Genomic DNA, 144,179 nt, shown 5'->3' on the forward strand with positions numbered 1-144,179 from the left:
AAGAATCCCTCCTGTTCATCATAACAGGCCTTGTTTTTGTCGTATTTTGTGGCTGAAAAAGCAGCCTTGCTTCTTCAGATATTGTAGTTATTTGGATGTATAATAGTTTAGCAAGATGTTACTTTTTGTAAGACATCAAATGTTAAAAAAGTGCATCAGCAACTTGTACTAAATACTGCAGTGTCCCTTTATAAAAGGTCAGACTAAAACTGACAACTGTACAGTGAAGCCTGACATTTGGATATTTTGAAGTTTTTCATAAATCATAGAAGATAGTATATGGCTGTAGTTTAGCTTTTTAGGTAAAGGTATGTTTTCTCATTAGTGCATTTCTTATTGCTGATTGCTGTAAAAACAAGCAGATCAGCTTTCCATTTTCTCTTTATGCAGATCATGATAACCTGTAGAGTAGAATACAATCATTTGTGCTATGTTTTAATTTTCTAAAGCACCTTGATGACAGTGAGTGTTAAGTGGTGAAGCATCCTCTATTGAATCACCCTTCCAAAAAGTTCTGTCAAGTCTAAATATGCATAGGTAAGATAAATAAAACTATGATTTAATATGGGCCTGGCAGAAAGAGCTTCCCTTATACCCTTCCCAAAGGGATACTGCAGTTGTTACATACCCGTAGGCACCACAATAAGAACTGAGACACCGAATTAAGGTTTTATACACACCAGTTCCCCAGTAAATGAAAAAATTAACAAAAAATAGATGTCATATGTTAAATGCTCATTGCAAACAATCATTTTGCATTCCTGCAAATAAAATTGTTTTATACTGTAAGCTGGAGGCAAGTGTAACTTATTTTTGTAATAAAGTTTTTATTTTTTTTATGTGTCATTAATATAAATGTGTGTTAGTGCAGAAATCTTCTGGTTTAAAAACTCGTGCGCACACATTTCAGTATGTTTACTTGTATTTACATTTTTTAGAATAGTGGTTTCCAGTAGTCTGTCTCTCACATTAATTGAATTTTTGTTACCTTAATAAATCATTTTAGTATATTGTATGTCAATTACTGGGATAGCTGGGACATAAAGTGTAATTTAAAATTTGTCAAGTATTCATGGGAATATATAAATGTGCCTTGCTAGATAAGAAGAAACTAAGTGGCTGGATGGTAAAAAGTCACTGCTTAATGAGACACCTGCTGCCACAGTTTCATATACTGCCCATGGTAAAGTTCTACTTTCCATATTTGAGTAAGAAACATGAGTGTTGCATCAGCTTCTGAAATCTTAAACTTGATAGGATGAGGCTTATGGAACGTAGGTTTGCTAAATGTAGCCTTAAATACAACTTTGATTATATTGTAATCCTTGGTGCTGGCAGTCCCAGTGCCAAGGAGGTTTAAATGCTCCCTTCAATGAGGCTGTTGTGCCAACTGGCATCTTTACTGTCATAGTCTTATGAAGAACACTGTCAAGGTGTTTATGCCAAATTTGATCTGATATCTAATGGAGGTGTAGGAAGAGGGAGAAACCTTCTGACTAAATCTTCCACATTTCTCCCATTGCTGGAAAACAAACTTCTTGTAGGCTTTCAAGCGTCACTAATCTTGGCTTGGGGAAGAAGGGAAATTAAAAAATTGGCGTTTTTCAGAATTGTGTACTCAGTCAATGCAAATGCAAAATGAAATTTGACAATATGCAAGATAAAATTGAGGTCAGATGGTCCTCAATTTCAGCTGTAAAAATTGTTGGGTTGTGGGGGGTGCATGTTAAAATTGACTGGAAGTGGTCTGTATAGTTTGTAAAGCAATGGTGAGTAATAAGTACCAGAATCTTGACAGTGTTCTTAAATAATGATGAATTCAAGCCATTATGACTTTTACAATTAAATATTATTTGCACTGTTCTGACATTGGTGCAGTTTTTTTAGCATTATAATGAAAAAGCGACAGTAAAATGCATGTGGAAACTTGTATTGTGAAAAACGATATTTTAAAAAGAAATGTTAACATTGAAAATTTTAAAACAATATGTGAAGGGAATAAGCTTTCACAATTAGAAACTAAAGGTGCTGAATCATGATTTTAGATTATCTTTGACTGGTCACTTTAGGTGTTGATGTTACAGACTACATCAAGCTTTAGTGAAGTTATTGGGACATGATGCTTATATGGATATCATACATTATATTGGCATGGTAACACAGATTTACTGTTACGTTGTAGCAGAAATTCTGGTGGTATTCAGTTCTGTGCCAGCTTATACTAATGAGTCTACATATGTTCCAGGACTGATGAAGATAGTTTATGCTAGTTATTACTATAACTTATTTCTTCTCTTTAAGATACAATTTCCCATGAACTTGTGTTGACATAATTATTCCCAGTTTTGCATAGAATGCCATTCAGCGTAAGTGAAGCTGATAGCAATATTTCTGGTGAGGACTGGAGAAAATAAATAAGCAGGGGCATGTACATTTGATAGACCTTTTTATACAAAGTGACTTGAGCTGACAACTAGTTCAGTTGCTGAAAAGAGAAGAAAACAGAAGTGCCTTAAAGGCATTGTGAAATTCCCTTTTGTCTATAAACAAAGATAATTCCTTTGGAAAGCTTCAAAAAGCTTTTCTGTATATTTTACATTCCCTGTACATATGCTTCTCATATTCAGTTATGTTATATGAAGTAGATTGGAGAGGTAGTTGTAAACATTTCACATTACAGTACAAGCTAAACACACCCTGGCTTGAAAACAAAAATGTGAATCTTGTACAAATTGAATAGTAATATGTTCGTAATATGTTAAGTAACCTTTGATCGAGTAAAGAGATTGCATGGGCTGTTTGCAGAAATGTGAAGCTTCTCTAACTTTGCAATTCTGAAACTGACCCAACAGGGGTCTTCTACACTGGCTTTGTTCTGAGATTAGAGGATAAAAGCTGAAGGTGACTGGCTGGATGCTGCAGTCTTCATCTTGCACAGAAAGTTGTGGCTGCTAAAACAGAGGTCTTTGCCAGTGAGTACAACTGCTGCCACTTAGTGTGCCAATAAAACTACTCATTTTTGTAGCCATTATATCACTGGATGAAAGCACCCTCCTAGCAAAACTTTAGGATAAAAGGAGGGTTCTGCTTTCTGAAAATAATACATGTTTGGAATTCTCTGAAAAGATGTAGTAAAGGAAGAACTGAACTAATAAGAATTGTTGGAACACAGCATTCCTTTTGGGATATTGCTCAACTTTAATGAAATGAAATGGCTTCATTATATATAAAGAGGCATGTTACCCTAATATTTAAATAAGAGAATTGCCTGAAGATGGTGGCACGATTCTCTGCTGTTCTGGATGCGTGGCTCAGGCAATGGATTACAGGTAAGCAAGTACATGAGGCTTGATTCAAAGCTGCTTATTCCTCCAGAACAGATGGGGGTGGGCAGAATGCAGGGGGAGTTGGCAAAAATTGCCTCCTCTATTTATGAATGCCTCCCACTGGAGCAATACTTCTGGGAGGACCAATTGGATTCCTCCCTTTGTTTGGTGAAGCCTCCACTGGATTTGAGCCTCTTCTGCAAATGGAAGTATATGTGTGTACTGTTTCCTAGTTTCCCCTTACAGCCTTTCACAGTGCCCCGCACTATTCTTGAGAAGTCCCTCAATCCCAGAAACGATTTTCAAGGAAGAGGAAGCTCAGGCCAAAGAGTACAATGTTCTAGACGCAGAAGTCTGGATCTGATCATTTAAAAAGTATGTAAAATACACAAATCATAGAACATGATACATATTATAAGAGTCATACAAAACTCAATCAGAATAATTTATATAAAGAAAATAAAAAATGTGCAAAAGAATCAACTTTATAAATTCCTCAAAAAAGTAATCTTAGACAAAGCAGTAGTATGCTGTTTTGGATAGCAATCTAAAGGGGGGAGGAATTACTTTTCCCCAATTACTAATGGGGCAGGTCACCAACCCTAAATTGCATCCTGGCACTACATTCTTCAAATAACAATAGAACCACTCTAGTCTGCTGCTGCCTCCCCCTCAGCTGTAGGGCGGCTGAGGGGGAAGCTGTGGGCAGATGCAAGCCCCATGCTGCCTTTTTGGGCAGCGTGGAGCCTGCAGGTGCTAGAGCCACCACGTCACTCCCAGGAGAGATGTGGCTCGGGCACACTGCAGGTCAGGCCCCTCAGTAAGTGCTGCCCCCTGTGGTGTGGTGCCTATTTGCGCCCCCCCCCCAAATCTATGCCTCTGCCCTAGGATCTGCTGGTAGAGAATAGTCTGCAATTTCTTTATATTTCAGTTATCTTCAAAGATAATTGGAGACGTATAATTGGTTGGGAGATGGAGAAGTTTGGTGTCTCCAAACTTGTTAATAAAAATATTAATGTTTGTTATTTTCCATATTAAATAATAAACTGAAAGAAAGCAAGTGGATAAGAAGCTATTATAGCAGGAAGAAAAAAATGTAAAAGGAGGGATGAATATAACTTGCAGTTTGTGTTGCGATATGAGTTGAGTGAATGGAAAAAGTTATAGGTGAGTAAAAATAACAGATGTGTGGGTGAGAAGGGAGAAATATGAGAAGACCTCCAGAGCCTCTGGATCAGCAAACTGAGGGGAGGCTGTCACAATAGCCTGTAGTTAGGTCTGTACTTAACTTGCGGAAAGCTGAGCTGTGGAGCTTGTTGCCACAAGGAAAATGCCGTGGCAAAGAATTTAGATATTTACAAAGATGGATTTGATAACTGGGAAATTATGTCTGATTGCCATCTGATTATGTCAAGTGCTGCCAGCATTTTGTGATTAGCTCTGCTCACCACTATTCTGTGATTGCTGGGCCTTAGCAATTAGTCACTGCAAGTGGGGCCTGGGAGTATAACATTTGAGAACCTCTGTTCTAGAACATTTTCCACATCTACACCATTACTATTCTTGAAATGCTAGTTTTTTATAATTGCATTTTGTTGAAACGATTATTTTAAATTCAAATGGAGTCTTGGATTCTCACAGTCAGCTAAATAACATTTAAGGGCTACACTGTCTAATGCAAGGGTTCTAAATTTTGTAACAGCATAGTTTGGAGAACTGCAGCTATAACTGCCATATCACAAACAACACCAGCATTGCTGACGTTATTGGGATTATAGAGGAGAAATTTTTATGTGCACAGAAACCATGTTTGTCATATTTAATGTCAAATGTAGATTAATTTGTTCAAGAATTTAACACTGATCTTGGGTAAAGTGCTTAAATGAAAACATCTGCATGAGATACGACAGGAATGAAGGAGACAAATAGGCAAGGTGAGCTTAGCTCTTGTACGTTTGACGGTGCTTTTTTACATCTGAATAAGTAGAAGATGGATGTTTGCCTAATCTTTAATACCAGATCTTCAGAATGGGCTTGTAATGGTAGATAGACTAATGTATTGCTGTCTAGCAGGAACGACAAGTAAAAAGTGTTCCAGCTGTTGGAGTTGGTCTTCACTGAATAGCAAGTACTTATGCTAGGCCTACTGCTCAAATGGTGTAAGCAGAGTGGTAATTTGGATATGCTGCTAAGCAGTAGTGCATACAGTTGCATTTTATATATACAAAATATTTATATATTTTATATGTACCTCTGATTTCAGAAGGGATTGCTTTTGATTCATTCATAGATATCAACTACCGTATTTTTTGCTCTATAAGACTCACTTTTTCCCTCCTAAAAAGTAAGGGGAAATGTGTGTGCGTCTTATGGAGCGAATGCAGGCTGCGCAGCTATCCCAGAAGCCAGAACAGCAAGAGGGATTGCTGCTTTCACTGCGCAACGATCCCTCTTGTTCTGGCTTCTGAGATTCAGAATATTTTTTTTCTTGTTTTCCTCCTCCAAAAACTAGGTGCGTCTTATGGTCTGGTGCGTCTTATAGAGCGAAAAATACGGTAATTTGTAGTCAGTTATAGAACAGGACTTGTGTGATCATTAGAAATTAGAAAAATCTTGCCCCTTCCCTCCCACCGCTGGGGGAAATTGCCAATGAAGAAGAAACTACATAAAATCCCCATCAATTCTATGCCATCTAGCATTTGTAGTGCTGTTCCTTTTTCGGTCATACAACATAGTCGGGGGGGGGGGAGCTTTTGTAAAAGTATTTGGATGGCTGTTTTAACTTATGCCAGTCGACCCTGTCCAATTGTCATTTCAAGCAACATGGACAAGGCTACTCTTAGCAAAAAAAAAAAGGGGGTGGGCCAGGGAAAGGTGGCCGTATCATGCCAATTGCCGGGGAGGGGGAGTTGTCCCAAACCTGCTTTGCTCCAGATGGTAAGACTCCAGTTCCCATCAGTCGCAGTAAGGGTGGCCGTAGTTAATAGTGATGGCAGTTGTAACCAGGAAGTGTGAGGGCGGCTCCTGGTTGGAGCAAGTTGCTCTAGCTGGTGCCATTATTAGAACCTGTTATTCCACCATTTTCTACAATGAGCTGGAGTACATGTGAATCCTTATCCTACTTAGGTTACTCGGGGAGGCTAACAGCCTTTGCTGTAAAGGACAGGAACATGCATCTGACAACAGGCTAGGTCACAACAACCTTATATAGATGTCGGTACCTCCGTACCTGAAGGTACCGCAGCATCCTTGGTTGGCTTATTATTATTTGTGCTCAAAGGGTGCAGCAACTGGCCTTTCCTTTGTGGCTAAGGGTGAGCAGGTCCTGAGGGACGTACGTGTCGTAAAGACCACTGCTTGTTCGGAAGCTGCGCCGGCTATTTAGTAGCATGCAAGACCTATGGGAATATTAAGAGTTGGCGAATGTTTCCTTGCTTCCCCCGTCCCGGCTTTCGTCGGGCCGCCATTTTGAGCGCTTTTACTTCCTTCTACAAATTGGAAGTCTGCAAGAATGGGCGGAAGTGCTTCAGCGGTTCCGCTTCTTCCCCCCGCCCTTTTCCGTTGCCCACGGAATAGGGTGCCCAAGCGGGCGGAGGGAAGAGGCGCGCAGAGGGTTGCTGCGCTTTTCAGAGGAGCTCTCCCCAAGAGACCGAGGGGAACCAAAATGGAAAAAGCGCTTCGGGGAGCCGCTCGGCGCCAACTTCCTGCCTGGGACACGTGGCAGCATTGGCCCGCCTCTTTCGCGGCGGTGGGTGTGTGGGAAGTCACGTGAGAGAAAGCGGGGTGGGACAATAGGTCACGTGAGAGAAACCGGAAGTCGGGTGCGCCGAGTCCCGGGTGTTTTCCTGACCGCGGGGTCCGCAGGTGCAGCCGGGCTCCCGTGCTCCGCCACGGCCCCCTCCACCATGAGGCGGGTGCGCGCGGCCGGGGAGAAGCTGTGCCGGCGCGTGCGCGGCGCGGAGGCGCTGCGCGAGACGTGCCGCCAGTACCCGCTCTTCTGCTGCCTCCTCCTGGGGCTCAGTGCGGCGACGCTCCTGCTCAGCCGGTAACGGGGATGGGGGGGGGGCGAAGCGGGTTCGGCGCTGGGGGTGCTCCCCGTCACGGAAGCGCGCGAGCGGGGCAGAGCCCGCTCTCCTGCTCGCGGAAGGCGCTGCAGGTCGAAATGTATTTGCCACCAGTCAAATAAAACACATCCCTTTGTAGGTGTAGCCGGAAGGACGGCTGTGGAAGGGGCGTGATAAACCCTTTTTAGTAAACTGCTCGGGTTTTGTGTTTTAAGAGCAAAGGTAGGGCACAAAAGTCAATAAACAGAAAGGAGGGCTGTCTTTACGTTACGTTGACCTCTGTTCGCCCCCCTCGCTGAAGTGAAATTACACGTGTGGGGATCGTTTCTACGAACCACTACCCCCACCTTTTTTCACAAGAGCACTTTTCTTTGCTGCAACCTCTCCTTTCTCCCTGTCAAGGAGAGGCCCAGTGTGAGTATCTGTCACCCTCCTGCAACACCATCAAAACGCTGCTTGTGAGCAAAGGACATTGTGTGTGAATTTGCACCAGTTGGGGGCCGAGTCTCACAATGCCTAGAATAATTTGAATCATAGAGCTGTAGAGTTGGAAGGGATCACGAGGCTCATATAGTCTGACCCTCTGCGATGCAGAAATGTTTTGCCCAACATAGGGCTTAAACCCACAAATTCCGAGTCTCAATCTCTACTGACTAAGCTATCCCAACTGTTAATCATGGTCTCTTTACAGCAGTGAGACTGATATTTTGGAGGAGTACCCATATCTCTTTTAACATTTATGACTTTAGATACTGCACAGTCACTTACTGCATTATGCTTATTGCCATTCAGGTGCCTAAGTCTTGGCACTTGTAGGTTAGGCACTGAAATAAGCAAACAGTTTCTTCACCATTTAGCACAAGTATGGAGAATTTGTAGTCTCCAGATGTTGCTCAGGAATGATGAGAGTTGTAGCCCGTTGGTCAAATTGGTTGTGGGGGGGGGTTGATGGAAATCTTAGTCCAACAGCATCTGATATGATTGTCTTGAAAGCTGTGTAAACTTCTGTTATAGTATATGTAGTGTTGAATATGGTTTTCAAAGTTCGTAGTAGAAACATAACCCGATATACGTTTTTGTGCTGCTTTGTAGATTGTAATTTTTCTCTTTATTTTTGAGGTATCTTCACATTCTCATGACCTTCTGGTCATTTGTGGCGGGAGTTGTCACATTCTATTGTTCCTTAGGACCAGATTCCCTCTTACCCAATATTCTATTTACCATAAAACATAAAACCAAGGTAAAGTATAACTTCATTAGTATGCTTTTGATACCTCATATGGAAAAAACAACTGAATACTGCTTTCTTTTATCATTGTCAGAGCACTAGGTTTATGCAAATTTAACTGAAACATTAGTTAATGATCAAGAACTACTTTTAGTTGACGCTGCTGCAAGTTTACAGTATCTTTGTTTATTAAATACTGCATTTGGCACACTTCCTTCAATATCTCAAAAAGTACCTATGTTGAGACTTGGGTAATATACAAATGTAGATTAAATTAGTTAAAAGGCTGATGTTTAATGAAATTATTTGATAGCCATTTATTTTACTGAAAAATATAGAAATATTTGTAGATTGTATGGAACATATGCCTCATCAAAATGTATTTGCAAAAGGCATACATGCTTATTTTGAAGAGATGGAGGGACTGTGCATGTACAAATATTTCTAAATGATGCTGTGTACAGTTTCAAGGGGAAGGGGGTGTGCACAGGTGGAACATGCTAAGCCCTTCTGCACCCCCCCCCCGAAACCTGGGCTTACTTTTTCAGTGTCAAAACCCAGCTGGGGCTGAGGGGATAGATTTCATTGGGTTGGGGGGGGGGGAGAGAAAGTACCAAATGAAGAAAAGGTTGGGATATTGTAGTGGGTGGCATGAAGTTCCAAGTGTGAGAGGATTCTTAGACGCACTTTTCCTCCTCACCACCAGCCAAGGTTTGGCATCACTGATGCTTCTGCCATAAATGAAAAGAATGTCCTGGTATGAAGCTGCTGGTGAGAAGGGAAAAGAGCCTGTAGAGCCGTCATCTCACTCCTTTCTCACCCCAGCTGAGGTTTGGCATTGCTGCCTTTCCCCCCTTTGCTTTAGACAGATTCATAGGTAGTGGAAGAAATCCATTGCTGCTGTCCACTTGTGGAATGGCATTTGAATTAGTGGAAGTGTCAGCTAATGTAACAGAAGGAGAGGCATTTTTTGCCATTTCCCCCTCCCTTTCCCTCTGCAGTCACCTATGTCCCTCTCAGATCAGTTCTGGAGGGTTGGAGGGTGGAAGGTATAATGCTATGGTGGAAGGAGGAATTGGAAAAAACAACAACAGACCTTCTCTTCTATTTGGTAGATGCTTCAGCTGGATCAAGCATTGTTCCACAAGTGGGACTGCAGCAAGATAAGATTGTGGGAAGGAGCAGGAAGGTGAAAGCAGAATGAGTTTAGGAGAGTAGCCTAATTTAAAGACATTTGAGATGTGCTGTGGTGTGAATATTTGCTTGATGTTACAAGCCTTGATTTTTGGGGGTGGGGTGGGGGATGCAGACTTTTTCAGTATTTATTTTTGTTTTTATTGTTCTGTCAACATTTCTTCTTATGTGGTTAGTTTCATTGCATAATCATTAAACATGGCCAATGCTGAATTATTTCCTTAGGATTATGAGTAATAGAACACTTGTTTGTTTTCTTAGCAATTAGAACTGCAAGAACTATATCCTCAAGGTTACACCTGTACAGTATGTAGTAGCGTCAAATGTAATAGGCACAGGTAAGTGAAAAATAGCATTTTAATTATCTTTTTTGTACCTTGAGGAATGGACCACTGCTTAACAATCTTCTTTATTCTATAGGCCTACATTTCTGCTACAGAATTATCAGCCATGGCTGAACTTGAAAGTCCCTTCTAAAGTTGATGCATCTCTCTCAGAGGTAACTGTTTAGCATCACCAGGTGTTAAAACAAATCACTATCACCCTTGCTTTGAATACCAGAATTTTGCATTTGCCCTGTTTGTAAGAATTAATAAATTATGGGTGGATCCAACATAACGCTACGCGAATGTTCAGCCGGTGCAAGGATTTTTGCTTGTGCAATAGAATGTCCTCCCCATCCAAAATCAGTTCCAGGAGGAGAGGAGGGGAAAGGTCCTGTTTTGCATAAATGAAAATCCTTCTGCTGACAGGATGGATTCATTCAATACCACCTGCAAAGATCTTGCCCCTAAAATGTGGGGCCCATCTTTGGTGGGTCAGCTGGTGTCTAATACCCAGGGCTGCCAACAACCTTGCAAAGTATACTTCCGTCATGCCTTATCTAGTCTGGGCAAGGAGACCTCCCATACCTTACTGGACACCCCTAAGATGCCAGAGAAGCAAAAGCTTAAAAAATAAAGAGCTAAATGCTCTCTGAGCCTCAGGCTAGCCAATTACTCAGTAACAAGTAGTTAGGAACTGGATTCAGTACCAAGGCTTGCATCCAATCCGAAATAAGATAGCTCTATTAAAAAAGAACAAGAAGAAAATGGAATAAAAATAACTGCATGTAAGGGGGACCAAAGTACAGTTGATAGCTATATTTAGGAAATATAAATCAGACTAAAATAAAAAAGGTAATTCTGAATCCTATACATACCACAAAATAATGATTCAGAAACGAAAATCCATAGCATAGCAAATATGATCTCCCAGATAAAAAAGTCAAGGAAGGCAAAAGGAGACTAAATGGAAATTAAATGGAGAAAAAAGGAGCAATGGCTAGCCTAACAGTAAAAATTATAACAACTGAGGCCGAGTCCCCCAAACCAATCAGAAGACTTAACACCTAGAACCTCCTAGCACTTTAGTGTACGTGCTTTTCATAGCTGAAACCGGTTCCTAATTACCAGGCCCCAGCTCTGACTTGAAACCTAGGAGTAGCATAGATGCTTCAACTGTATAAGATCACTCCAATTACTTGAGAGTAGCTCCCAGCTTTTTACCTAGAGGCCTAAGCAAGTAAACCATTCCGTCCACACTGTCCTATGAATATTTATGAAAAAAGAGCACTTTGATCGTTTTTCAAATTATAATTGATTGTAAAAATGAATAAATTAGGAGCACTGTGTAAGAGGGTAATTTTCTTTCTGTCACTGCATCAATGGGAAAGGGAATATTTTTGGCTTGTTGCCGCTCACATTGCTGGTAGTAAACAGACCAGTTGATTCTTGAAGAAATGCATGGCTGCAGTTCTGCCACCTCTCTACCAACATTTTTGGGCATACAAGAACCTGAACATTGAATCCCCAGACCTGTACCCCACATTGCTTTTTAAATGCTTTTGGGGCTGAAGATTCATGCAGAATACGCAGCCGCCTTTGTTGCTGAAATGCTTCTGCCAGTGGCATGCCATCCCTCTAAGTTGCCTCTTTTATCGGGAATATTTTAATGCATTATTTAATTTGTCACTGTGATTTTATTTGCAGGTGTTTGAGCTTGTGCTGGAAAACTTTGTTTATCCTTGGTACAGGTAAGATTCCTTCAATGAATCTTTATTCAGTAGTTTTTTAAGTAGCCCTATATCCATCTACACATAGAAGTTACAATGGATGGCATATAAGACAATTCATTTGGCAAATCCTGTTCTTGTGTGCAAATTCTTAACCTGTGGATGGTAGAGGTTCCTTGGATCAATGTTGTATTTTAAAGCTTTGCCTCATTAAGACAGCAGAGGGAGCTGAAATACCATCTTGTCTTAAAATAAGAGCGCTTTGAGGATTTGTTCACTGATAAGGCTTAAAGTATATGAAACACAAAGGGCTGGCCTTTTAGCCTCATTATGTATAATTATATATAATTATTTAAGCCACTAAATGTAGTTTTATTTATTTATATTTTATTGAAGTGATTTCAATTAAAAGAAATAAAGTGATTCAGAAAAAGAAGAAGGAAAGGTGAGGGGGGATAAAAAAGAACAACAAATGGATTTCGTAATACTTAGAAATTAAAAGCTCACTTTGATTGTCTGGTGAGCATGAAAATTTGGGAGTATAGTTTGGGAATCTGTGAAATGTTGTTCAGTGTATCGTTTCCCGTAGATAGCGTCCAGAGCCATATTAACCTAATTATTTATTTCATTGCTTGATTGTCAAACAACAACACCACCACTCCAAGTGGTTTACCAAAAAAAAAAAAAAAAATCTAGAAAAGATAGCAGGCATAATTTTAAAACATACAAAGGTTAAAATACTAAAATAGATTAAAATTACCTCAACTTTATAAGCATCCTATGAAATGACTAAACAGGAACAGAGATGAATGTATTTGCTTATCAGTAATGATGCACAGTGCTTTCTTTTGAAATTTTGCAGGGAAATAACTGATGATGAATCATCTGTGGATGAATTAAGAGTCACACTGAGATTTTTTGCATCTGCAGTAATTCGTCGAATATACAAGGTAACAGCGCTATGGTGTTGAATCGAAAGTAAATCATTTTCGGTTGGGCTTTTTAGAAGATGGTAGCAAAGGATTACTTGGGAAACACTGGGTGCCCCCCCCACACGCAGCCTCATATCTGTTTTATACCAGTCCAGTGCTTGCAGTATTTTTCAAATAATCTTGGGAATTGTATCTTAGGTTGAGTGGGAATTTATGTTCCCAGCCCCCCTCAGATGTACAGTACTTGAGAGTTTTCTGGAGGCAGTGACTTTTGAAATAGTTTGTGTACTTACTGTCCTTTATGCTGGGACACTTTGGCTGAATTAAGCTCTTGCATCTAATTGACAATTAAAACAAGAACCTTCAATACTTGTCTTGTTTTTGACACTAAATTATGCAGCTTGAATGTTGCTATACAAGCAAATGCACTTTGTTGTCATCTTTTTATTAATAATAAGGAAAATGATTTCCTCTTCTACTTCTCATCCAGGTGGATATTCCAACGGTTATTACAAGGAAAATGCTGAAGGCCGCTATGAAGCATATAGAAGTAATAGCCAAAGCCAGTCATAAAGGTAGCATTGACAGTACCATGCGTTTAAATTGTTGTTAGCCTGGCAAAACCCCATTGTTATCTTTATGAAATGGTTGTTATCTCTTCAGAGTGCTTTCCTGGATAAAAACCCATGACACTTTTTTTTTATACCCCATCTTTACATTGATTGGGACAAAAAAAGTACCATATGTTTCACTCTATAAGACGCACCGGACCATAAGAAGGGGAGAACAGAAAAAAAAATATTCTCCCCCTCTCTGCTCAGCACCCCTTCAGTGAAGCGGCAGGAGAAACGGAGTCCCTTCCGAAGTATAGCTGCCTGAAGCCCCTGGAGCGCAGCGGGAGTTCGCGCTGCGCTCCGGGGGCTTCAGGCTTCAAGCGGCTATCCTATCCGCAAGCCTTCTGAGCGCAGCGGGAACTCCTGCTGCGCTCTGAAGGCTTGCGGATAGCTGCCTGAAGCCCCCGGAGCACAGCGGGAGTTCCCGCTGCACTCTGGGGGCTTCAGGTGGCTTCAGCGAAAGCAACACGAAGCCTCCAGAGCGCGGGGGGAGCTCTCCCTCTGCGCTTCGGAGGCTTTGTGTTGCTGTCGCTGAAGCCAAGGAGCCTGCATTTTCTCCATAAGACGCACACACATTTCCCCTTAATTTTTGGAGGGGAAAAAGTGCGTCCTATAAAGCAAAAAATACAGTACCCTTGTGGCAAAAAAAAAAATCAGGTGTACTGAATATCTTTTGTCTCAAGTGCTGTTTGTTTACAGAACAAAACCTGAATTGGCCAATGGATTGTTATCATGCTATTTTTGTTCAGTTGGCTTACAACTGTTGTGTCTGTGTTATCATTGGCTGTTTTTTGTTAATGGCGCCTGTTAGTAATGTAATTATTGCAATCTGTCATTTTCTACATTTCATTCCCATCTGACCTCACTGTTTAAAATCGTTTTTGCCACTACCCCCTCCAACATGTATATCTGTAAATCAGAACATTACTTCATGCTTTTGATAAAGTGGTCAGTAGTCCACGAAAGCTTATCCCGTAATAAATACGTTAGTCTTTAAGGTGCCACAAAACTCTTTGGTTTTTATGTGCTGCCAGAGAATTATCATGGCTACCTTTCTGGAAATGGTAAGTGACTGAAATATTGGGAGACAGTAGAGTATCTTGTGTCTGTAAATTCTGTAATGACATATGCACCTGGTGTGAATTTTATCCAAACTGATTGAATTCTTCTTTCATCAACAAACTAAAAAGCTTTACTGCAGTGTATCTTGGCATAAGTTAAATGTTCCATGCCCAAATCTGTATTTGTGGCATCAGAAGAAAGTGTGCATCATAGTACTGAAACTTCCAGAGCCAGATAACACAACTTTTTACATGAGATTAATATTTGTTTTGAGTAGATATTAGCCCTTCCCTTTTTGGTATATAGATTATCCAGCAACTGTCTCAAAAAATATGCTGTTTCAGACTTTAAAGGTTAAAACTAGCACGTTCAATTGGGCCTGGAAAGGGCCTGGGAGCCACCGTAGCTTGAAGCCCTGTTAATGACCACATTCCGTTTCCAGACTGTTTTTTAAAGGCAGCTGTACACAGAACACATTGCAATAGTCTGACTGAGCAGCTATATCAATATCTCTAGAACTACAGCCTGTCACTCTTCATAGCTGCTCTTCACAGCTGAACTGTGTTGTAAAGTAAAATATGAAGAATTGTTACGTAAAGCTATTCTATATAAATTTTATATAAATCTTGCTGAATTTCCTTTTCCCTTGCAGTGAAAAATGTCGAATATTTACAGCAAGCTGCTTTAGAAGAATATGGGCCAGAGCTCCATGTGGCTTTGAGAAGTAGAAGAGATGAACTTCATTATTTAAGGAAACTTACAGAACTTCTTTTCTCCTTTCTTCTACCTCCAAAGGCAACAGACTGTGGGTATGCTATGAATTTAGGATTCTGATTTATTTGCATTCCATATTTTTTCGTTGTGTGGTTACGCACAGTAGAGTTCAAAAACAAATCTTGTAATCTCAGAAAATCTTACTTTGCTTCCAGGACTCTTGTGCAACTACACACCTGGCTAGGGTCAACACTTGGCAGTGTTCATGAAAAACCAGTTGTGTGGGAGTAGGTTCAGTATAACCTGTGCTTGGTTGTGATTCTTCTCAAAGGCTTCAGTCGCAATCTCCAATTAGTAGGTTTTCCTTCCACACAGATCTCGGTTGTACAGAACTGCTCCTCTTCCGTCTGCCCGCAAAGCTTAATGGCAACATCACCAAAGCGCCATATTCTTCAGTTATTTTGCACCCTTAGTAGTAGTGATCAGTACACATTCCAAGTGCTTCAAATTGGCTCTGGTCTGCAAGACAGAAAGGCCAAATCAGTGCACTGCACTGTGAGCAGCAGTGTGAGGAATTCTTGCATATTTTACAAAATATGCAACAGCAAGTGATTTTTCCAACAGTTTAGAATGAGTACTTTATGAAAGCTCCATTGCGATGAGAGAAAAAGCAGAAATGTATAAAAATAGGCTCTTTTATTCCTTTCAGATCATTCACCATACTTATAAGAGAAATCCTTTCAGGTTCTGTTTTCCTTCCCACCATGGACTTCTTAGCTGATCCGGTGAGTTTTGAGAAGTTCACTTAGCCCTGTTTTCATTTTTCAACGAAATGCTACAGTTAGGCTGCTATAAGAATGAATTGTTGTATTTGTTTTCTTTTTATTATTGCATTTGCCTCAGACCTTTTCTACAAGCTTAAGGTGCTGCTGTACATGGTCCTCCTGTTCCTCATTTTATCCCTCATAACAACCCTGTGAGGTAGGTCTGGCCGAGGGACTGGGACTTCCCCAAGGTCGCCCAGTGAGCTTCATGGCTGAGTTGGGATTTTGAAACCTTGTCTCCCAGGTCCTAGCCTGACACTCTGATCCTTGTTTGCAAGGTTTTGTTCATTTTATGTTCTAAGTGGCTTTAGGGTTTTTTATTAAAATTAAAGAAAATCAGGATATAAATTATTAAACTATCGAAATGTTCTAGGGAAATCCTCTGCAACATTATCACTTGAACTAGGCATTCACAGGGTTTCATTTGCAATAGCTACAGTTGTTGAATATATAAGATTTTTCATTGTTCCAGCAACCATTTGATTGCATTCCCACTAAATGCATTTTTAGATTTTTATTTTTTTGATGGCAGGTTTCAGTCTGCGAACGTGCTTATGCATTCATAAACAACTAGCTCATTACCATCTGAGCCAAAATCCTTTTACAGTTGCGGCTTGGCTTGTGCATCATCTTGGCTCATTCTGAGCCGTCTCTGTTCCTTTCCCTTTTCTGGACACATACCTTCCAGCAGTGTTAGGGGACTTCTGTTCCACTCTTGGCCTTTGGCCTGGGAAACTGCTGGAGGAAGTGGAGGTTTGGGCTGCAGCGCCATTAACATGCAGATGCCACTTAGCCCTCATTTCCACCTCATAGTTCTGCGGAGGCAGTGGCACGTATGAGCTGGCAGTCTCACTCTGAGGTGGCTGCCTTATGTGGTCAATCATTAAAACCATAGCATAGAAACAGACCCTTAGTCAAAGGGAAAGAAATATAATATATGTTAGTCATAGTTTGCATCTTGGGATCAAAGGGGTTGTTGTTGTTGTTGTTGTTGTTTATTCAGCACCATCTATGTGCTTGTTGCTTTCTGAAGAACAGGTATGGAAGTTCCCTGCCCTAAAACAGATGCAGAGAAACTACATAGGAAGGCAGTGTCACGGAGCTTTCTTCACATGAACGCACACAAACAGCCTCCGAGGGGGGAAAGCATGACCCACACAGCTCCAACTTTTCAGTAGTATTGCCACCACCCTTCCAAGAAGCCTTCTTGATCCAGGAATTGGGAAACTACCTGCATATCTCCAGTCGTCACTGGAAGGCAGCCAGCCCATCCTCTCCTGATTCCCTGCCTGCCCAAACCTTGGAGCGTGTTTGGATCAGCTTAGCTCATAAGCTGTAATGATCTCAAGCAACCAGCCAACCTCCAGTATTACAAAACGATTATGTCTTTATTTAAAAGAAATAATGAAAAAGGAAGGGGGAGGAAGGAGGGCAGAGTGCAAGACAAATCAAAACGTAACATCTCGCTAGCTCGCTTGAGCAAGCTATTAGGTTTAACTGAAATACCTAGAATAAACATGGATCTGCAAGTGTTCTGATGAGGACCAAATCTAGTAAAAAGAAGCTCTCGCCTATATCTTGGGTGGGCAAGGGGGTGGTGGGGGAGCCCAACCAATGCAGAAGGGTTCCTGCAGCAACAGGAGGCAGGACACCTTTAGAGATTGGTGCTTTGAAAAGAGTAGGAAGTATGAATCGGAAAGATCTCTAGGGCTCCCATCAACAGACTTGACTAAAGAGAAAAAACTAATGTATTGTGGCAGGCGTGCACATTCCTGAAACATGCCATTCCAGTCTTTGGTCTAAGGAAAATTGTGGATGGACAGACAGGTTTGTGCAGATCGCCATGACGGGCTTTTGTGTGTTTGTGTGTGTAATGAGAACATGGTAGGAAGGGAGAGAAGATGTGGTTATTTCAGTTGCACATGTTTTGGATTGTATGCAGTAAGGCTTCCTGGAAAAGAGGAGTTTTGAATACTGGCTTAAGGTGGTCAGATAGTGGCAGTTTAGGGCTTAAGGGGCAACAAGGGAAGATGAGCAGAGTCTTTTCAGGGAATAGGAGACATTTAGATAGATGGCGGTGGTAGAGCTGGATGAGCAAATGTCACAGGAAGGGGTGCGTCAGGAAAAGAGAACGGAGAGATAAGGGGTGGCAAGGTAATTGGGGTTATTGAAGGTGAGCTCAAGAAAACTTTTACAGGATCTCAATCTAGGACTGGGCCTCTTCCAAATCTCTACAAAGAGGGTGGTGCTGCAGGAGCCTGATGTTTTTCTTAGAACTGTTTTTCTTCCAGTGAGTAGTAGTAGCCTCCACCAGTGGAAAAAAAAACGTGTTTGAAACAGCAGTTTCAGGGAGCGGTTCGCCTCCTTCCTGTCCATTCTGTGCTTTAAATCCCTCCCGCAGGATTCCACAGACGCCAAGTTTCGTCAGGCTGTATCTCATCTCGTTTCAGCTTCAGATCTCTCTAGAGTTCTTAATGTTTTGATCTGAATTCAAGTTTCTTTGTCCAGAAGGATGAGCAGATGTGCTGCAGCTAGTATCTTACAAGCATGTGTCTGATACCTCTTCCCACTGGCAGTGCTTTGGCACCTTGTAGAGTGTGACTAAAGACGGGGCGTTTTTTTCGAAATGGCAGGCAATATAGCCATTTTGGTTCCACATTAGGAGGGGTGCAGTGCTGCAAAGTCTTCATGCAGGTGTGGCCCTTTGAGCCCCAACTGTTGTGCGTGAAATATTTTTTCTTAATCTTCTCTTTAGGATACTGTGAACCACTTGCTACTTATCTTCATTGATGACAGCCCAGTGAGTACTGACAAAATGCGATTACAATTTTTCTGCTTCTGAAATCCCATGGTCTTGCTCAGTTGACTTGCTCTTCTTCTGCAGCCCGAAAAAGCAACAGAACCTGCTTCTGCTTTGGTTCCCTTCCTGCAAAAGTTTGCAGAGCCCAGAAGCAAGAAGCCCTCTGTAAGCATGAAACTAAAAGTTTAAATACTGTGCATGTTTACATTGTTGTTGTTTTCGTTATTGAAACCAAACAAGGAATTTGTTATTTATTTTTACTTTTTATTCAGGTCTTACAATTAGAGCTGAAAGAAATTAAAAACCAGCAAGATCTTTTCTTTCTCTTTATGAACTTTTTGAAAAAAGAAGGAGCGGTGCATGTATTGCAGTTCTGCTTGGATGTAGGTACGATATCGCAAGAAAGTCCTACTGCACCTTTTTAAATAGCCATTATTGTGAGTGGTATGACTTAACTAGCTGAAAGTTCCCGGCGATGCTCAATAATTCTAATACACACACACAAAATACTGAGATTTGTAAATGTCTAATGTAATTCACTCATTTCTGGGGCTCTGTACAGCCACCCCATCCCTAGGCTGACCCTAATAATATCCGACCAGAATCTTGCCCCGAATCAAGTCAGGGTGGGGTTGTCATTTAATTGGGACATTTCAACTACATCTGCAGTTGGGAGGGGCATCTCCTGCAGAGAGCGGGGAGCTTCTGTTCTTCTGGGTGCTGTTTCACAATGGCAAAGCAAAGCAAACCCGTGCAGTCAGCAGGATTGCACCCTTGGCAGATGGCTCCTGCACTGCTGCATCACATCCTGCCAGACCTGCTTTCCCTCCCCTCACTGCCACCCCACCCCCATGTAATTCCAGCCCCAGCTCACTGCAGTTCAGACGACCCCATTCCTCGCTGCCACTCTGTGGCTGCCATCACGGCAATTGCATTATGGGAAGTGGCTGACTGAGCTGGACTCATCTCACTTGCCACTGATCCCCAGACCAACTCTTGCATCAGCACCACCGTGTTGATGATGAGCGATGGTGAGAGAATGGCCGGCATGGGGACAGTGGCTAGTTATTTTCTCTCCCCCCATGCCCCAGTCTCCTGCCTTGGGACCTTTGTGGTCTTGGCCATCCCCTTTTCAGGCCTGCTGTGGTTTGCTTCCTCGGTGTGTTCCCTTCAGATAACATGCCAGCAAAGCAGACCCCTGCAGCTAGCAGGATTGCACCCTCTGCTCACTGGCTCAGATTGACTGTGATGCATACCTGCTCCCTGACAGCCGCAGGTCGCTCTAAGGTTTTGCTTTGAAGGGAGTATTTGCAATATTCAGAAATAATGCCTTTTTTCATTTCCTTCCACCAACAGAGGAACTTAATGACAAAATTTTGCAGCCGGAATTGTCAGATTCTGAAAAGATGTCCCTTCACGAAGAAGTACAGAAAATCTACAAAACCTACTGTTTGGATGAAAGCATTGACAAAATTAGATTTGATCCTTTCATTGTGGAAGAGATACAAAGTAGTAAGTGAGACTGGGTGGAAGAAGTGGTCCCTTTGGTAGTTGGCTCTGCACCTGCAATTACTTTCTTACCTTGCCAGTTTCCACAGGATAATAGAAATGTTGGGCCAGATTGTACAGTGCCAGTGTAGTCAAAGCACATGCCTTGATCAAACTTGGTGGCCTTGACATTCCCACCCCCACATGTCTCTTCTTGACTACCAAAATAACTGCTCTTGTCAACCTCCCAATATCAAGAGGGCAGAATTTGATGATTTAGTCCCTCCTGAGAATATCTAATCCTCCTATTACTGTGCATTTTTATGCAGCTGATATTTTGCACACCAACATTCTCCGCATTTTCACCTGTAGTTGCTGAAGGTCCCTATGATGAAGTTGTGAAGCTGCAAAGGATGCGATGCCTTTTTGAAGCCTATGAACATGTTTTCTCCCTCTTAGAGAGCGTATTTACACCTAGGTTCTGTCACAGTGGTGAGGTAAGCCCGAAGATGAGAGAAAGCTCATATTTATTTGGTCAGATGTATTTTAAAAGCAGAAATGCAATACAGCGGCTTTAGTACTTGCCCATTTCTTTTTAGTTAAGATGGTTTCCATTATTACAAAGTTTTGGTCTTTGAAATATGTTTAGCTCAAAGGTGCTTGTTATTCTCCATGGGCAGAATTCTAACGTGGAGCGATAATGCTCTATTTTTAAAAATAGACCTCTGAATATAGACCTTCCAGTTGCCTTAACTGTGTAGGTGGGTGAGGAGGAAGAGCAAAGGAAGAGAAAGACTTGACCCAAGCCCTTTACCCTTGCAGAAAATTGCATGGGGGAGAGAGTGAGGGTACAGCCTGTACAAACCCCTTCTCCTGACTTGCAAAACTCTATTGGAAAAGGACTAGCATCAATGCACTTCCTGCAGAGGGCAGCGCCGAGTTGTTAAGCCTTGCCTGCTGAGACAGGGACTTTTCTTGTTAAGGGGAGAAAAAGTGTTCTTGTCAATGTGAATAACTGGGGAAACGCTCAGTAGAACGCCATGGATATTGTTCCCCATTCATGATCCCCCCCCCCATTATACTGTCACCTTGAGACAAAATAAGGAATCTGCCATGAAATGACACTTCTGCTGATTAAGAGCAGGTTACAGAAATCCTTTAGATCAGTAGTTCCCAGCTGGTGGTCCGTGGACCTCAGGGGTCTGCGTAACACATGGAGGGAGTCCATGGCACCATTCACATAACGAAAAACTACCATAGAGATATCATTTTCAAACGCAAGGGGTCCATGGCTTGGTTTATGAAAAACTGTGGGTCCGCAGTACTTAGCTAATTGGGAACCACTGTATAGATCCTAGTAGTACAGTTAATTTCAAATTTAATAGTATCAAAATATTTCCTTTTATTTTGAAGTATTTCTGACAAATGAATCATCTGCTTTATTATGGAAATAATATTTATGAAATGAAAAAGATGTGCTTAGTCCTTTTTAACTTTCTTTTCCTGGCTTAGTTTTTCAGACATCTCTTAAAAGTAGATGAATCTCCAACACGCAATTCTAAATCAAACAAGTAGGTGTATTATACTTGCATGTTTTGAAAGCTTTTTTTTTTTTTAACAAGTTTGTCAGATGTATTTGGCTTTTATTAAACTTTGTTTCAATACAGACTCGAGAGAACAGAGCATGTTATGTTAAATAATCATTGAAATGGGTTGTCATACATTGACCACAATACCTTCCCTGTCTTTGACAAGCTCCAGTTAAGCACTACAGCTCAATAGTAGAGCATCATGGGTTTGCATGCAAAGGGTTCCCTAATTCGATTCCTGGCAATCCAGGTAGGGCTGGGAGAGATCCCTTTCTGAACCCTGGAGAGCTGCTGCCAGGCATGGCCAAACTTGGCCCTCCAGCTGTTTTGGGACTACAACTCCCATCATCCCTAGCTAACAGGACCAGTGGTCAGGGATGATGGGAATTGTAGTCCCAAAACAGCTAAAGGGCCGAGTTTGGGGATGCCTGCTGTAGACAGTACCCAGCTAGTTGGACCCAGTTGTCAGACTCACATTTCCTATGTTTCTGTGCAACTGGACACTTTTGGCACCAGACCACTTTATGGGGTGGGGAAAGGAAAGATGATTCGTGGACACTATTGATTGCCCACTGTTTGAATATGGCCACAAATGGCAAAATAATAATAATAATCAAGCTTTTAAAACGAATGCCACACAGTGCCTATGGGTGTGGGCAGGGTATCAATGGCAAGTAAAAATAAATAAATGCAAGTCAACAATTTAAGTAAACTCCATCTTCCTGGGTTTAGGGACATGCTAGTATCATGTCGTCTTTGAGCAAGGAGAGGATTTGTAGCATTGCAGGTGTCTGCTTGTTTCTGGAAAGATAAGAATTAATGAATAGATAAGTTCAACTTGATGGTGGCAAGCAGCACATCATTGCAGACCCTCCTACTTGCAGTTTGCATTGGTATGGTTAAAATGCTGGAGCCACTTTATTCTTGGAGGGGATCTCTATTTCTGCATGTGCACAGATACTGTCAAGATTTATTGATGCACATGGCTGGGATCCAGAGTCACAGGTGTGCATTATGGCAGGCAGAGTTCTATGACTGTGAATGCACAGGTTTTCCAGTTGTTGTTTTGTGCTGAGAGTAGGGAAGCCCTATCTGCATACATGGGACTGGATTGTATGCAAAATGACCCTTACCTATTTAGCAATAATACAGTCCTCTTATGCTTAGTGGTAAGTAACTTTTCCTATACATTCTCCTAATTAGCTCCGCAGCTCCGCATTTTGTTTGTAGATATTTCCTATCTAAAGAAGAATGGTGTGTGAAAAACAATTGCCTTTCTGGAGTATGTGCATGTTGTGTCTGTTTGTGTAATTCTCAGTATTCTAATATCTCTCATAAAATTCTTTATGATCTCATGTAATTGTTGGGCTTGGTTTCTGAGTTTAAAATAGTGCAAGTAGCTAGTTTTTAAAGTATGTAATGTGCTGTTTTATTGAATCAATATTAAGCTCAATTTTCTTTTTTAAAAAGAAAACACAGTTGGCCAAATGGCCAACTAATCGTGTGTGTGTGTAAATTATATATTATACTCAAGGTTAAGAGCTTACAAGAAGGTGGAGAGAGCTTGCCTTCTATCCTTCTAGCCATGTTAGGATTTTAAGTGTGGAAAGAGGGCTTGAGGTTGTGACAGCTCTCAAGTCAAGCCAAGGGGAGTGGTAAGACCACACCTTCTTCCAAGCGCCTCCAAAGCCCAGTGTCATGTCTGGGGAATAACCAGTTCATTGGCAACCACAAATTTTATCTGGTTATAAAACACAGTAAAAAACTGAAGACATCTGCTTGGTGCTTACATGCTGCCATTGGATTAGTGTCAGTTGGATTGGAATGCAATGAAATGCAGCTAAAATAAGGGGCTAAAGAAACGAAAAAGGAAAAAAGAGAACTAGTATGGCTTTCATTAGTATGAAAATAATTCAGGAATGTCTTCCTTGCAGCCCTCAGTTATTCTTTTATTAATAATAATAATTTTATTTATATCCCGCCCTCCCTAGCCGAAGCCGGGCTCAGGGCGGCTAACAACAATAAAACAGTACAACAGTACAACAGATGCAATTACCATGGAAGTGTCGCCTGTTTCTGTTGTCCTTTCTGGGTAGCTGTAAAAGGCACAAAAGTCCCCCCCCCCCCCCGGTGTGTGTGTGTGTGTGTGTGTGTGTGAAATGGGCCATCCTACTGCAGCATTGTTTCAGGGCTCAAAGAAGGAGAAATCAGATTTCTGCTGTGATCTCACCAGTTCAGCAGACCACTTTACATCTTCGGTGCGCAGCTTCGCCAAATGCATTAAATTTAAGTTCAGCTCCAAGCAAGCATAACTGTGGTGTCACAAACTTTATGAAACAGCGCCAGTACTTTTTATCATACTGTATATCTAAGCGAATGCAAGATCAAGCTGTTGTGAAGAAAAGCAGATACGTCCAAGTGCATTTGGAAATGACAGCCACTGTAGTAGCTACTAACATTTTTAACTGCACTGTTTGAGTAGAATAGAAGTGTAATGGGATTCACCTTTTTCTTGGCTTGTGGAATACAGTACTATTAGTTGCCTAGTTGGAGAAGTAGTCTCTGTTTGGATTGTTTATAGTAAAATGAGCTGACATGCCATTGTTGCTTGTTTACACTGTATCTATTTGTGACTATATCATATTTCACTTGTAAACATTTTTTTTAAAAAAAATAAATACATGGAAACTATTTCCAGGCTCAAGTAACTGCACATTTCTGTCTTGTTTTGAAACGTCAGCAAAAATGGCATTCGGTTTGGCTTTAAGGCATAGCTTTCCTTGGATATTTTCTAAACTCTAGAAATCTGCCACTAAGCATTCCTAAATCACTAGCCACCTGCTGTACCCATCCTAGTTTGATGATGCTGTTTTAATAACTGGGTCAAATAGTTGTGCCTATTCCTTTTTCTTTAAATGCACTTATTCCCCATTGAGGTTTTATATATGAACACAGATGCACACTGCAAACAGAATAGTAAGGGTTAACAAGCAGATATCCGAAGACCCTGTTCTGCTTAGCAGTGCTTTTGTTAGCAGAAAACACAGTCCAGTTATTCCATAGCTATTACCAAATAGTGCTCCTCCCCCCCCCCCCCGTTTTTTGATTTACCATTACTACCACTTTTTGAATAAGACCCACATTTTGTGGGGGGGTTTTCCCACCCCCACTCGGATGCTTGGTGTGTTTCTAGAGTAGGAAATGAAGTTGGCTTTGTTTGGTGTAAGGGCATCAGTCCAGCGTGCTGTATATGTGAAGCATGGCTTTTTTGTGTGAGGAATGCAGATTTGTTGGCTAATGTCTGTCTTTTCATTTGAATTTGCTGCCTTCTGGATGCTCTGTTATAAGTTGCTCTAGCTCTGAGCAAGATTATAAGCCATGCATCAAGCCACCTTCTTTAGGGCAAGCTGCTTTCGCCAGCCAGGAGGCTTCGTCTGCGTCTGTTTTCCCTCATTTTCAGTCACTCCTAACCCTCCCATCTGGCTTTTTTCCATCTCTCCCTGCTGCTTTAAAGTAAGTTAGGGCCGTCTCATATCACACATGCCTGTGCAAAACTTGATTATTTATGTGCTCTTTTAACAATAGCTTAAGCGTACGTTATTCAGCATTCCCCCCCATACCACTCACTGTGATTTTTGCAATATGAATAGCCAGTTTCCTTGATTGTTGTTACTACATCAGCTTCTGTTTTGTATTTGCCAGAAAGGGTGCTATAGTAAGAAAACAATTACCGTATTTTTCGCCCTATAGGACGCACTTTTCCCCCTCCAAAAATGAAGGGGAAATGTGTGTGCGTCCTATGGGTCGAATACAGGCTTTCGCTGAAGCCTGGAGAGTGAGAGGGGTCGGTGCGCACCGACCCCTCTCGCTCTCCAGGCTTCAGGAAGCTCCGCGCAACCCTCCGGAGCCCGGCGCGCAGCTTCGGCATCGCTCTGGGGCTGTGGTCGGGGGGAGCTCAGGCTTCCCCCGCCCCCAGCCCTGCAAGCTCCCAGAGCGATGCCGAAGCTGCACGCAGCTTCGGCATCGCTCTGGGACTCGTTCTGGGGTCGGGAGAAGCTCGGGGTTCCCCTGCCCCAGCCCTGCGCCTTTATTTCTCCCCCCCAAAAATCTAGGTGCGCCCTATGGGCTGGTGCGTCCTATAGGGCGAAAAATACGGTAGTTCATTTTGGGACTACAACTCCCATCATCCCTAGCTAACAGGACCAGTGGTCAGGGATGATGGGAATTGTAGTCCCAAAACAGCTGGAGGGCCACGTTTGGCCATGCCTGACTTGGAGGGATGCATTTCAGAAAGCTATGGGTTTTTGTAATCTGTGTATTTTGAGCTGTTTCTTTAACATTCCATCACACTTCTCTGGCCAGAAATAGAAGCCTTCTCCCAGACAGTATCGGGTGATGAAGAGGGAGCTGTGCAGACAGGAATAAGTTGGGTTATCAAGAGGTGGCATCATCAAGGCCAAGGAGCAGGTTTAGCAGCCCATCCCAGTGCTTTCCCCAAATGCTCCTGTTGCTTTCTCCAGTGTAAGAGACTGGTTGCCGAGCTTGGGCAGGAAGCAAAGCTGGCCTGCTGCACCTAACCCTGGATAGCCTGAGCCCTAGAGAAGTATTTTATGGGGCTAGAGGAGGGTGCAGTATGTTTACACTTTAACAATGTTACTGTGCCTGAATTCACATGCCCACACCCTGTCTAGGCCCTTGCAATATAAAAAGCATTCCTTCCGTGTATCCAGCATTTCACAGCTGATGATGTTTTGCCGCTGTTGCATTCAGATGTCAAGAGAAACCATGGCTTGATGTGACAGGGACAAGCCTAGCCTACCTCCAGATTCACATCCTCCCACTCTTCCTCCAGTGTAACTTCATCATCATCATCATCAATTTATTATTTATACCCTGCCCATCTGGCTGGGTTTCCCCAGCCACTCTTAGGGAGCTCTCAGCTCCATTTCTGATTAATTGCTGTTTCTCAAATCAGTCAAACCCAATGAAGCGTGATTAAGCTTAACTTCAAATCATCGGTTATCAGTCTGACTTCTTTCACCAAACTACAGTTAAGATTAACCATAGTTTAGGATTTGGACAGCGTGCTAAACTGTGGTTAGCTGAAATTGGCAGCGAAAGTTTCCTGGCCGCTCTGGAGGGGTATGCTTGTTCCCATCACGATAAACCATAGTTTATTGCAATTTCTGAATATAGTCATTGTGTGAAATTTACACTGTAAATCAGGGATGAGGAACCTGTGGCCCTCCAGATGTTGCTGGGCTCTAACTCCCATCAGTCCAGCCAGCATGGACCAGTCCAGCGTGCATGCATGAAGTGGTCAGGGATGATAGGAGAGGTAGTCAAGGGGGCAGGCTTTGGTATTATGGTGCCCTGAAACTAGGCCAGAATTTGGCGCCTCCTCCCCAGCCCTCATGCTATGCTGGGCTTTTGGAAGGAGGTGTGAGGACTCCTGCAGGGTCCTATCCCACCCCAAAGCAGGGCAAGTGCTAACTAGGCTTTAGAAAGGAGGAAAGAGGACCCTGTCAGAGCCCTCACACTTGCTTCCCATAACTGAACAAGTGCTTACTGGGCTCCCTTTCAGCTTGGTGCCCATTGCGGGGGAACCAGTTGTGCTGCCCTAAAACCACCTATGATGTAGTTATTTTGAGGACCAAAGGTTCCCCACCCCTGTTGTAAATGCTAAAGTGAAATAGATCATAGGCCCCAATCCAGAGGGCTTTGAATAGAGGACAGGGTATGCATGTGCCAGGACTGTGTCTCTCTTTTTACTCTACCAAGTGACCAGAAGTATCAGAACTGGCAACATGGAACATCTATTTGTATGGGTCTGTTACTAGCAGAAGCTTTTCCCTTTCGTCTTCCTTGCTGGATTGGGGCAAAGAAATGTCCCCATGAATTGTTCGTGCAGTAGAGTCGCTTCAATGTTCCCTTTGCGGTATTTCAGTTTTCTCTCCTTGGAATAGCTACACAGTATGCATTTCCCTTTTTATTTCATGTAGGAGCATGCAGAGAAAAGGAGAATCGTCCGGAATCAGAAGTATTAGTAGCAAAATTAAAGGCGTGTTCAAGAGTACCACAATGGAAGGCGCAGTTCTGCCCAACTATGGCCTGGCTGAAGGAGAGGATGACTTTGTGAGTTGGTTCTTCTTTGTCCTAGCAGCTTTGACTGCACACTCGTCCTCTGTCCTGTTCCCCACATGCTGCCACCAATCCGTTTTATGGTTGCTCCCCGTCCCAACTTCAGTCCATTCTGTCTTGCTTCATTTTTATGGTTACCGATTAGCAACACAAGTGCGTGAACACAATCACATGAGTTTCATCCTTGAAGAAGTTGATTGGCTCTCTTGAGAGCTTGTGCCACTTTGTTTATATTGTGTTCAAGGCAGATTCTTTCAGACATAGCTAAATAAGGAACTGTTGTGGCATTTTTCTCATTTTTCGCCACACCAGTCGGAGCCGATAGTAAATGGAGCCACAGGTTTCCCACCCCTTCTTGAAACTTTAGATATGGCCTTGGTTTTTATCAGTGCTTTTTTTCTGGGAGTACGCAGGGGTAACGCATACCACTAAACATTTCCTGAATCTTTGTACTTTTTTCCATTTACTGTATTTATTTCCCCCGATTTGAACTATAAAATGGTGATTTTCTTGAGTCAAAATGAGAGTACCCCTAAACATTTTTTATAGGGGAAAAAAAGCACTGGGTTTTTGTTGTTTCTTTCATACAGTACAATTTAATACTTTGTTTTGTCAGTTTTGAATTGTAAGCTTTCCTGAGCTCTGTGATTATAGTCAAAAGGCAAGATACATTTGTTCACATCAGGAAACACATTTTAAGTTACCTTGAATAAAATAGGCTCAAAATGGTCTCTTGATGCATGAATCTTCCACTGTAGATTGAAGAAGGCATCGTGGTAATGGAAGATGATTCTCCCGTGGAGGCACTTAGCACGCCTAATACCCCTCGCAATCTTGCAGCTTGGAAAATTACCATCCCGTATGTGGACTTCTTTGAAGACCCCCCTCTTCAAAGGAAAGAGAGGATTCCCGTATTTTGCATTGATGTGGAAAGGAATGACAGAATGGCAGGTACTGGTACCTTTACAAGTGTATGCCTGTTTACCCTACCTGCTCTTGATTTGCCAGCTCTTGATTTGCCAGCTCTGGTGCACACTCATTTTATCTTAGTTGTTTTCAAGATCCTGTGAAGTCTTGAAAAATATTAAGAACCAGCAAATCCAAATGCATTGTCTGAAACCCTGATAAACTCTTATTGAACATTGCACCTGTTAGGATGACTGGGGTATTTCCTTTTGTATTTATAGTTTGACTGCAGCAGGATATTATTGCTGCTGCTTCTGCTGATAATAATAATAATAATAATAATAATAATAATAATAATAATAATAATAATAATACCACCACCTTCTGAGGACTTTTTCCATATTGTCTTACACTTGTACTTTTTTTAAAAAGCCTTCTTGGATGAACTAGAGGGAAAAGTAAAAAAAAATATATCTGTATGTATTTTCAGTTGGTCACAAACCTGAACACTGGTCGGTCTACAGAAAATACCTTGAATTTTATGTTCTTGAGTCAAAGCTAACAGAATTCCATGGTATGTTCATTTCCTACCCTCCTGTGGAGGTTAAAGTAGCATTTTACTTCAATAAAATTTACACTATCATTTTAGTGCAAGTGAAAATAAATCTTCACTTTAACTATGTTGTACCTATTGTGCTATGATCAGGTACATTCCCTGATGCACAGCTTCCTTCAAAGAGGATCATTGGACCAAAGAACTATGAATTCTTGATGTCAAAGAGAGAGGAGTTTCAGGAATATCTGCAGGTATGAAGAAGCTTCACATGAGATGTACTTATTTCTGTGGATAGCTTGGGTTGCTCCTCATCAATTCCCCATTCTCTCAGTGTGTACATTTGCCATCTGATATTCACACAACACATTTTGAGTGACCATGATCTCAAATGGCATTTTAATTCAAATTGTATCTCATGATTTTTACCTCGCAACATTTAACAGCTAATTTCCATTCCTAGAGAGAAGCTAATTTGAGTGTAATTGCTTGTTTTTCTTTTTGTCTCCCTCAAAGAAACTTTCACAACATCCAGAACTAAGCAACAGCCAGCTTTTGGCTGACTTCTTATCCCCTAATGGTGGAGAGACTCAGTTTCTTGATAAAATGTTGCCTGATGTCAATCTAGGTATGTAAACAACAACAACAACAACAACAACCCTATAGCTGAGGGCAAAATTGCAAATGCTGGATTCTAACCAATTAAAACATTCCTTCACCTCCTGCCACACACCCACAGCTGCTTTCTGCCACCCATCTAAACCAGCTATGATTCATATGATTGGAGAGTAGAAAATTAGAAGTTCCCATGTGCGTATAGAAATCTTTCTCTTGGGTAGCTAATACTAAATAGTATACAATTGTACCTTGGATCCTGAACGCCTTGGTACTCAGACATTTTGGATCCCGAATGCCACAAAACCGGAAGTGAGTGTTCCGGTTTGCGAACATTCTTTGGAACCTGAATGTCCAACGGGGCTTCCGGTTGGCCACAGGAATCTCCAATCAGAAGTCGTGCTTTGGAAGTCAAATAGACTTCCGGAACAGATTCTGTCGACTTCCAAGGTATAACTGTATTTTAAAACTCAGTTACGGTCCCACTGGCAGAACGTGGGTGATTTTTTTGCCAGCTTTCCCAGAAAAGCAAGATCTGGAGCAGCATGGGAGGCGATGTGGAGGCTGAAAGAGGAAGGAGGCATTGTAACAAAGTGCCGATTTTAACAGCGTGAGCCTCTGCTCTGTCAAAGTCCCTTCCACAGACTTAGGGAACCCTTCATTCTTGGAAAAGCAAGTCTGGAGCCAAACATTTGTCATGTAGATAATAACAGTGCGTGTTCTCTTCTCACCTTCAAAGGCATGACTTACAGGAAGGGTGTTACAAACAAGTAGGCAATTAGATCCTTAGCCCATCTGTCACAGATGCTTTAGCTGAGATTCCTGCACTGCAGGGAGTTGGACTAGATGACCCCCAGGGTCCCTTCCAACTCTAAGATTCTATGATTCTTTGGAAATTCTGAGCAAAATATGACATTACTTAAAGTATGAAAAACCAGAATACTAACGCAGTGAGACTAAGTAAATAATAATAGTAATAGTAATAGTAGTAGTAATAATAATAATAATAATAATAATAATAATAATATTTATACCTCCACCTTCTGGCTGGGCTTCCCCAGCCACTCTGGACAGCTTCCAACAAAATATTAAAATACAGTGGTACCTCGGGTTAAGAACTTAATTCGTTCTGATAGTCAGTTCTTAAGCTGAAGCTGTTCTTAACCTGAAGCACCACTTTAGCTAATGGGGCCTCCTGCTGCCACTGCGCCGCCAGAGCATAATTTCTGTTCTCATCCTGAAGCAAAGTTCTTAACCCAAGGTAATATTTCTGGGTTAGCAGAGTCTGTAACTTGAAGTGTATGTAACCTGAAGCATATGTAACCCGAGGTACTACTGTACAGTAATGCATCAAACATTAAAAGCTTCCCTAAACAGGGCTGCTTTCAGATGTCTTCTAAAAGTCTGGTAGTTGTTGTTCTCTTTGACATCTGCTGGGAGGGCGTTCCACAGGGCAGGCGCCACTACTGAGAAGGCCCTCTGCCTGGTTCCCTGTAACTTGGCTTCACATAGTGAGGGAACCGCCAGAAGGCCCTCGGCGCTGGACCTCAGTGTCCAGGCAGAACGATGGGGGTGGAGACGCTCCATCAGACTAAGTATCTATTTTATCTGTTTCATTCCATGCATTAAATACTTAAGTATACACAACAGCAACGATGGCTTTGAATGATAGGAGGTGCAGTCAAGATTAAAAAGAGAATTGAGCTTTTAAAAAGAGCAGGGGACAAACTTTGCAGATTGCATCCAGCCAGCTAAATTCTACTTTGAGTAGACATTGAAATTAATATACTCATTAATTGCAGGGATTCTACTTTACGTATGATATAGCTGGATATAACCCAATTCTAAAAAATAAGTGGAGGAATATAGTTAATGCTATGTTATTGCTAATGCGAAGCATTGCTTATTTTTCCCTTCTGTTTTTCATTTGCAGGTAAAATTATAAAATCTGTCCCAGGGAAGCTAATGAAAGAGGTGGGTATAACTTAATTAATTGTGTTTGTAATTACTATGTCTCCTCCCACCCAAAAACTAGTAGTAGATTTGTCCCAGAGAGCTTTTCTTTTGAAAATGTTCCATTACAGCTATTGTTTGGTTAATTTCAGAAAGGCCAGCACTTGGAGCCATTCATTATAAATTTTATTAACTCCTGTGAATCTCCCAAGCCTAAGCCAAGTAAACCCGAGCTTACTATTCTCAGTCCTACTTCTGAAAACAACAAAAAGGTACGTGGTATGTCTGCTGGGGTGAGAAACAAAATCAGATATTGTAAACACAACCTTTTATCAATCCCTATTTATACCATAACTTTGGCCTGATTGAATAAGCTGTAAAGTCTGTAGACTGGGAGCCAAAGAGCTATACTTAGGCACACTCCAAATCTAGTAAGAGTTTGATTCCCCCCTTAAACAGCAGATCCCCCTCATTCCATCTCACAAACTGCCTTTGAAACGTTCCCTCCTTTTCAAAAGACATGCCCTCGTACATAGCAGGGCAGTTGCTTCATTTTGAAAGGGAGAAGTCTTTACACCATTTCCATGTACAGGAACAGGCTACATGGTTCATTCAATCCTGTCTTTTCCTCCCTCCCTCTCCATTCAGATTCCTTCAAAGTCAGAATGTCACAGGTGTGAAGACTTCATTTTGGCATAGCTGAAGTGCAAGACTAGGGTTAATGGTTGACATGGCTAAAAACTGAGTAAAGCTGATGTTTCAAACTCTCAGATAATTTCATTCAAAATAATAGAACATCCTTTTTATGGTAATATTGGATAGCATTTCAGAACTTCTGACCGCTTCAGCTATTCTGTTGTTGCCAGAGAAAAGTGATGCGGCTTCCATTAAACCTGCAAATTACTGAAGAACGGGGTGTTTTTTTGTGTGATGTTGCTGTTTGAAAACTTGATACTCTCCTGTTTCAGCTTTTTAATGACCTGTATAAGAATAACGCAAACCGCTCAGAGAACTTAGAGAGAAGACAAATTCAGAACTACTTTATGGAAATGATGACCGTTGAAGGAGTCTATGACTACTTAATGTACATTGGTGAGAAATCATGTCTTGGTTTTTCTTTTTCAGCAGAGGGCCTGTTAATACAAGAGGCTTATCTACAACATATTATGTGTGTGGGGAGTTTGTGCCAGGATCAGATAAATCTCATTTCAAAGATATGGGTGTGGAAAGTTTTGTTATTGGCACAATTCCCATGCTGACTCGATGTTTTTTCTCTCTCTCCTTCTGCAATGTGGGACTTTGATCACAACTATGCCGATGGAATTAGAGCAGAAACAAAGAGAGAACGCTTTTTGCCACCCACAGAATTTTTGTTTCCAAAAATCACCACAATGTATATAAGGCCCTGGAATCTCTGAAGTTTGGGGAGAAATAAGATTGATGAGCATATTCAGTAACGGTGGACAGTTTTTTCAGCCCTGCTGAGTAGGTGGTGGTGGCTGGAAGAAGAATGGGATTTAACTTACCATGTGTAGATGGTTCATCACAAAGAGGAACCACTCACTAAAGATGGAACTCAGAGACCAGGCAAACCACCAGAATCCCCCTTCCCACAAAAAGAGTATTTGTCAGCAGCCAGGAAAGCTCCAGCAACTGCAGGTTTTTGTATTCCCATGTTGTCTTCTGCACTCTCCCTTTACTTTCCTTATTAAATCAAGAGGGAGGTAAATGACAAGTATTTTGAAAAAGTTCTGTGCACACCAGTCATCACAGAAGGTGTGGCATAACACAATATGGCTGCCAGGGTGGGGCGGGGCATGGCATAGCACAAATTACAGCAGAGTCATCGCTGCTCCACTGGACAACCTGAGGTTTACCATGGTTATCTGGGTTGTGAAGATCACACAATATTGATATCTCTCTCTCTCACTCACACACACACGCTATTCCTGTGAACATTTCTCATGATAAATGATAAGAAGGTTTTGCCTCGTATTACAGGTTCTAAAATTTTTAGAAACCTGACTGAAAAAAATAAAAGCTTGGAATCTGAGGGTTGTGGTTTATCCTGGGAGCTCCAAAAAGGCTTTCATGGGCACTCTGGTCCACAGCATGCCTGCAGTAGGGGGCCTTGCCCCCCTGTTAGTCTCCACTTCTAGATCTCAGAGTGTTCTGACTTGTAGTGTGGAAGTTAATGCTTGGCTACCATGGCTAACAGCAATACGTGTGTCTTGTTGGCATTTTACAAATATCTGCAAGATGAGCTTTTTAAATGTAGTTTGTTTACAGTATATACATAACCATTTCCCCCCAACCATTGTTTAGAACATGGAGGCTTAATCAGAGCCTCTGTAGCTGCTTTGAAACGTAAATGTGTTTCAAAAATAAAAAAAGTATGCCCATACACTAAATATATGTAATGATAATGACTTTGCAGGTAGGGTTGTTTTCCATATTCCTGATTGGCTTCACCATATCTTGATGGGAGGGCGAATTCTCTTCAAGCGCACCTTAGAGGAGTACACAGACTACTACCTGCAGCACAAGCTAGAGCAACTCTTTCAGGAGCATCGCCTGGTGTCACTTATAACACTTCTGAGAGGTTAGTGGAAAGTTATCCCTTTATAAAAAGACTTGCTCTGTTTTGTACTTGCAACTTATTTTGGTACTTGCACAGTTGCCTTTTTTGTTGTTGTGTGTCTTTGCGTAAAGTAAAAACTAGCGCATACTTCAGCAAGAGCTGTTAACTAAAGGGCTTTTTTTTAAGGTTAGTACCTTTTGCATTTAACTAACTGACGTTCACCAAGTAAGATAATTAAAGCAACAGTCAGCCTGTGCTGATAGCACCACAGCAAAAAATGGGTTTCTTTTGTTTCAGATGCTGTATTTTGTGAGAATTCTGAACCTCGATCTCCTCAGGATAAGCACAAGAGGGCAAAACAGACCTTTGAAGAAATGATGAAATACATTCCAGGTTCAGTAGTTTTGCAGCATGATCTGTCAAGAGAGAGGCGTGCTAAATGACCAAAAGTTGATCAGGCTGAATGGCACATGTTAATACAGTGGTGCCCCGCAAGACGAAATTAATTCGTTCCGCAATTTTTGTCGTCTAGCGAATTTTTCGTCTTGCGAAGCACGAAATCCCATAGGAATGCATTGAAAATCAATTAATGCGTTCCTATGGTCAAAAAAAGTCCAAACAAAGCCAAATTTGGTACAACAACAGTTTATTAACTGCTCTTTAAAGTCACACATACTGTAAAGAGCAGTTCAAAAATTGAAGGGAAAATAAATTAACTTTATAAACAAAACATGTCTTTGTTTTTAGACAAAGAAAACAAAGTCGCGAGACGTTTTCGTCTTGCGAAGCAAGCCCATAGGGGAAATTCGTCTTGCGAGGCAAATCGAAAACGGAAAAACCTTTCGTCTAGCGAGTTTTTTGTCTTGCGAGGCATTCGTCTTGCGAGGTACCACTGTACAAATATCAAGGGGTGCACATTTTTTTAAGGCATTCTAGCTTGAAAGACTTGGGAGATGGTTTGAGATGCATTACATTTCTAAAACCTATGTGGACCGTAGAAATTCTCATGTGACAAATTTGGTGTGGGGTGTGTGTGTGTGTGTTGCTGTTTTATACTTTCTCTCTTCGTATAAACTCTTTAGCAATATTGGCAGTGGCATAAGCATTGTTGGATTCTTGCAATTTATCGGCTGGAGCATCCTCTAGAAGCCTCCTGCATTTCAGATACAGTGTCATGTCTTTGATAATTCGTAGTTTAATGCTTCGAAAAGAGCATGGTAGGAGGATGGGATTCACAGAATGCAAAGGGCATATTTGCTGAAGGTGTGCTTGCTGCTTTCCAGTAAAAGATGTCCCTATGCAGTCTCATTAGACAATCAGGAGGATTCCTTCATATCTGCTGCCAAGTGTATCTTTTCCTATGGTGCTTTCCCCAGCCCTAAAGTGCTCCTTTCTTGCTTGAGGCTCCTCTGTCTGGGCCTTTCTTGGGCTCCAGGTGTGATGCAACCATCTTGCCACTTTATGTAGAATGCTAAGAGAACATCCATTCTTCATACTATGCTGAGAAGGTGTGTGCCACATTCATTGGGACACTTTCCCAGTAGCATGGGCGTCCACAACTCCACAGTGTCACGGGCACGCAGAAACATATTTGCTGCTAGCTGCTTGCCATTTTATCTACCGTTTGCCCCTGCCTTGTAGTTTGAATCCAATGCTGCCCCTTGCCAAGGGTGCAAGGGACCCTAGATATACCTCTGAGTGCAAAGGATTTTCTCTCTTAACTGTGCATGATATAAAGAACTTGTATTTGAACAAATTGTGATGACTACAACAAGCTGACTTGTAAAGGACTTAACTCTTCTGTGTATGGAACGCTCCACCTAAATGTAGTCAAACTCCTCTGACTTGACCTAAGTCATACTGCATTGTGCATCCAGCAGAGGATTATCAATGCAGTTAACATAACTTAAGACTGGATAGGCACAGCTGGTTAATCATTACATTTGAGCAGAACATGATAATGCCTCTGTGCCCCCAAATGGGACACTTGTTGGTTCATGAACTTCAAGGCATGAAGTCACTCCCTTGTCAAACAATAGATGCAGTAGGAAATGTGCTGCTTGCCCCGACACAAACAATATGTCGGGGTGCTGATCTTGCCCAAATGTTTCAGGGAAACTGGGTGTCACCAGCTGATCTCTTTTGTAGAATAATCATTGTTGATAACTTAAAGCTCCGGGGATGATCTGGGCATTGAGTTTCTACTCCTCCTTGTTTGAGTTGCCATAACTGGTTTCGTTTTGGCATTTTGTCCAGATTTGATAGGCAAGTGCATTGGAGAGGAGGCCAAATACGAAGGCATCAGACTTCTGTTTGATGGACTGCAGCAGCCAGTGCTCAACAAACAGGTAGGTGCTCTTACTCACAGCCATTATTTATAATGTTTTGAAATGACCTCCTTTTCTCTTCTGCTGGAGAGAAACCAGGGCCAAGGGCTGGTCTAGTCCACTTTCCTGTTCTTACAGTGGTCAACTACAGAAAGCTTGCAAGCCAAACATGAGCCCAGAAGCACTCTCCCCATTTGTGTTCCCCAGCAATTGCTATTCAAAGGTATGCTGCCTTGGGCAGTGGCAGTGGAACATAGCCATCATGGCTAGTGATAGCCTTATCCATTAATTTCTCTAATCCAAGTTGGGGGCCACTATTACCTGCTGTGAGAGCAACCTCCAATGTTTTAACCTGGTGCTGCATGAAGAAGCCCTTTCTTTTGTCTGTCCTGAATTGTCCGACATTCAGCTTCATGTCCTAGTATTACAGTGGAGTGAAAAAGGCTTTTCTGTATTCACACCATGCACAGTTTAAACACCTCTATCATGTCTCCCCCCCCCCCCTTACCTTTTTTTCTAAACTGCCCTGCTGCTGCACAGCTTTAGTTCCATTTCAGCCCAGTTTCTGTCCTGGTTTTGGGACCAAGACAGCGCTAGTCACCCTAACAGATGATCTCTGTAGACAACTGGATCAAGGCTGGTCGGGACTGCTGATTCTTTTAGATTTGTCAGCAGCCTTCGACGTGGTTGATCACGATCTTCTGGACCACCGCCTTGCCACTGTGGGGATTCAGGGCACAGCCAGACAATGGCTGCGCTCCTTTAAGAAGGTGGCGCCAAGGAGGGAGATTTCACCGCACCACTCCTTCGTGTATGGAGTGCCAGAGGGCGCAATCCTGTCCCCGATTCTTTTCAACATCTTTATGCGCCCCCTCACCCAGATTGTCCGGAGCTTTGGGCTGGGCTGTCACCAATATGCTGATGACACTCAGCTCTATCTGCTGATGGACGGCCACCCTGACTCGGCCCCGAACACACTGACCAGATGCTTGAAAGCTGTGGCTGGATGGCTTTGTGGGAGCCGACTGCAATTAAATCCTTCGAAGATAGAGGTCCTCTGCCTGGGTCGGGATGGCATGGGGTTGGGGGACCAACTCCCTTCTCTTGCGGGGGCTCAATTAGTGCCAGTGCCTTCCATTAAGAGTTTGGGTGTAATCCTTGATGCCTTCCTTTCCATGGAGGCGCAGGTTGCAGCAACAGCCAAGGCGACATTTTTCCATCTTCGCCGTATCAAGCTGTTGGTCCCTTACCTTTCCCGCCCCGACCTGGCCACAGTGATCCATGCAATGGTCAGCTCCAGGCTTGACTACTGTAACCCGCTCTACGCGGGGCTGCCCTTGAAACTTTCCCAAAAACTCCAGCGGGTGTAGAATGCTGCAGCAAGGCTTCTCACAGGGTCCTTGCCATGGGAGCATATTCACCCAGTGCTCTACCAGCTGCACTGGCTCCCGGTGTATAGGGTCAGGTTTAAGGTGCTGATTTTTACCTTTAAAGCCCTATGCGGCCTAGGACCCTCGTACTCACAGGACCGCCTCTCCTGGTATGTCCCACAGAGGACCCTAAGGTCCATGAATAATAATAGTTTAAAGGTCCCGGGCCCTAAGGAAGCCAGACTATCCTCCACCACAGCCAGCGCTTTTTCAGTGACTGCTCCGACCTGGTGGAATGCTCTGTCCCACAAGACTAGGGCCCTGCAGGGCTTGATCTCCTTCCGCAGGGCCTGTAAGACAGAGCTATTCCACCTGGCCTTCAATTTGAATTAGCCTGATCCTCTATTCCCTTTTCCCTTTCCTTTTCTATGAAGAAACCCTTTCTGGGACCCCACATTTAAATTCTTCCCTGGTCTCCTTGCTGGCCCTAGTAAGACCAACTTGGCCAGTTAGCCCTGGTGATCATTCGATGTCTACTGACTGGGTTTTTTTCCTTCCAAAAATGACCCCTGAATTTATGAATTTTATTGATGCTGCATTTTATTCTGTATTCTATGCTGTTTTAAAGTCACATTTTAATCAATGTTTTATACTTGCTGTTAGCCGACCTGAGCCCAGTTTTTAAACCGGGAAGGGTGGGGTATAAATAATATATATATATAGCAGAGAAATGCCAAATCTGTGATATTGGTGCCAAAATAAATTCAAATAGATAGCAGTAAAGTAGCTCATGGGATGTCAGTAGGTAGCTCATGGGAGCATAGGCAGGGAGGGTGGGGGTTATACAGAGTTTGGCAAGATCACTTGGGATTTGTGATGCCAGTGCCACCCCAGCTGTGGCATGACAAAATTATTCACTGTGACACCTCAGTGCAAGGTTAATAAAATTTGCCACTTGAGATCTGGCAGAATGAAGACACTAGATTACTGCCAGCTTATCTTGTCATGACTAGGTATTCAAAGTGGCATGTGTCAACAAAGCTACAGTTAACAATAATAGAGCCTATTAAACTACCGTAGTTTGTTTTAAAATGGTTCCATCTCCTAGTATATAAGCCCTTAAAGGTTCATTTGCATCTGGGTGGGGTTGTACTTTTTTGTCAAGTGTACCGTGGGAGTCCTTTTAGGTTATTGTTCGGGATTTGTTACCATGTAGGTGGTGATTCTTCTAAGCGGGGGCTTACTAATCACCTACGGTCGCTGTAGTCTGTATTGCTAATTCCAGAATGTAATTTATCTCTACGTTTTATTTTAGTTAACGTATGTTCTACTGGATATTGGGATTCAGGAACTATTTCCAGAACTGAATGAGGTATGTTGTGACACAAAGTCATATTTATCAGTTTTAGTTGCCCTTCATGAAGGAATTGTGCTCATAATTTTAGTTGCTCTTTATGGTTCCCAGCTCTGCTATGCAGTCTGTGCACCATATGAATTTTAATAGTGATATGTATGCCATTCCTTTTCTTAAAAAAAAAAAAAGTGTTCACTGCCGTTGAATCCTGAGGTGAGTTATTCTCAGGGATTTCAACTAAGTTATGGCACTGTTTCCAGCTAAGCCCCGTTATCATCCATAAGCCCCAGCTGATATTAATGGAATTTGTGCAAGGGGCTCAGAGCTACTTCCACTCACTGCAGTGCCATTTTCACAGAATATGCTGGTACACTGTGCCCCTTTACTCATCAATGCATAACTGAAGATTGTGTTTGTTGCTACATCAGCCAGTTTGAAGCTATCATTTCAGAACTTTGCACAGGGGACTTTAGATTTCACCATCCTGAATGGTTTTTGTGACGAACTGTGCTTATCTCAGTATTCCCCTGTAACACCAGAGCACTCACACATTGCACAACTTCTTAATGCATTGCTTTGAGCTTCTACTGTAATGATATTGCCATTCCATAGCTGGATAAATTGAAATCACAGGTATTTTCTCTTTCTCTCTTCCCCAATACTGCTGTTAACAGGTTTAAAAGTATGCTTCCTCCGGATCATAGTGGATGAAAACAACAAAATACTGGATTAACTCCATTTTATAGATAGTTGCTATGTGCTAATTTATTGAATAGGTCATGTGTTTAGTCTTGTACATTTCCTTGTAAATAGAATGAACTTTGACTTAAAAAAAATATATATATTCACTGAAGAAAGATTAAAGTTTATTACTGGCTGAATTTCAGTAATACCTCACTGTCTTTCTTCCCAATAAATAGTACTGGCAACCCCACCCCCCAAAAATATTTTTTTTTATGCAGGGTAAACGTTCCAAGGCACTGCACAGGTAACTGAAAACACCCACTTCCACCCCACCCATTTTTGTGACGTTTTCAAGTCACTTCTGGGTTTGGCACAATGTGCATATGCGCGGTTGCGCACCTATTGGACTCGTGTGAATGGGGAGTTGCCTGTATGAGGATACTAGCGTTTGCCATTTATTGAAGATCCTATGGAGGACCAAACTGAAAGAAGGTCCACACTGACTTACACAGAAATCTTTAAAACAAAAACCAAAAATCCCACCCTGGGTGGAAACAGCTTTTACTCTCAATAGGCCAGATCTACATTTATGCCAACCATGACAACATAGCTAGAAGTTACAGCAGCATTGAACAAAGACTCTTGCGAGCTCTTCCGCTTGGGTAACATTTTGCAATATGCCCAGCACTCAGGCTGAAGAAAAACAACTTGCTTCTTTTTGTTTTTAATTTTCTAAAAAGTGACGGTATGAAGAACAAATATACATATCAATTATATACATAAACATAAGTCAGTTCAAAACGCAGTATACATACAAAATACATTAAACCTTATTGTTGAATTTTATGTCCTTTAATGGCCATGCCCATAATAATTTACATTCTGCCCTCTGGGAAGAGTGGAAGCAGCTGAGATTGTCTTTTAAGTATTAAGAAATTTATAGAATGCAGAAAAAGTCAAGTTCCCCTGCAGCAAGTGAAAAACTAAAAAACGAAGCACAGAAGTAAAACAAATAATCCGGAAATCAAAGAAAGATGTCCTTGGAAAACAATTCCAGCAGAAAACCTCACACGACCTTCAAGCGCTGGAAATACCCTTCCCATTCTAGTTATGTAGTTGGAAACAACGTCGACATCAAGATCACCTATTTAAGAAAAGGAAAAAGAAATACTAAAGTTCATGTCAGTCAAATCATTGTAGCATCTTAATCACACCCAGTTGGTCAACATTCTGTAACTACGGTGAGTAAATAGTTTGTGGAGCTGTGTTTTCTAGGCAAAGCCACTGTACCAGAAAAGAGATTTTGCATCTTTTTGCCACCTCCTATGATGACCTCCTCCTGGAAGAGTCCTCACAGCCTCTTGTTCCCTAGTATGCATTCCCTGTTGTTAAATATGCAGTGCTCTCTATATACGACATGCTACAGTAGATGCCCGAATCCAAATTGTAACATGCTTAGGGTTTCTGCACAGGATATTAATTGGCTGCTCTTTTGAAATGAAACTCTTCAGATATGGTATTCTGTTTTAAGGCTCGATCTGGAAGGCCCTACCCTCTTTAAATGCTTTTCCTTGCATTGTCACCAATGTCCACGCAGTTGCTCCTATACCAGGCCAGATGACGTGTGAAGGCTTCTATCTATTGTCTTCCTTCTCCCTGCTGACTTAAACAAACCACACAAGCAACACTAGAACTCTAGGGAGGTCTGCATGTGTGATTGGCATGTAAAAAGACTGGCACAGGAGCAACTGTGGTGACAGCAGTAACCATGCTAGGAAAAGCCTGCGTAAAACTGATCTGACTTCAGAAAATTCTTTTGTATGTCCAACACATAAATTCAAGATCAGCTTGAAGGCAAGCAGTAACACACTGAACTTTTGCTTTTAATTATTAGGTGCAATTGTTTTGAAAGTGATTGTGATTGTACTTTTACACCTGTGAAAATTTCCTCATTTTTGTTTCAAACTTAAAAAAATATATATTCTCTTGCTTTTCCCATTCTCTACTTTTGGATGAGCTCCAAAACCAACCTGAGTTAAATATTTCCTGTTGCAGCTAGAATAAATAAAGGCTTGCCTAATAGCAGCATTTTCCACACTCATGGGAGAGTGGTCTCCTACAGGGACATTAATTCCAATATACATTCTATGTGCCATATTACAGATCGCCAGGAATAACTTATACATACCGCTACTGTGGTTATTTGAGCTTCCCTTTAGCATGTGGTATCCGTCTCCTCCTCCAGCAAGGAAAGAAGGTAGCAGCACTTTGTATGTTTTTTCCAGCTGCAGTGGTTCATAGACTGGTACTCTACACTCTGTGCAAAGAACCTTTAAGCTGACCACTCTGCTTCCCGGACTTTCAGAAAGATCATACACCACCTGTATACCTATCAATGAAGCACAAGTTTGAACAGCATTTTTAGACATCAGCTCTTGCATTCTTTGGGTCTATAAAAACTTGCTTGAAAAAATAATGACGCTGGCTCTTCGGAAGTTCAGAACCAGAATAAACTGATGTGAGCACAACATTTAACCGCAGGACAGGACCACACTGCAGTGGCAGAGCAAGGGTAGCGCACATGTACTGCATGCAAAAGGTCCTGGGTTCAGCCATTGTGAAACCTTCTGCTATTCCTTAATCTAAAACCTTGGGAGCCATTGGCAAATACTCAGTGCAGATAATACTGTGTTGGGTGAAGCAATGGTCTGTCTGGGTGTTAATCTGCTTCCCATGACACACTGGATTCCAAAGCTGAATGAGTTAGTAGCTGTCTTTCCTCCAGTGATTCCTCCAGTGATCCCATATCAAGCACACTCTATAGCAAAGTAGTACCGGAGGATATTTTGCTTTAAATGCATTTAGTTTCTCCACAAATGAGTGTCTATGGTGTATAAAAATGAAAACTAATCAACAGATCCAGAAAACGGCACTGACATACATAACCACAAAGCATCATTTTTTGTTCACGTCCAATGGACTTTATTCTTCTATATAGGTTTTTTCAAAGTCTCATAAAGTAAAGCTGGTGGCTCACACAAAGGCAGCCAAACACGTATAAAAATATTCTTGTCCTAAATGGTGTGTGTGTATAGGGTTGTGTCCAATGTTAGTCATACTCAGAGTAGGCCCATTAAAATTCATGGACTTAGGTTAGTCATATTCATTTCAATGCATCTCCTTCAAGTAAGACTAACATTGGATACAATCCATAAAGTCACAATAATTCCAGTGAATTTGTTGATGTGGTCTGTGACCTAAAATCCCTACACATGAAGTAGATTTTAGTTATAAGAATTTTATTTTCATTTATTTCATTTATTAAATTTCTTCATTGCCCTTCATCCAAAGATCACAGGACAGTTTACCATCTAAAAACACAAAAATATAAATACGCCACAAACAGTTTAAAATGCCACAGGTAATTTAATTAGCCAGTATTAATATATATATATATATATATATATATATATATATATAATGTAAATATAAATTAATATTTATATTTATTGTGGGCCTTTGTGGTGAGTTCTCCCACCTTTTTTCCAGAAAAAAAACAACATGGGGGGCAGAAACTAATTGGCAGCCAGTGCAGTCGGGACAGAATTAGCCTTATGTGCTCAACTTGTCTTGTGAGCAACCTGGTCTCTGAATTCTGCACCTGCTGAAGTTTCAAAACCATCTTAAGAGGCAGCCACATGTATAATGGGTTGTAATAATCTAACCTTGAGGTTACCAGAGCATAGGCTATCCCTGTCCTAATAGGGACACAACTGGGCCACCAGCCAAAGCCGATGCAAGGCACTCTGTGCCACCGAGCCCACCTGAGCCTCAAGGAAGAGCAATGGATCCATAACTACTGCCAAGCTACATACCTGCTCCTTCAGAGGGAGTGTAACCCTACCAAGAGCAAGCCACCTCCCGTCCATCTGGTCTAGGGGACCGCCCACTAACAGTTCCCCAGACTGGATTGAGCTTCAGCTTATTGGCTCTCATCCAGTCCATTATTGAGGCAAGAAGTCCTGCTTAGTTTATCTGAATAGTGTCATAAGTGCAATGGGGTTTTGTTCTTGTCTTAATATGAGCAGTATAGTAATTGTGGCTCGTGCTTGTTTTTGCTGCTGGTGAGAGGGCATCCATGCTAGAAGCATTTGTGTACTGCTTGCTTGATGAATTGCACCACCCTTGTAAGATAAACCTAACCCTGGGATGATCTCCTGCCTGGTTCCACCACACCTAACCTTGAGAATGGGGCAACGTTCCAGATACTTCATTGTTTTAAAAGCAGAAGCAGGTAATCCTCTTACAATACTCCTTTGTGAGTATGTGTGGGTTTAGGACCTTGAACAGGCAAAGTAACTTACCTGAGACCTGCAGGAGTTCCCCTGTCCCTTCCCCATGTCTGTAAACGCTATGTTCAAATGCTTCCTTCAGAGTAGAGCCTTTGATCTGCAGCAAATCGAAAGTTCCTCCAAAAGGCAATACGGACAGCAACTCTTCCAAAGTAATAGTTCCTGAATGGGACAGGACGTTTCATAAAACAATCGGTTTTGTGTTCATAGGAGACTATGATATTGTAGATATAAGCGGTAGACAAGAGAAGGGCTAAGTTCAAACCCCCCTGGTCAGCAGTGGAGCTCACTGACTGCCTTCCAACAAGTCACAATCTTGCAGTCTATCTTACGGCACAAGCTTGTTGCAGGGACTGTAACATGAGAACCTTGCTTATGCCACGCTAAATTCACAGGATAAAGAGTAAGAATATTATAATAAATAAATACGTTTCTGATAGTTCTACCCCCACATTTATCAGTGTCTCCAGGCAGCTTATAGTATAAAATTTAAAACAAAAAGGAACAATTAAGCCATAAAAGCAGCAGAATCCCTTGTAACATGTGGAGAGTCCCCAGGGCAGGGCTACCATGTACAAGCTTATGGCATGGGGATTTTCCAAATGGGAAGGACCCATTTGGTACGGATCATGGTATTCTCCAAGTGTTTCACAAGCCTTCGTATGAAAACAATAATCATTAAATTGGTCCCCAGCGTTTCAGCATCCAGAAATGTATATTATATATCTGAATAGGTGTAAGATTGGTTTTAAAAGCATACGCTAGAAAGGTATGTATGTATGTATGTATGTATGCTCAAAGGGGAGGAGAAAGTAAAATCTTTGTCCAAGAAAAGCATTGTGAGATATAGTAGATAAACTCTAAAATAAGAATCCCTAAAACTAATTATCTTATTGAGAGAAATGTGGGGTATGAAGAGGAAATTTTAGCAGCATTCCCGTGGTGAAGAAAAAGCCTTAAACCTGGATTTACCATTCTTGCTTTGTTCATCAATGGGTCCCCGTATTCCACCACCATTTATGATGCACATCGAAACATGATTCCATTGCTTATCATCTGGATGTCTCAGGTTATTGTAAACCTAAAACATTTACACACAAAAAAAATTCCATCAGTTTCAGTCTGCGCTTTATGTCAGCTTCAAGAACTTCAGGAAGCCAGCAAAGGAAAGATCTTATAAAGTGATGGGGGAAGGGGGAAACTGGGATATTATCTAGCAACAAATCATTTACTTACACAAATAAAACAACTGTAATTAAAGACTAAAGAACATTCATAATAGTATACTAAAAATCATTTATATCAATGGACTTGGTATGGAATCAGTATAGAATAGAATCCATTATTTATTTCCAACCATCCCTTATTCTTTATCTAAGGAATTCAGGCAATGTACAGGTTCTTCCCTCTTCCTCTTTTACCTGCCCAACAACCCTGTAAAGTAGGCAAGGCTGAGAGATAGTAGCTAGCTCAAAACACCAAGTGAACTTCATTATGAGTGGGGATCTGAACCTGGAGCTTCCCGGTCCCAGCCCAACACAGACTTGTGGAGATCCAATATGAAAAATTTCAGGTTTGTTTTTTTTACATGTGCTGTTATTCTGGGAAATGCAAGCATGGCATTTCCCCCCCCCCCTGTTGAAAAGTCTACAGCTCTCTTTTTCTGCTGTTGTATTTCTGTTTCACAATTGGGGATAATTTGGTGGGCATGAAGTCCTAAACATAACTTACGTACAGCATTAAAGAAAATGGGATTTACTTCTAAGGATCACTCTGTAAACCTCACAGAATCACTTTTAGTTTTCCAACTAGCCTGTGTAAGAATACAACTGGGTATCTTTTTTCCAAGAACAGCATTGGCAGAAACTAAATTGCAATCTGACACAGGAACATTAAGTCATTAATGCACTGCATATCAACTGAAAGATGCCCTAAACTAATCTGTGGTCAATGTTTAACTGAGTCTACTAATAATTAGCTGTAGAAGGGATATCATTCTCGTCCAAACAAATTAGTGCAATCAGTCAATGATTGTTCATGAATCTAAGCAAAGTAGCCTGTACAAACAAGTCAAGTAGTTTTCTATGGAGAGCCCTTTAGACACTTCCGTGACAGGAGGGTAATGCCTGGTCAACCTAATTAATTGTGCAAATTCAGTTTTTTACAAGGCAACTATGGAAGCCCAGAATGAATCCCCTTTCCCTGGCTGCTTTAGAGGGTTGCAGGTGGCGCTGTGGGTTAAACCACAGAGCCTAGGACTTGCCAATCAGAAGGTCAGCGGTTCGAATCCCTGCGACGGGGTGAGCTCCCGTTGCTCAGTCCCTGCTCCTGCCAATCTAGCAATTCGAAAGCACCTCAAAGTGCAAGTAGATAAATAGGTACCGCTCCGGCGGCAAGGTAAATGGCATTTCTGTGCGCTGCTCTGGTTCGCCAGAAGCGGCTTAGTCATGCTGGCCACATGACCCGGAAGCTGTACTCTGGCTCCCTCGGCCAATAAAGCAAGATGAGCGCCGCAACCCCAGAGTCGGTCACGACTGGACCTAATGGTTAGGGGTCCCTTTTCCCTTTACCTATGGAAGCCCAGAATGAATCCCCTTTCCCTGGTTGCTTTAGAGGTTACTCAACCAATACAGTAAGGAAGTTTGCACCTTAAAAGAATATCCTGAAGGCTAGTCCACCTACTACTCCAAGATTTAGCTGTTCATGTGTGAGTGACTCACAACTGACAGTTCTCCCAGTCCCTTGCCACCACAATCTCTCTCATTCTTTGTAATTTGGTATATTCTGGAGTAAATAGCTCAGTCCAAGAGCTGCTGCACACAAATACCTCTTTACATGGTGTTAAAGCTATCAAAAATGTGATGTGATGTGATGCCAGTACTCACATATTGATGAATGTGCCATGGGTGTCAGCCCCAGGCAGCAAAAGGAACTGCCAATACGTTATAATGGTGAGCAATGTCACCCATAAAGACCTGTATGGATCCTAAGAAAAATTTCCCAGAGGCAAGTCTTGAAGGAAAAAGAAAGACATGCAGAAGTGAAAGTCCAACACCTCTATAAAAGCTTGGGACTTATAGCTTTCAAGCTGTTTCAGGCTTTTGTCACTAGTGAACAATTAGCTAATTCTACAGTTGTGCAATCAGCAGTTTCTGTTCGATAGTTTCAATGTCCACAGGAAGGACTAACAAGACCAAAAGCATAACAATTTCATAGCCAGCTGAACCCCAAGTGAAGATAAGCAACCCTGGCCACAAAACCACATCTTTCATATAAAAGATAAAGGTAAAGAGCCCCTGGATGGTTAAGTCCAGTCAAAGGCGACTATGGGGTTGTAGTGCTCATCTCACTTCAGGCCAAGGGAGCCAGTGTTTGTCCACAGACAGCTTTCTGGGTCATGTGGCCAGCATAACTAAACCGCTTCTGGTGCAACAGAACACCGTGATGGAAACCAAAGTGCATGGAAACGCCATTTACCTTCCTGCTGCAGCGGTACCTATTTATCTTCTTGCACTGGCATGCTTTTGAACTGCTAGGTTGGCAGGAGCTGGGACAGAGCAACGGGAGCTCACCCCGTCACGGGGATTCGAACCACCAACCTTCCGATCAGCAAGTCCAAGAGGCTCAGACTTTATATGAAACACTTTAGACTTTAAATATCAAATAATGAATCACTTAAAGTAACCTGGATTATTATCTTACCACAGCATCGCAAATTAAATTTCCCATGTTGCACTCTTGAAAGCGACATGCTTGACTTGTACCATTTAGATAAACAATCGTTTTTCCTATTTCCCGGGAAGAATAATTTTGTAGTTGAAGATGCATCTTGTCAACTTCTGCTTTCACATCCTCAGCTAAAAAAGAAGTAGGGCATGTTGAAGGTTATTACTGGCCAGGCGACTGATGAGGATGGCATATTTGTTTATCTGCAGCACATTAGTTCAGGGTTCTTTTCAGACTTGCACTCCAGAATACTCCCAACAAAGTTCCAGCTTGCAATAGTTTGGATCCAAAAGAGTCACACAGCCACTGACTTGGTTTTCTTAAAAGCAGCCCTCCCCTATTCTGTGCCATACAGTATGGCTAACTTCTTTTAGAACCAAGCAGACTTTCAGAAGCAGATGTGATATATCAGAATCAGGTTTAAAAAAAGTCAAAAGTCAAATTCCCACTAGTTGTGTCCAAACCTTTGGATGTGCCTAGAGTAACTCTTTAGAACCAGTCTTAAGTTTGGGGGAATATGCTTCTGGGTTTGTTTGGTTTTTTAAAAAATAGTGTGTGAAATTATATACTTTAAAACAAAATACTTTATATATAAATATATGTTTAATTTATAGTGGGCATAATGTGAGTTCATGGCCATCTCGCATAATTTATTTTAGAAAAGGAAAGAAGGCTAGATCCTGAGTTCTCATAACTGGAGCAACGGTTACCACATACTCCCTGCAGAAGGGAGTTGATTTTTCACTCATTTTGCCCACATGCCCTGAAGAAGCTGCTCTGGAGTGCCGAGAGACCCTCTGGAACAGTACTCAACTTGGCACCAGGGGTGGGGAATACAGGAGGAAGGGAGAATCTGCAAAAATCATTCCTCCTCCTACAACAGGAGACTCCACCATATTTCAGCCCTTTCTACAAAAGGGAGGGAGCTGTTCCGTTTGCGGAAAGACAACTTTGGATCCAACCCACAGTAAAAGGAGGAGGAGCAATAACACGACACATGACATCATGCATTTATCTAGTACTTAAATTAGGTAATCATTAATGTTATAAATAGGCGACCTACAGGAAATAAAACTCTCCTTCCCATACATACCTTCAGGAATACTGCTGTTTAGTAAGATAGGGTTTCCAGACGCTCTAATTACATCTCCTTTGTCGTTAAACACAACGTTCAAATAGCCAAGGTATTTTCCAAAAGCATAAGCTTGAACAACAGGAACGTCACGCCCATCATCTGACTTCACCGTAAATGGATATTTACCAGCTGGTATATCATTTGAAGGTGGGGTGCCTGTAAAAGTGGCCAGAGAATGAATGACCTTTTCTCCCTTCCTAGCTTTCAAAGGAAGTCCTGAATACTGATGAGGCAAGCACATCAACTGATAGTGATATTTAGGGTGCAGAAAGAAATTGCTTGTGTGTGAAAGCAAGAAACATAACATGTATACAGCATCTAGGCAAGTTGTCAGATCATTCCCTTCTCCCTTCTTTCCCACGTCAACAGTTGATTTGGAGCTTCACTCTGAGACAGTCAACAATGTCTGTGGGTCATCAGGCAGTTCCCCTTTCCTCAGCTCCTACTCAATTCAGCAGCTGATCAGGGGAATCAGAGGCTTCCATTCTGCTCACCAGCACTAATTGTGTTTTGAGAATTATATATCTCACTTCTATATACAATACACTTCTATTTGGGTGTAATCCCCAGCATTAGTGATTTAGGATCCAAATACACCTAACCTTAATAAGACAATTAGCAATCAGGCTGTGCTTTTTCAAAAATGTAGCTTTAGCTGTTTTGCAGTTGTTTTATTCTTAGCTAATGTTAGTCACCCTGAAAAGGTAGGGAAGGGAATACATAAATCTTCCTGCACCATGTCACACTTCACATCTTCAGGGGCAAAGAGAAATGAGGGTCAGGAAAAGCCTTGATGCACACATGCACTGGACATCCACATGATTCATCCCTTTGACTGCTTGGCTTTGGAATCCGAGAGCCCGGAGAAAAACATGTTATTCTTTCCTAACAGAAAAATAATAAATGGTGAGATGTAAGTCCCCAAATGGTGAACTTTTTCCTTTTCAATTACCTCATGTGCACTGTTTGGTTGAGATGCTGTGTCACTAAACACACACTTCAGCAGAAGTGGGGTTTTTTTTAAAAAAAAGTTTCGTTTTATTTCGCTCCCACATTCCTTTTCTAAAGGCAGTATGTTTCACTGCAGAACATTGTCAGTGATTAAGGCAATAAATATATTTCTGACTGAAAGTGCTACTAAGACATTGATGGGTGCACTGAAAACACTGCCACTAGATTTTATATTCTACACCCAGCATCTCGTTGCCATGAATGATTCTTTCTGAATGCAGGCACTGATCTCTCTACTTGTCTCAGAACTAGACTCCTGGACAGCTCCCAAATTCACTCATTAATAGTGCCAGAAAACGCAACATGTAGCTGCTGCTGGTTTCTCAACTTTCAACAGCAACAACAAAATCCATTTCAACAGCAACAACACAATTTGGAACATTTCAATAGGCCAAAGAGCCTGTAGAGTCTAAATAGCTCCACCTGCATATGGGCTTAGCCAAGCAGTTGTGACAAGAGATAAAACTTAATAATGTTCAGACTTCCTTTTATTTCAGGTATTCATATGATGCTCAATATTCAGAATATATATCCTGAGGGATAGCTCAGTCAGCAGAGCTGTGGGTTCAGTCAGGGATGTGGGTTCGAGCCCCACGTTCCTGCTTTGCAAAGGGTTGGACTAGATGACCCTTGTGGTCCCTTCCAACTCTATGATTCTAATATTCAGAGGTTTGTCAGCAAGTATAACAGTATCAGTCACAAGCACAATGCTGCATGTTCCAAATTGGGAAATTAATGTAAAGGCTAGGCTTGGTGCACTTATCAAAATGTTAGGTATGCTTTTTGGATGTGTATACTCACGTATGTTCTTTCTATGTCAAGTAATGTATTAGTGAAGTCATCTTCTTCCTTTAAAAAAAGGCTTCAATGCTTCTACCCAAGCTTCTAAGAATACCTCTACCTTTTCTTTATAAAGTGCCTTTATAATTCTACAGATGTTTTCAATCCCTACAATGCATTATGAACGATCTGTAAATGGTGTGTGTGAGAATGAATGTTTAGCTTAGTAAAGAATGCTCAGATCAGGAAGGAGGCAACACACAATGTTAATTTTATCAGAAAGTCTGGTATGTAAAACTAAAAAAAGACACACTTCAGAGTTTGAGGTATCTCATTTCCTATTGATAAACAACAGCACAGCACCCGGCTACACCCTTATAACTAAAGTAAGTGTGACTTCTGCCCGGAAAAAGACCCCCAAATCAGCACTGGTGTTACTAGACTAATGTCAGTCTGTGGTCAGAGTAACAAAGTGTGTGATATAGAGTGGCTTGAGGAACATAGAGCTGAGAAACCCTCATAGCTGGGAAAAAGTATATGAGATCCTGGGTGAAAGACATAACTTTTGCCAGATACATGTGTGTGAAGTCTATCTAGATCCACCTGGAGCAGCATGAGTCATCTGATCACAACACCCTGCCTGACCTCAATGCTTCCTCTTCAGCACTCTGAACTCCTAGACTGCCAACCTAGCACTAAGAATACCCATCTCTGTAACTACAGCTCTTGCAGTGCAGGGGTGGGGCGAGAGAGACAGAGAGACTGTACCTGCAAGCTATTTTGTTTTCTGAACTGTATTCAATAAATGCGGTTTTACTAGTTTTTGAGGTTGGGCTCTGCACACACCATTTTATATAGTGAAGAATGCAAAGGAGTGGGAATGTATGCACCCATAGCTATTGAATACACATGTACACTAAAACATTAAAGTAGCAGGACAAAGGCATTAGCATTGCCCATGCTAAGGACAACTAGGAAATCAAAATGTTTTCAATTTGGCCCAGCTAAAGGCAAACAGAACATCCAGGGAATCAAAGTCTATCCCTGCTAGAGATAGAAGGAGGACCAAGGAAGGAAATAGATTTCTATGCTCACGTTTAGGCAAAAGGAAAGCCACTGGGATGAGATTCTTGCCCGTTTCAGCAAAATAAAAATAAATCAAAAGATTGGGAAGAAATTCTAAACAGGAATCAGAGCAAACTATGTTCAAAAGAAAACCCAAAGCTTCACTCAGCTCCATCAACTTTGCCTTTTATAGTCAAATCCTCCCTATAAAATTGTGGAAGTTCGGGGGGGGGGAGTATTATAAAAAGCTGAAGACGCTCATTAGCAAATAAATTCCATAGCGTGGCTATTGTGGGGGAAACTATAGGTTAAAAGTTTCACTCCCAATCAGATATACAACAATAATCTGTGAATGTGAATTCAGCAGACCAGGTTCTGAAAGCCAGAAGCTTTACAGGTATATCTGAAAAAAGCAAAGTGTTTGTGCCATCTGTACATGACCAATGTTATAATTAGAATAGAGTGAACAGTGGGAAATGGAATGGTGTTTTTTTCCTGAACACATCCTGGAAAAGTTTCCAATTTCTGAGCCAATTTTGAATATTGCTGAGGTGAGTTATCCCACCACTATTTCTGAAAGGTTTTAAAAACAAACCACCGTTTGAGAGGAACATTTCACACACAGGAAAGTTTACCCTGATCTAGTATGAGGGAGGCTGGAGAAATCACTAAACAATCCTGGAGGAAGGTGTTAGACGGGAGAGAGAGAGAGAGTGAGACAAAGTTCATATTTATTCTGGACCAAGGGCAGGAAAGACACATAGACACAAGCAGAAACAGGAGAGGACAGAGACATGATTCATTTGTGTACAGCTATGCAAGCCACTGGAAAAAGGCCCAGCATCCTTAGTGCTTAGCAGCAAACCAAAAGCCAACCACTTCCTGAGGAGAAAATGAAACTCTGATGAATGAATAAAAGACTGAAAGCTATGACCAAGGTAAATTCAAGATGTTGAAAAAAGAAACACGTAAAAACTGAACAAGAAGTGTCACTGAACCTACAAGAAGTGTTGCTGATATTTCATTGATCTTTTATGCTTCTCAAATAACAGCACAATTCTATTAATGTCTGCTTAGAAGATCTAGTCAGTTCATTGGGCATCTTACCCCCATTGTGTACATGATGCCTTCTAGATGCTGATAGACTACAAGTCCCTTCATTCATGGCCATTGGACATGCTAGCTGAGGCTATAGAGAGTTAAGATTCCTATAGCAGGGGTCCTCAAACTACAGTCCGCGGGCCAAATCTGGCCCGCCAGGGTCCTGAACCCGGCCTGCCTGGCAATTGCAGAACCCATAGCACTCCTCCTTCCTGTTGCCCAGATGGCTACAGCCAATGCGAGCTTCCTTCCCTCCTTCCCTCTGAACCACTACTACTGCAAGCAGCTGGGTCCAATCCTTTCCGGCTTCTCCTCAGACCACACTCTCCAGCCCCATCCCACTTGACTGCTCATCAATCCCATTGCAATCCCAGGTGCGCGTGCGCATGGGCACACCAGGGAGGGGTGTGTGTGCATGAGAGAGAGAGAGAGACTGCTGGCACTAGTGGCAGCTCCCTCAAACCACTGGGAAGGGACAGCCGGTTCGGCGGCAGCCTCTGTGGCAGTGACCACAATCCCCCCTCCCACCTGGCTTCTCCTTCTCCACACACACACACACCACCTCCTCCTCCTCTTCAGTTGCCAGGTGAAGCAGGTCCAAAGGGGGCGGGACTGGCCCATGGACCAGCCAGGCCTGGAGCCAAGCCCAGAGGAGCCGGCTCCGAGGAAGGCCTGTGGAAATGCGGGCATAGCGCGAAGGCGCAGCGGCTATCGCCAGCACTGCAGCCGGGTCCGGGGCACCGGGTCTCTCGCTGGAGGGCACTGAGGGAGGAGCAGCCAGATGCTTTCCTTTCCTCCCTCTTATTTGGTCACCCTCCTCTCTCTCTCTCTCTCTCTCTCTCTCTCTCTCTCTCTCTCTCTCTCTCATATTGAAATACTTATAAGTTTATGTTGATTTAAATCGTTCTTCATTTTAAATATTGTATTGTTTTTCCTGTTTTTTGTGCACTACAAATAAAATATGTGCTGTGTGCACAGGAATTTGTTCGTATTTTTTTCAAACTATAGTCCGGCCCCCAACAGTGTCTGAGGGACAGTGAACTGGTCCCCTGTTTAAGAAGTTTGAGGAACCCCGTCTATAGCATCTGAAGGGCACCAGGTTAGGAAAGACTGATGAAGGACATCAGGAGGAAAAAAACCTCTACACTAGACTAGTTTCAAGGTTTAATCTTATACTTTCAAATGTTCAGTTCCCACGACAGTTTCTTCCAAACATGCCTAGCTGTACCACAATGACGAGCACGAAGAATTAAATATTTAGCACCCTGTTATAACTGCTGAGACATAGCTACAACAATTAGCTACAAACATAGCTACAATAATAAGTACTAACCAATCAGAATCCCCTCTTTTTGCCAAGGAAATGACATACCTGTATAAAGAAAGGTGTTTGTATGTCCCCCAACTACAACATCCACACCTCTCACTTTTTGAGCAATGTTTTTGTCCACAGTAAAACCAGAGTGACCGAGTGCAATGATTTTGTTGACTCCTAAAGTTATAAGTTTGTCCACTTGTGGCTGTAATGCTGTAACTTCATCTTCAAATGTTAAATCCGGCCCTAAAAATCCAGAAAAAAATGCATTAATGTTTTGTATTTTATTTTATTCTCACAAAATGATTTGCCAAAGCACATGAACAAATATATTATACATATATAACGTATATACTATACATAACATTCTCTCTTGGTTTAACAAGTTCCTTTCAAGTACAGTGGTACCTCAGGTTACATACGCTTCAGGTTACATACGCTTCAGGTTACACACTCCGCTAACCCAGAAACAGTGCTTCAAGTTAAGAACTTTGCTTCAGGATAAGAACAGAAATCGGGCTCCGGTGGCGCGGCAGCAGCAGGAGGCCCCATTAGCTAAAGTAGTGCTTCAGGTTAAGAACGGACCTCCAGAATGAATTAAGTACTTAACCTGAGGTACCACTGTAATGGAAGTTACACTGATACATTGCTAATTTGCTAGCTCCGTAGTTCTGTGGATCCCTCATATGACAGGAAATCATTTGGTTGCTTTAGCAGAAAGTGGATGGTATTCAAATAAAATCATTGTGCAAGCAGAACAACTTCCACTTGTGCAAGGGGACATCTCCCCAAGGTCCTGACAAGAGAAGTTTGAAAACAGAAGTTAATGGACTACACAGAAATGGCGAAACTTACCAGGAGAATAAGAAATCAAGGAAAAAATTCTTTTTAGACAGGAATGGAAATGGTTTTTTGAGTGTTTACAAACAAACTGTAAACAGATTAAGACATTGGCAGGATTACTGTAAATACCTGCTATATATATATATACGGGAATAGATACATAAAAGAATATGTTGAGATAATTTGGAGTATGCAGGAAGATGAAAAGAAAGGTAAAGAACCACAGAAAGAGGGGGAAGGGAGCCGGAGTTTAAAATGTTAAAATTATGATTGGATAATTGTTGTCATATATATAAATGAAACTTATAATTTAAAACTTTTTTTAAAAAGGGGGGGACATCTCCTCGCCCCCAGCACACACTGTACACTCTCCCCAAACCAGCTCTGGAGGGTAGGGGTAATATCAATTAAAACATTATGCAGCAAGCTATCCCCACAAAAATAATGCTAATAAGGAGATTCAATCTACCCTAGCCTCCAGTGTTCCAGACACCTTCAGAAACAAGAAGACCGTAAATAATGTGCCAACATCAGAGTAGAATCAGGAAACCATGTTCCCATTATTAATTTTGGAACTATTAGCAGGCTCTTTATGTTCCCATTATTAATTTTGAAACTATTAGCAGGCTCTTTATGTTCCCATTATTAGTCAGTACTAGAACAGCTACAGAACGTATTCATTCACCAAAGCATTTATGTAGCAGTTTGCTAACATGCAGTCAATCAGCAATTCCTTACTCCTGGATATGAAATAGCAGTGGATATCGGCTATTGGACATGAACGAAGAACACGTGTCTAAACAAAAATGGCTGCCCTCATTTTGGCCCCGGGTTTGTATGACACTGAGCAATAGCTTAGGCTTTGTTCCATGTTCTCACAATAATAATGGAAATGATACACGAAAGGATTCCCAGAAAAGCAAAAGGCTGAGCTGCATGGAACACCATCTGGTAGCTAATAAAGCCAACAGCCTTTTGCTCTGGGCTCTGGAGTAAAGAGCGGCATTTCCTTTTAGCTCAGAGCAAATGCAGCTTTCTTGGCCTGATGATTTTGCATTTGTACAGCCTATATATCTATATCCTTTTGAAATTCATGCAAATGTCTTAAGTTGCTTGGACAAGGTGATTTCACAATTCTTCCCCAAGGAGGAAAGGGAGAGGTTACAAAAAGCCCCAGATCTTTCACCAGAGGACAGATGTGTTTTTTTGAAATACACATGAACAGTACAGGAAGATATGAATCCGAGCTAATGACTCCTGGTAGAAATTACTAACTAATTAACCATTAAATAACCATTGGGCAGGTTTCAAATAACGAGTCCTGTTCTCTTTTGCAATGGGTCTTCCTTCCCCTCCCCTCTCCTCCCCACCCACCCACTATAACTGGCTGGGGTGTGTCAAGAGAACCCCTAGAACAGCATACATCTGGCAAGCCAAAATACTGTAGATTCCAGTGTATTAGGCGACTGGGCGTCTAAGACAACCCCCAACTTTTGCTGTTCAATTTTAGAGTTTTAGAGTTATAGAGTGTGAGTGCTGCCAGGGGCAGAGCGTGCACCCCTCCACTGCCTCTGCCATCGCAGCAGCAGCAGCCCAAGGCGAGGTGTTTGGCTGGCGGGCAGGCGAGCGAGCGCCGCGCTCGGAAGGACTTTCCGCGTCCCCTTCTGTGGGGAGGGAGGAGGAGCGATGGCTGAAGGGGCGCCTCTGCTCACTGGCTTCCTCTCCTCCTTCCCAAAGTGTATACCCGGCATATAAGATGACCCCCGACTTTTGGGGTGATTTTCCAGGGATAAAAAGTCGTCTTATACACCAGAACATACGGTACTTGTCTTGATGACTGCCTTAGCACAATGTTGAATTCCTCTCATAATCTTTGAGACCTGCCCAGATGCCTGTGACTGGATGACACATTAAGCTGATAATTAAACAAAGATCTAAATAGATGAAAACCGTGTATGTGTGTGTATATATATATGGGGGGGGGGAATCATCTGATTCCACTATAGTCACACATATCTGGTGCTCACTTTTTATCTTACTTTGAGCACCATTTAATATCATTGCTACAGGAAGAAGAAATAAAATAGGGTGGGAGTCACATGATTCAAAATAAATATATTTATTTGCATAATTTCTACATAAGCATTAAAAGAAAGAATACCTGGATTTGAAAGGACAGGTGTCTCCTTTGAGGTATAGCCAACAATTCCCACTTTTTCTGAGCCAACTTCCAGAATTTTGTAAGGAAGGAAATATCCTGTGATGTTGCTTGCTAGTTTCTGGTTTGCTTTAATGTTTGCACTTACAACAGGAAACTTAACATTTTTCAGCAGTGGATCCAATAATCCATTCACACCGTTGTCAAATTCATGGTTCCCGATTGTCTGCACAACATAAAAGAAAAGAAAAATAGAATCTTTTATTGACAAGAAGTTCCCGCAATCATGAAAAGCAAAGTACAGCATAATGACATATTTTAAAATCTACGCTGTGATCCATCCAGTTCTAACACATGAACAGTATGCTATACCCAAATAGTATCTTTTCAAGCTCTCTTACATCTATTTCAGTTCAGCTACTAATATTTGGAGGTGCATCAACACAGTTCTTCAGTCTCTGAAACGCTAAGATTTAAAAACCTGTGGCCCTCTAAATATTGCTGTACTTCCACTCCCAAAACCCCCAGGCCGGTGTGACCAATGGTCAAGCCTGGTGGAAGTTGGAGTCCAGCAATATCTGGAGGTGAATAAGTCCCTCAGCCCCATTTTCAAACAAGAACAGTGTCAGCATCCTCTCCAATTGTCACAATGGACTAGATTTGGAATTTTGAGCCAATGAGTAATTGTATTTAAGAATTTAAAATATTTGGAATTTCAGTGGCCCTCAATAATTTCTTTAGAATGCTTAAATTTCTTTATCTTTTTGCAAGGTTGAAATCAAGGCTCTCCCATAACCATCTTTAACCAGACTGCTCACCAAAGGAACACATTTGGGTGTAGCAGTTGCCTGACTTCAGTTTCAACTATAGGTTGAGTCTTTTAAAAGAGGCCCCGTGGGACATGTGTACTCTGTATCCACAGGCCTCTTTTAAAGGACTCACCCTGTATAACTGTAAAAAGCACTTCAAGATGACAGTGCTTGCTGAAGGAAAAGAAAGGGACTTTTATCCTGCTGTCTTTATCCTTCTACCCTCTTCCTGGTTTAATTTTGAAGACCAGTAAGCAACTGAATGATCTTGCACCCTTTATTCCCCTGAGCCAAAGATCAATCTGCCCAATCAACACTGCAAAGCATGACAAAATATGTGCCTACTCACCATGGCTTCAGCAGAAAAGATTTGGAAATGTATGCAAATATATCCCTGTAATTTATTGCTCTCTTTTTTTAAGCCATGGTGTAACAAGCTACTCTGAAGAGCCAATATTTCCAAGCAGCTTCCTTCTACACTTCCCAGGGCAAATCATTTCTCCGATTTCCACCCTTTTAGGCAATGACAGGGATTCTTGAAATATGAAACGCACCATTCAGGCAATGCCTGGCCTTGCATCCCTGTCCCTTGTGTGCTTAGGGCAGGATACAATGTTATAAACATGATACTGTATTCTACATGTAGTGTTATTAAGTTGGACTGACATGGTAGGCTGATAAACATATTTACACAGCTAACCACAATATGGCTCAATAATACTTTCAGAGAGGTTTGTGTCTGTTTACAGTAGGCACCTATTCATCTATTGTGGTCTGCATGGAAGGCACCAGATAACACATTGTACTATGTTGCAGTGTGCTGAAGTCATGTTTACCCTCTTTTCTCCACAACAAGTGCAGTGCAGACCAAACAGAGCTGCCCACACTGTGATTTGGATGTGGAAACAAACAACTTGAAGCTACTTAAAATGCCAAGAACAAGACCTAGAATGGATTTAAAATATATGATACTTCACATGCTTAAAATAGAATGAAAGCTTGAGCAAAACAACTCAGCACTGCTTACAAGCCTGATTTGTCCAGAGCTGATCGCCCACATGTTATGTGTTCCCAATAAAAGCAGATAAAATCTGTATATTATAAAAGTAGCATCTAAGCAAATAGTGAAATTTTCAGCAATGAAGTATTTAGAATCTGGCTTGTACACATTCCAGAATTTTCTGTATGCTTTGAGACTGAAACAAACATCTGCTTTTACTTTGCACATATAATTGAGAGCAGGACTCTTTCAATCTTGTACATTTCATTTCTTTTTACAGATTATTTCAAAATAGTTCCCACTATGCTTAAACAGATTTCACCAAAGAAAAGCAATTTGGGAATCCAAAACCACATCCCATGTATCTTTATGCAATAGTTTTTTTGTCATTTATCCAGAAACCAAAAACAGTAGTGCCAAGCAAAGATGGGACTGGCTTTAGCTTGGCCCCCAAAATCTCCACCCTAACCCTGTGCTGCTTAGGAGAGGGAACGAGGTATGGCATAATAATCTCAAATCCGATGGCTCTGCTGTGCCAGCCAACGCTTGGATAAAAGGAGGACAAGATGTTCCCTTGCCCAGACACTGCAAGTTATATATCTACGTCTCCTGTTGCTCTCTCATCTCACAAAAACAGATTAAAAGACCTTCTCTTCCTAGAGATTTTCATATTGATCGGAATGAAAGGGTGTACTGCAATTCACACCACAGAATGAGAAGAAGAGATGAGTCCAGTATCCATCCCAGCCTTCTCTCTCACATTTTCTTTCAAGTAATCTTATATTCCCATTCACTTAAGTTTAGTGCCAAGTGCTTAACTCCTTGTTGCCACACTGCCTGCAGAGGTTTGATAAGTGGAACAGATGTTCTTATATTCCCATTCACTTAAGTTTAGTGCCAAGTGCTTAACTCCTTGTTGCCACACTGCCTGCAGAGGTTTGATAAGTGGAACAGATGTGAGCAGGCTGTTGTCACAAAGCAAAATAGCCACCTTTCTAGATTCAGTGACACATTTAAGAGTGTGTTTTTTTCTAGAGGCCAGAATAACGGCAAATTCCTATGCGCAACCGGCAGAAGTGTTTCCTGAAAGTATATACCCCCGAGGATACAAGGGGCAACAATCATTTAATATAATCACGTTAAGATAGGATACCATGACAATTACACTGGACAAAGCTCGCAAGTTATGGAAGAAGCAGGCAGTACAGTTGTTAACAGCACTGGATTTTGGGATACTGTAGTATTAGGTCTTGGTTCACTATTTCTTCATCATCCCAACAGTCTTCCCATGTGGAATTACGTTTTCTACGTCCATCTTTGGTCTTGCTCTGTTTTGTCTTATTAATAGCCGCTGCTAGGAATAATTCAATGTGAGCAATGTGATGCACACTGGGGCAAAAGAATTCTAATTTCACATATATGCTCATGGGACCTGAACTGGTGGTAACTGATTTGGAACTAGACCTTATATACCTTGACAGAGGTATATGAAATTATGCATGGTATGGAGAAAGAGAATTGGGAGAGGGGTTCTCCCTCCCTCTCTCTCTCTCTCTCTCTCTCTCTCTCTCTCCCTCCTATACTGCGAGAGCTTGTAGCCATCAATTGAAACTGAATTGCTGGAAGAATCAGGGCAGTCAAAACAAAGCTCTTCTTCTGTCAATGCATAATGCCTTCTGTGGGACTATCAGATTTTACTCTCACGAGATGTAGTGATGGCCTTCAGCTTGGATAGCTGTGAAAGAGGATTAGACAAATTCATGGAGGACAAGGCTATCTGTGGCTGCTAACCATGATGGCTATAACAAAAAAAAAAATTCCTTCCAGTAGCACCTTAAAGACCAACTAAGTTAGTTCTTGGTATGAGCTTTCGTGTGCATGCACACTTCTTCAGATACACTGAAACAGAAGTTGCCAGATCCTTCTATATAGTGAGAAGGTGGGGAGGGGTATTACTCAGAGGAGGGTGGGGATGGGTGATTGGCAGATAGCTGTGATGAGCCTGTTGACGACTATTAACGACTGCAGTAGGTCTTACAGGAAAAAGCAAGGGGTGAGAAGGTGAAAAATGGCTTTGTCATGTATAGTGAGATAAGAATCCAATGTCTTTATTCAGGCCAGGTGTCTCCATGGTTTTAAGTTTGGTAATGATTTGCAATTCAGCAGCTTCTGTTCTACAACCGCATTTGGAGGCAGTATGCCTCTGAATACCAGTTGCTGAGAAGAGAACTGCTGCCCTCAGGTCCTACTTAAGAGGCTTCCCATAGGTAAATTGGTGAGTAGAGGATGCCAGATGGCCTTTAGCCTGCTAAAGATGGGCTCTTGCCAGAACTTCCCTAGTGTGTATGTACAGCATAGAATAAGCCACATTTGCCATGGAAAATGGCAGACGTAATCCTGAGGTATCCCTGAGGAATTTCCAATATGTGTTATTCTATCCCTCCAAATACTCTACCTCTAACTGCCTTGAGGCTCCATAACAATTAATCAATCAAAATGTATTTATATCTTCTCTCAATAAAATATCATCAAGAGCGCTTCGACGTAAAATTAAATTATTACCAAGGCTGCTTCAACGAAGAATTAAAACAGCATATCTAAATCACATTGGTATCTTCTAATCTAAGGCAACTAAGCAGCAGTCTAAAAACCATTTAAAAAAACAACAACACAACCCTGGAAATATAAAAGCATTTTAATTTTGTGGCTAAAAGTTATTAAATTTGTAATCAGGTGAATTCATAAAGAGAAAGGACACTTCACTCCTGGAACACCATGATCAAATAATCCCGTATCTGGCTGCTACCAACTTAAGTTCACAAGTCAGGCCTCAAATAATGGTTTTAATATTAGAGCAGGGCATATAGCAGTATAGTAGATGGTCTTCCAAATGCCATGGTTCCAGACTTACAGCTTTAAAGGTTAAAAATCTGCAGCACTTGGAATCAGCGGTGCAGCTAAGTATTTTAGACTCTGAACTTAATGTCCAAAGTCTAAAAGGGCATTTCAGGGGCTCTTGCTGTTTAGATGGGAATGTGTATTACTTAACTCACGTGTGTGGTAAGCCAGCTCTGCTGCATTTGAAGGCCCTCCTGCTCATTCTTCTGAGTGGGGGACCCTTGATGTCTTGCCCCAAAGTCCTGATCTGATGGCACTATCACTTTTATTTCTGCTCAGCAGCAGTCTGGAAGCCAGTGGAGTTTGCTAAGTACTGCCGAGATAGGTTCATTTTTGGATATACAAATTAACAGCTTCACATATGTATTCTGGGCTTGTCATTAACACATCCAAGTCTTCAGAGGCAGTTCCATGTAACCGACAGCAGTAGGTAGGTGATAGCTGGATCTGAACAAAGGTGCAACTACTCCAGCACTTTCTTTCCAACAGCAGGCCTGCAGCTCCTCTGCACCCAGAGATTAGGCTAAATCATGGGTGTGCTTCATTTTTTTCTTACATGGAGGTAAAAGAATAGGCACCAGGGTGTGCTTTTCTGGAGCATCTCCTCCAAAATCCCAACCTCTTCTAGAGGAGCTTCTCAGGGCTGAGTCTCACATCTTCTGGTTGTGGCTGGCTGCTGGCCTTCTCCACTACTTAAGAAGAAAGGATTCCTCCCTTCAAGGTGTCCAGCTGATCTCTTAAGGTCCACAGCTTAATTTTATTATCATGCATATGGTGCAGGTAGTGTTTACAGGATCTGAAGCGCTCAGTGTTTGGAAAAGCTGCCTCAAAGTAAAGCTGACCAAATAGAATCAAGGCGGAAAGTGGAAAAGCTGAAGGGAGATGACTGTTGTTGTTGGTTAGTATCCAACCCCTGGAACCGTGAAAAAATGGTTCAGACTCTTGCTTTTTGCTACCCTAAATAGAAGAGCGTCATTACCTCTGCCCTGAACCTGTCGCCTGCCAATCAACTACCTGAGGGGAACCAGAGTCCCTTCAGCTATGAAGGGGAAAGAAAGAAAACCGGCCTCTTCTCATGCCTGCTCAGAACTTTCTTATGGCCTCCCTCCATACTGGAGCACGTCCAGTTGGGAGGACCCAATGGCGCCACAGAAAGTTTTTTTTGGGGGGTGGGGAGCGTGCCAGACCCTCGCGCCCCACCTGACGGGTTTGCCCCCCTCTCTCGCCCCCCCCCCCGCTTACCATTGCGTCATAGCCGAGGAGGTTCATGAAGCGCACCACCTCCTGCCCTTTGAAGAAGCTGAACCACACGGTGCCCTGGTACTGGTCGCCGGCGTCGAGGAGCAGCACGTTGCGCTGCGCGGCGCGGATCCGGCGGATCTCGGTGGCGCGTCGCGCGACGCCTCCGTAGCAGTCCTGCCCGACGCATTTGCCCGAGTCGCGGCTGGTCTGCTCCACGCGGGCGTGGACGTCGTTGGTGTGCAGGATGGTGAGCTCGAAGGCGCCGGCCGAGCAGGCGCAAAGCGCGCCCAGCAGCAGCAGCGCGCCCAGGCTCCGCGCGCAACTCTGCCCCGCGCGCCGCCGCTGCCTGAGGCTCTCCATGAGGGAAAGCAGCGCGCGCTCCTTGCCCCTCGGCGCACTGACTGGCACTGGGGAGCGCAGCTGCCGACCGAGGCGCTTGAGGCGCAGCCCGGCGGGGCGGGGAGGAGCTTGACTCCCCCTCCAATCAGGACTAACCCCCCGCCGCGAGTTCCGCGGGTGCTGCCTGCCAGGGAAGGTCTGGCTGGCTCCTTGGGAGACTCCCTTCCCGCCTTCGCCTTCCCGGCTTAGTCAACTTTTCCTGAGAGGAGTCTTGGCATCCTTGGGCACTTTTCTGGGCAGATCTGGGGAGGCTTGCTCGTTTTGTCATTTCTGTTTGTGAACTCCGGGCACCAAGCACTCCTTAAACCAGGACTGGGACGACTACAGTACTACTACTACTACTAAATGCAACATTACACAATACATAATTACATATGGTAATACAAAACAAAATTCCTTCCAGTAGCACCTTAAAGACCAACTAAGTTAGTTCTTGGTATGAGCTTTCGTGTGCATGCACACTTCTTCAGATACACTCATACATATGGTAATGTTTCGCTTGACATGAAGTCTCCAGTCCTTGTTCTGAACCCAGCTGCCAACTGACTAACCTGTTCCTATTTCCACATCAACCAAAATGTTACAAAACTGAGTGTGCGCCTTCCACTTTGGGCACATTCCCTTGGCCTTAGTTGCCCTAAAATAAATTTGGGTTTTGTTTTGTTTCTTGTGGGGCAATAGGGCTACCTTTAATTTCCCAATTTATAACTCGGAGCTGCAGTCTAAAAAGGCAACAGGCTCCCCTGCGCAGTCACTTGCATTGGGGGACCCTTCCTTCACATAACTCTGTGAGGTAGCTTAAACAGAGACACTAACTTAGAATCATAGAATTAGAAGGGACCCAAGGGTCATCTAGTCCAACCCCCTGCAATGCAGGAATCTCAGCTAAAGCATCCATGACAGGTGGCCATCCAACCTCTGCTTAGAAACCTCCAAGGAAGGACAGTCCTTCCTTGCAGTGGCGTAGCGTGGGGGGTGCAGGGGGGGCCGGCCGCACCGGGCGCAACATCTGGGGTTAGGGCAAATCCACAGGTTAGGGGGCGCAAATCCACGGGTTAGGGGCGCAAATTACTTGCCTTGCCCCGGGTGCTGACAACCCATGCTACGCCACTGCTTCCTTGCTTCAGGCCAGCCAATGAGCAATTCACAATGACCTTGCATGGCAAATGTTGCAGTGCCAGATATCATACAGAGTGAAGGGGAGCCAATTGCTTCCAAGCAGTAAGGGCACTCACTAGCTCACTGCTCCCACAGTGCCAGAGAGCAAGTGTGGCTTACTTGATTGACAAAGGGCTTGTGCATTCATGGCAGATTTCCTTCTCACTGCCACAAACCAGAAAGGACACACATATGAAACACAATACAGTGGTACCTCGGTTACATACGCTTCAGGTTACAGACTCCGCTAACCCAGAAATAGTACCTCGGGTTAAGAACTTTGCTTCAGGACAAGAACAGAAATCGTGCTCCGGCGGCACGGCAGCAGCAGGAGGCCCCATTAGCTAAAGTGGTGCTTCAGGTTAAGAACGGACCTCCGGAACGAATTAAGTACTTAACCCGAGGTACCACTGTATTACTCTTTCATGTTCATTGTCCTTCCATGTAACACTGGTGAAAGTAAAGTGCTGACACGTGATTTTCCACTTGTTTACTTTTAAGTAAACCAAATGGTTATATGCGGCCAAGCAAGCCTATGGGTCTAAATGGCCGCTAGGGGCCATTGTAGGGGACCTGCCAATGACACCTCAAACTGCACTATTCTATCTAAGTACACAATGGATAGAATATCAATCAATCAGTTTATTACAGTCATAGACTAGCAGTCAGCAAATAGAATACTAAGTGAAATATTTAGTGTAGGTTAAGTATTGGAGGACAGTTAAACTTTTTCTTTTTAGTCAGACTTCTGAACCTTCTCAACTGCTTGGGCTTCTGTGATACATGCACTTCAGGTTACATACGCTTCAGGTTACAGACTCCGCTAACCCATAAATAGTACTGTGGCGTTTGTACGGAGCCCCCGGTTGTCTCACGGACTATTGACCCGCACACCACTAATCCGCTGCCACCAACCAGGTCCTCCCTGGTAAAATCACTTCAGTCTCAGTCAGCTTTTCAATTAATAAAGAAGAGTGTATTTTATTTCAGACACAAACAAAACTTTTACAGCATTCCAAACGTTGTTGCTCTTTACTTTCTTAGTCTTATTTTCCTCTCTCTATCTCTTCTACCTCCCCACACTCAAGAACCCACTGCCCTCTATTCCCAACTGCTTCTCCAACTGCCTTTCCCAACTAGCCAACCCACTAAAACCAACCAACTGCCCACCAACAACTCCCAATGAACTCCTCCCAGAACTCGTTTTATAGACCCACTGACTCCAACCCCCTGGGTCCTGTCTGTGCAACCTATTTAACTATTTCCGCTCCAGCACTCTCTCATATATGTTAACATCACAAGTACCTCGGGTTAAGAACTTTGCTTCAGGATGAGAACAGAAACCGTGCTCCGGCAGTGCAGCAGCAGCAGGAGGCCCCATTAGCTAAAGGAGTGCTTCAGGTTAAGAACAGTTTCAGGTTAAGAACGGACTTCCGGAACGAATTAAGTACTTAACCCAAAGTACCACTGTACTTGCTTTTGTATTCTATTGCTTGCTTTTTTATTGGAGAGGACATTTAAAGCTCTGTTTACATTATTCCACACCTCTCTTCTTAGGAATAAGCGCAGGAAATACGGTATATTATTTCAAGTGAATCAATACAGTCAAAGTTTGTGTCACCACTCCTTCAGATTTTCCAGTTACAAAGATTTGACGAAGTAATCACAGTTGTTTCCTAGAACAATATGGAGAAAATGGATTTCAGAGAAGCCTGAAAATCTATCCTTTAGTTAAGGTGGTATGGTTCTTCCAGTGGTTTAGGGATAGTACTAATTTTAATGATAATAACATTGGTCCTGTCTCCTTTCTCAAAGTTGAATGCAAGTTTATCATGCAGACAGTCTCCAAAATTTATCTGACCCAAGGTTACTTTTTAAGGGGCAACCATTGTTCTCAAACCTAGGATCTTCATGTCACAATCCTTATACAGCTTAGGATCAAAAGGATCACAGACCATATTGCTGCTGCTCTTCCTTTCCTTGATATCACAGCTTGTCCTTTTTGCTGCCTCTACAATTCTTCACCACTCATTTAATGCCCCCCCCAATGCAATCAGAAGGGTTGGGACTGGGGACAGAGAAGTAAGCTTCAATTGATAAGGAATGCCATTGAACTTATCTTTGAAGTTGATGTACTCTGCTAAAGTGCTCATTACTTGAATAGGATGTGCAACAGAAACCTCTGCATTTTTACTCAGAAGTTCATCGCATGCTGTCCATTGGAGATTTCTTCCTACTGTGTTTCAGTTTTCGCTACTGTAACCCTAAACACGTGTAGTAGATGGTAGGTACCTTGTATTGAAACAAAGTAAAATAAAATAAAATACAACACCTACTTGGTCAGGGGTAGAAAGAATGGGGATCTGGACCTCAAGACTTGGGGATTCGCTATATAAATTGCAATGTTTCAAATGATGTGACCACTATTTATCCTCACTAGAGAGAGGGGAGCAGCTGTGAATTGCATCACAGAGGTGTGAAATCTGTTGCAAGGGGAACTGTTGCAACTAATTCTATTCTCTGGAAAGATCAGTTATTGTTGGACTTTATCGGCAATACCCCACCCCAGAATGGTCTCCGCATGCATCATTATTCTGCATTCCAAGCCAAGAGATTATGAAACACAATGGAGAAGAACAGCATCTTAAAAACAAAGTTGATTGGGGAGTGACTTGCATAGCATGCCAATTGTAAACATATGGAAGTACAGAAATGAGCAACAAAAAGAAGTTTCACCCACACAAACATCGACAACAACACAAAATTAGCCAGAGCATTTCGTATATTTGTGAAGCAGGCTCGAGTCTACAAAACATTATACTATAATTAATTTGGTATTCTCACAAGGTGCTATGGGACTCTCTGTAATTCATTATTTGGCCTCCCTAGCTTTTTACATGTTGTCTCAATTATAACATTAGCACCTACCCATGAAACCAGAATGTCCTGTCTTCAGAGGGGGCTTGGGAGCATTCATGCCACAGTTAAATAGCTCACTGTACAGGAATTCAAAAGAGCTGCTGCTGATATTTTAAACACAGATTTGCCAAAGAGGTTGCTGGTGGCGGGGGGGGGGGGGGGCTGTGTACAGAAGAGAAGAGAATAGCAGCAATCACAGAACACCAGGGATTATGCCAGGGTTGCCTTCAAGCTGTATGTGGCAATAGGAAGAGGGAGGAAATGGTGCTTTCGTAGCTATGCCTCACACACCCAGTGATTACTTGCTGAAATGAAAGGCATTTTGGATTCCTGAAATTGCCTCTGCCCAAAGTTACAAACTCTGACTTGGAAAACTTGTTCTTAAATGCAAAGGCTGGCAGTAGTAGCTACACTGTGAGAAGGAAAGGACTCTGCATGTGCACGGTAGTCACAACCACTACATTTTGAGCTTCGAGGTGAGACTGCGCCTGTGGGATTTCTGCCTGCCTCAGATAAAGGCACAAAAATAATTCATTCATTCATATGCCGCTTTTCCACACAAAAACACTACAAAAACAATTTCATAATAACATTGCAAACCAATAACACAGTGACATTTTCAGCATAGCAAAACAATAGCAAATATAACAACATACAAAAACCTGCATTTCATTACTATAAATATAACAAGATTCCTTAAACAACATGCAGCATCAAATATATTTAAAATAGCAAGGGAGATTCACAGTTTTACCATAGGTCTAGAGATACCCTCTCCCATGATGTTGCTCGCAGTTTCTCTCCTAGAGCAGCTTCTTGCAAGACTCCCAGGAAATACCCCTCCCATGACATTGCTCTTGCTAAGAAAATAGATAGCAACCCTAAAGAAAGAGTTGCATTTTAGTAGGAAAACCACAGGGTGATTTATCAATTCATTTTTTGTAGGGTTGTTTTTTTTGCATAACACATAAAAAACTGTTACTCATTTTTTAAGTGCTTGAATTTGCTATGTGTTTTGTGTGCACTGAGCATGCATACAGTTATCCTCCTATTTTTTAAATGCAGAATCCAAATGCCTTCCCTTAAAACGCACCCCTTGTGTGGTCACCATACTTTCCATGTGATCAATCTTGAAAATATTGCTACCAGGAGGGGGGGGAAACGTGGCTCTTCCCTAAGCTATAGTGTATCTCTTTGGTGGTATCGTTATTGTGTGGAATGCTGTAATTTTAGTCGATACACAGTGTGAGTCTGTAACAGACAGCTATTAAAATAAAATTGCATCCTTCATACATATTATGACAGGCAGGTATAACCTCAGTATTAATCACTATTCTTCGTTCTTTCTGTTATGATGTAAGGGTAGCGATAGCTTTTCTGTATATAATTAACTATAATTAACTTAGACTAAGCTGTTACTTAGGGACACGGGTGGCGCTGTGGGTTAAAGCCTCAGCGCCTAGGACTTGCCGATTGAAAGGTCGGCGGTTCGAATCCCTGCAGCGGGGTGCGCTCCTGTCGTTCGGTCTCAGCGCCTGCCAACCTAGCAGTTCGAAAGCACCTTCGGGTGCAAGTAGATAAATAGGGACCGCTTACCAGCGGGAAGGTAAATGGCGTTCTGTGTGCTGCGCTGGCTCGCCAGATGCAGCTTGTCACGCTGGCCACGTGACCCGGAAGTGTCTGCGGACAGCGCTGGCTCCCGGCCTATAGAGTGAGATGAGCGCACAACCCTAGAGTCTGGCAAGACTGGCCCGTATGGGCAGGGGTACCTTTACCTTTACTTAAGCTGTTACTTAGGAACGTAAGAAGAGCCTGCTGGACCAGACCAAGGGCCCATCGACTCCAGCATCCAGTTCTTACAGCAACTACACAGATGCCTGCTGAAAGTGTTCAAGTAGGACCAGAGCGCAAGAGCATGCTCATCTCCTCCAGTTTCCAGCAGCTAGTATTCAGATGCATTGCTTCCTCTAACCATGGAGGCACAGCACAGCTATCACTGCTAATAGCCCTCCTGTTCAGTCCTCTTTTGAAGGCTGGTTGGTGGCCATCACTCCCTCCTGTGGAAGCAAGGGTCATAGTTTAGCTCTGCCCTGTGTGAATGAAGTTCTTTCTTTTATCTGTCCCAAATCTTCTATCAATTCAGCTTTAGTGGAGGTCCATAAGTTATGAATTATTGGGGTGGGAAGGGTCTCTATCCACTTTCACCATGCCATGCATAATTTTATAAACTTCCATCTTGGCACATCTTTTTTACCTTTTCTCTAAACTGAAAAGTCCCAAATGCTGCAATATTTCCTCTTTGGCAAGTTGCTACATCCCTTTGATAATGATGGTTGCCCTTTTCCAGCTCTACCTGATTGAAGTGAGGCGAGGCAACCGGTCTACTCCGTAGATTTGTCAATGATCCCTAACATGGAATTTGCATTTTTGACAACTGCCACACACCGGGTTGACTTCTTCATTGAGCTGTCCATGACAGCCACAAGGTCTTCTTCCTGGCCAATCACTGCCAGTGCAGATCCCATAACATGTATACATGAAAATTAATATTTGTATCATTACATTACTTTAATATTTCTAATACCTCCAACATCTTTAAATTACTAGTTATGCTTACATTAAGTTCTAGTCATTCATATAATTCCCTTCATACTTTTTTGTTATTAATATCTTGTTTTTGTATTCATTGTATCCTGTAATGCAATGCTATACATTAGCCCTCTTGTGCTTTTGGATTCCCCACCCGCCAAAAAAATAATAATCACAAATATTGTGTGAAGTGGCTTTTAAGGGAGAGAGCTAAACCTAGACTTCTCTTAATTTCCTAACTAGAGGATTCCCTGCAAAGGAGTGAAAGAGATAGATAATTTATTACGGTCAAAGACCAGCTCACATAACATAACACAATAAAAACAGCATTCATAAAGATAAAATATGCAACCGGAGCAGATTGCAGCAACAGCTCATGAGTTAAAATTGAGATATATCCATACACTCGTACAACTGAGATTTGGGCTACCATAGAAAATTGACCCTGAGGCGCCCCAAAGGGCAACTTCAGCATTTCCCTAGTAAGCTATTTTATTCTAGAGGATGATCTGTGCCTACAAATCTGGGCGCAGAATCTGGCTACCAGCCAGGTCGTCTTATGATCTTTGCCTAAGAGGATGCAGAGGAGTGTATATCATCATGTTGGGAATTCACAGGTTGTGCATGAATTTTGCAGCTACAGCACATCAGCTTTTGCAAACAAAGCACTTTACAATAAAGAACTTCCAATTTCTTATTATATGGGCCATCTGATTTTTTTGTGTACAGAAGCACAACAGTTTGGTTTTATGTTCACATTCAGATGCGTGTCTTGGAGGCAGGTTTTAAAGGATTAAAGGAGCTTCAGAGAAGGGAAACAGAATTAATTACCACCTCCACAGAAGTCTAATAGGCCCACACACCCCAACCCTTTCTCTCAATGATAGCAAAAGGTATTTTATCTACAGAAGCAATCTGCTCCTACTGTTGCTCCTGGACTTGTTTCATCAACTCCTCCACCAGTGTAACATCTCCTGATAAACAAATGCCATAAATTGCTTGGTTAAAGGTCACTGGGATACCAGATCAAGAATTAGTCAAAGACCGAGAACTGGCGAAACTGACATACAAATTGTGAGGCAAGGACAACTGTGACCTTAAAGAAGAATGGGAACTTTTTACAAATTATTTAAAAAGACAACTTTTTAAATAAATCAGTGGGATACCAGATCAAGAATTAGTCAAAGACCGAGAACTGGCGAAACTGGGCTCCTTGGCAGGTTTTAAATAAACATACACAAATTTATTGAGGGTTAATAGATAGATAATAAAAGGATATATATACAATTTTACAGTATGCAGAGAATAACATAAGTTGAGAAATCAGAGAGAGGAGCTGAGGGAAGTCTTGTGGGGGGGTGGAAGGTTCTTTGGGGAGGGGGGAAAGGGGGGAAATAATGAAGATGATTTGTTTCGATAATTTGTTATGTTGAAATTGTTAATAAAAATTTTATTTAAAAAAGAGAGTTAGTCAGAGACTGAATTTTAAAAAAAGAACCCTCAAAAACAGGCAACATTCAAGAAATATAGTAAGTAGCAATCAGGGAAAATAAAAGATTTTCTCAGAAATGGTTTGTGGACGATTCAGGACTTAAAATGGCAACTTTCGAGCTGCCATGCCTTTTATATTTTCTGGCATATGCAAAGCATACAATACAACTGTGTGACAAATTGCGCATAAAAAAAGAAAAGAAAGATTTGACTTGTGTAGGCAGAGAAGCCAAAGAACCCAATATAAAGACTGGGTACTGTGGGATTATACTAAAGCCAGAATATGTCTGGAGCGAACCTTTAATGAACTAAGGAGATGGCAGAACTGTATCTGCATCAAAGATAAGAATAGGGGAACCTTTCTCCCCTAAGGGTTGCATTCCCTTGGGGAAAAGTTCTCAGAGGGATGCATATGGGTGGTGGGTGTAGCCAAGGGGGGCGGGGGGTAGCTGCCACCCCCAAATCAATAAAAATACATAGCAAACTGATGTTCTGTCCCCCCAGTAAAAGGCCTGCCCCCTAACAAAAATCCTGGCTACATCCATGGCACCTTGCCCAGACACATTCTTACACACACTGCCACGCTGCACATTGACTCACCACCCCCAGTCCTACTCAGCTCCCTCCCTGATTGCAACGGAGAGGGAAATCTCTTCCTCAGTTATTTTAGGCTGAAAGACAGAGAGTGCACTATTCCTGCTTTGCTTCCAGAGAGAGAGAGAGGCTGAATAAATCCCAGCCCATAAGAAGCTGATCAGGCTAACGAAACAGGCACAGAGTGCTCTGCTTTGCCATCTGCACTGGTGCCAGAGAAAGTGTTTCCACTATCTCCAGAGTCAACGCAACGTGAATGTTGATCTGGCGGGTGAAGCAGGACACGACGTCATCAGCCCATTATGCCTGGCCTTGGAGGAAGAGATCAGACTCCTCCTCCATAGGTTCACTCATCATGGCAAAACATATTAGAGGGGCAATGAGTTAAGTGGTGGGGGAAAGCCAGGACATGAGAGGGGGCCAGGTCCCAGATTTGGCCTGCAGGCTGGGGGTTCCATATTCCTGACCCAAGGGGAAGCAGGAAGAAATCTTCAACTCTTCTCAGGCTCCTGGTTGGCCACTGTAAGAACAGGATCCTGGACTAGATGAGCCATTGACCTGATCCAGCAAGACGCTACTTATGTGCACAACCATCTAAGTAAAATGAAAGGTTACCCATAACACAAAGTTATATGATTGTATATTGTGTTATGCCTGTTGTCTTTGTCCATGGAGATTTCTTGGCAGGGATACTGGAGTGGCTTGCCAGTTCCTGCTCCAGGTGGACCATAAAGAAGGCTGATCGCTGAAGAATTGTTGCTTTTGAATTATGGTGCTGAAGGAGACTCTTGAGAGTCCCATGGACTGCAAGAAGATCAAACCTCTCCATTCTTAAGGAAATCAGCCCTGAGTGCTCACTGGAAGGACAGATCGTGAAGCTGAGGCTCCAATACTTTGGCCACCTCATGAGAAGAGAAGACTCCCTGGAAAAGACCCCGATGCTGGGAAAGATGGAGGGCACAAGGAAAAGGGGATGAAAGAGGATGAGATGGTTGGACAGTGTTCTTGAAGCTACCAGCATGAGTTTGACCAAACGGCGGGAGGCAGTGGAAGACAGAAGTGCTTGGCGTGCTCTGGTCCATGGGGTCATGAAGAGTCGGACATGACTAAACAACTAAACAACAACAACAATATTGTGTTATGCCTGGGCTCCTCTGCGAGGAAAGGCAGAACAGAATGATTATTACTATTCTTAGCATTATTAATATAGAAATGTCGTAAGTCCTGCTGAGCTCTGTGTGGCTTTCTCCCAGGTAAGTGTGAACAGGATTAAAACCAAAGATTAGTAAAGGACTTGCAAATTCTTAATATGCAGTCGCTTGCAGGCCATCAACTCGCTAAAAGAAAAGGGTTACCAAGCACACATTAATGCATTATTGGCAGGTTTCTGTTTGTATGGTTTAATGCTGCACTCTGCAGGAACAGAGCTGTAATTACAGTTTTCATTTATGACACTCGTTCTCAGCAGGCTTATTTTACATGTTTGTAGACCACTTAATACGAAAAGTCTCCAAATGGTTTACAAAAATATTAAATACTAATGTGTAAAAAATGAAACTGAAAAATGACAATACTAAACTGCAACACAATATAAAACGATAAAATCCCCCTGACAAAATATAATAAGGAAAAAATAAAATTTCCCCCAAGAAAAACAAAATAAACAACACACACAGTGTACACCTGAAGGAGCGTCTCCACCCCCATCGTTCAGCCTGGACACTGAGGTCCAGCTCTGAGGGCCTTCTGGTGGTTCCTTCATTGCGAGAAGTAAGGTGCCAGGGAACTAGGCAGAGGGCCTTCTCAGTAGTGGCGCCCACCCTGTGGAATGCCCTCCCATCAGATACCAAGGAGAGAAGGAACTGTACAACTTTTAGAAGACATCTGAAGGCAGCGCTGTATTTAGTTTTGAATGTTGGATGTTTTAATGTGTTTGATATTTTAATTTGTTGGAAGCCGCCCAGGGTGACTGGGGCAACCCAGTCAGATGGGCAGCATATAAATAATATTAATATATTACTACTACTACTACTACTACTGCTACACACAAACACTGAAAGTACATTCAGAGCACCCACCTTCTTGCCAAGACACAACCTTTGGTAACTTAAAAAAAATAACAACAATGAAAAATAAGAAGAAAAAATATTGGAAAAGGCAGCACTGCAAACTACTGACCAATTGATATACAGTGGTACCTCGGGTTAAGTACTTAATTTGTTCCGTTCTTAACCTGAGGTACCACTTTAGCTAATGGGGCCTCCCGCTGCTGCCACGCCGGCGGCGGGAGATTTCTGTTCTCATCCTGAGGTAAAGTTCTTAACCCGAGGTACTATTTCTGGGTGAGCAGAGTCTGTAACCTGAAGCATCTGTAAACTGAAGTGTATGTAACACGAGGTACCACTGTAGTGCAAAAATGGGTGAAAAATAGGCATCTATTGAATACAAAAAGCACAAATTACTCACGCAGCAGGTGCGTGCCTATGTAGGATTTTATTGCTTTGTTACCCCTGGGTGAGCTCAGCCCCTGTGTTGCTAGTGATACAGAATCCTATGAGCTGCTCTCTCAGCTCTTCCAACCACCAGGCAATTAACATCCAGCAGAGGAACGTTCTCTTTATCCCTACAGCCACCAGTGTTTTCAGATGCTGAAGCTGAAACAGAATTAGTTATCCTACAAAGAAAAGATTGCAGTTTCCTGCAGAATCATATGCTATGCAACAACACCAAAAACAACAACCCTTTAACACTACCATCTGCCTGTAAAGCATTTGGCTTCTAGTCTGACCGCACATGTGTAGAATCTCCTTTTTGCATCCTGAACTCAATTTGCATTACAGCTGAGCATTGCAAGCTGGACAAATTCACGTTCCAAATGAGGTAATTATGAACTTCAATGACATCAACAGCCTGGATGTCAAAATTGGCTAAGCAAGTATACTTCTGAGGATACCTGCCAATGAGATTTGCCAGCCCAGATTTTGAAATTTGCCAGGCGGCAGGAGCCGTCAACTTTTTTCCTGCCAAGGACTGCACTCCCTCAGGGCTAATCTGTCATTGGCTGTGTATCAGTAGTGGGTGGAGCCAGAGTAAAAGATAGGAGGGCCTTCCCCTTTCTCTCTCTTTCTGCTATCACTTCCCCACCCCCGTTCATGCCACCCAAAAGAAGTTAGACCAAGTGCCATGTAAAATGAAGATCTGAGGGCCACAGGTTGCCCATGTTGTCTGCCATTCTTTCAATTTGTCTGTTTCTGGAGAGGAAAGAAAAGCTGCCATGTCATGCTTAGGAGTTTCCCACATGGATGTGGGCATTTTTCCTTGGTGGTACTCTGGTTTAGGAATGCCCTCACCCACTCTGGAAAATCAGTCAGCACCCAAACAGCTGGCATTCAAATGACCAGTAAAAATCTGGTAGTTTACTGGTAGACCAGTAAAAATATAGCAGTGCTCTTATTTGATATTCTGGATACATTTTTTTGTTCTATTTTCTCTGCAATATCCATTTTAAACCGAGCCACACTTGTTCCATTTATTTTATTGTGACCTGCCTAGAGATCCTAGGACAGTGGTCTACAATTTCATCATCATCATCATCATTAACCCAACCTTCACCCACAGGTCTCTGGGCAAGCTACAACATTAAAACACAACATCAAAACAATTTAAAACAACTTAGAATCATAAAAATAAAGGGGGGTCCTTTAAACACTGAGTGTCAAAAACCAGGGTGAAGAGGAGTATCTTCAGCATCCTCTGAAAGCTGTATAATGAAGGTGATGGACACATCTCTGTGGAGAGTTCGTTCCATGGCTTAGGGGCCAACACAGAAAATGCTCTCTCCCAGGCCACTGCCCCCCAAGCATCTGAGGGCAGAGGAACTGCCAAGAGAGTCCCCTCTGCCGATTTCAGCAGCAGAGAAGATCTGTAAGGAAGGATATGGCCTTTCAGATATTTGTGGGCTGCTTTGTTTAGGGCTTTAAACACTAATGTGATTACCTTGAATTCAGCCCAGAAACAAACCGGCAACCAATGCATCTGTTTTAAAACAGGAGTTACATGAGATCTAAATGGAACCCCAGCCAGATGTTCCAATACAGAACTAGCTGCAAAAAACCGCATAGATGTCAAGCACCTGAGTGTCCATAAGATGGTGCTATTTTTCCTCTTACTGAACAAATGTTAGTTTCTTAGATTGGACTCAGCGGTCATATAGTTCCTCCATTATTTCTCATTGCCGCCAGTGAAAGTCCCAGTCAAAGTTTATTAATTTTCCTTTGTTTGGGTTGTGGCTTCCAATGATGACGGGGAGAAAACCTGAAAAGTCAGTGGAAGTTAATTAATCTTCATTCAGTTATAATAAAATGAATAAGCTGTGAGGACATAGGAGGTTTCGCAGTTTTCCCATGACCAATAAGGCCCCTGTTTGAGAAAGCTGGTGAGCTTTTGACTCTGCAATCGGTTCAGACAAGTGTTGCGGAACCTTATGATTTGCAGGCTGCTTAGATGGGCATGCACATAGCATAACAATAAAATAACATTATTGCATGAATACCAATAATAATTCACAAAGTGGGTTACTAAACCCAGCACACACACACAAGCACATGGTGTGGTTGTTGTCTGTCTGTGTGGTTGTCCACCAATCTGTCTGGTAAGAACAGGCTCTCTTTTAGGGAGCTCACATACAGAAGGGGTGAGTACATCACTCGCAACAATACACCCTCATTCAGGCCTTTCAGGGCACATCTACATTATACCTCTAAAACACTTTCATACTACTTTAACAGTCATGATTTCTCCCAAAGAATTCTGGGAACTTTAGTTGGTTAAGGGTGCTGAGAATTGTTAGGAGACCCCTTCATAAAACTGCAATTCTCAGCACCCTTAACAAACTACAACTCCCAGAATTCTTTGGGGGAAGCCATGACTATTAGGCCACATGTACACATTACGCGGGTGGCACTGTGGGACGCGGGTGGCACTGTGGGTTAAACCACAGAGCCTAGGACTTGCCCACCAGAAGGCCAGCGGTTCGAATCCCTGCGACGGGGTGAGCTCCCATTGCTCGGTCCCTGCTCCTGCCAACCTAGCAGTTCGAAAGCACGTCAAAGTGCAAGTAGATAAATAGGTACCGCTCTGGCGGGAAGGTAAACGGCGTTTCCGTGTGCTGCTCTGGTTCACCAGAAGCGGCTTAGTCATGCTGGCCACATGACCCGGAAGCTGTATGCCGGCTCCCTCAGCCAATAAAGCGAGATGACCATTGCAACCCCAGAGTCGGTCACGACTGGACCTAATGGTCAGGGGTTCCTTTACCCTTTACCTTTACACATTACCATTTACTCTGACTCCAGTGTACTCCCACCCACTTGTGTTTGAAGGTATGTACGGATTACATTAGCCATATGTAGCCAGAAGTTTCTAGGGAAACACTGTTTGATGTGCTTTCCTTCAAAACAGCTTCCACCCCATCTGAGAACATAAGCCACGGTTAAGCTGAGGTGTGCATCTGAAACAGCCATCACCAGTGCTATTTTTATAGAAATAGAAAATTCTATTCACCATGAACACCTCCCTTGTTCTCTTATAATGGCAATGGCACCCACCCAGACTGAGAGGTGACAGAACAGAGTTCTAGTGCACAGATGATGATTTCATTGAGTAGGAGTTTGGGAAGGTTGTAGGAGAAGGGCAACAAATCAAGTACTGCAAATTGCATGAAGACATCCTTGTTCCCTCTCTTGTGTACAGCAACATACAAATGCAACCTCAACTGGAGCAGGGCTGGGCTGATCTTGCTGTATTTTAAGCAGCTAATGTATACATGGTCCTAAAGTTGTGTAAGTGTGCTTTAAATGTATGGTGTGCCTACAAGACTTTAAAAATATCTGACGACAACATTATATAATACATGAGTTGCATTTTTATTCTGTGGTTCCTCTAAAGAAATTATATTCTTGCAACACACCTGTGAGCTAGGCGTAGGCCAAGAAATAATGTAACACCCCAAACTCTTTGAAGGAAGGATGGAATACAAAGTAAAAAAGAAATCTCAACCAGCCTTAGATCACCTAATGGTGGCCGAGCTGTGATTGGAAACTGTGTCTCCTCAGCCCTAGTTTGACAATCTAAGAAAAGCTGGGGAACTTGTGGCTCTTCAGATGTTGGTTACAGCATGGTCCTGATAACACAGGTTTGATGCCCCTCTGGGCCAGCTGCATATTCCTGCATTGGAGGGAGCTGGACAAGATGACCCACCTTCCGCTTGTTTGGAGGTTCTAGCAGGGGAGCGCAGCTATTGTATACCCTTGACCGAAGAACGGTACACTCCTTCTATCTGGGATGGTCGTCCTCTTCCACCGAGCGCGCAGCTTCGGGAGGGACGCACATGGAGCGGTGAGGGAGGAAGGGGACACCCGCCTAGCCAGCCAGATCAGCCGAATCAACCCTGGCGATCAATGGGGTGACAGATGTCGCAGCCAGATCACCCTCACATCCTTCCTGGAAACAGAATTGTTAGAACCCAATACTAAGAACTTGTCAAGAATGTATAATTTGCTGCTGAAATGGAATACACAAGATGAAACAGTAAAATCAGCTATGATTAAATGGGCACAAGACATAGGCCATGACATTATGTTTGATGACTGGGAAAGGTTATGGAATACTGGTGTTAGATTTATGGCTTGTAATGCTTTGAGAGAAAACATAATGAAAATGATCTATAGGTGGTATATGACCCCAGTCAAACTTGCAAAAATTTACCATTTGCCCAATAATAAATGTTGGAAATGTAATGAAACTGAAGGTACTTTCTATCACCTTTGGTGGACCTGCCCGAAGATTAAAGTCTACTGGGAAATGATCTATAATGAAATTAAAAAGGTCCTTAAATGGACATTCTCTAAAAAACCAGAGGCTTTTCTCCTGGGCATGGTGGGCCAATTGGTGCCAAGGAAGGACAGAACTTTTTTTATGTATGCTACCACAGCAGCAAGAATTCTTTTGGCAAAGTATTGGAAGACGCAGCAGCTACCCACTCTGGAAGAATGGCAAGCGAAGGTGATCGACTACATGGGAATGGCAGAGATGACCGGCAGAATCCGTGACCAGGGGAGTGAGACAGTGGAAGAAGATTGGAAGAAATTTAAAATATACCTTAAAAATTGTTGTAACATTGAGGAGTGCTGAGATGCTATGGTGTTAAGAAACAGAGAATTGCAGCTGTATATCATAAATTTAAGGGAATTATAATGAAGATGAGTTAATTAATTGAATGGAGGGTTGCTGTCAAAAGGGAAAAATAAGGATGCAGAAAAAGGGAGGTATGGGGAAGTCCGGGAAATAAGGTGAAGGAAAAGGAGTTTATGAAATTATACATGTTTATTTGTATGTTTTGTTTTGTTTTGTTGTTTGTTTTTATTACATGTTTGGAAAACTAATAAAAATTATTTTTTTTTTAAAAAAAAGATGACCCACCTTCCAATTCTACAATTCTATGGTTCTAGGAATTCCCATCAACCTCACCAGGGATGACGTAATCCAGCAACACCTGGAGAGCCACAGGTTCCCCACCCCTGCTCTAAGCACCACACCAAATGCTCTCCTCGACATATTAAGCCATTTATATTCTCTGTTCAGTGTGGTTAACATATCAGCATACAATCAGAAATCCAGAGAAGTATGGCAGTGGTGCAATTATCCTCAGAACACTGACTTACCAGTAGTAAGCTAAGCTACCATTCAAAATTCATTCTCCTCAGGTAGAATAGATTGAGGCACTAGGCAAAATGCATCTTTATGGCCGTTTCACGCATTTCCCCCCAGTTTATGCTGCTTTAGTATTTACAGATAAAACAATACTGTTTACATGATATTATCAGTTGTGTTTTGTTTCAGTCAGTAATTTTAAAAATGCTGAGAGAAATTCTAACCTTTCGAAGCAGCTACACTCTAACCTGTTAAAGTAATAAGGCAAATACAAGTGTAAATGGAAAGACATGTAATTGTCAAGGATTTAAAATCCAAACGCTTCCTTTTGAGTGGAGTTCTCTTCATTATTCATGGTGGTACTCTTACCAGCAGGGGGCACTCCTGATCCTACAGAAGAATGATGAGTTTCCTGATGCAACCTGGCCTGCTTAATCTGGAAACATACGACACATGATTTATATCTGGCTGGCATCTGTATTATGAGTCAGCAGATGATAAAGTCAGATATTTATGACACCTCCATTTACCACCTTTGACAGAACAGTGCTAAATATCATATAACCTGATCTAAAAGTCACTTGCAGTAAATTAGTTCGAGCCACTTCCTTCTCTGTGCAATATTTAGGTTGCGAGCTTAGCTTGCTAAAAGGAAACATTGGCAATAAAACCAGTGTTTCTTTTGCAGTGTCTTCAGAGTCACGAGGCTTCTTCACATGACTTGTTGAGCCCATGGTAGCCATTCGAAAGCTACTTAGTGGATGTCGAGTTGAACAACAGTGGCTTTAAGCAATCACTGTGACTGCAGCTTTCTGAGAGGTTGCAAGAGTGTGAAAAGGGCTCAGCGTACCAGAAGAGGCAATGGATAGTTAAGTCAAGTAGCAAAAACAAGGGCCTACCACTATAAGCCTCAAAATCCTGCAGCTTAAAAAAATGGCATGCATTGGGCTAAATTTGAAATACAGTGGTACCTCGCAAGACGAATGCGTCGCAAGACGAAAAACTCGCAAGACGAAAGAGTTTTTCGTTTTTTGAGTTGCTTCGCAAGACGAATTTCCCTATGGGCTTGCTTCGCAAGACGAAAACGTCTTGCAAGTTGTTGTTTTTTACCATAGGAACGCATTAATTGATTTTCAATGCATTCCTATGGGCTTGCTTCGCAAGACGAAAAATTCGCAAGACGAAAAAATTCGCAGAATGAATTAATTTTGTCTTGCGAGGCACCACTGTACACTGTACACGATCTACTTGACAAAGCCAACAAACACACCAAATTTCAAACCAGTGTGATAAAATGACCACAGGTAAAGCTGAAAATTGGCCCCTAGACTCCCAGGTTTTAAGAACGTGTATCACACATGCCTTTTCAATTCTAGTGAAAACTATTGAGAGGCTTCCCCCAAGCTTCTTGGGGAGCACATACTTCCATCGGTTTGGTGAAGTTCTGATCTGTGGTTCAAAACCTGTGAAGGTTTTCCTGCCCCACTAAAGTCTATAGAAAACAAGTTCCGGCAAAATAGTGTCATGAAGGACTGAATGCAAAAAAGCAAAGCTAAAACGTTACTAAAAGATCACAATGTTTTCTAAAGGAGCCACCTAGTGAATGCTATGTGCACTGCCTCTTCCTTTAGTTCTGAAGTACACATGGGCTCATTTAGAAACCTGAGAAACTGTAGTGGAAGGCCTCATACCATATCTGTGCATGCAAACACCCCACTGCAGCGCCAACCCCACATGACCATGTAGTTCAGTGATTAGATGAGGAGTTACCAACCTTTTCAGAAACATGAGAAACTGTCATAGGAAGCAACACACCCCACAGTCTTACGTGTGCCCACCTCCCTGTAACCAACACACTGTCCAACTTTGATTCTTCCCCCAAAAGCACACTCCCTCCACACCTACGCTGAACACAAGAGGACAGAGGCGATTCTGTTCCAGCCTTTAATCTCATAACCACCCTGTGAGGTAGGACGTGTGGAGCAAGAGCCACGGCAGCAATGCAATCCCACAAGGTGTGTTTAATCAGTCGAATAACCAAAAAGAGACCACACTCCACAACCATGCATGTAAATCACACTGCAAGCCTACAATTCCACTCATGATGCAAGCCCCTTGCATCCACAGTCAAGCACCCACACGTACCCTGCCCCACACTAAGAGCTCTTCAGCACGCTCCACCCCATACTTAACACCACCACCCCCCTCTCTCTCACAGACACACTATCCCATTAGAGCATCTTTTCAATTTTTGGAGAAAGCAGTTTACAGACCCTCCAAGTGTCCCTCTTTTCCAGGGACATCCCTGATTTAGAGAAGTCGTCCCGGTTTTGATCCTGGAATCCCACTTTTCCATATTTTCATTGGAGAAATGTTGGTGGGTATAGAGTTATCCAACCCCCGAAGGCACTCCCAAGTAGGGAAGGGTGGTTTTTTAAAAAATGTTTATTATGTTTTTATATATGTTGGAAGCCGCCTAGAGTGGCTGGGGCAACCCAGTAAGATGTGTGGGGTCTAAATAGTAAAATTATCATCACGGAATGGGACATTCCTATTTTCATGAGAGAAATATTGGACAGTATGCAGTTTATATTTGGAGCTCTTCCTCCAGCAGTTTGCATACGATGACTTTCTCAGAAAAACACAGTCACTCCATTTTAAGTGAAGCATTCCCCTCCTCTTTCCTTAAAATGCGACTGGAATTTAAGTACGTTGAATCCAAATTGCTTCTTCCAGAACCTTTGGCGGCACAAGGGTGCTCCCCAAGCCAAGCCTAGCCGATGGTTGGGGCTTCAGCTATGCAGGGCTCTCTTCAAGCACTGACTATCAACAGATCATGGATGCTTGTCAAGAGCCCTGCACTGCACTTGGAAGCACCAGAAATCAGCAGAGTTGGGGATTCAAAACACTTTGCCAAGGACCATCCCCCCCCCCATATGTGTTGAAACCATTTGCAAAGAGGGATAAAGGTTTTAGGACACTTCTAGACTGTCACTATTTTGGTGTGGGGGGTGATTCGGCCACACACAGCACATTAAGTTTGCTCATATACAGTTGACTGGGGTGTTTTGCACAAGAAACCCGCTCTCCCAAACGTTCAGACGTCTTGTGATAAAATGTGCTGGAAACAATTGCTTTGAAAGCAACGTTTAGTTTTGAAGCGCCGTCATTTAGCCTCTCCACAAACAAATCAGGATGAATGCTCACAGAGCTACCATTTCCAGAGATCCCCATGAAGAACGACGGACTGTTAAACCACTCTGACAACTGTAACTCTGGCAGGGGGAATAAGTATCTCCTAGCAGCTCTCAGCCCCCGTAACAAACTACAGCTCCCAGAATTATTTGGGGGAAGCCATGATTGTTTAAAGTGGTATCGTAGTGGTTTAAATGCTGGGTGTGAATGTGACTTCAGCTGCTTTAGTGGCCACCAATTAAATAGAATTATCTTAGAAATTGCAGATCAATTTCTTGCTAAATACCTGGCATTCATTTCAGAATTTGTAATCAATGGGGTATTTATGATTGAGGTATAAACTACAAACCGTTATGTACATATAAATTTGCCACTGCCACCATGGAAAGAGCACGATAGTTGATTAGATATATCCTACTGTACCAAATACCTCTAGAAAGGATAAAGGTATCCCCCCACCCTTCTCACCAGCCTGCTAGATTTCAGCTCTCACCTCATAACTATAAATAATAGCTCTGGGGTTAGTTTTATTTCAGACAGAGACAGAGAAAGACAGGAATTAGGAAAAACAAAGTATTTCTTCTCTCCCCCCCCCCCTTGTGTCACTGGCAAACTACAGCTCTGTTGTGGTCAGTGGTAGGATGTGCAAAGTAGTGTTTTGAGATTCCATAAGGGCCTGTTTTGTATTTCAAGCAGACTAGTATCATGTGTGGTTCAACTGGCTACGGTAGAGTAATGACTGCTACAAGGTGGGTGGAACAAGGGGGAAGAAATGGTGTGTGTGTGTGTGTGTGTGTGTGTGTGTGCGTCTCCATAATTAAGAATAAGACAGAAACTATGAACAGACCCCACCCTGTTGGTTTAAAAAATGTATGCACACATAAAGAGGACATCTGTAGGGGCAAAAGGTCAGCTGGGTTTGTCTTTCTCTAGACTTTCTGAAGCAGTCATTGAGTACATTTTTCAACCACAGTCTGAACTTTAGCCGCTTTAGGAGACTTTTAAATGGCAACTTTTGTGGGAGGAATTCAATACTGCTGTGGCTTTTTCTCCATGTATTTGCAGGAAAATCTGAACAATAAAAAAGTTCCCATTGTAAAAGAAGAAGTTAGTCAATGCCTTGGGGCATTGTTCGTTTTAACCTACCATTTTTTCCTCCTTTCCTCCTTGATATATTTTAGAAGGGTGGAGGAATAGTGCCCTTTGTGGATTTCAAAGGTCTTTTTGTCTTGTTTAATTTATGGAACTTGATAAAATCACTGGGGTTTGATGAAAATCACTGGGGTTTGATGAAATCACTGGGGTATCACTCATCTATCTCAGTTGCCCAAGGTCTGGTCTTCTAAGAAGTGTAATGAAAACTTCCCAAAGCACATGATTTTTATTCTAAATTTTTATTTATATTCTACAGGACTTTTCTCCTACATGATATTGACAAGCTGGAACATGTGCAGAGGAGAGCAACCAAGATGATCAAGGGTCTGGAAACCAAGCTTCATGAGGAATGGTTGAGGGAGCTGGGTATGGTTAGCCTGAGTATGGAGACTGAGAGGAGATATGATAGCTATCTCAAGGGCTGTCGCATGGAAGATGGAGCATTTAATTTTTATTTTTTTAGTATAACTAATATGAGGATGATTTTGATGCATGTTATTGTTGAATTTTCAACTGAATGATTTTTTTTAAGCAGAGAAACTTTAAAAAAAATAATAATGGGAGGAAAGCAAGACTTTGAATAAAAATGAATCTCCAGGAATCTCCTCAGCTTACTCCAGGCTACACTAAAATCAAATCTAGCCATATCATAGTTTTTTTGTTATATTGTTCCATTCATAATGTTTTTTCATATGGGATTTCAGCCTTAACTTTTAAAATAATTCTAGTTCAGGCTGAAAAACGGAATCTCCAGAATGAAAAGCCAACAAATTGAACTCCCCTGGGTTGAAAATATCTCTCTTAATTGTTTTTGTTTTAATCTAAGGTTGTTAACAGATGACAACTTCTCTTTGTTCATTTCTCTTTTTCCCCCTTGAGAAAGCAGAAGGGTTTTTGTGAGTGGAAAAATACAGCAAATATTTCCCGCCCAGCTGTTGTCAAGATGAATTTCAGATGAGAAGAAATGTCTATTCTGCTTTTACACAGTAAGTGATTCCTAACAAGTTTATATTAATGACAAGAAAATGGTTTTCAAGTACTTTGGAATAGGGTGGTTATAATTATGTGTCTATGAAATGATGGGTTCCAAATTTTTTGGTAACTTTTTTTGTATGCTGCTGTTTGAATAAATAATATACTTGGTAGAAGGGATAGCAGCATATCCTGTTTGCTCAAGGTCTTGTCCCCTCACCTGGCCAGCCTGTGTAGCAACCATGTGGTGATTTGGCCACAGGATGGTGTTTCTGTGGAAAACTTTCCTGAGGTAAAATCTTAGGTGGGTCCCTGTGTGTGGGGCGCTGGCACCCCCATTGGTTGGCACTGCGAGTCCCTGTGTCCCGCAACCGTTCTAAAGGTAAACAACCATTTCTTTAAAAAAAGGTCAACCATTTTTGGGGTTCTCTCCCTAAAAAAGGTTGAAAACTCTGGGCAACCTAGGGGTGTGGGGCGGTTCTTTGCATCCCAGTGCTGCATTTGCTTAAGACGGCCCTGTGCATATGTATAAGCTTAAAAATAGTTACCATAATTTAAATAGAAATATAATATATCTTATAATCTCATAGGGTGAAGGGTAAGTAAGAAAACAACACAACAACAACAATGGCCAAGAGGCCTATGTACCAGCTCAGTCTGCTATTCAGATGCTACCTATTGATGGACAATTTCAATGCCCCTGCTCTCCCTTCATATTTGTAAGTAATTTCCTCCCAAAAGAGATCAGGGCAGTTCTTTGTCTTCAGATAGAAGACTCCTTCAAATACAAGCCTGTCCTATGTGAAGTAGGGTATGTGTCCATACTATCTATCAATGCATCCACCCATGTTGTCATATCCCTATTCTGCTTTAGATCAATACATTTCCCTTTTCACAGACCGATCTCTAGAGAAATATCACATGTATATTTCTTTTGACTATTGACTAGGCCTCAGGAGTCCAAGTCAAAATATTGGTTTTGACCTATAAAGCCCAATATAGGTCCATGCTGTATAATAGCCCTAAAATTCAGTGCTGTGGAGGGAACACCTTTCTCCAGGTAGGAATGGGCTTCCCGTCTAATAAATGCAAGTAGTGTGATAGAAAATACTTGGGTTCTGGAGATACTGTGCAACAGGGCCTGATATATTCGACAATATAATAAACTTGAAGCAAATAAAGACCAGAGAAACTTATAGAAGACCCATCCTCACCAAAAAGAAAAAGAAAAAGAAAAAGAAAAAGAAAAAGAAACCCTGAAAGCTACTTAGGAACAAGGGTGTGTCATTGCCAAATACAAAAACCTGACATTGTGAGAGGCTAGCAATGAAAGATGTGGCTTGCTTTCCCCTGTAATATTGTTCTCCCAAAATGTTTGGATTTTGATCTTTCTACTGGGTTACGGCGTCTTTCCCCTGTTAACCACACTTGCCCTGGTTTGCTGTGTGCAGTAAGTGAGATTAGCTTAGTTCCCATGCATTAGTGCATCTGAACCACAACAAACTCCCTAAAAACAGCAAGAGTAGGGTTTGGAGGGGGAATTTTTTTGTTCTATGAACCCCACCGTTTGTTCAAATGCTTACTTCCTCTTCCCCATGCCGTACTCCTGCTTATCCACAACAACAAAAACTATCTAGTTTGCACCCTCTGTTTGGGTTCTCATTCTCCTTGCCATCCCTTGCTATTTCCTCCTGCAATCCTTGCCAGATCTACAGTATGATCCCTATTGTCATTCACACATGGTCCTTGTTAGCACTTCATTGCTCCACTTCACAAGGCCCACTATCTGGCAGGTTAGTTTAATGCTGTCAGTGAAAAGTGTCTCTTGTTTTATGCAACTATGGAGTCCGCTTACAGGGAAGATGCCATATACAGAATAGCAAAGTCTCTGACAGAAAATCTGTTGGAGCAGCACCTTCTTGGCAATGTGTCTACCACATTTTTCTATACCTGCTTTCAATTTATTGCAAGCCATCATTTTTTACAATGTTATTCAATGTACCTTTCCCAGTATACTGCCAGTGATTAGATCTTCACTATTTATGCCTTTCCAGATGACTTTTTCCCATCCTACAAATGCACAGTTGTGATGTGGTTGTTTTGTGGGATCCAGATAGACTTTCCCCAAATAGGGATGGCAGACAAATCAAGTCCAGTCCACATTTAAAGGGGAACCTACCTAATTCGCAAAAAATATGCAAACCAAAACACAGACATCCTTTTGAAATTTGCACCTCTCTGAATTTTGCAATGCAGTTCTCCAGCCAAGTAATACGTTAAAAAAAAAAAAAAGCCTACTACTAGGGCAAAAGCATACGCATAAATGCACATACTGGTGAAAATAACATAAAAATTTGCATATTGGGGGGAATTACTTTGCAGAACCATGTATATTAGGAGAAATCTGACCTAAAATGTTGGTGAATTTTCATTTTAGAAAACTTTTTGCAAACTGATGTGGAGAACCAGATTTAAGATGGGGGAAATAAGAAATTGAGAGCAACCAAAATTGACACATTTGCCCATCCTTATCTCAATATAATGCTGCTTCTCTTATAGGCACCTTGCATTTTCCTGGTACTTGTTACAATAATGCCCATTACAATGATGGATGGAACATAGAATGCCAGTGCACTTGCATTTGGAATGCCTGCAATGTACCTCTTCCCCACTCACCAATGCCTGTGGCATTTACAAAATCAAAAGTATCACAATCATTTTTTTAAAGTTTCTTTTTTTAATAAAAAGAACACTTTTTAGAAGCTGAGTTTTCTCCTTGTGTTGCTCTTTACATTTTTATTTTAAAATGATAACACAGAAAACATTCCCCCTCCCACCACAGAAAAGCTGTATACTTTCATGAACTATCCTTACTTCTTTTCCTTTCTTCACAACCCATCAACACATACACACACAGACACTGTCATGAACTGGCAATGCAACAGGCATGAGGAAGAGGATCCTGGTGTAGCTGGAACGGGGACACACTGGGGCAAGCTGGGTTTGGGGAAGGAGAGGTTGGCATAGGAAGTACTTACCGGATGACGGAGAACCACGAGGGGATGGGAGTCAGTGCACAGGAACTAGAGAAGCAGGACCCATCACCAGAGCCAGAGGGGCCCATATCTCCACAAACATGATGGGCTCTGAGGCAAGGGCCCACAGCTCTGCTCCCTAGCTGGCCAGGTGGGGCTCGCTAGCTCTGGGAGGAAGTGTGTGATTCCTCAGCTGGAGTGGGCTTGGAACAGGTGAGGGTCACCTGCCTCGTCAAGCCCAGATGCTGCAATCAGCAGGCAAAGTTTAAAGCAAAAGCAGAGCTGAGGTGCTATGCTGGCTCAGCTTCTTATGTTGGTTGGACCACAGCTTGGATGTTCCAGGGAGCTCTTCAGGACTGTGCTTGTGTGGGACTGACCTCCAGGCACCCTGGCCCCTGGATCGCCTGCAGAGGTGGGAATGTGGCCTGTCTGGACTGGATTTGCTGGCCTGCTGGACTGTGTGCTAGCATCTACTATGGGATAGTACACTCCAGTGGGGCTTGTCACCAGTTAAGAACTTTGGAGTCTCATTGATTTCGATGGGAGAACTGAGCATGAAAGTTAAGTGCACTGTGTGTTTTCTTTGTCCATCACACATGCCCTCTCTATTTTTAAAAAGTGGAAACGCTTCACATTCTACCACACTGCAAAGTGCTTTGCTGCCTTCTATACACATTCGTACCTCACTTGTGACTCCCTAGGCTGCAACTGTTTTCTCCTTTTGCTTTAACTTCCCTACCTGAAACCGTCTCCTTCCTGAAACATGCTATATTGCACATATTCAAAGCACAGGTGTTTAAACTTATACATGAAACCTGAGCAGAATTGCACTGTCACACCATTCCCACTTTTAAGTTCTCTTTCATCAAAGCAAGAAGCCAGTTCTTTAGAGTGTCTAGATCAAGGGTTTGGTAGTCACTGATTCGTGTGTGAATAAAGAGATGAAAAGCAGCCTTTATGGCAGCAGGTGGCTCGGGAAGCCAAAATGGTGTACACGATCACCTTCAGAAATAACCAGAATTTTCCTATTGTGTGTGTGCATTATCTCTTGTCATTAAGGTGTGAATATTTCACAATGTCAGATGATTCTGAGCAGCAGATTGGTCCAGTTTTTCTTTACATGGCGCAAGAAACACTTGGAGATTAAACACTTGTAAATCCACAAACATGTGGTAAACAAAGCACTGGAGAGCTGTCAGTTACCTTTCAAACACTCTGCAGGGCTCCCCTTCTTTTCTTTTCAACACACTCACATCAAAAGACACCTTGCCAGAGCTTACAGCAAGCCCTTTCTTAAATCAAACCTTCCCCTCGGTCAGGAATGAGGAACCTTTTGCAGGTTGAAGTTCACATTCTTACATAGCTAATCTTCTGGGGACTGCACACTAGTGGTGGGCAGGAGACAGACTGGATGGGGACCTGATTAACTATTCCTGGTCCCTTTTGTGGATCTCTGGTACGGGGCCTGATAACAACATCTGTGCTTCACATCCTTAGTGCCACACATCTGGTTTTCAGGCTTTCAGCTTAGGCAGAAACATAATAGTTGCTACTTCTTCATCCAACCCACAACACACCTCCTTTCTTGTTGGATTTACACTGGCTTAACTATCATGTCTTCCTTCAAAGAATTCTGGGATAAGGTTGCTTAGAACTTTCTGCTCTGAACAGATTAGGACACATACCCTGCTGGGCACGACTGTCAAAACAATTTTAAGTCACCATAAGGACTAACTCAAGTGAAGGGGGCCAACACATTCCTTCCCCCATTCACATATAAAATGGGGGAAAGTGAAAATTTGAACTCCGTCAAACGGAGGAAGGGAAGGACAATCTTTCATTGTGGGTGCCTCCAGACACTCAGTATTTCACAGGAAGAATTCAAGTAAATACCAATAAATTGAGGTTTGCACAATTAAAGTGCTCTGCTGCCCTAGCACAACAAATCTACTTCAAAAAGAAACGGAATTTTGCATTTATGAAAGCGACGGGGAACTGCATTGAAAAGTGTGGCATGAACACACGATTAATGGAAAGATGTTGAAACCTCATACAAGCAAATCAGAATAAAGACTCGCTGTCATATAATCTCCCTAAAAACAAACAAATAAACACTGGCTATAATCTAACCTTGGTGAAAGCTTTGTGCAAGCAAATTGGGATGGATGTTTGATAAATATGTCACCTACAAGAGACCTCTACATAGTTCATTGCCCCAGGAGTTTCTCCCAAGCTTGGGATGATAGATTGTGGGGGGAGATCATGTGGGAGGGCTCAGCTCCCTTTATGCACCCATACCTTTTAATATTAAAATTAGACCCTCACCTTGCCCACCATACCTTATATATGAATTAAACAAACATAACTAGCTCCATCATATTTAGTTGGCTTCATAGATATGCACAAGGACTGCAGGACTCAAAAGCAGGAGAAAGCAAGGTTGCTCCATCTTCCATGTGACAGCCCTTGAGATATTTGAAGATGGCTATCATATCTCTTCTCAGTCTCTTCTTTTCCAGGCTATGTTCCTCAGAAGGTTTGGTTTCCAGACCCTTGATCATCTTGGTTGCCCTCCTCTGCACATGTTCCAGCTTGTCAACATCCTTCTTAAATTGTGGCGCCTTCCATTAATCCCACTGCAATGCAGATGTGCTGTAAATCTGGCAAAAAAAGATAGCTTCTGCTAGTATGAGCCCTTATTCTATTTCCACAGCTCTTCAAATTGCTTTATACAAAGAAGCATAAAAAAGAACATGGTGCCACTATCTATGCCTTGAGAGTAAAACTTGGCTACAAGTACCCAACCCCTCCTTTCTTACAGTGACTTTTTCTTCTTACAGGGAAAATGGGGGGGGGGGACAACAATGACAGAGCAGTAGCTTAGTAGGCATGTGGCATTTCCTCAAGTCATAGGATGGGTTCCCCATCTGAAATCAATAAATAGCAGTTTGGGAGGAATTCTTCAGAAAAATCAGCCGTGAAGTTGACAGTCCTGATGTACTCAAACAATTCTTACAGCTGTGGAGTCCTTAAAGTCAATGAGCTCCAGGCAAAATGACAGTGGGTTCTGGAATCTCTCCCGTAGCAGTGTCTGGGCATCAGAATAGAATGTTTACTTGACAATGTTAATTCATTAATCATTGTAGATACTTTTGTTGCACCCGCTTTGAAGCTCGCCACAACTTTTCTTTTCCTTTTCAGATGAAATGTGGTCAATTATAGCAATGCATAGTCAGAAGGATCTGTCCCACGTTATGTCTATTTCTTAAGTTCATCAGCCCCCAAGCTCTCAGTTCTCAGTTATTTCTCGGTTCCATAGGACTTAAAGAAATGATGCATGTCTTTGAGGGGATATACCGTATTTTTCGCTCTATAACACGCACCTGACCATAACACGCACGTAGTTTTTAGAGGAGGAAAGCAAGAAAAAAATATTCTAAACAAAACAGTGGATGTATGATTTTTGTGGTTCATGCTGTGGCCACAAACGTGATCTGACGGTGAGTTTGGGGTAGCCCAATGCAAAAATCCTGTGGATCCATGTGGATCCATGCTTTGTAACCACGTTTTTGCGCCATTGCAGCCCCATGAAACAGTGGGTGCGTGATTTTTTTGGTGCAGGCTGTAGCCATGGACATTTTATGTGATCTGATGGTGAACCTGGGGTGACCCAGTGCAAAAATCCTGAGGATCCATGTGGATCCGTGCTTTGTAACCACGTTTTAAGTAGGGAGGGAAGGAAAAGCATTCAAGGGACAAGGAGCATGCGTGGGGTGTGTAGAGAAGGATGTGGCTAATGATGCAGGCAAGCGGTTAAAGGGGAGAAGGAACACGCGTGGGGTGTGTAGAGAAGGATGTGGCTAATGATGCAGGAGAGGGATTTAAGGGGAGAAGGAACACGCATGGGGTGTGTAGAGAAGGATGTGGCTAATGCTGCAGGCGAGCGGTTAAAGGGGAGAAGGAACACGCGTGGGGTGGGTGGAGAAGGATGTGGCTAATGATGCAGGCGAGCGGTTAAAGGGGAGAAGGAACACGCATGGGGTGTGTAGAGAAGGATGTGGCTAATGCTGCAGGCGAGCGGTTAAAGGGGAGAAGGAACACGCGTGGGGTGGGTGGAGAAGGATGTGGCTAATGATGCAGGCGAGCGGTTAAAGGGGAGAAGGAACACGCGTGGGGTGGGTGGAGAAGGATGTGGCTAATGATGCAGGAGAGGGATTTAAGGGGAGAAGGAACACGCTTGGGGTGTGTGGAAAAGGATGTGGCTAATGATGCAGGAGAGGGATTTAAGGGGAGAAGGAGCTCGAGTGGGGTGTGTGGAAAAGGAGCTTTTCGGCGAGCTGAGAGGGGAGGGGGGAGGGAAAGAGCACTGTTGCTTTAAAGGAGCCAACCAGACAGCAGCCACTTACAGCAGTGTAAGCAGCTCCTTTCCTCTCCCACTTTGCTCCTTCTCTCCCTCTTTGCTGCTTTACGCAGCTAATGGCGAATCCCCTGCAACCCAAGTCCTGCTCAGCGGATCAGCTGAGACGCTGGGAGAATCGTAATTTCCCTCTCTCCCTCATCCCGTGCCCTCCTGTCCCCAGCAGCCTTTTTAAAAACTTTTTTACTGGTTTTCACTGCGCTCGTGGCTCAGAGCCCTCCTGTGCCCCGCCGTCCCTCTGCAGCCTCATTGCTCCGTTTAGAGAGCGTTGCTAGCTGAGGCTGCAGCAGCTGTTGCTGGCTACGCGGCGCTTTTCCGGCTCCCTATGGCTCCCGTCTGTTCCTCCTCGCGTGTAAGCGGCTGCTGCCCGCTTTGCTGCCATGGCTCTCCTTCCCTCCCTCCCTCCTCGGCTCCTCCCCCTCCTCCTGGCTGTAAAGCAAGCAAAGCTTGCTTTGCTTGACTGACGGCAGCCATGGATCCAGTCGAGTGCATTCGCTCCTTAACACGCACAGGCATTTTCCCTTACTTTCTAGGAGCAAAAAAGTGCGTGTTTTGGAGCGAAAATTACGGTAGATCTTGATGAACCAGCAGCAATCTGCAGTTGCTAGTATATATGATCTCCCAATGCCCACAAGTGGGTACTACTGAAACATCAGTGGTATGTTAAGATGAGTGTGCTATTTTAAGGATGTTACTGGAACAAGGCGCTTGGAAAAAGCAATAAACATGTGGCTAAAGTAGGGCTGGACAAATCTGTCACAATTTTGACTTCTTTCAGTTTTTCCTTTTTCTAGTCTTACTTCCAGTCCTCCATACTTCCAATACTTGTGAACATCCAACAGCACTTTACTGTGAATTTCTCCCAATGGACAATTTTGGTATGCAACTTTGCCTAAAATACACATTTTTGTAAAGCAATTGCCCATTTGATATGTTATTTTCACACACATATGCACATCTTAATGCACATTTTGCCCTTTTGTAAGCATTTTATATAAATTACTTGACTCGAGAACTGCATGGCAAAATTCAGACAAGCGCAACTTTTGAAAGTTGGCTGTATTATGGTTCGTGAATTGTTTTGCAAAGTGTGACTTAGGTAGGTTTTTCTTGGACTGGACTTGATTTGTCTGTCATCCCTATATGAAGAAAGTATATCTGGATCCCCCACAACAACCACATCACAACCGTGCATTTGTAGGATGGGAAAAAGTCACTACAGGCCTATCAGAAAATTGGGGGTAGCACTGATCAGATGTTTTGGAGGGGCAACTGGATTGTCCTCTCTCACTTGGCCTTCCTAGTAATCAACTCACCAGCACAAATGGTGGTTTTCTGAAAGGGCTAAGTGTATGAAGCTATGCATTCAACCTTGGTTTGGGTATTACCAGTTCATATATGTGGTACGATTTGTTGTATGCAACCCACTCAGCCAAGAAAATTATGTTTGCCAAGAAGCAATATGCTGTTTGGGGGGGGGGGCGCACCTCCCCCCCCCCTTATCTGGCTGCTTGGATAAGCCTCAGACTTCTGCTTAAAAATCTCCAAGGAAGGAGAGTCCACCACCTCTTGTGGGATTCTGTTCCAGTAACAATACAGTAATAACAACTGGTTGTCATTCACACTCCTAAAATCGCTGACTGAAGTGGCCATCTCACTCTGCTAATGGTAGGGCAGGCCTGGCCCTGACTTCTATATCCAGCAGACCTTCCAAGTGCCCCTATTTTCCAGGGACATCCCTTATTTAGAGAAGCCTTCCCAGTTTCTGATTTGAACCCAGAATGTCCCACTTTTCCTTAGGATGTCCCTATTTTCATTGGATAAATGTTGGAAGGCTTGGAGTTTTCCAGCCCACAAGCCATCTGAAGGCAATCCTGTATAGGGAAGTTTTTTAAATGTTTTTTTTTGTTTTTTGTTTTTTTTTTATATGTTGGAAGCTGCCCAGAGTGGCTGGGGTAACTCAGTAAGATGTGTGGGGTATAAACAGTAAAATTATGATTATGGAATGGGACATTCCTATTTTCATCAGAGAAATGTTGGAGGGTATGTATTCATACGGTTTTATTTAGTGATGCAACTACAGCCATTAATTTAAAACAGCACTGAAGTTCTCCTGCAACCTAAATGGAGCTTTTGGATTTATACATGCTGAATGATTGAAATCCCTTGATAATGTCCTAAATTTCCTTTTTGAATGTTCAAACCATTTGATTTTATAGGAGGGTTCTATATACTGCACTCGCTGTCCTGTGTGCCTTCTTTTGCAATTCTTGAAGTCCAAGGAGGCTGCTTTCCATCAATTTTAAAGTTCTTTTTATCTCTATTTGCTGACATTTTAACTCGCTATGTAATGCTTGATATAGCTGTGTTTGCAAAAGACTGGCAGCCACAGGCGGAAGTTCAGTCTGCGGCATCTGCCCACCATCTTGCTGCGCAGCTGCTAATTACCTTGACGTGCAAATTTGCCAGAAAGACGTTATTAAAGTATTTCCAAGGGCCAGATCTGTTTCCTTCCCTAGGAGAGAGAGAATGCTGAAATTGTCTTGACAAAACCTCTAGCTTTGAGTGCATCTGGCTTCTCTTGAACAGTCTTCAACCAGAGCCATGTCAACCAAGCTATGTTCCAAGTTATGAACCAAGCTTTGTTCGTTGGGCTTTGAAGAGTCTGCAACTTTCTTACAACTGCTTAGCACATGATTAGGTTTGCACACTGATATCACTCTTGAGTATAAAATCAAATGACCTTAGATGCTTGCCATCATGTTGGATGAATGCTCATGCCACAGGAACTAGCCAAGGACTGGGGCGTCTTGCTGCAATGATGCCACAGGCACTCAACACATTTGGTAAAGTTTCTTACACTGAGTGAAAGGCCCGTGTACAAATTTTGTCATGTGTGAACTCTTTCATTGGCCATGAGTGTAACTAGTTCGGTAGTCATTCGTGACTGTATATGTGTCACATAGCAACCAATTAGTAATATCCTTATCCTTTGAGCTTCCATGGAATACATAGCCAGATAACACACACACACAAGTTCACATTAGGCTGCAAGGTGGCTGAAAACTCGCCACACACCAATACCGTAGATTCCGGAGTATAAGACGACTTTTTAACACCGGAAAATCCTCTAAAAAGTTGGGGGTCCTCTTATACGCCGGGTATGGGTTCGCTGGGCAGTGGCAGTGGGCAGCGGGCTCCATGCTGAGAAGAAGCTGCCCAGTGATGCTAAGCCGGCTTCGCTGGGCAGCTTCCTTCCAGCGCAGAGCAGAGCCCACCACCCACTGCTGCTGCCCAGCGAAGCTGCCGCATATAAGACTGGGTGTATAAGACTGGGCGGCTGCCAATTTGGGGGGTTGTCTTATATGCCCAGTCGCCTAATACTCCGGAATCTACGGTACATTGACCAAGCAATTCTAGCTTTCAATACAGTCTGATTTCCACCGGTATTTTCTGAGATACTTATTTTTCAGGATTGTTGGAGAAATAAGTATCCTGTAATACAGTAGGGTTTATTTCAAGTAAGTATGCATGTGATAGTAGCCCTACAATGCAATGCTATGGTTGTGTACGTAAGTAAGCCCCATTGAGTTCAATGAGGCATACTTCTGAGTGCATAAGATTGCAGCCTTAGGCAGCTAATGAAGAGCTCTGGGACAAGACCAGAGGAAGCCTTTCATCTCTATTAAATAATGCACTTCAGAAATATTAACCTATTTATATAATAAATATTACTTAATGTACTTTAGAAATATTCTGTTGTTTTGAGCTTAAAAAGAAATTGAGTGTGTGTGTGTGTGTATTGAAATCAGATCGAGCATTTTCTTGCTATTGAATAAACAACACAAGCAGCCTGGAATTTTACCTTTTGGGCCATTGTTACCTATTTTGACAGTTTACAGTTGCTCACTTATAAAAGGGGGAAGTATTTTGCATTTATAGACTATATTTGTACCAGTCCTTTGTCACGCTGGCAATGGACTCTGCATGCTCCAGGGCTAGAGAAACATAGGCAGGAAGCAGGCTGAGCCAAGTGGGCTTGTAGTGATGGATTGAAGTGAGCTGAGTTTGCAGCAGTGGGTGGGATGAGCAAGAGGGGTGATACTGCGGTATGGGCAAGGGAGCAGAAGGTGGAGGAGGTGAGGGAGCTGGGCTGGTGGCAGCAGCCCAGGTCAAGCAATAACAGGGGCTCAGGGAAGTTATGGAGGTTTGACGAGGAGTAAGGGGAGGGGGGACTTTGGTGAAGAGTGGTGGGAGAGGGGCTTGGGGGGTAACAAAGTGAGAAGGTGCATCAGCCCCTGGTCAACTGATATCAGAAGTGAAGCTGAAATGTTCTCAGTTGATTGTGTCAAAAAAGTTTGACCTTGCTCTGCAAGGCATCTTGAACTATGATAGCCAACCGACCAGTCATATTAGGCGCTCACTCTCGCGCGCACATGCACACACATTCTATTAGATGACATTCCCTTTCTTTCTGTGGATTAACTGGCACGAACATAAAGGTCTACATCTGTATTAAAGATGTTACTGATTACTAAATGAATAATGCAGACAACTGTCATAGTCTGTGGAGAGTTAGTGCTTTATGTGCATATACATCAATATTTTCTTCACATCAAGGACTGGCTGAGCATCCTAGATTAACCCTTGAAACAGAGAACCATTTTACCATAGCAAATTTGGGTCAAGGATATCCTTCAGTGAATCTTCAGCAGTTACTATTCTCTTATTAATGATAATTTACCAACACAGGCTGTGCAGTGCTTATTGTCAAGCAATTTACTTGTGTTTAAGGAGGCTACTCTTGAACATAATGGCAAATAAATTAATCCTTTGTCCACACAAACCACTGTGCATACAGTCAATTTTCTCTTGAGCGCTTTAGCACTGCTGTCATTTAAATATATATAAAAGCACCAGTGATTATTGTCAAGTGGGTGAGAAAGAGAGGAAGGTGCCAGCTACAAACCCGTCACATGGTATCCTAACACCCCAAAGGTTCTAAGAGAAACAGGCGTTTGGCGCAACCCAGCATGGAATTTTCTTGAAAGCAAGCGCCTGGATGTGGGTGTTGTGTTGGCAGGTTTGCCAGCCTTTGAATGTCTTGTTAGCTGTGGTGATGCAGGCCAACAGATGTACAGTTTTGGGGCTGCCAATTATACAGCTGGAAAGAGAGTTTTGCAATTATTTGCGTTTGGCAAATATCCAAGCAGATCCTACCAATTTTATAGGAACTTGCACATACACGTATGGCCAGAATCCAAAGCACTGTGATACCAGTTGTGTGCGTCATCCAGTTTTGTACAGCAAACTCCTTATGAAATGTAAGGTTTTTAAAGGTTTTTTAAAAAGTACTTTGTGGTAACTTGCCATGGGGGTCAGCTGCTTTAAAAAAGCATAATAATAATAATAATAATAATAATAATAATAATAATAATACCACTGGGATAAGAGTTTATCCATACCTTTTGCTTTGCTTTTTCCAGGTATGGGTCCATATTTTAAAGCTCTGTGTCTGAGTGCCTTTTCCCCCTGTGAAAACTCATTCTTTAAAGCTGAATTGGAGCAAATGGAAATTTAGGCTTCCTGCAGATCCTCGTTTGCTGCGATTGAGCCTTAAAGAGGGGGTTTTCACAGGGAAACTTTAGTGCAAATAGGAGGGTGCACTCAGACACATAGCTTTAAAGTGCAGTCTATGCCTGGATAAGTCCTGACACAGGCCCCTTGAATGCACATAAACAGATTTTTGGAGTCTAAGATGTTGAGGAAGACCAGTCTTGAACATAGTTTAGAGCTTCCCTTAGTAGTGTAGTGGCCTTATTAATTGCAATGTAGTGATGTCAGGTGAACGAATGTAGATACCAGTTCTTCTTTACATATGCTGGAAGCTTCCTTAGATTGCATAGGTTTACAGTTTGGTAAGGTTTTTGTGCTTTGGTCAATCTAAAGAGCACATAATATTTTAAAAATGTATTTGCTGTTCTCAATTCTAAAGAATTATTCTTTCATTGGATCAGGGTGGGGAACATTCCATCATGGGGAACCTTGGGGGGTTGTGTGCGAGTGGTGGGTGGGGCCACAGGCAAAAGTGGGCAAAAAAAAAGTAGATCACATTCACCCGGTGCTATACCAGCTGCACTGGCTCCTGGTGTAGTACAGGATCAGGTTTAAGGTGCTGGTTTTAACCTTTAAAGCCTTATACTGCCTAAGACCCTCGTACCTACAGGACCACCTCTCCTGGTATGTCCCACGGAGGACCTTACTGTCTTCAAACAAAAACACCTTGGAGGTCCCGAGCCACAGAGAGGTTAGGCTGGCCTAAACCAGAGCCAGGGCTTTTTCGGCTGTGGCTCCAATCTGGTGGAATGCTCTGTCACAAGAGACTAGGGCCCTGCGGGACTTGACATCTTTCCACAGGGCTTGCAAGACAGAGCTGTTCCACCAGGCCTTTGGCCTTTGGTAATTCTTCACGGAACTCTAGCCCAATGGTTGCCATCAATTTGATCTGAACTGATTTTATAATGAATTGATTTTAGAATGCTGTATTATTTTACTGTTGTTAGCCGCTCTGAGCCTGGCTTCGGCTGGGGAGAGCGGGATATAAATAATTTATTATTATTGTTATTTATTATTAGTTGAAGCAATTGATGTGACTCTTACCTTCATACAGTAGGCTATTCCAGTCATGCAAAAGTCAGTAGTTTATACGTGTCCCTGCCCACATCTCTCCATCATTCAGCCAGGCATTGCTATAGTTCCTCATCCCTTTTCAGCCATGCTTAGTGAAGGGTGTAGCCTGGGAAAAAGGTGTATCCTAAAGAGAGCCCTGAGAACCAAATATAAAGACCTAGAGGGCTGCGTTTGAGCCCTGGGCCTGAGGTTCCTCACCTTTGCATTGGATCTTCCTGCATCTGACAAAATGCACACAGGAATCATAGATCAGATCTACCTCTCTGAGGGCAGAAAGAGAGAGCTTCAGTGTTTAGAAAAGGAGGCCCAATCTTGGATTCCCCGCTCCTTTCTACTACCAGCGTCTCTTAATCCCAGCACTGGAGCTCCAGCATCAGAAGGTCCATAAAGGCAGCATTCTGGGGCTGTTTCAGGAAGCAGGTTGGATCCAAAGGATCCTAAGGCATTACAACCACCTGGCATGCCCCAAACTAGAGAGATAGCTAGTTAGCCTTTTTCTAATGGGAGGGAAACCTTTTTAAAAAACCAAAAAGGACATAGGAATGTGAAGTGTTTCTCTGTAATCATTCCTGCCCTGCTAGCTTGAGCTCATCAGGATGTTGGATAGACCTGCTTTTATATTTATACTACCACCATGAGATTGCACTGTCCATACATTAATGTACCTGCTGCTTCTTTTGCATTTATTATTATTATTATTATTATTATTATTATTATTATTATTATTATTATTATTATATTTTACTTGCATTGATATTTTTTTTGTAACCGGCCTTGAAATTGTATTGGTTTTTGAGCTCCTGTAATATACTTTGGTTACCCTCAATTAAACAATGCAGTACTATGTTGATATTATCAGCCTTAAATGTGACAGTTCAGCTCAACTCAACTCAACTGGGGAAATGCATTAACACCAAAATATTTAGTTCACATCATGATTCTCTCCTGCTCAAAGTTATGTCCTTTTTAGCATCTGCGAGCAGTGATGAATTATGAATGCAGTTCATCAGAAACCTGATGAGTTGCATTAGTCTGCAGTTATTATATCCTTCAGAAGCATAAGTCAGGCATTGCTCTGGTTTTCATGTGTGCAATGTCAAGGAATCTCAAGTTTCATATCATGGTAGAATTATAACAAACATACAGGGAGCAATGAAACAAGACTAGTGTCATATACAAGTAGGGATGTGGGAGAAATTTGATTCATTTCACATTTAAAGGTGAGCCTAACTAATGTGAAATAATGTGTGAACTGAGACACTGCCATTCTTCAAAATTGGCACTTCTCTGAATTTTGCAATGCAGTTTACCAGATAAGTAATGCGTACAAAAATGCATATGCTGTGGTGAAGTGTGCATTAGTGAAAATAGCATACAGAAATACATTATATTAGGGGAAACTGTTCTGCAGAGATGCATATTCAGCCTCTGAACTTAATGAATCTGCTGGTGAACTTTTTTGAGAACTTTCTAAAAATAAGTGCAAATCACTATGATAATGTGGAGAACCTAACCTGGAAAAAAGAGAAACAGAGAGAAACCATAACTGACAGATTCACCCATCCCTACCAGGATTCCTTCAGTGGAAAAAATAAAAATAAATTCTGAATTGAGGAGTTCAACAATATTCTGAAATCCAAAAATTGTTGCTTCAAGAATAATTCCTAAAGACCTGTAAACTCCAATTTTAGTTGCAAGGCAATATATGCTCTAACTAAAAGCCCACTATAGCTCCCTTTTCTCCCCTGAACAACCCAATGACAAGGCACAAACCCTGAGGACATTTCACTGTTTGTGGGTGGAATTCAATAATATGCTGACAAACTCAGTTTACACAATAAACGTTGATTTGGCGCGCTTGCACAACAAACCCACTTTCCACGAAATCAGACTTTTTGCAATAAAGAAAGGGGAAATGCACTGGAAGTTGTGGAATAACACCTGCTTGTTGCAACATTGTCTAACTTGGATGCAAACAAATCAGAACGAATTCTCAATAAATTGCCCTTATCATCTAACCTTCTTGCAAATTTTGTGCAAATAAATCATGATGAATGCTGTGTAAACAGGTTATCTGAAAGTGACCTGAATGTGTAAGGAAAGTAATCCTTTATTAATTAATGTGTTTGTTTGGCTTGGAAATCCTATACTTGACCACATATATACTATGAACATTTCAAAAGCCTGTAGATCATATTTAACAAGAAGACTATGGTGTTTTTTTTAATAATATGTGTGTTTTATTGAATCAAATATTAGTTATTTTCAAATGCTGTCTTTGTCTTGCCCAATCTCAGGGTGGAGCGTTCTGAAGCCCATAACTGCAACCCAGTGATAGATAAAAACACTTAATAGAACAAAGACACACAAATCTGCTAGAAACAGATTACTGAATCTTTAGCACATTTCATGTGGAAATAAATCCCACTGAGATCAATGTGATTCAGTGCATTTTAGTTTAGGATTGGGCTAGAGTTCACCTTGATTTCAACAGAACTGAAGTGTACTAGATTTTTCCTGGAAAATACACTTTGATCATTTATTATGATTTTTCTTGGTAGAAAGACCCGGATTCCACAAAAGTGTAAATGTGTGGTATAACATTTATGGTAAATGGCTTTCTGTATCCACCAAGAGAGTTTCATTTCCTGCCAATGACCCACCACCTCCCCTCTCATTTTCTATTTCAGGACTGCCACTCTGGAACATAGGAAACTTCCCTTATACTGAGTCAGGCTGCTGGCAAATTTCCCACAGTGCCCGAGACAGTGACAAGCATTTATTTCATTTGCAGACTGCTTTTCATTCGAAAATCAGGACAGTTTACAAAATCGGATAAACAATAAAATACAACCATCTCAGCACCTCACTAAAATTAGAAAATACTTGTAATCACAATACAAGTAGCAGACACAGGGCAGAGCACCTAGTGTCTGGAGGGTCCTAAAGTCTAGATCAGGCTTCCTCAACCTCGGCCCTCCAGATGTTTTTGGCCTACAACTCCTATGATCCCTAGCTAGCAGGACCAGTGGTCAGGGATGATGGGAACTGTAGTCTCAAAACATCTGGAGGGCCGAGGTTGAGGAAGCCTGGTCTAGATGAATAGATGCATCTTAAGCTGACAAGAGAGCACTAAAGACACACCTGCAAAGGCAGGAAGATAAGATGCGACTCTATACAGCTAGATGCATGCATACAGCTTGTTTGTTTTTGCAGGTCAACCTTTATTATCCTTTTCTCCTCTTCCCCTTTTTTGTGAGAGAAGAACCCCAAAGGTTTTGTGTACATGCAAATACCCAAGCTCATAAGTTACTTTTCGTATACGAGTAACTATATCCAGTGCTAGCCAAGCAAAATAATTGTCATGCAAGAACATCCCCTGCTCTCTCCTCCCCACTGCAGTCCCTTGTGGCCCCTGCTAAAAGCATCCCATGAGTAAGGCTGCGCTGCACTGGGAGAGGCAGTTTGCAGTATTGGGAATCTTCCTCCTTAGTGTGACTCTACTGGATACCCAATGCAAGGCATATACAAGGGGAGGGAGAGTAAGTCTTTGCAGAGCTCCAGTGCATGTTCAAGATTTGCAGCCTACAGCATGTTGGGCATGTTGGTGCATTGACAACCTGTTCCTACAAACCATTACAAGAGAATGGGCAGAAATGTTACATCTTGGAAAGTTGCGAGGGCAATTTCTGGAGATGAAAACCAGACAATTGGAACCAAATATGTGCTTAATAAAACATTTGGAGTCTGTTAGTTTTAGTGTGCCTTTTGCTTGTTATGAGTACACGAGGTTCTAACGTTCTCCTAAACCCTTCTTAGCAAAATAAGGGTTATTTTGCTTTCCACTGCACACTAAGTTCCCACCCTCATCTGAGACATGTGTTGATTGGCAAGGATTCTACCATAATGTGCTGAGAAAGAAATGATTTCCTGCAGGGCTAGATCTCACCTGCAGGCTGCTCGTCGTTTCAGAAAAGAAAGAGGAAGCCGGAAAAGCTATGACAGCCTGGATATGCCTTGGGGGCAATTACATTGCCAACCCTGATCTCATGGATCTAAATACACTTAGGCATAGGTAAAGGTGTCTAGAGGCCTCCCCACTTGTTAACTGAACTGAAATAATGATTATGGTATTATGTACCCTGAGCTGATGGGATAGATTAGGAGTCTATCAAATAATAAAGACATCACAGAGTTTCTTAGTTCACATTGCCAGTGAAAGTATTTCATATCTATGATTGTACACACACAAATTTCAACAAAGAACTGTAGAAATGTGGAATGGGAAGAGCGAGGAGGTATGAGTCTATTACTGATGAAGAACACAAGAGAACTTTCTGAAAGTTTCTCATAAAATGTCTGGCTGCCAAAGTACTGCCCCCTCCCCTGTTGCCAGCCCTGCAGCAAAGGGGGATGTATAGATTGTGGTAACTTGTTGCAAAAGGACTTGTCTGCAGACCACCTTGGTCAACTCCTGCTTTACTGCTGCTTCAAAATGGCTGCTGACCACGGTATGAATATTCGCCTCCTTTTCAGTTTCTGAAGATCATGAAAGTGGGTCAATATCATTTGTGGAATGAAAACAACGAACAATTTGTTTTAAGAAAATAATTCGGCACTCGTTAGGTGATTTGACTGTCGTTAAGCACCGAGGAGGAACGAGAGGAGGGGAAGAACCAAACTTGCTTCAGGGTGACACCAGGTCACAGGAAAACACAGCTGAAGCTCCCCAGCCCTGTTATAATGACACACTAGGGAGCAAACACCAAATTAGCTAGGCAGTGGGCCTTGAGATGTAGCTGAGCGGCCAAAGGGATCCTGGGACAGGCTGAGCAGATTCTGTTTGTGTCCAAAGAAAACTGACACAGGCAACACATCTGCTGATCATTAAAGAACTCTCAATGTGGCTGAAAGGCTCAATAATATATTTTAAATCATATGAACAAATTGTCACTGGCTCTCGCTTTCTCTTCACGACAGTGAGTAACAATAAACTTCCAGCCAAGGTCAGCACAGCCAGTGTTTCATTCAGGAAAGAAGAACGGGCCTTCAACATATTTCCAGTTAACAGACCAATTGTATCGCCCAGTATGAGAATCATTAAAGCCTGGCAGTAGAAAAAAGAAGGGTTGTTGTTGTTGTTATGGCACATTTAACTTCCTGACTTTAAAAACAACTAACTAAATGGAACCTAAAGTTTCTGCTCTAGCTGCCTAGGCATTACATAGTGTTGTATGGAATTGCCATGTGTGTAAGAGAAAGTCATCAATTCAGTAGGATTTTAGTAACTCCACCCTTACCCTTGGAGAATTGCTGAATCCAGTAAACTGAAAGAAACAGCAGGTGTGCCCCAGAGACCAGCCGGGTCTCATAATTGGAAATTGGTTTCATAAGGTTTGCTCTCTTCTCGTCCAGTAGATGAGAGTGGGGAAATCGATCGGTCAGAATTACAGCAAAAGCAGTTCTTACACGAAACAGCTGAAAACAGCATTGTATTACAGTTAAGCTGGAAAGGTGACTTCTTCTGGTTTGACTGTTGTCCTGTTTTGTGTGCAGGGAACTCGAGAACTAGATCAGGGACAGTGCTTCCAATTGCCCATACAAAGACATTCATGTGTACAATCACTCAAGGAACACATGCATAAAGCACAGCCTACCACCTTCTCCTTGTGCACGTTCCTTGAATCTGATTCTCGAACTTCATTTTAGAAATCTGACCAGTAAATTCTTTAACGGGCCAACAAATAATTATATACATGGCTTGAATCAGATCAGAGACACCACACAATATATTCTGCTGTACTGCCCTTTATATGATTCACCCAGGGATAGATTCTTCTGTTCATTTCAGAAGATCAGTCAGATGGTTTCAAAATTAGATGGCTGCTGCCCAATGAGACATTTTAAGTTATGAAAATTTGCAGTTCTGAAAATGTATATGTTTTGACTTACCCTTGGACTGTCTTGGTTGTTTGGCAGGATTTGTATTGTAATGACCACTGGCTATAAACAACAACAATAATAAAAATGTAGGCTGTGTACATGCAACATTTTATTCTAAACTCATCGGAGCCCTGAGTACTTCCACATAGTCCACACAAAATCTAGATCTATTGCATATTCTTTCCCCCTGAAAAGCACTTCCTGAGAAACTATTCCTTTCTAAAAACACAAGCTCACTGCAGATCGATTCTGCATGACTCCACTGTTTGCCCCTTTGAAAGCAGATGTAAGCAATGACAACGCAGGTGGGTGTATGCCAAGATGGCAATTACCACTTCCTTCTTCCTTGACAGAGAACACATGTAGGGAGGAAAAGGTGTGGACAATCTATCAGTTTGAAAGCATGGGGCCAAACAATTTCCCCCCCTTTCCATTGCTTTCTAGGCATGGATGTGAGAGGTTTTGCCTTTGGCCTGCCACTTTCATCCAGAAAATGTGCTCTTTAGGACTAAAGTGGAACAAACTGCAATATGCAGAAAACCCAATTGCCATTCTGTTCTGATTTAATGCTAGAAAAAATGCAACCTGTGCTGCTGATAGAAGTAGTGTGACTCATGCAACACGTTGGCGATTAATATACACAGAATAATAAATTATACATTCTTTATCAAGCTTCTGAGAAAAATACAAAACATTAAACAAAGCCACAGAGACTTGCAAACTACCCAACCTTGCAGGTAGCAAACACCCAAGATAGTTTTCTGGGCTTCTTCAGTGGTCTAATCTCAAAGTCTTGATACGTATATTGATATTCAGTCTTATAGAGAATACTCTTTCTTGGCTTAATCTTAAGAGACTACCTGCAAGCTCCAGTAAAAGGGCCCCACTGGGGGCGAACAGCGGCCTCTTGATTACTTGGACTGCCAGGGCGAAACAGGTGCAAAACGCCGGCACCCTGTCGTCTACAACTTCATTAACATCTATCTACAACTCCACTAGCATCTCTGGGTATTGTGAATAACACCAAACGTACCTTTTGTTGGTATCTTCATGAACTTATCTAAAAGAGTGAGTTAAGCATTTGAAAAATCTATTGAAACTAGACATTATAAATTCATCTTAGGTTGGGTAGTTCGCAAGTCTCTGTGGCCTTGTTTAATGTTTTGCATTTTTCTCAGAAGGTTGATAAAGAATGTATAATTTATTATTCTGTGTATATTATTCACCATTATGTTCTGATTTAGCACTAAAAGTGGGTTTCCCCAGGGGGGAAAGTGGCAGGAAAAATGGAAGTATGGATAAACCCATGTATCATGAAGCTATACCCACCCTTGTAGACAGCAGGTTCTAGAATAATTCTAGATTGAAAGCAGCATGTTGAGGATGAGCACCAATGATTCTGGATGGAGAAAAACCACATTTTTGTCCTGTAAACAGGTTAGTGTGTATGCAGCCTAAAAATAATGTAGGATCTCTACAACAGAAGATTGGAGAGGAGGTACCTGTGAATGCATAGGTATGTGATTATTGCACTAGAAACTCAATGCACATAATATCAAGAAAATATATTTTTGAAATTGAGAGTGCAAGATAGCAGAGTGCCTACCAATAACCAGCTGTCTCTTCCACTTCCATCATCTATGGGAATCTGATTCAACGAAAAGAAAAGAAAAAACGGGGTAGTATACATATAGTATTCAATATACATAGTATATTGAAAGGGAGCTAAATAAAGTGTCATTTATATAAAGGAAAGGAAATACAGGATTATGGACAAAAGGCAGTGAACTGGGCTTGCAGTATATCCAGATTTATCTAAAGAGCAGCCTTTGTCTTTATTTCTGAGAAATAAAGACAAGCAGCACTAAAAAGAAAATGTCACAGATTCTTCAGATGCAGCTCTAAAGTTTTGCCCAACCCAGCTTTGAAAATATAGCTAATAAAACTGCACGTGCTTAAGGTCTCATATGGGATTTCCATAAAGTAAAATCCTTCCCGAAAGGTGTTTCATATTCTCTGGAAGCCAAAAGGATGCAAGATGAAACCTTAAGAATGAAGCACCTGAAAACAATGACAAATGTTATTTCCATTGCGTCAGAGCATTGCGGTATCTAGTGGAGTATTGTCTACACTGACGGGCAGCAGATCTCCAGGGTTCCTGGTGGTGGAGATGAGCTAGGGGTTTCTGAATGCAAGGCAGATGCTCTGCCCTTCCTCAAGCTGTGTTCGATGAAAAAGCCATCCCCTTTCCCATCACACTCCCCTCTTTTGATTATGGGCCTGTGGGCAATGCCTTTCCTCTCTGTTGATCTATGCGTATCTCTTTTCTTTTTAAAACATATAAATAATAAATATTATTAACAGCACTACTAGTTTTGGCATTATCATCTCATTTTCCTTGACAAGTGATATGAAACAGAAACATGCAATCTGAAGAGGTTTTGTTTGGGGTTTTTTCTGTTCTATCTGGCTAGCATTAGATAGTGGTGGTGGGGGAGAGTGTGCACTTTTATTTAAAGACAGCTTGCAATGCAAGAGACTCTGAGAAGTGGAGAAATTGTTTTTAACACACAACCTTAGTGATTGTCTTCCTCTTTCTCCTAATTTGTTCTCTGGAGCCTAATACATTTCTTCTCTGGAGCCTAAACAGTGCTTAAGGCTCCTGTTATTTGTCAAATGCCTGTCGATTGGCCAATGTGAACTCACTCAGGTCACCAGTCATTATCTCTCCTACTCCAGGGAAGGGCTTGCTGGGACCTGTTGAATGGGAATGGCTCTATTTTGAGCAGTAGGCTTGAGGCCTCCCTAGTGTGGCTCTGCTCAGGAGTAAACACTCAGACTTGCTGAAAAATAGATGTGCTTAAAAGCACCCCCCAAATATTGGCAGGCATAAACTTCCCAGCAGCAGGAAGATCCACTGGGAGAAGTGATCAGCAGGACGTTTCCTGGGGCACAGAATTGATTGGTGTGAACATGTCCCAAAAATATGAGTCCATTTGGGGAGGATTCTATAGATAACAGCAACAGAGAAGTATTAATCACATCAGGCTGGGCCAGCTTGCCCTGTGTTTCTGCTACACCTTTTCAGAGATGTGTGTGAAAATACCCCGAGTTTGCCTCAAGGAAGGTTTATAGAGAGAGTTTGCTCTCATTCACTCATCACCACATACTTTGGTATCCATAACAAGTGTGTGGAAACAGATATTGCTATCCAATATCATGACCCCAGGACAAGAAGATCAGTGGCTAATGAACCAATCTGTCAACAAGTTTTAGAGCAGAGGAGCCCTATGAAAATAACCAGCTCCCAATTTCGTTTCTTATATATTCTATTTGAAATAATGGTATATCATAACCAGCACCCATATAAACACTGTTCCATTTGACCACCACCCCCAAAAATGGAGAATTGAGATGGAATGAGGCAATCGGGTCCTGGGACAGTGGAATAGTCAGTTTTCGTTTATGTACACAAATTATCAGATAAAATGAAACAGAGTGAATAGGGGTGTGGATGTCATGTTGCAAATGCGTAGATAAAAATAAGGGCTCTGGTAATACAAGAGCATGGATGCTGCAATGACCCTGAAGAGGTACAGAAGGAAACACCTGTCCACACCAATCATGCAAAATGTTGTACCACTAAAGAAGCACAAATATTTGCATGAAAAAAATCCAGGAAGTGCAATGGTGTGAGAGTTCATGGGCAGTAATGGTATGAGCTGCTCATGATATTTGTTTGTTTGTTTGTGTCCAGTTGCTTACTGGTCAATAGCATTTGGGCGGTAGTTTCCAAAAAACACCATGAGTTAGATCAGGTGTTGAGAACCTGTGTTTATGTTGCTGAACTACAGTTCTCATCAGCCCCAGCAAGCAAGGCCAGGGAAGAGGGGAGCTGTGGTTCAAGTCCATGGGCAAAGCCATGGTGTATACTCCTGAAGGGAGAATGCCATTTAACAGATCTGCCTGTGTCTTCATTTTATAGCTTTAAAAAAGAACAACAATTCCTGCCATGTGGCTCATTCTGCATTCCATCACACCCTGGAAAGAGCAAACACAATAATAGCTAACCATGTTCCTCAAGCATTTCATCTTGACATGTTCTGACTTGTATATTGAGCAATTATGAGGTGATGTTTCAGTATGGCCTCTGTGACTGGAACATATCTCATTTTGAAATGATTTGCAGTCTGTACTTTCTGGAGATCTTCCTTCCTCATTTCCCCATTTATGAGTAGACAAAATCAGTTTTGCTCTAAATACACTAAATGTCTCATAATGCAAGATGCTCCCTGTTAACAAGGCTGTATGTAGATCAGGGACTGGAGAATCTATGGCACTCCAGCTGATGTTGGACCCCAACTTCCTTAGCCCCAGACAGCATGGCCAATGGTCAGAGATGGGCCCTGTAATCTGACAGGGTACCTAGTTCCGGATCTCTGATCTTGTTGGTGAGACCAAACATTCACTTTGTATTGTACCTAACACCAGCAGTATATTCCCTTGTTTTCATTTAGGCATTTGTCTTTTTTGAGCTTTTGCATCTAGGGTTTAAAAAAATGCGGCTTTGATGTAAATTGCATCAGCTGATAGTCAGGATTACAGCAGACTTCAGGAGCACTGACATGTTACATTCAATAAGTGTACAATCTGTGCACCTGTATATACAAATAGTTGATCTGTACAAATCAACAAGCGTATACTCTTTCACACAACCGTGTACATGTATAGAGAGAGATTGCACCTGTGTTCAGTGTAACTTGCACTAGGGAGAGATTTGAATCTTTTCCTCCTGCAGAAAATCACATTTCCAAAACTGATACTTTGCCTGGGGTGGTGTTGGTCAAATCCACCACTGGAGTAAATACAAAAATACGCTTAATGACATGTCTAGTTTGGCCCTTGATTATGAATGAGAAGAGAAAGCTGGAACAAAAAAGAGAGACAAAAAACAGTATTTCTGAGACTTCCCTTTAGCTGCTAGGACTACCACCTTTTCTTGACAGCAGCTTTGAACTTTTAGAAGCTGCCTGAGCAGCAAAAAGTTCAGCAGCTTCTGCTTTCCAACACCTCAAGACAGGAGAAAGCTGTAGTTCTTTCTGCTTGTGCCTTTGCTAAAGTTGCAGTAAGACGGGTGGGGGAAATGATCACCCTGTAAGCCATGCAAGCGTGGGTGGGCCTCCAGATGTTGTTGGGCTACATCCCAGGATGACGCAGCCAATGGCCAAGGATGATGTGAGCTGCGATTCAGTAACAACAGGAGTGCCACCCAAGGATACTTATGACAAACTGTGGTGACAACATTGTGTAAAATGAGCACTCCCTGCCCCCCATGCAGATAATATCTGAAGTGCTCTAGCTGGTCAACCAAATCAATGCTTGTTCCAGATTTGAGGGTCTTTGGGTGAGATTCTCTCAGTGGACCCATCTCACTAAGTACCCGCCTCTTCTGTGTACAGTTGTTACTGCCCATTCAGTGGTTTCTTCCTTTGGGCCTAGTTATACCATCTCCTAAAGAAGGTGTGCTGGCAAGATGTGTTGTGGTTACTGCTCCTTGTTTTGTTCCTCCCAATGCTCATTCACTTGGTGAGGGCAGGTGAACAGGCAGCGGCAGAAGCAAAGAGGAGGAGGAGGCCAGGAGGCTCTAGGGATTGGCTGTACCCCCCCCCCCCAATTGGGGCATGGGCCTAGGAAGGTGCCTGACTTTGCCAACCTCTGGTGCTGCTCCTTAACCAAATCCATGATGACCAGTTAAGAGGATCTGTTGGATGCTTTCACCATTTGTCAGTACAGGGAAATATTAGAGAACCTATCAAAAAGAGTGGGGCAGATAAATGCACCTTTAAATAACCACCTGCTGAATCCCCAATACTATTATGGGAGATTGCACAGAGGAGCTTTCTTAGGTCCCATGACCTGTTTATCACAATAATCTCTCTCTTCTGGTATTATCTTGTACAGTCATACCTTGGGCTGAAGTTGCTTCAGGTTGAGTGCTTTTGGGTTGCGCTCTGCGGCGACCTGGAAGTAACAGAACATGTTATTTCCGGGTTTTGCTGCTTGCGCATGCGCAGACAGTCAAAATGACGTCATGCGCATGCACAGAAGTGGCAAATCGCGACCTGAGCACACGCAGACACAGGTTGCATTCGCTTCTGGATGCGAACGGGGCTCCGGAATGGATCCTGTTTGTATCCAGAGGTACCAGTGTATATGGTAATGTTTTAATAGACTTTGATTTTAGGTGGCTTTAAAATAATAGGCAAAAAAATGTGCCTTAAAATCACCTGGACTACAATCCAGCACACACAAGCAGTTTAAATTCTATCACAAATCAATTGGATTTTAGAGGCCTAATTGTGTGCAGGATGGCAGCCAAACCATTTAAAAAACAGATCCGTCAGAGCTGAGCAACTGCAGAGATTTGTGTCTCTTGAAAAACAGTTAATCCCCCCGCAGTGTGTGTTTCTAGTAAAAGTTTAATAATTCAACTTATTTAGGAAGATAACTCATCTGGAATGCCAACGATGATCTGAAACACTGTTTAAGAAATGTTTAAACTATGTGTGCAAAACCTACAGGAATATGTCTTTAATAATCGTCTGGGATTTTTCTTTTCTTTTTTAAAATGCAGTTAGAATCTCATTAAATCTAAATAGAAAGCTTACTCGGGAAACAATTTAAAAATAGATATTGAAACCCAAGAATTCACACTCTTCTGTATTTGTTCTCATTACAATGCACACCTAAGAATTTGGTAATTTTTTCCAGGTGCTTGAAAATAAAAACTGGTTTGCATTTGTAGTTAGTTTCAGATTTTAAAGTAAACAGGGTACTTGAACTGAAGGGCATGGTTTGTCCATAATATACATCCCATCTGGGAATGTTTAATTTTAAACACATCATTAAAAAGCAGCCAGTTTAATGTTTTTAAAGAAATTCCCTACCATGGTAAAACATTTGGAGGAAATTTCCTTTTAGTTAGGAACACTAAGAATTTTTTCTTTCTTTTTAGAGCTCTAGTTCAGACAGGCACAATGGGGTGAAAACACAGATGTAGTAAGTGGGAATTACTTTTCACAAGGAGGAGGGGAGGAAAAGAAATGAAGGTGAAAGGCCCCAAAACCTGAGGAGGGAAATGCATGTTTGGGTATGCTGAGGAAAAGTTAATGCAATGTGATGCTTGAACTCGAGAAACACCCTTCACCTGTGAGGATTTTCCCATCCAGATATCACGGCACTGTTGCACTGTGGCTTGGTCTGCAAACACTTGCAGGTGATCATATTTATCTCACTGCTGTAAAAAATCAGGGCTAGCCAAAAGTAGTCCCCATTTTGCTGGGTGTAAAATCAGCACCATTTGGGTCAGTTTGGGGGGGGGGGGTGTTGTGAAATTTGGAGGTGGAGAAATTTAAACCAAAGGCTATCATATGAGCACTCTCAGCTCAGCATTAGTACAAAGCTTTGGCACATAGGTGCAGAGAGCTTGCAGAAATATCAGTGCAAAAAATATATATGTTCCTTTTCTCTCTCTGCACCTATGTGCCAAAGCTTTGTACTAATGCTGAGCTGAGAGTTCTCATACGATAGCCTTACACAAGCACACCAGGGTGAAATGGCAAAGCTGCCACTGATTTGCCATTTTGGGATGCAGATGTGTGTTGACAGATACTGTGAAGGCTTTAATCTGTCAAGGTCTTAGTGCAATATTTTCTGTTTGGAATATTTCAGACTGGTCACCAGCGAAGCAGCAATCATGATATATGGTGGAGCATTCACAAGGTCAATTGTCAGGCAAACTTGGCAATGCACTGCAACGTCACCTCACTGCTGTCCTATAAATATAAGCATGAGAGTGTGGGTTGAGTGGGCTTGGATCAAATGATTTTTAATTGAGTTTCAGGCATTTAGATCTTGGCTCTAGCCAAGCCCCTCCCCAAGCCTATTGACTATCTTGCAGTGCAAAGTGTAGTGCAAAGTGGTTGGCGTCTTAGCTATATGACAGAAGTGGGAATCATAAGAATGAATTTATAAAACTGTACTGATTGTAGGAACTAGGAAGCTCTAGGGTACAGAAGTAGTACCCAGAAGCATACAAAGGGGTTTGTGAAACTGTCCCTGCTGAGTATATAGGTCAGGCCCACCACCCTCTGCAAAAATAACCTACCAAACTATGGGGTGTATGACATATATGTTGGTGATGTGCCACCGTTGTCGTGGAAAGATCAAACACAGGGGAAGCCTCCCATCCTTCTCACACCACGGCACAAAGGTGTGTCATCTTTTTTGCCCTTCCTCCTCACCTCGCTCTCACTCTGGACACTTCGAGTCCTTAGGTTGCATAAAATGTAGTAATTTATAATGTGGCTATTGTGGTAAAGTGATTTTTTTGTGGGGGGGGGGCATTGATACAGTTCCTTGCCAAGGATGCAAGGGACCCCAGGTACGCCTCTGGTAGTACCATGGGGGGGTAGTTTAGAGAGGAGTAAAAAATCCACTTTGATGTCTAAGTTGATTAGCTTGAAAAATGATAAAAGTAGGGACTTGTGTTTGATTTTGTACCTATTCTGTAAGAAAGCATGAAGACTGACAGTCAGGCACCTGTAAGCCATATGCTTTAAATAAATCTTGTAGCTAGTCTTAGAGCTACTTTTCCTCGGGGGGGGGGGGGGAATCACACAAGACCCAGAGTTGGATTCCACAGATGTGGCAGAAATTAACAAAGGGTGCAATCCTAAGCATATGTACTAGGGGTGTTTACCAACCACAGTATTTGACTTGCATCTGTAGCTTTAGGAAACCGTCTGATCTGTCATAAAATAAAATACACATCCCCCTGCTACTTCAACATCCTCTCCTTTCTTGAGCTTTGAGCATTTCCCTCAGGAAGTTTGGCTTCATTTCTTGGGATGGGGGTGCGGGGTGGCTGTGGCAAATTTTTGGGGGAATGGCCATTCCCACAGAGCCACCCAGAAGCTGAAGGAGTCTCTGAGCCTCCCTGAGACACTTTGTTAGCAGTGCAACCCGGCTTGGAAATGTGATCACCCTGACTGATCACATGACAGTGCACACACACCATTTGAATGGCATTGCCCATCAACTGTGGGGAAGCCCCCCTCAAATATTTTATTGGGGGGGAAAGACCCCTTGGCCCCTAGGAGTTGGCTCCTATACGCCTGAGGCAGTTATGGCAGTTGGTACAGCTATGACAGTCTTAACTGTTAGAGCAGCAGGTATGCTCTGTTGTGCTGCTGTCTGCCTCAGAGTTAGTCAGTCTGTAACAGCCTGCAACCGTATTTATCTTTGATACAAATCTATGTAATATGTATTAGTAATATAAGTAACACCCAGCTGTGGTATATTTAATCTGCAAGTGCAAGTACACAAAGTAAAAGTTATTTGTTATTTAAACTTTAAAAGAGAGTGTCTTGAATAGTTTTTATCGGACGGAACCAATTATAGGGCCTGTCTTCTACATAACTCTGTAAAGGGGAGCTAATTCCCATAAAAAGGTAGCTCCACTGAAACAAATGAATGACATTTCTTAGCTAAACATTTATAGAGCTGAGCTACTGATTGATTGTGGAAATTATCAATCTAGCTGAGCGCTTAGTCACCCTGTCACTTTAAAGTGTCTATCTGAGTGAAAAACAATGCCCATCAATGTGAGAGAACCTATTGCATATAAACTGAAGATTTTTATAGCCCTTGTATTACTCATGGCTCACCAATATTAAGGCAAAATTGGGTTCTGTTGCTCACTGGGTACGTCTCCTGTGGAAACAGCAGTATGGCCGCTTGTAACTTTTATTGGTTTTAAAAGTTTTTATACATGAGGCAAATAGCACCACATTTTCTAGAGGCTGGCATCCTGGAAAGGCTTAGGAGTTTTCCACCTGCATGACTGGAAAGCAGATGATTAAGTTTAAGTGCAATGTAGCCCTCGCTGTCACCTTTCTGAACCTTTGACCCAATACAGTTAACAGAGCATTAAAAATGTAACAGCGTTCATCTTGTGGCCTCCCACAGAGATCTCGTCTGAGGGAACATTTCTGCTCCAAGCTGGTATGTGTCCTAGCTTGAGCGGAGAATGTGTCCAGAAGGGCAGGAATTCTACCGGCCATTTCTGATCCATCTTCTTCTGTGTTTTTCCTAACTACTCTTACCCCTCCCTAGACCACAGTTCCCAACCCCCACACCACACATCACCATTTCTCCTGCTCCCCCAATACCTGTCCATTCACCCGCTGTCACCCATCGCCCTCCTTTGTATCCATGACTATGCCCTTTTGTCTCTCATCTCTTAATTTAAACAATGGTCTCACTCCATATATATCCTGTAAATCACAATGTTCTGCAGGAAAGGCCCTCCTATATACCATCTTCTCAAGAGGCCCATTCTCTGCAGTGTAAGAACTGGGTCTTCAGCATGGTGGAACCTACCCTTTGGAACTTATTCCCTCAGACCAGAACCATCTCTACTGTCATTCCGGCACCTATTGAATGCCTTCCTTTCCCCACAACTGAAAATCTTGATCCCAGTTCTGGTCTCTGTTGGATTTGTAACTGTTCTTACATATGAGCGTCCATAATTGTTTTAAAACTGTTTTCATTTATGTAAATATATGAAATTGTAATTTCTTTTATTACTGATGTTTTCATTGTGCAATCACTTTGAGATATTTTCTGGGAAGCAATGAATAAATGGCAGTTCATGGGAAGCAATTAATAAACGGCAATAAATAAAGAACAGCTCCTCTGTGCCATGCCTCTTCTGTCCTTCCTTTCTACCATCTAAGTGCCAGGTCTCTAGGTTTGATTTAAAGTTTCAGGGTTTTAGATTTAAGGGCTATTATCTATGGGTCAGAATAACACCGGCTTACCATTTCCTGTAAGGTTTTGCAATTTGCTTCTCCCACAATCCATCAGGCTTCAGCCTGCAGCACCAGGAACAGCCCAACCTTCCACCTTACCACCAGGAGCAATCCTATGCCCACAACAGAAACAAGGCTCAATTCCTATCCCACCAGGCACCAAGCTAGTTTTGGCAGGCACTGTGGTGTTTGCCCTCCTAGGTGACATCCTGCTGGGTCATAAGGAAACGGTTAAATGAGTGTGAAGTGATTGGCCGGTGGGAACCCAAGGGGAGGAGTTAGAGTTACAGTTAGAGTTGTTAAGGAGTCAGTTGGGTGTTAGAGAAGAGAGAGGGAGGATAAGTCTGTGGGTTGGGATAGTTTGATGTGAGAGGGTGAGAGAATCTGTTAAGAGGAGTCAGATAGACAGTTGGGATAATCAGAAGTTATTAGAAACGTATAGGCCGGTAAAGAAACTAAGATTAAGAAACTGACAAGAAAAATTATCTGAAACCATAAACTTGTTAATGCTTGTACAATAAACTTGTTTATTTGGTTTAATGTTAACAACTGTCTGGACTCCGTGTGTACCCGAGAGAAACGGGTTGGTGGCAGTGGGGAAGCAATCACAGTGGTGGCACAGGGACCAATAGACCATCAAACGTCCGGGGACCCTGTGGTCACCATTCCTTAGCTACCAAGCCCACCTTCTGCATACCTAGCCTTAAGAGATTTTGCAACCCTACTCTCCCTTTCCCTTCCCCCTCATCTCCTTTGATTCATTTTAGAATTTCAATGTGCTTCAGTTAAAAAACAAACAAAAAAACCCCTTCAATAAAATATATATACCGTATTTTTCGCTCTATAAGACGCACTAGACCACAAGACGCACCTAGTTTTTGGAGGAGGAAAACAAGAAAAAAATATTCTGGATCTCAGAAGCCAGAACAGCAAGAGGGATCACTGTGCAGTGAAAGCAGCAATCCCTCTTGCTGTTCTGGCTTCTGGGATAGCTGCACAGCTTGAATTCGCTCCATAAGACGAACACACATTTCCCCTTACTTTTTAGGAGGGAAAAAGTGAGTCTTATAGAGCAAAAAATACGGTATATATGCAGAAATGCACAGAGTCATTACCAAAGAATTCATCCTTTGATTTCTATCAGCCATAGATATTCACCAGATTGCATGTAAGAAGTGAACGAATGGGAAGTGGCTTCTCTCACTGGTGAATATGAGCAGCCGTCTTCTTTTTCATTGGCTTCTGATTTGGAGAGCGTATTCATAAGCCGTAATGTGAGAGTCTTCGGGGGATGGTTCATTCATTTCAATCTCTCTTCACCATTTTACACAAGGTGGATGTCGCTGCACTGAAAAAGCTATCTGGTGTCAGAACGCCTTCTCAATTATTCAGAGGCTATTTAGAGGCTAAACAAAATTTCCCTGACTGCTAAATTATTAACTGTACTGTATTTTTATGGCTAAAAGGACAGTGTGGTTAGGGATGCATTAGAAAAAGCAATGGATAGCCCTGAGCAACAGTCTTCTATTTAAATCTATCAGGATGGATGAATTGGTCAACATTGGCTTATCTTGGGTTCTCATTTCCCCAGTCTTAGGTTCAGTTCACACCATTTCCACCTCAGTTTGCAAATCTTGGATAAAAGCCTTCATAAAAAGATTATATGCATTTTTGTGTGCGTTTCACCTAATTTACACATTGTTGCATGTGATTTGTACATGTTTTTTGCAAGCAATTTCCCTAAGATAATCAATTTCTATATATTATTTTATTAGCTAATGTAATAATATTTGTGTGCACTTCCTCCAATATAGGTTTCTTAAACTGTTTTTTTTTGGGGGGGAGGGGGTCAGAGGCCTGCGCTTCAAATTTTGAGGGATACCTTTGTTTTGGATTACATATCACTTTGGGAATTGCAAATTAGTGAGCTCCGCATAAAAATGTGAAACAAATAGGTTTCTCACCCATCCCTACCTGAGCAGAGGAGAGAGAGAATGAGAGAGAGAGAGAGAGAGAGAGAGAGAGAATATGATCCAATGCAAAGGAGGACAGAATTATGATGTATAAGCAAATATGTTTTGATAAGTGAAGCTTTTTCACCTCTGAATGGCAGGCTACGCCTGAAAAAAACCAACCTTGCATCTGGTCATCAGTGACAGAAAAATGACAAACCGTATTTTTCGCTCCATAAGACGCACTTTTTTCTTTCTAAAAAGTAAGGGGAAATGTCTGTGCATCTTATGAAGCGAATGCTGCGCGGAGGAGGGACAGACGGGAGCCATGCCTCCCGTCCATCCCTCCTCTGAGGCTTGCTTTAAAGCGGGAAAGGAGCCGCTTACACGGGTGTAAAGCAAGCACAGCGGGAGCTGTGTAACCCCTCCGCCCCCGTGCTTGGCCACCCCATTGGGATGGATGTGCATGCCCGCACCACCCCCTTGGGACAACACTCGCGTGGGCAACATCCCACATCCCCATTGGTGATGTGCCACCACGCAAGACCCTCCCTCCGCCACTGGTCTTGCTGGGACAGTAGTGCCTTCCTTTGCAGAAGTGTGAAATTTGAAGGGTGGCTGTTGTTTGGTCCTTGTATTGTGTACGGTGTGAATTAGATAGGTTTGACTTTAAATGGGAATTGAATCAGATTTCTCCCTCATTCCTCCTTCATATGAAAGCCCCCAGAGCTCTCTGCAATGAACAAAAAGGAAGAAAGTCCCACTTCTTTTGGCTTTATTAAAACAATTGTGTAAGGCCAAACCATACAGTCCTTACATCTAAGACACTCAATGTGGGAAGCTCATATATTTCCATTGCCTGCCCCCCTTACTAGGGAATAAAGTCTCTCTTCATTTGTTAATGACAGTGATGATGGTTATTAATGCCACTGTTGACTGCTGTTCACTTTACATGGTTGAAATATTATTCTGATATACCGGTAGTTTATTAAATAGTTTAGTACAACATTTGATTCAGAATTTTTTTTTCTTGTTTTCCTCCTCTAAAAACCAGGTGCGTCTTATGGTCAGGTAAGTCTTTTGGAGCAAAAAACACGGTATATTATTTTGGGGGTGGGGTGGGGTGGGAAAATTGGGGGTGACATCCATGTTGACATTTGAAGTTAAAAGTGGGTCCTGGATCAGGAAAGGTTTGAAATTATGAGTCTCCGTGTTTATGAGTAAAGGGCAGAGGTGACAGAATATGGACAATACTAGTGTATGAAGTGCCAGAGTCCTAGCAGATGTCACAATGAGTAGAACTTTCATTTTTTAATTTTTAAAAACTATTTATTTTTACAAAAAAAAAAAAACCAGTGCAACATATGGTGTATTACATATTCGGATTTGACAGAGGTGGTTACAAATAATTTGCTTATGAAACTTTGTTCATCCTCATTCCAAAAAATTGTGCCATGTGTGCCAGTTCACTTGGTTTCTTTCGTCATTAAATAAAGCCACACCATACAAAATCATCTCCCTAGTCCAGCCACCTCAGTATTCAAATTTGTTTAGACTGTTGTCAGCTAGTGAATTATTCCAAACATAGTTAAACCATTCTTGTACCATACACCCACTCTCATATTTCCAGTGCTTCGCCTTTACCTCTCTTGAAGTTCATAGTATAAAAGGTTAACATCTCTTTAAATGGTATTGTTTGGGGTAATGTTGGCCAGGGAGTTGCAGTTGAAGTCAATTCATGAGTTCTCCAATATGAGCTAAGATTTTATACCCAGGCTCCCAAGTCCAACTCTGGGATTCATCCAAACTGTGAAGGGATAGATCCACATGGCATAGGAGGAACATGAGCAGTGGTATTGCATTCTTGCTATTAAAAAATATCTGCCACAGGCTCACGATTACAATGCAAGTTCTCTGTTGGGACGTATTCATGCATATGACTTAGATAACTTAGGTGTACCAGAAAGTGCTCACCAATAAATTGTTAGTCCACAGGACACATTTTTGCTTTTCATCATGAATATGGATTCTCATAATAACAAAGAAAGAAACAGTGAATTTCAAGTACCTACAGTTGTGTAAACATTTTTTAAAAAAATAAAATAACCACATTTAACTATTTGGCACAGGATTCACAAATGAGTTCTGTGAAAATAGGAATAGAAACAAAAAAACTGCCAGCTATTGAATATTCATTTCCTCCTTTGTGGATGTTAGTTGCATTTTGTTCCATTGAAATCAACCTATTGTGGGTCTTGTGGGGTGTGTGTGAGAGAGTTTTATTCTTTTGTTATAATGTGCACAACTAACTTGGACCCATTTGTTCTGTACTGTGTGTTACCAGTTACTCCCACTCCATTTCCCTTCTCCTGTCACAATCTTCCTAGCTATTTGCCAAACACTTTGTCTCTTCACTTTTTTGCACACACACACATACACCCCACTGCTACTCATTTAGTATATTGCATTGCAAACATTATGCGAAATCTAGTCTTAAAATCTCAGGTTTTTTCCCTGACCTTGTTTGGTATGGTGGAGATAATACTGGAAGATTCAAGTCCACATCCTTAGGTGTGTGTTTGAGTTGTACAAAGTTCCTCTTAGCCTTGCCACTGTTGAAGAAGTCTTTTGACTTTTCTTTGGATTGCCTCAAGCTTCTTACCATAAGTGTTTGTTGTGGGGTCATGGGGAAAATTGGTGGTCTTGACCCGTTGACAAAAAATGGAGATGAGCCATTGGGTTGTTGCTGTGATAGTCCCATCAATGAAATCTTTTTAGTGATGGGGTCCCTCAGGGCAACTTGTCTCAGCCTTGGTAAAGGTGAGAGATGTGGTGATTCCATAATCAAGAGAGCTGAGCTTTCTTTTTCCTGGTATTGCCATGGTAGAGATGGAAGATTCTCATCCATTGCTTTCAGAAGATCCTTGACTCTTGTGTCTGGGCAAACCATAGGACTTTGGTCTACCAGTCTGTTTTCAATTGCTGACCTTGGTGTTAGTCTACTTGCACATGACATTAAGGACCTCTGAGCCTGGTGGTTCATAGAATATGCTGGGTTATTTCCTAAAGCAGAAGGTGGCTTCTCAGATAAATATGATTTTCTCTCTTCTGAAAAACCTTTAATATCTTCTATATTTTCCTGCGGGTCCAGTTGTGTGTGGTTTAATGGCTCACATGAAAAATATTTATTTGGAGATTTAGGAGGTTCAAAATGAACCAATTCTCTGTCTGCAAACTTGGAAACTAAATGGAATATAGAGTATATGAAATCAGTTTATGTAGAAATTATAGTTGCAGTAAAGAGTAGAGATATCACTATGTGTTATACTTCAAATTTGTGATTGACATTTGGTATGATGATAAGATTTTTGGATGTTGATCTTTCAAAATGATAATAAAAGGTAAAAAAATTGGTAAAAATAAGAGGGGGTTCACTAAGTGTTGGGGGAATACTGTTTAGTTCTATATTGCCCCCCCATGTCATTCAACATGAAACCATTGAGTAATGCTAGTAAATACAAACTTGCACTTTATATTTTGCAGAGAATAATACACTCTGACTTGTTTTGCAATGAAATACTCCCTCTTACAAGCATTAAGGATGCAATGTATGTCCCTTTAAGATATTTAAAAGTGGGAGCGAAAACCTTTCATAGTTGCCACTTCCAATATTTAAAAAGACACGTGCTGAATTGTATACATATGCACCTTCCAGACTTCAGGAGAGGCCCAGTTATATCATCTGCTCATCAAGTTCAGATATAAATTTTATGTCATGACTGGCCATGAGTCACAACACATCTGGGTTAATTGTAGATGAGAAATGACAATGAGCTGGATTGAGGGTTCCTGTGAGAGTATCTTCACTCACGGGACACTTCTACTGCAGGAAGAAGGAAGCTAATGTTTGCTGATTTCTCCTTCTCTTGGTATTCCAAAGGTGTTCTGGAAAGTTAGGGGACACTCTGGAACAGTTTGAAAGGTGGGCAAGGGGGCAAAAGGCTAAAAGAGGAACTATAAAAAAATCCTCTCCTTCCTCTTGCTCATACTGGCCTATCCTTTCCCTTTAAAACAGTAAGCTAAGGTGCTCTGATGTAAGTTAAGGTTAAAAACAATTAATTTTCCAAAAAAGAAAAAGAAAGAAAGAAAGAATTCTTAGAATGACATAGATAAAACATATATGCTTTACATATCTACTTTTCAAATATAATATCTATAAAGCACAAAACCAGATTGATAGAAACCCATACTCTATTTTGTTTGCTTTTTGGACAAAAGAAACCACTATGCTCTTGCAACTACCTGTATTGGTTCTCTTGTGCCTCTAAAGAAAGTACTGGAAAAAGGGAGGGGAATTGTTTCATCTTTCTTTTCCTTCTTTCATTCCAACACAACAAATCAGTTTTGCTATTAGTGCACACTGATATGCTTTAGCTAGCCACTTGCTCATGGAGGGCATTACCTGCAATTCCCAGGTTTTTTTGCATGGAGTGCCCCTACAACAGCAGCAGTAACACTGCTGCCTACCATGTAACTTAGGGGTAAGAAACCTTTTTTTTTATTTTGAGGGCCTCATTCCTTTCTGAGGGCCACATGCCAGTACAGTGTGGGGCCAGAGGGGAAGGTGTGTAGAGCACCAAATGCAAACGTTACCTTTTTATTGGAGGCCAGTTTCTAAACACACACTCCCCTCTCTATCTTCCATTCAAACAAGCAAGACATTACCAGAGTTCAAGGAAACATTCTAGCCAGGCAAAAACATTCAGGGTGTGCAGCAGGGTCATTGAAAGGTATGGCCTGGGGAGAATTCTGAGAGCCACATAGAAGCCTGGCAGCCCCTGGACCTGATGTAACTTATCTCCCTTGGTTACCTTAATTTCAATTAAAGTCCCACTCACCCCAGCCTTTGTACAGTTAACCGCATTCCAGATTATGAAGATAAGCAGCACATATTACCTTCTGGTAAAATTCCTTGGTTTTCCAGAGTGATGGCAATTTCATCTTCCTGGATAGCATATGGCATTTCTGAGTTCAGGACAGAAGGAAACACTTTATTCTCACAGCTTTTCAAGTTTTCTGTTGTAACCTGTTCTGTCTTTTGAGAAGCTGGCATATCATCTGCATCTTGGCTTAGGGTCCCAGGAAGTTTAACATCAAACTTTTCTGAGGTACTTTCCTTCTGTAGACATATCAGACACCGGTAATACTACCATACATGGAAAAGCTGAAGTGATAAGAAACTGCAACGTAGTAAGTTCAGGTATCTAGATGGGATGTAGACTTTGTTACTAGACTAGGGTAGGATAAGAAGAGGGGTCCAATGTGAAAAGCTAGTCGTGATCAAGTTAAGTCCCTTTGGTTTCAGAGGGAACTAGGTTCAACAAACTTAAAAGGTAAAGGTACCCCTGCCCATATGGGCCAGTCTTGACAGACTCTGGGGTTGTGCACCCATCTCACTCAAGAGGCCGGGGGCCAGCGCTGTCCGGAGACACTTCCGGGTCACGTGGCCAGCGTGACATCGCTGCTCTGGCGAGCCAGAGCCACACACGGAAACACCGTTTACCTTCCCGCTAGTAAGCGGTCCCTATTTATCTACTTGCACCCGGAGGTGCTTTCGAACTGCTAGGTTGGCAGGCGCTGGGACCGAGCAACGGGAGCGCACCCCGCCGCGGGGATTCGAACCGCCGACCTTTCAATCAGCAAGCCCTAGGCGCTGAGGCTTTTACCCACAGCGCCACCCGCGTCCCCTCAACAAACTTAGTCTGCAGCTAAACTGGCTAACTCTAAATCCGTGGAGACTGGTATTGTGACTGCAAAGACTATGGAATAGGATGTTTACATTTTTTGCAATAAATAATCTATGTACAATAAAACCAACAGTATAAAAACAAGGGTTGTTATGAGAAATTCCTTTTCTCCAGCTGCACTTGGTATCTGCTGGTAGAGCCATAACCCAAATACAGGAAACCATCTTATACTGAGCCAAACCACTAGTCCACTGAGCAGAGTATTGTCTACTGTGACTGGCAACAGCTCTCCAGGCTCTTTGGCACATGTTTTTCACACCACTTACAGCTGCAGGTACCATGGAATGAAGCTGGGATCTTCTGCATGCAAAACATCCTCTACTACTTAACTACATGCCTTGTGTCAGGAGCCGGAGTCAAGGGCAGGTCAGTAACAAAACACCTGGTGTCAGTGAAGTTAACTCATTATTCAAAGAAACCAAAGCAGTGCGGGCCTAGTGATCGCAGCAACACTTCCCAGTAGGTCTAGCCCCGATGAGGCTCCTCCCCGCTCAGGTCCTACCTTAGCAATCTAAGGCAACTTCATCTTGTCTCTCTTTGCTCCGCCGTATTCATTCCTCTCTGTGTTCTGGGAGACCAGGTGGGAGGGGAACTGATCACAGCAAGGGTAGGAGACTCCCTGGATTCTTCAGTACCCTGTCTCCTGGGCCCCCTCCTCTCCTGCCTCTGAGTCTGTCCAACTCTCTGCCACAGTTTCCTCCTGCTCACGAAATCCTGCTACCTCTTCAGCTTCCGACACCTCCTCCTCCCACTCTGTTCCCTCTTCTCCCTCTGATCATTCATCATTGTCCCACCACCACGCCCCGGGCTCTGAGCCTTCTTCCCTCGAGGGTTCGCCAGCTGGGGCCTCCCACCACTCTTCTGCATCTAGCCAGCCCATGACACCTTGTTGGACACACCTTTTCATGTAGACATTCGGGTGAGGACTGACGGTTGGATTTGGCCCCAAGGGCTGAAATTTTGCAATTGGTTGAATGGTTTTTTTTAAAATTGATGTTTTGATTTTATTTGCTATTTTATGTACTTTTGTGCACTACCTGCCAGATCCTTGTGGATGAAGGGCAGTGTAGAAAAACAGCCTATAACTAAATACATAAACAAATCTTCTGAGTAAAAAAAGCCAAAGATAGCACCGTTGATGTATAATGCTGACATGTCTTAATAGATAGTTGGACACTGAATCCAATATAGTACAGTATTATACCTTGACAGCCACTGTTTTTACAGGAAAGGTTTTCCTTGTTAATCTATCCTATAGAAATCTTTATTCGAAGCAAGTAAAATTTATAGGCTGACTGGCTCTCCCAATGCTTGAATGAATTTTGAGCCTTAGTAGAGTACATTAAAAGACTGAGTCTCTTGGAATCTGAAACACTTTGGGAATCTGAAACTCCTGTGGGTTCATCTGTCCCTATCAAATATTTTCAAAACTTGAAGAATGTGGTTATATCCGTTATCTTCAAGGACTTTCTGTCCTTGAGCAATTTGGGTAAGTTTTTTTTAAAAAAAAACCAACAACAACTGTACTGCTCAAACCACACTGCATCAGTGGGGAATAAGAGATGACATAAGTATTTTAGCCAAAGCAATCAAAGCGTCTCTCAGGATTTTGCACACTCCTGGTTAAGAAAACAAATTTTCATCTTAGATTTTGCAAACTGTCACGTTATATACAGTACATCAGAAAACTTGCCATGGCTCGTTTTTATAGCCAGGCCTCTTAAGAGCTAATTGGTTAAGCACCTGGGCAGGAAGCTTTTTGGCAGGAACACTATTTCTGCAAGGCTTAACTATAAAGTTTTGGATGGCAAATTGTAATCATTAGGCTCTCTTTTCTACAACAAAACACATAAAATGCAAACAGGTTGCTTGGAGAAATCACAGTGTGTAAAAGGACAGGCCATGTTTTATGCTTATCCAATAATTTATGGCTCAAGCCTGATCGTGGAAAAACGGTTTCGGTTGCCTGTAGTCATTTAAAAGCCAAATTTCCAGTAGGTTTTCCCACCAAACAAAATTACTATCATGCCTAAAACTAAATCTTTTGTGACCAGCTGTTTGCAGTCAGGATTTTAGAAAGTGAGAAGTTAAACTTTAATAAATCGAACCTTTAGGGTCTTTCCAGAAAAGAGTTTTATTGGACAACCAAAGCACAGTTATGACTTAGTTGATGAGGGGGTGGGGAATCAAATCTCTTTCCTCGTGTCTACTGTGGGAAATCACATTCTCTCAATACTCAAACAGCATTTTTTTTTTTGGCAATGAGAAAATGTCACACACACCACTCAGTTAGCCTATCTATTAGAACCTGTAGTGTTCTGTGTAGTGTATTTACATCACTTTCATAGGCAACTACTAGCTAGTTCTTGTGACATCACTGGTGTTGAGCAACACTTAACCCCCAACATGTCTGCACAGGCATTTATAGTGTGTGTGCTGTTTTTTTAAATTGTTTTAGGACAATTATTTTACTAGTTTTTAAAAACTTATGCAGAAGCTGACTGCTATATTATGTCAGTACAGTATTGTTCCTCAGCAATGCCCATATGCAGCATTATTATTATTATTATTATTATTATTATTATTATTATTATTATTATTATTATTATTTCAATTTATATACCGTCCTTCACCAAAAGATCTCAGGGAGCTGTACAACATTAGAAACACATTGCAAAACATCAATGATAAAACATAATAAAAGCATAGTAAAAAGCATACTGAGAGACAGCCTAATAGTAAAATGGCATCTAAAGACAATGTAATGATGGCACCAGGCGAGCCTCTCTAAGGAGAGCATTCCACAATCGGGGAGCCACCACAGAAAAGGCCCATTCTCTTGTTCCCACCCTTTGAACCTCTCTGAGAGAGGGGACACAGAGAAGGGCCTCAGATGACAAGCACAAGGTCTGGGTCCGTTCGTATGGGGAGAGGTGGTCCTTAAGGTATTGAGGTCCTGAGCCATGTAAGGCTTTATAGGTCAACACCAGCACTTTGAATTGGGCCTGAAAACTAATCGGCAGCCATTATAGTTGTGCCAGTATTGGTATTATATGCTCAAACTGTAGACCAAATGGCCCCTCTCTTTCCCCTGAACCCACCATTCCCCAGGGTCTCAACTCAGCAGCTTGTGCATACAGCCTTATGGAGAAGCAATCAGGAAGGAATGGATTCTGCTGGGGGTTTTTTATGTGCAAATGGTTAACGGCTTGATGCAATAGTACATAAAATGCAGCAAAATAAACTTTTCCATTCTCCCCCTTCACTGCCCCAAACAGTTCAATAATGTTGAGAACAGCCACTCCAAGACATGTTGCTCTCTGAGTCAAAGGAGACGATGGGATGACCCGATTCAGCTTATATAAGTCCACTGGACTGACAGTTGACTCTTACTTTGACACAGGCAGTAGGGCACCATGGTCCTTAATAATTGTGGGCAGTAGGCCGCATGGAACATAAATCTCTGTCCTTCAGCAGCTCACCACTGCTCCCTGCCCCTCAGTATTTGCTGTCTGAGATGGTTGTCCCATTCTACCTAATGGCAGAGCCAGCTCTAATGCTGAAGATCAGTGAATGCTGCTGCCCTCTGCTGAACTGTATTATGCCTAAAGTGATGTGAAGTTGTACGAAAGTTCTGCCTGTGGTTTTTATCATTGATGACCATTTCATACATTCCGTCTTAGCCATCAGATTTTGCATTCGCTGAGTGAGGAAAAATAGATGTGCAAACTTGCTGCTATCCTGAGAATTTATTGTAAGAGTTGTCCATATATCTTGGATAAACAAAAGTCAAGGGGAAAATAAAGTTAGCTGGATGGCTTTCTTGATGAGCCTAAAAGCCGACGTGAGAGAGAAAGTATTTATGGCAATGTAAAAGAAGTACAACTTGGAATGACAGATGAAATCCACAAGGGAACTGTTTAGAGTTAATATCAGAAGAATTTATGAAGAGAAGACCTTTTGACTTTTTGGTTAGTGCACAAATGGAGTTGAAAGCACTCATGAAGTCCTCACTAAGCACTAGTTAAAGGACCACAGGGAACAGATCTGCTGGGGTAGCGATACAGAGAACATGAGGATAGTAGAAGATTTCAGCCTTGAACTTCCAAGGTTCTGTTTTTTTCTATCTGATTCAAATGCAGGTCAAGGGATTCTTAAGTTGCTCCATATTGTCCCCATCGGAGCATTAAGATGCGCCTTGTTTAAATTCATATTGCATTTTATTTTACAACCCAAACAGGAGGCTAGTGAAAGTATCTGGCTTTCTACGTTATCCATGTCAGAAAATAAATCCCAATGATATTTTTTTAAAAAAAAAAATGTTTTCCTTTTTATATAGGATGCATAGCTGCTTGCAAAGCATTTATGAAATCCAATCTAGAGGGAAAATATGACTTCAGCATAGGACTTTACTGAAAAGTTATTTAGCTTATTTGAAGCTTTCAGTTATTTATTCAATAGCACTTTGTTGTAAAGTATTTGTTTCAAGTGTTCAAATATCAATGGGTTCATTGTGTCTGCAACTCACTCCAGGCATGGCAGAATGTCAAGAGGATGAAGCAAAAGTGATATCTGGCTTGTTGTCAACATTTAAAGACAACAGAATACTGGCATTTGCAATATCTCTTGCAAAAATTAAGGTGGTCTTACTGATATCTGCCATGTTTCCAACAAATCTGTCTTGCATTCATCTTGCACCAAGGTGTTTTCATGGTTGCCACGTTTACACATTCACATGAATGAAAATTAGGTATTATTATATTGATGAACACTTTCACAGCCTTTCACCTTTTCTGCCAAATCATCTTCTGCAATTGTGCTAAACTTTGCAACGGGGTTTATATCAACCAATGTGATGGCACTGTTATATCGTGAAATCCTACAGTATCAGTTGCAGAATGAACTTTTCATGCAAAATGTTAATCTAGCCTTAAGACTACAAAACCCATGATGCCATACATCCTGGTGTGAAATAAACATGTGCTTGCTGCAACCACCTCCGCCCTATAATGTGTCCATGAGCAAAATTGCATGTAGAGAAATCATAGAATTGTAGCATTGGAAGGGACCATGAGGGTTGTCTAACCCTGCCCCCTGCAATTCCCCCGTCTGTCACTACATGATCCCCTGCTTGTGTTGGAATACAGGAGAACAGGCAAATATCAAGTGAGTCTTTGAAACAGCTTTATTACAAAATGCCTGAAAGTTCCTATGAGCAAGAATTAAAACCCTAACAAGGCCCATCTAATTTTTGAACCACTCTCCATATGTAACCATTAGGCAGTAAAAATAATGAAAAGTGTCTAAAATCTTTGGAGAGGCTGCACACAAACCATAACTTAAAGCATATTTCATGCACCTTTAAACCACAAGACTTTCCCCAAAGAATCATGGGAACTAACAGAGCTACAATTCTGAGTACCCTTAGCAACTTACAGTTCCCAGACGTCTTTAGGGAAAGTTGCTCACATTACTCCTTTTGTGACAAGAGCTGTTTCTGGAACTACTCCTGTGAGCTGACTTTATGAAGACAAGAAACTATGTTTTGGCCATTGGTCCTTCCAGCTCAGTATTGTCTACCAATTGGCAGTGGCTTTCCAGGGCTTCAGACCAAGAGAAATTGAACCACCCTTGCCCCAAACTGAACTTTAGAGGCACCTGAACTTTCCGGGAAGGTTCCAAAATAATTAAATATGCCAAAGCAATATACTGAAAATTTGCACAGAGCCATAACTTCATGAGTCAAACTTATCAAAACAAGCTTTCGCCCTGGATTGGACATTCTAATGTGTATTCTAAGAAATGTTGGTTTTGGTCAAATATTTCCAAACCATTTACACTTTTAAAGTTAGATTTTGGCTTCCTGTCTACACAGAGCAAGATGTTTATGACTGAGCTGCTAGCCTCTTAAGAGTGATGGTTACCAGTGAGGGAAAACATAAAGATGCCTAAAGTAATTTGGCTCTAAGTAAGTACCAAGATGTCCCCCTCCCTGTTTATTTGTTTAATAAGCCCTGAATCTCTGCATTAAAAACTCAGGGCTAAAACGAAACATGTACTATATGGCCTTGCAACCTCTCAAAGAAAACAATGAGAAATCCTTAAAATGTTTGAGGTTTCCAGTGTGATCTGCTTCACACCTTCCCTGACACTGAGATATTATTGTTTTATTCATTATTTCACTTCAACAAGCAGAGCTCAAAAGAGCTTAAAATGTCCAAAAGCAGCACCAAAACATACAACTAACACCAACATAACCCAACAAAAATGATAACGTAACAGCAAGGTAAATTGCCAAGGCAAGGCAGAAGCTTGCATAACATACACAAAAACAACTTTTGTGTCAAGCAAGAAAGCTTTTCTAGCTACTAGCAAACACAAGTTAATCTGCTCCAGGTCATTTTAAGCAATTCTTTACTTTCCAAGTGGGAAAGTTACTTGCTTTAAACAAAAATGATACCAATGACCACGCATGGGCTGTGTGTACACCATACATTTAAAGAACATTGTTTTCTACATAGAATCCTGGGAACTTTAACTCTGTGAAGGGGTAAGCTACAATCCCCAGGATTCTTTGGCAGAAATGATGTGCTTTAAATGTGTGGCGTGTATGCAGTCTTGGTGCTCAGCACTTCCCAAGTACCAAAGGACAAGGCTTGCAAAGCCCCTTGTGTAGTATTTCCCAAGTGTCTGACAAACAGCTGTTTTTCGTGTCCTCAGAAAATGCTGCACAAAAGGATTTGCACGTCTTATGCTTGGTGATTGGGAAGTGCTGTGCACTAAGTTTTCGATCACCTGACATCATTATAATGTCGGATAACTAACTGGTGGATGGTCCAACCTACCTGTCAAAGTTGGCCCTTGAGGATGGAGAATTTATTGTTATTTTTTTTTACTTAAAATCATTTATAAACAATGCAATATTTTCAAAATCTCCATTGATCTGGGCCACTGGTCCAAAAAGGTTTCCCACTCCTGCTCTAAGTTAAAGTAGTATTCAGTCTAAGAACCATGATTGTTCCCTAGGACAACTCAGATTTCCACCCCACACCTCTGTCATCTGACAGACAACTCCCTTAGAAACTGCAGAGAGACCATGTCTATTAACAAGCCAGAATATCCATCCTCTGCTCCTGCCAAATGTTGCCCACTCCATCAATGTAGGACCAAGCTGGGCAGGTGCAGTATCCACAATATTTCATCGCCCTCCATTAGAGATGTTTGGCTTGCAGCATCCTTAGCTCTCACCATTGCCCAAACACCAACCCTTCAACACCAGGAAAAGGAATGATAAAATGCAGCCATATCTACTCTCTGGGATTGAGGACCACCAAATGTGCATTGCAAGCATAGCTCCCCAGTGGTTCTGCCACCCCCACCCCCTTCTTGGGATGCAGAAATCTAAACCAGGGAAGGAAGATCTAGTAAACCCAGGGAAGGAAGATCTAGAAATTAATAACCTGACTTACATCTAGCTAGAAATACATTGACTAAAAATCCACTGAGAACTGGCTTCCCCGGAGTTCAAGAAACTAAGCAGGCCCCATGTTTTCAGAACTGCAGGGAAGGTACAGGCAACATGCATTCACTAATCCAGTCACTGATTCACACCTCACCTTCATTGTCCCGTGTTCTTTCTGATATCTAATTAATTTCTTCAACAGCAAGTAGTATGTTGCCATTATATAGGATGGCTTGTTGTTTATCAAGACATTGACAACATCCGAAAGATTGAGTTCCAGTGTTTCCGTCATGTAACTCAAAACAACAGGATTCAGCTCATCAGGGCGAAGTCTGAAAAACAAGATGCTTTGGTAACAGGGATGGAGGGAACTCTTGGGCTCAATCTGGAACTGAGCTCACTCAACAAAGTTATTCCCCTCCACAACAAAAGAACCCTTGTTTTCTTCCTGATCCCAATTTCAAAATTTATCTGAACACCTCCTGCAAATCTCCCTTGAGTTCCCCAACCTGCCTATAAGCTCCTAAATCCTGCCTCACCCACCATTTCTCCAATCTTATTGCTGCAGCAGTAGAGCAACAATGGTAATGGGTTGGATCTTAGTAGAGGTCTACGGGTAAGAAGAGGAGGAGGAGGAGGAGGAGGTGGAGTTTGGATTTGATAATCCGCTTTATCACTACCCGAAGTAGTCTCAAAGCGGCTAACATTCTCCTTTCCCTTCCTCCCCCACAACAAACACTCTGTGAGGTGAGTGGGGCTGAGAGACTTCAGAGAAGTGTGACTAGCCCAAGGTCACCCAGCAGCTGCATGTGGAGGAGCGGAGACGTGAACCTGGTTCACCAGATTACGAGTCTACCGCTCTTAACCACTACACCACACTGGGTAAACGTACATATTATGTCACTTGTATAATTACTGCCACTCAGTTATATGTTCAGCCAGTAACACTACATCAGTGTAATTTTTTGGAGAACAACTGTGTAATTCAGTGGCAGAGCATCTGCTTTGCATGCAGAATGCCCTTAGATCAATCCCTGGCATCGCCAGGAAGGGCTGGGAGTGTCTCTCTCTGAAACGCAGTAACCCACTGTCAGTCACGTATAGAGTCCCCACCAGCAATCTGAAGTGGAACAGCTCAAACAATGGCTGTTGGCCTCAGTCAGTGAAAGTTCTGTATATTAATTTAAAAATCACACGTTTCAGTCCTAAGCTTAGGGATGGGGCATTTCTCCTATAGGACAATGTTGTCTAAGAATGCTATTCGGAACCAATTTATTCAAATTCTGTCAGTCTTTAAAAGTTTTAAGAGGAACCCGGAAGTGCCTCCAACAGGCTTGGATTGGACTTTATATGTGCCCCATTAAAATGATCCAGTTCTAGTTTTGTTTTGTTTTAAAGGAAGGACGAGAAATAATTGCATTGGCCTTATGCCTAGGAAATGCTATTCATAAGGCGAAAATGAACAAAGAAGACAAAATTCGAAAAGAATTACCTATTTTTATATGTACATGGATTCAGTGGTTTCCTGATATTACCGTCATTCAGCCATTTGTCTTTCATTGCCTCTTTAATAGCAGGTCTCTTAGCTGGATCAGGTTCAAGTAAAGAGTGCATGAAATGAACAGCTCCTGGGCAGAAATTCCAACAAAACAATGTTAGCTATAGCAATAGCCTGCATTACAGTTTGTCTTTCTCTGGCCTTAGACCTCGTACTTGCTAAGTTCACATCAGCAGAGGTCCCTCAGAGGATTTAATTTTCTTAACTATTTGATAAACAGGTGTTTAATGTCCCAAGTTCAGTTCCCAGCATCTCCATGTACGACTGGGAAAGAGACTCCCTACCTAAAAACCTGGAGAGTTGCTGCTAGAAAGGTGTGGTTCAAGGGTTCCCAAAGTGTGGTCTTGGACCACCAGTGGCCCATGAGCATCATTCAGACTCATGAATTCATGCATTACACAAGAAGCTTTATACTTCCATTTGTACTTTATATATACCGGTACTTAAGTTCCTTTTAGAACCCATTTTGGGTGGCCTAATTTTTAATGCTTAAAATAGTAAGCTTTGCAGTTCTAAACACTGACACCACAGTATAGCCAGAATGAATCATGGGGTGCTTTTGCAACCCACCTAATTTACCATAACTGTTGTAGGGACTCCAAAGCTTAAATCAAGAGCTCTGCAGCCTGTTTAACCAAATGAGAATCCCAGGACAACCTTTGTTGAAATATCAGCTCTTCTTTCAGGCACATAAGGAAATAGAAGGGTGAACAATAAAATTCCACAGTTGACAGGCAGTATGGAGCCTCTAGATTGACTATGTTTGGCACACACATTATGAACATGACCTTCATCTGGTCAAAAGAGCAGTGAATTCTGCCAGTGCCTTCAGGCCTGGATTTTAGATCTTCCTTAAGTCTACCTTCAGCAAATTACTTCGAGAACCCTGGGGTGGGGAAGCACATTTCACTCCCAGCCTAAATTTGGGTAGAGCTGTCCAGGTTTGGCCTTGTCTGGACCTGACAACTATAATGTTGCAGGGTGGCAGACAACACTTCCAATCACAGTGGTACTCAATTTGACCTGGGCTGCTTGGTAATTCAATAGATATAGGAGGAGCAGAAGCATTAAGCTGCCTTGGCAGGTCACTGCCCTGTTTTCAAGTCATGATGGGTGACCTCACTACATGTTGGGTTAGCCAGATTGAGATGCATGCAGAATTGCTGTGAACATAGTAGTAGTGGGAGCCAACTGCTGCTTCACAGGTAAGATTCACCTTCTGCTGTGTGGGCAGGACGGTCCCTCCCCTTACCAAGCCAATCCCCAATACCAGGCGGGATTGGGCGATTGGCTGAGGTAGGCGGAGACCTCCAGGTATCCAGCCTGGGGAGGATGAAGCCAGCCCGAACTACCACGAGTCGCACTGGGATCCGGGGGCTGCGCGCAACTACATAAAAGGTGCCCCCATTTGATGTGGGAGCTGTCATTATTTGTACCCCACCCATCTGACTAGGTTGCGCCAGCCACTCTGGGCGGCTTCCAGCATTTACAGAAACATAATAAAGCAACAAACATTTTTTTAAAAAACTTTGGTTTTGTAACAAAAACCAACCCAAATCTTTTTTGAATGGAAGTTGTGCATAAATGGCTTTCCTGTTCTCATCAAGTAACGTAGTGACCAGCACAACTTGTCTCTCACTGCAGATGGTGTTTCTGAGTTGTCCCATCCACCTAGCCATAATGATTTCATAATCATTGTCATTAATACATTGCCAAAAAGGAGGAGAAACTGCATCAGCATTTTCTTTCACACAAAACTTTATTAGCATAAAATTTAAATAAGCTTATATATTTAAAATTATGGGAAAGCCATGAAGCAGTGGCAGGTTGTTCAAAATGGTACAGGAAGGTGGTGTTTTAGCTGTGGCTCATTTTGCAAGACGCCATGAGTAGCATCCAAAGTGGTGCTCGTGATACTAGTGATGCTAGCCTAGCCTCCATCCTCAGAGAAACACGCACAATAGTTCTCTTTGCTGGACCAAGCATCACTGTCATTTGACAGCTGTCATTGGTGGACTGAGCATTTGCAAATACTGTTTAATGACAATGAATGCCTGCTGGCTGTGGCAGGGTCACCTGGGAGGATTAACAATGTCTGGGCAGTGTGCCCAGGAAATGCCCTGGGAAGATCCAAAGATGCTTGCAAAGAAAAAGGCACTCATTTCAAAATAAATCACAAACAAGTGCTCCATAGATGTTGTTACTCCTTAACAAGATTGATGACAGATGAAATCACAACTTATTTGTGTCACATTTTCAATGAACATTAAGCATTACGAGGACAATCCAGCCAAAGTTAAGTTCAGAGAGTTCAACGGGAGTGTTAAGCATGTACCTACATCTTTTCCAAGGAAGACAAGCCGGTCTGGTCCTACCATTAGTCAGAGTTTAGTAGGTGGCTCAGGCAGATTATTTTGCGTGTCCTGAAAAGGCAACAAATGCCTGCAATTTATTATACTATGGTTGTAATTTGACCACCAGGGAAAGGTATTTGTGCTTTTGAGTTTTTCTGCTCAGGTGCCAAAATAACTTAGTGGGCCTTGGGTAGTATGTTCCTTAATCTGTGGCTAGGGGGTGTGGGGGTGTGGCATTCACAGCTCTGCCTCTGGCAACAAAATGTCTTCGGCTGACCCTGAAGTCAAAGGAACTCAAAAGTGCTTACTTTGGCTGGATCAAACTCCATGTGTATAATACAAAGCCAGGTATGGTTTACCAGTGGAAATGTCGGGTGGAATGGGATTCATTTCGCCGTTCACCATCTTGAGGTGCAACTGCTTGATATTAAATGGTTCCACAGTGAAGGGCAACGTGCCGGTTAGCATGGCAAACATGCTAACTCCTCTGCCAGGGAGAAAGATAGTAACAGTCACATCAGTGGAGCAAGAAGAGTTTCATAAAATGCATGTGTGATGCTTGGGAATACAGTGGTACCTCGGGTTACATACGCTTCAGGTTACAGACTCTGCTAACCCAGAAATATTACCTAGGGTTAAGAATTTTGCTTCAGGGTGAGAACAGAAATCGTGCTCCGGTGGCACAGTGAGAGGCCCCATTAGCTAAAGTGGTGCTTCAGGTTAAGAACAGTTTCAGGTTAAGAACGGACCTCCGGAATGAATTAAGTACTTAACCCGAGGTACCACTGTACAGTGATAGATTGATGTGTGTTAGCATTATATACTTTGTCAACCAAGTTGCTACTATCAGCCAAACTTGATGGTTTCTGCTCACATCCATACACGATAGAATAAGCAAGCAATCTACAAGAATTTACTCTAGGCCCTTTCCACACAATTGTTCTTTTTTCTGCAAAATAGGTGCACCTCCACCCCATTACATACTACATGACTATTTAGAAGCAAGCTGTGCATTTAGTGACTCTTAGAATGGAATCTGCCAGTTGTCAATTGTAGAATATGTTTCCTCCCATTCCCCAGCAGTCTTACCTCATCCCACACTGTACAGGAGCCTCTGGCCATCCAAAGAGCCCCTCAAGGGGGTGCGGTTGAAAAAAAATAAATTCCCTAATTTCCTCACATTAATTTAACTTAGGTTCCAAGCCTAAAAGAAACTGCAGCATCAGATTTAAGATGCTTTGGAGGACTGTAATGTGATTAGCTTTCATCCACCATCAGCTGCATTTACAGAACACCTGTTTTATTCCAGTTTTCATGCCCTCAGTTTCAGAGGGATGGAAGAGCTGTAGCATGTGACAGTCAATAAATCCCCATGCTTCATGTCTTGTCTGTTTCCAGTCACAAGTCAACCTCACAACTTATTGTTGCTCCCTATTAACATCTTGTATACTAACGCCTCTCTCACCCTCAAATTTTCCATGCTTTAGGAATTCCACATTCTGGTAGGGTGTTGAAAAGAGGCCTTGGTAGTCCTAAAGGCACTCACTTTCATATATCACCAACACCAAGTAATTTAACATATACAATGATTGCAGTGTAAAAATCTAATGCTATGTGAGTCTAGAGATCAAAGTACTCTTGTTTTTACTCTCATTGTAAAAATCAATAAACCCACTTGCCGTTCTTGAGGTGCGTTTAACTTCATTTGGTATACTGATGTCTAAAGCTCCAGCTAAGTTTTTCTGTCTCTCTCTCACACACTTAAAATTAAAATTATCATCTTCGAGGCCCCCATTCTCCTGAACATTGCTGGGATATAATTGATAAATGTAATTCTTGGAGACTGGATGTGACTAGATATTATCAGCAACCTAAAAAGAAATATCTGAAGAAGTGTGCATGCACACGAAAGCTTATACCCAGAACAAACATAGTTGGTCTCTAAGGTGCTACTGGACAACTTTTTAATTTTTTAATTTATTTTGACTGTTTCAGACCAACACAGCTACCTACCTGAAAGTAAAAAAAGAAATAGTTTGATTTATAAATATCTGAGTTTGTTTGTTTGTTTGTTTGTTTGTTTGTTTGTTTGTTTATGATATCTATACCCCACCCTTCATTATAAAATTCCAGGGCACTGTACAGAATACTTTTTCTTACAGGTCCAGATAAAGTACATGTTCAAGTATATGATGTGCATGTAAATTTCTTGAATACTTTCTTTGTGGGGGAAGAAGGGGCTACCAGGGGAATTGTTCAAAATCACAAGCCCATCATTTGCTGGCAGGAACACCACATGACTAGAACTCTACTAAAGTGCTTTAGGAGCAATAAAATATTCACAATCTACTTACATGGACCAGACATCGACTTTGGGTCCATATTTTTTATGAGCCAGGAGTTCTGGGGCTGCATAGGCTGGGCTCCCACATTGAGTGTTTAGCAGTTCTTGAGAAAGGCCCTCAAACTTCATGATGTTGCTCAGTCCAAAATCTGAAGAAACAAACACATAGAAAATTATACATTTTCACACACAAACATACATCTTGGGGATATCATTAGAGTTTAGATTGACCAGTTAACCAAAGTGAGCAACATTCTAATCTAAATGAGGTTGGTGCAGCCTGTTTTCATATTATATCACTCCCCACTTTCTCCTGGATGTCACTAGAGATGGACCATGGAACAAAGTCCAGGGCGCAGCAGCCCAGTGTCCACTATATGAGGGTGGCAGGTAATGAGGACAGTGGCAAGTGTGCACCTTTCCAAGTGATGACTCTTCAAAAGTCAACGTGGGCAGCATCTTACCATTCAAAACATGTGAGGAGAAAAAGAGAAGAATGATTGTTTATAAAAACATGAAAGAATAGGGCTAAGCAGTGTGGGCTGCCCAGTAACAACACTTGGTCACTGGTTTCATTTTTGTGAAACATGAAGTCTAACCCAACTCCTCTGGAGTTTCTATAGGCTGAGGTGGACTTTTGCTTAAAGACTTTTGTTAATATAAAATGTGTTATTTTGGGTATGAGCCTAGTCTGCTCAATTAATTTAAACAAGCAGAAAGAGAGTGTGGCAGAATCCTCCCTGGGTACCAGGGGAAATGAGTCATGTATAAACAGGGGGTGGGGAAGGGAAGGCCGCACCAGGGCCTTTGGCTGTTGATCATGGTGTGCAGTGATGAGGCCATTACCTTGCGCCAGGGCCTGATCTAAGCCCAGCCTGGAGTCCAGAAAACTTTCAGATCTTCAGAAGCATATTGAGCAAATTAATCTGTTTATTATGGATTCTTTCTGGGGTGTATTGTTGTGATGGTGGGAGAGATGTCCTTACACTCCTAGGTCCTTCTGTCCAGAGGGCATACATTTATCTCATGTTGAGTATCCTCTGCAGTAGGAGTGGTGATTTTTTTTCATCCGCAAGCCTGCATACCCTTGTGGGAAGCTTTCCAGGGGCCACACAACAGTGGTGGCATTGGGTGGGGCCAGAGGCAAAAGTGGATGTGTTTAGAGGCCCCCCCCAAAAAAGAGTGGGTGAAACAAGACCTGTGACTCAAATCTTTGCATAGTAAGCTATATTCCAGCCATGCAAAAGTAAAGGTTTCTATGACAGCCACCCATATCTCTCCACCCAGGAAAGGAAGAAGCACAGTTCAAAAACAGATTCCAGCCAGGCAAAAGGCAGGTGTGAAAGATGTGGTCTGGGGAGAGAAGGGGGTGGCCAGGGGAGTGGGCGTGGCTGGGAAGAGTTATGAGGTCCTAGCAGAGAGGGCTGTGGGGCCACTCCCAGGCCCCAGCTTTAGGTTGTCCACTCTGGCCATCACAACCCACAGACACCATAGCTGTTTATTTGGCCACTAGTTATTATGTATAAGTGCAAGGCAACAAAAAACAATCTCTGCAGAAGAAAGTTGTATGTCTGCCATACAGTACACCTACCAACGATTCTGATGTTGTTGTTTTCATCCAGAAGAAAATTTTCAATCTTCAGATCTCTAAACAAAGCAGGAGAGAAAGTAAATGTGTTGTCTTGAAATACAGGATTGGATCCAGAGTTTCTGTGAGTAAAATTCCATTCATTGGGCACTTCCTACTGGAGGAATGGTGGGGAGTTGATTTTAGTCAGTTCCGCATGCAATTCCCTTGGACACTCCAGACGTATGACAACCCATGTGGGCAGTGTCGTTTTTGGCAGAAAAGCTCAACAATTTGGGGATTTTCACTGTTTGAAATATGGCAACCCTAGGTTGGCACTGGGGGATGTGGACAGGAGGAGAATTGGTGGAAATCCAGAGCAAATCTGGATCTAGCGCATAATATTTTGCTCTGCAAATAATGTTAAACTAACCTTTCTGAGTGTAATAACTTAATTGCCCTAGAGCTCCCCAGAGACTCGTTGCCTTATAACAATATTTTCCAGCATAGTATGCAGTTAATGCTGGACCTTGGCACTGAAGTCCAGAAACCTGAAGCCTCCCCCCCCACCCACCAAGGAAAAATTACCACAGACTGACATATTATGGGGCAGTGGGAAGCAGGCCTGGGATCAGTACCTGGGCTATCACAGGTATGCCAGGCCTTAACAGGGACTGATGATGGCTTTCTCTATGAGGCCAGAATTAGACTACAAAGCTCAGGTTCCAGGGGGAAGAGAAAGTGGGAGTTTCAGGAAGGTGAGTTGGAGGAGGGAGAAACCCCCTCAAACTACAAATTGCTGGTGACTTGAACAAACTAATCCCTTCTATCTCTCAACTCCAGTTTAGCACCTGAGGCAAAAAGTTTCTGCTAGTGGTAGCAGAAGTAGCAGCAGCAGCAGCAATAATAATGATAATAGCAACAACAACCAGAAATTTGCTTCCCTTTCATGGCAGCCAAAATCGGTTGTCTGAGGTAACTACCTCACACTGCCTAACAGAGGCACTGACCCTGTGCTCCACATATAATGACCCACTTGTCAAAATGATGGACATTTTTGCTCATTCTCCTAATAAATCCCAGTTTGCACTCAAAACCATACTTGTTTACTTTAACACTGTGTGTGTACACTGAGCTAGCCTGAGACATTTCATTACCTGAAGCAGGAAATCCAAATGTTGTGGGGTGTTTCTCTCTCTCTCTCTCTCTCCAACAGTAAGGATGTAATAACAAATTAAATGACAAGGTGCCATGCTTTCATCTGTCCCTTGAGATAATTCACTTCACCCTAATGGTTTCACTGCCTTAAGGCTGCATGGATGCTCTGTGTGAGTATATAATTTGATATTTCTGAAATACAGTGGTGCCTCGGTTTAAGAACAGCCCTGTTTACGAACTATTTGGTATACAAACTCTGCAAAACTGGAAATAGTGTTCTGGTTAGCGAACTTTACCTCGGTCTACGAACGGAAGCCAAACAGTGGAAGGGCACCGGCGGCAGGAGGCCTCATTAGGGAAAGCGCACCTAAGTTTAAGGACGGTTTCAGTTTAAGAACGGACTTCCGGAACGGATTAAGTTCATAAACCGAGGTACCACTGCATATACCAGGGTGCCCAAACCTTTTTCAAAGAGAGCCAGATTTGATGAAGTGAACATGTGTGAGTTGTTGGGCTTTTTTAAGGATTTAAGTTGCTGAGGTGGGGTTTTTTTTAGGATTTTACCTCGAAACGGACTTTGGACATGCCTGGTATATACATATGGCATAATTGATCAAAGTTAAGCACTTAATAATCCCACTAATTTGAATGGAAGACTTCATCAGATACTTTCATGAAACGAGTGGGGCTGAGTTTTATCATGCCCCCTGAAATATAAATCTGAGGGAAGGAAATTTGCTGTACCTGTGGACAATCCCATGATGATGCAAATGTTCTACTGCAGACATTATCTGCCTGGTATATTTCTTGACTTCCCTTTCTTCCAGTTTCTTTTTCTCGCAGATTCTGTCCATGAGATCTCCCCCTAGGCACAGTTCCATCGCCATGTAATAGGAGTTTTCCGTCTCCAATGTTTCATAGAGCTGAACAATATTGGGATGTTTAATCATCTGATGTATCCTAGGTTCCCGTTTCATATTTTTTAAAACATAGGAGTCTTGCTTGGCTTTTTTCTTGTCTATGACTTTTATGGCTACCTAAATAACAAAAATGCTGTCAATACTTTTTTTATAATACAGACAACCCACTTTTCTTTAGCAGCACAGTGTCAAAGACAAAAACGTATTTTTTATATATATTATTTAGCATTGATGGGATCAAGATGCAGTTTTTCTGCTAGTGGCTTGCATGCAATAAGTCATAATATTCAATGTCGGTAGCTTTAAAAGTTTTTGATTGCAGTTAATATCTGCTAAAATTAGATCATGATATAATGATGATCTAATAATTTGTTCCAGCAAAAGTGTTCCTTCTACAACACACAGTGGAATGTCTGCACGTACAGACATACACTGCCTCCCAAATTCTACACTTCTGTTAGATAACTTGAATGTTGAATTTCTCAAGGAAGATAAGCAGTGTATCCATCAACACATTTACAAAATTTAGGTGAACAGCCACTTCAGATACTCAGAATCAAATAGGAATCAAACAAGTTTCATTGGTATCACGAATAGGAAAACAGTGATTCATAAAAGTTAGGAAAAACATCTAATTATACACACAACATACCTAACACAGTAATATTAACATATTAGATCTGGTGCAATATTCCAGAGCATGATAGCAGGTAAATATATTACTATTATGGGCATTGCTGCTTCAGCTAAATAAAGCACCAGGTTGCAGATGAAGAAACAAAGCCCTAAACTTCTTCAGCATACATCACCATGAAATTAGTGGCAAACATTCCTCACTCTGTTCTTGCCACTCTCCATTTACCTTCTCCCCAGTGGGGATGTGAAAGCCCTCCATCACTTTGGCAAAGGAGCCCTTGTTGATCATTTTGCCCACTAGGTAATTCCCAACTTGCTTGGTATGGGGGAAATTCTTCCTAGACTCTTGGGACATCTTGCTGAAACAAACAGGTATATCCCTATGGCTTGTCCCCCACTCTGGTAATATCCTTTCCTGGTTTGCATGATCCATTCCTCTGTCATCTGGAGCAGCTTTGATTGCCGCAGGCATCCCTGGGGGAGTGAGACTGGCTGGTTGCACCCCAGTTCCCGAAGACTGCTGCTTTCCAGAGGCAACACAGAATGGTTAACAGATTCTGTGCCTGTAGGTCTCGAGGTACAATGGCCAAGTCGTTGGGCGCGCCGTGTGTGATCATCCTCCCTTGGAGGCTAGTTTTTCATCACTGATCTCTATCTGCCGGCATGCAGGCCTGCTCAAGCAGAACCAAGCTGGAGATTATTAACCTAACCTGATACACGATGTCAATTAATGCCCCAGAACTGACAGCTCCGATGTCACATAATCTCATGGAACAAACCCTTCCCATTTACAGAGGCCAACATTAGCACCAAGGGCTCTGTTCACCAGCCCTGAACACCAATCAGCTAAATTAGAGTGTCGCTCGCTTTACCTGTATTTCCAGAGATAAACAGCGCGTCCACTCCTCCTGTAAAGGCATCAGGGTATCTCAAGTGAACGCAGAGTTTAGTTAAACAGAAGGTGGTGCTAGCATGTGTTCAGAACAGCTTGACCCCAATGTGCTGCTGGTCCTCTGCCCTCATCCACCTCAAGAATCCTCTGGGGAACTGCACTCTCACCTCACACTGGCTGAGAGATTCATGCTGTTCTCCCGGACGCCCATGAACTCACTAACTGATTCATACCTCTTAGTAATCGCTGGGAACTAACTACACATGATGTTAACTGCATGGCTTGCAATCACATTTCCGCCTCTTTATTCCAGTGGGTTGGACATCCCATTTTTGTGTGCTTTGTTCACAATGAACATCACATTGATCGCCCCCCACAAAGGGGGTTGGGGGTGGAATGACAAAGAGATTGCAAACAAGACAATTAAACCCTCAGGCCCTATCTGTGCTCAACATTTATTTATTTATTTATTTATTTATTTTGAGAATAAAGTAATAGAATTGTAGAGTTGGAAGGGACCACAAGGGTCATCTCGGCCAACCCCTGCAATACAGGAATCGTTTGCCCAGTGTGGGACTTGAACC

At 42.2% G+C, this 144,179-nt stretch overlaps 4 protein-coding genes and 1 long non-coding RNA gene across 11 annotated transcripts in view; 2 read left to right on the plus strand and 3 right to left on the minus strand.

The window, feature by feature from the left end:
• Positions 1-1,863, plus strand: part of SYNCRIP (synaptotagmin binding cytoplasmic RNA interacting protein) — a 19,985-nt gene extending 18,122 nt beyond the window's left edge. For all 6 annotated transcript variants that reach the window (XM_028722906.2, XM_028722908.2, XM_028722909.2 and 3 more), the window contains exon 11: positions 1-1,863. This exon is cut by the window's left edge. The gene's annotated coding sequence lies outside the window, so the exon portion shown is untranslated.
• A 4,359-nt stretch (positions 1,864-6,222) lies between these two features.
• SNX14 (sorting nexin 14) lies at positions 6,223-40,569 on the plus strand. The gene is made up of 28 exons (XM_028722905.2): positions 6,223-7,371; positions 8,510-8,630; positions 10,074-10,150; positions 10,233-10,311; positions 11,843-11,886; positions 12,728-12,815; positions 13,288-13,372; positions 15,126-15,282; positions 15,897-15,972; positions 18,767-18,811; positions 18,896-18,976; positions 19,084-19,198; positions 20,168-20,323; positions 20,672-20,796; positions 21,812-21,870; positions 27,891-28,023; positions 28,788-28,980; positions 29,426-29,509; positions 29,642-29,742; positions 30,005-30,116; positions 32,037-32,077; positions 32,209-32,328; positions 33,025-33,148; positions 34,494-34,658; positions 34,935-35,030; positions 36,894-36,985; positions 39,650-39,706; positions 40,363-40,569. The coding sequence occupies exons 1-28, from the start codon at positions 7,232-7,234 to the stop codon at positions 40,366-40,368; spliced, it is 2,772 nt and encodes a 923-aa protein (XP_028578738.1). The 5' UTR covers positions 6,223-7,231; the 3' UTR covers positions 40,369-40,569.
• A 515-nt stretch (positions 40,570-41,084) lies between these two features.
• Positions 41,085-64,213, minus strand: NT5E (5'-nucleotidase ecto). Its single transcript, XM_028722916.2, has 9 exons — positions 63,808-64,213; positions 57,862-58,084; positions 54,915-55,103; positions 49,544-49,741; positions 48,427-48,581; positions 45,697-45,805; positions 44,737-44,886; positions 42,561-42,761; positions 41,085-41,516 (listed from the first exon to the last, which is right to left on the minus strand). The coding sequence occupies exons 1-9, from the start codon at positions 64,165-64,167 to the stop codon at positions 41,356-41,358; spliced, it is 1,746 nt and encodes a 581-aa protein (XP_028578749.2). The 5' UTR covers positions 64,168-64,213; the 3' UTR covers positions 41,085-41,355.
• A 40,316-nt stretch (positions 64,214-104,529) lies between these two features.
• On the minus strand, positions 104,530-113,254 carry LOC144327287 (uncharacterized). Of its 2 annotated transcripts, none has more exons than XR_013392295.1 (4): positions 110,816-113,254; positions 107,678-107,719; positions 106,081-106,131; positions 104,530-104,667 (listed from the first exon to the last, which is right to left on the minus strand). It is a non-coding gene; the product is annotated as an uncharacterized LOC144327287 (long non-coding RNA). The 2 variants fall into 2 exon arrangements; XR_013392296.1 differs by lacking the exon at positions 104,530-104,667 and adding an exon at positions 104,688-105,235.
• A 7,001-nt stretch (positions 113,255-120,255) lies between these two features.
• On the minus strand, positions 120,256-143,331 carry LOC114593920 (hormonally up-regulated neu tumor-associated kinase-like). Its single transcript, XM_028722902.2, has 9 exons — positions 142,930-143,331; positions 141,892-142,184; positions 140,014-140,069; positions 138,433-138,571; positions 136,438-136,565; positions 133,659-133,794; positions 132,321-132,498; positions 123,854-124,076; positions 120,256-122,140 (listed from the first exon to the last, which is right to left on the minus strand). Exons 1-9 carry the CDS (start codon positions 143,173-143,175, stop codon positions 121,374-121,376), a joined length of 2,166 nt encoding a protein of 721 aa, XP_028578735.2. The 5' UTR covers positions 143,176-143,331; the 3' UTR covers positions 120,256-121,373.
• Positions 143,332-144,179: the final 848 nt, after the last annotated feature.

The sequence above is a fragment of the Podarcis muralis genome, chromosome 3 (assembly GCF_964188315.1).
Source record: "Podarcis muralis chromosome 3, rPodMur119.hap1.1, whole genome shotgun sequence".
Lineage (NCBI taxonomy): Eukaryota > Metazoa > Chordata > Lepidosauria > Squamata > Lacertidae > Podarcis > Podarcis muralis.

Bases quoted from the DNA above. Each gene is read 5' to 3' on its own strand.
- NT5E (XM_028722916.2), bottom strand. From the start codon at position 64,167: ATGGAGAGCCTCAGGCAGCGGCGGCGCGCGGGGCAGAGTTGCGCGCGG. The intron at 58,085-63,807 runs GTAAGCGGGGGG...TATGTTGTGCAG, and splicing joins TCCTCGGCTATGACGCAATG to ACAATCGGGAACCATGAATT. The intron at 49,742-54,914 runs GTATGTCATTTC...CCACTTTTACAG, and splicing joins AAACACCTTTCTTTATACAG to GCACCCCACCTTCAAATGAT.
- LOC114593920 (XM_028722902.2), bottom strand. From the start codon at position 143,175: ATGCCTGCGGCAATCAAAGCTGCTCCAGATGACAGAGGAATGGATCAT. The intron at 132,499-133,658 runs GTAATTCTTTTC...CTTGTTTTTCAG, and splicing joins CCATGTACATATAAAAATAG to ACTTCGCCCTGATGAGCTGA. The intron at 122,141-123,853 runs GTAATATGTGCT...TATTCCATTTAG, and splicing joins CCAAGGAATTTTACCAGAAG to TTTCCAAGTTTGCAGACAGA.
- SNX14 (XM_028722905.2), top strand. From the start codon at position 7,232: ATGAGGCGGGTGCGCGCGGCCGGGGAGAAGCTGTGCCGGCGCGTGCGC. The intron at 10,151-10,232 runs GTAAGTGAAAAA...TTTATTCTATAG, and splicing joins GTCAAATGTAATAGGCACAG to GCCTACATTTCTGCTACAGA. The intron at 19,199-20,167 runs GTACGATATCGC...TTCCACCAACAG, and splicing joins GCAGTTCTGCTTGGATGTAG to AGGAACTTAATGACAAAATT.